We start from the raw sequence: 137,447 nt of genomic DNA on the forward strand, positions 1-137,447 counted from the left end.
ACTGGAAACTTGGGCTTTTCTCGCTTTATTAGACTAGTGTTTCTCAACCAGTGGTACGATTACCCTTCGGGGTACTCAAGAGAAGTGTTTGTGGGGGGGGGGGGGGGGAAATTTGGAGAAAACTGAATTGTTGTTTTAAGTTTTACGGCATTTTATTATTTTTGTACTTTTTACACCCAAAAATGTCATTGCCTGCCCGGCTACGATTAAGTTGTTTAAACAAATGTATTGCAATAGTAGAAAAAAAATGTGTGAATCTGAAAACTGTAGGTACTGGGGGTACTTATATATGTATATATATATACACAGGGCTCAACAATGTAATCTACTCACCCATGGCCTCAGATGGAGTAGATTACAGTAGGTCTGTGCATGTGCCACGCACGGTAGCACGCAGCTGGCGATCAGGGCTCTAGATATCTAGATATCTCACCTGGATCACCTAGATCGATCGATCTTCAGCTATCGTTAAGATTGCACCGATCACAACACGTTCACCATTCTTCTCGCACTCTTGCTTTTCTTCTCCACATTCGTCCAAAACGTTTAACAATGTCATCTTCCCATCTTCTTGGAGGTTGACCAGGTGGTCTTTTCTGTTCTCTGTTCTCAGCAATAATTACGGTCCACCTATTATCCGTGAGCCGTGCTGTGTGGTCTGCCCATCGCATTTTGTTATCTCTGCTTTCCACGATAATATCTTTCACACCGCTGCGTTCTCTGATCATTTCATTTGGAATACGATCCAGAAGGGAAATTCCCAACATAGCTCGCTCCATTGCCCTTTCAGCTACCAACAGTCGCTGCTCTTCTCTCTTCGCCAGTGCCCACGTTGCACTGCCGTGCAACATGGCTGGCAACACTGTTGAATTGAAGATATTTGTACGTGTGATCGTATCGATTTTTCCTTGGAGGACGTCTGTGATGAAATTGAATGCACACCATCCCGCCCGAATCCTTCGCGAGAGTTCTCCGTTCCGGTCTTGGCACATATTAACTTCTTGGCATAAATATACGTACTGTTCCACTTCTTCGATTTCTTCTCCTGTTATCGTAATTCGGGCTTTTCATAAGACATCTGATCACATATATATACATATATATTTTAAAGGGGGTACTTATAATGTTTTTTTAAAGGGGAACTTTATAAAAAAAGGTTGAGAAATACTGTATTAGACTAGCTGGTTTCCTTTTGCTCTGGGGTCCCACTGCAACCTCCTACCTTAATGACGCCTTCAGTGGCTTGGCCCATGTGTAACGTCCCGCCCGTTTCAATAGTGGATGCTGTTACCGTGGAGTACGGTCCTCTCCAGCGGTTCTCAAACTGTGGGTCAGGACTCCAAAATGCATCCTGGCCCCATTATAACGGGGTCACCAAGGCTGGCTGAACTGCAGGGCCATGCTTACCCCTACACAAAATGCGCAGTTGCACAGGGCACCCGAAAATTTGGGGCACCGCTGGCTCTTAATGTCCACCCACCTGCCTCTCTCTATCCCTGCTCCAAGGCTCTGCTTCCTCCACAGGGGATCTAGTTAACTTAGCAGCGAACAAGCCTGTCACAGCTATTGGCAGCCACTGACGCGGCGAAAGAGCCATTCCGACGGCAATGGAGCCATTTAACCGGCATTTACCTGCCCGGCTCCAGCCTGCCAGCTTCGGAATTTACCGTGTGAGTCGACAGGACCTGAGTTGAAAGTTTGTTTGAAAAATATTTCAGTCGTGCGCTGCTGAGGATGATAACATCACACCAGAGGGCACCGGTTTAACAGTACCACGTAGGGCCCCAGAAACTCTAAGGACGGCCCCGCTGCCATGTGCTAGGGCCCAGAGCAGAAGCCAAAACCCGAGGGCTTCAGGCCTGGGGGGTGGAGTTTGTGTTAGCGTGCTCCTGCCTGGAGATGAAGCCCGTTAGCTTTAGCCCCGCCCCTGACCTAAGTCATGGGGCTGGGCTTTGCCCCCTCCTAGGGCTTTGGGGCTTGGGCAGGCTCAGGCTTCGCTTCCCCCTCCCCTCCCTGGTCGTAATTTTTGTTGTCGGAGGGGCGTCGCACTGAAATGAAGCTTGAGAAGCCCTGGTCGACTCCCAAACTCGCCCTGGAGGTCGCTGAGGTGGAATTGGGAGGCGCCCGAGAGGGTAGTGCACACACGTACACAGAGGAGGCACCAGGGTTGCCAGGTGGTTTCACCAAAAACACCAGACCCTAAGGCTACGTCTACACTGGCATGATTTTCCGGAAATGCTTTTCATGGAAAAGTTTTCCGTTAAAAGCATTTTCGGAAAAGCACGTCTAGATTGGCACGGACGCTTTTCCGCAAAAAGCACTTTTTGTGGAAAAGCGTCCATGGCCAATCTAGACACGCTTGTCCGCAAAAAAGCCCCGATCGCCATTTTCGCGATCGGGGCTTTTTTGCGCAAAACAAATCTCTGCTGTCTACACTGGCCCTTTTGCGCAAAAGTTTTGCGCAAAAAGACTTTTGCCCGAACGGGAGAGGAATAGTATTTCCGTAAAAAGCACTGACAATCTTACACGAGATCGTCAGGGCTTTTGCAGAAATTCAAGCGGCCAGTGTAGACAGCTGGCAAGTTTTTCTGGAAAAGCAGCTGCTTTTCCGGAAAACGTGCCCAGTCTAGACACAGCCCAAATGTACGTTGGGCACCAAGCTGGGAAAAGGAGAACATACTGGACATTTCAGGAGTCCGGTATTTGTGCCTTCTATCTGGTAAAGAAATTGAGAAAATACTGGACTCCTAAAATACCGGACACCTAGCAACCCGAGGGGGAACTAGAAGCCATCTTGGGGCCCAGGCCTCTGCGTGGATGAGTTCACCCCTGAGCAAGAATGAGGAGAGACAGCAGGGAGGACTCTGGCTGGCACAGACAAGGTCTGTGTTGCGGAGCCCTGGATTCAAGTACGTAAACTTGACTCCAGGAAACAAAGCGTGCAGGGAAGGCCGCTGTGGTCACCAGACCTAGTGGGAAACACGACCGTTTCCTTGGGACTGGGGCCGGCGCTAATCTTCCCGTCAGGCCCAGCCACCTGGAAGGAAAACTGACATTAAAAATCGATATAAAGCCAAGCCAGTGCCTCCGCTGCCTATGGAAAAATGACATAATCATTTCACGTAATCTCAGCTTCTCCTTATGTCCATTAGCCTTGTCAGCGGGGCCATGTGACAGCAGATCAAAGGGAAGGGCCAGCAACAGAGCCCCTGTCTATATGGACCTGGGAAAAATTAAACAGACTCAGACGCCAGCAAACTGCTGGAAGCTAGCAATGTTTTCTGCTGTCGGGGAATTGATTCGCGCCAATTGTGGAGCTTAGCGGTTTCCATTCATGGGGGATGCTGCAAATATTCTCTTCTCTCCCACCCACATAGGTACATGCCCAGGGAGTTTCACATCACCAGTGTTCCTTCTAATTTTTGTCCCATCCGTGTGCAGAATAAATTTTATTCTGTGTACCAAGGCATGTGTGGATGTGCACCAGCAATAGAAACACACGCTGCCCTCTGTGGGAGCTGTGCCAATCAGCTGGGCAGCACTTGACTCTTTCCTGGGCGGCTGCCCAACCGCCCAGCCTACATGGAGCACTGGTTGTCACCCATATGAAAGCAGCATCTAGAGACCTCAGCAAAGACCAAGCTCCTGAAGGGCGACATATTGTACAAACACGTAGCAAGAGATGATCTTAACCTCAGAGAATTTACCAACTTATTAAGTCAGGCAGAATGATCATGATGAACCCCATTTTACCAGCTGGTGCACTGCAATACGGATTTAATAGGTTGTAGGTTTAAAATAAACAAGAGGATGTTTTCTTCATGCAGCACAGTCAACCTGTGGAACTCCTTGCCAGAGGATGTTGTGAAGACCAGGGCTTTAAAAGGGTTCAAAAAAGAACTAGATAAATTCATGGAGGTTAAGTCCATCAATGGCTATTAGCCAGGATGGGTAGGAATGGTGTCTCTAACCTCTGTTTGCCAGAAGCTGGGAATGGGTGACAGGGGGTGGATCACTTGATGATCAGCTGTTGTGTTTGTTCCCTCTGGGGCACCTGGCACTGGCCACTGTCGGCAGACAGGACACTGGGCTAGATGGACCTTTGGTCTGACCCTGTCTGGCTGCTCTTATATTCTTATGTTCTCACCTCCCCTGTCACCCATTTCCAGACAAACAGAGGCTAGGGACACCTTTCCTACCCATCCTACCCATTGATGGACCTAACCTTCATAAATCTATCTAACTCTTTTTTGAACCCTGTTAAAGTCCTAGTCTTCACCACGTCCTCTGGCAAGGAGTTCCACAGATGGACTGTGCACTGCATGAAGAAAAACTTCCTTTCCAAACCACGGAGTTTGCTGGATATGGGGAGGTCAAGGCTCCCCTCCCGGCTGTCGGCCCTGCTCCCAGGTGCCAGCCCTGACAGCTCGGCTCTACCTCCATCCCCGGCCCCACTGCCTCCAGCCTGACTAGATCTGTACTACCCACTGTGCCAACCCCACTGCCACTGGCCTGGTTGGGGCTGCTCTCTCGATCGCCAGCGTGGCTTGGGCTGCACTTCTGAACCAGACCAGCTGGGGCTCTCTGGTCCAGCAAGAGAACCTCAGATTTTAGAAGTTCAGCCTGTACTTCTCCATACAACACACAGTCAACCTGTGGAACTCATTGCCAGGGGATGTTGTGAAGGCCAAGACTATATCTGGATTAGACTATATCTGGTATTGGGCCATCAATGACCATTAGCCAAGATGGCTGGAGATGCAACCCTCGATGTCCCTAAACCTCTGACTTACAAAGGCTGGGACTGGACTACAGACGATTGCCCTCTTCTGTTGATTCCCTTTGAAGCATCAGGATCTTGTGCTAGATGGACCATTGATCTGGCCCAGCAATCCCGCTGTTACGTTCTTATGCTCATACGGCCACTGTGGGAATGAGCAGAGAGTTACTCCAGAGAATTCTTTCCCAGGTGTCTGGCTGGTGGGTCACACCCACATGCTCAGAATCTGGCTTGCTTGTTATATCGGGGTCCAGGAAAGGACTTCCCCCCAGGCCAGGTTGGCAGGGACCATGGGAAGTGTTTTGGCCTGGCTTTGCTGTGTGGGGAATGGCTCCCTCGCTGGTTTGCTCTAGAGGAAACGGTGGAGTCTCTGGATCATGAAGCCTTTTAATCCAGATGTGAGCACCCCAGTCACCCAGCCAGATGTTAGGGGCGGTGGGGGTGTCGGCTCTATGGCCTGCATTGTGCAGGTCAGATTAGCTGATCGTCCCTTCTGGCCTGAGAGTGGATGAGTCTCTGCCTTGGTTGCTCCCCTGGCGTTTTGACCCCTGCAATGCCTGTGACTGCTGGAATTCTCTATCACTAGGTGACTCAGCTGACAGCGGGAGAGAGACAACAGCATTTCACATCAGCCCAGGCTATCAGGAGCCTGCCTTATCGGAGCTGTGTTTTTCTATTAGTCTAACACTCCATTGTGCATCCCCTTATCAGCTGCACCACTGATGTCATGCCTGGCGGGGAAGTGGTTTCTGCATCCTAGCATTAGGACAGCTCGCTTTTATTTGGCGGGGGAGGGGAAGGAGCAAGAAGAGGGCTTATCAGGATTCTCAGGAGATAGGCGCCCTTCTTGGCACTGTGAAGGCTGGCGGGATAATAACAAAGCGGAGGGCTTTTTCTGCACCCAGCAATTTACTCCATGACTTTCGGTTTGTCTTTGAAGCATCCTCCCTCTTTTTAACCAGCTCGTTTGCAGTTGGACAGAACTCTGATTGGAGGATCTCGGGGACCGAACCTGGGAACTTTGGAGCCTAAAGCACGCGTCCTTACTACGGCTTGAGATGGGGGACTGACACGTGAGAGCAGGAACAGACGTCTACCTCGCGTTACGTGGCTCGGCCACTAGAGGGGGACAAAGACACGTCGCGCCAGTGTTGGCTGTGTTGTCATTAGCCACGGCACAGTTACCGTGATGACGTTTCCGCCTGCGTGAGGCCCACAGACGGTTCGTCACAAAGAGCGGGTTGAGTATTCTCAGCTGGGACGTGGCTCGTCCAAGTCACATGATATAGTTTTGCTACTCCTGAATGGTTGACCGCCCTGCCCGCCAAATGGTTGAATCGTGTGCGATTCCAATCCCACGCCTCCTGCATACGAGCATTACCTGCAGATATGAGTTCATGCCGGTGCTCATTGTGTACCAGTTGGGACTTTCACAGACCACAAGGAACATTTTCAGGAGTTAACTCACACGCGGACGGAGACTCGCTTCACATTCAGGTTCCCTCAAGCCCAATACGGTGAAGATGAATTTGCACCCACCACATGTCTTTATACTATCTGACCTATGGACTCCTGTGATGTTCAAATCCCTCACCAATGCTGTCTGTCCAATCTGCTCTTAAATATCTCCAGGGATGGAGATTCCACAACCTCCCCAGGCAACTTATTCCAGTGTTTCACCACCCCGACAGGCAGGAAGTTTTTCCTAATGTCCAACCTAAGCCTCCCTTTCTGCAATTTCTGCCCATTGCTTCTTGTCCTAGCCTCAGAGGCCAAAGAGAACCATTTTTTTCCCTCCTCCTTGTAACACCCTTGTAGATACTTGAAAACTGCTGTCATGTCCCCTCTCGGTCTCCTCTTTTCCAAACCAAACAAGCCCAGTTCCTTCAATCATCCTTCATAGCTCACATCTTCTAGACCTTTCATCTTTTTTGTTGCTCTTCTCTGGATCTTCTCCAATTTCTCTACATCTTTCTTGTACTGTGGTGCTCAGAACTGGATGCAATACTCCAACTGAGGCTTAATCAACGCAGAGTAGAGCGGAAGAACGACTTCTCGTGTGTGGTTCACAACACTCCTGTTCATGGCCGCCCAGAATCAGGTTTGCTTTTTTGGCAGCAGTGTCACACTCTTGACTCATATTTAGCTTGTGGCGCACTCTGACCCCTAGATCCCTTTCTGCAGGACTCCTTCCTAGACAGTCACTTCCCATTCTGTGTGTGTGACATGGATTAGTCCTTCCTCAGTGGAGCACTTTGCATTTGTCCTTATTGAACATCACCCCATTGACCTCAGCTCATTTCTCCAGTTTGTCCAGATCACTTTGAATTTTGATCCTCTCCACCAAAGCGCTTGTACACATATCTGGGCACACAACAAGGACTTCAACGCACTTCATGCTTCCTCGGAAATGTCTTGCTGGCTGTTGGCTGGACTGGCCCATCGGCCTGCATTGCAAGCGGCATGTCTTCCATTGTTATCTGCTCTATCTGATCCTCTCCCCAGCCAGACCAGGAAACGTGCCCCTGTCTCTGTCTTCGACAGAGGTTTTTCCATCCTCTTCCTCCTTCAGGAAGGCCAAAGCAAAGCAGAGCCATAACAAATCAGACGTTTCCCTTTCCCCCTTGTCGCTCATTTCCCTCTCTCATTTTTTAGTTGGACCAACTTTCTCTTTTTTTGCTTCTTGCTTAGTGACAATGTGTCCACAACAGCCGGAACTTTTCTCCTGGTTCCAGCATTCGGCAGGCCCCATCCTGCTCCGGGGGAATCCGCGGGGATGCTGTTACATTTTGCTAGATCGTCAGCTGATAGACACCGGCATTGCTCCATTTGGCTCAGTGTAGCATCTCCATTTTCCCCAGCTCCAGGGTCTGCCCCCCTCGCCCCCCAACATCAGTAGGCAGGATTTCATACTCCAAGGTCTTTGCGATGGTATGTCCAACCAGTGGCAGCCCATCAATACAGGCAAACTAGGCGGTCACCTAGAGCGCCAAGACAAACGGCCACTGAGGGCTTTGGAGGCAGGGGCGCCAATCGTGCATTTTGCCTAGGGAGCCAGTTGCTGGCAGCTCGTCTAGGGCCGTTCCTGTGTCCAGCAGCTCTGTGCGAAATCTTCCCTGGGAAACCCAGCCCTTAGGAGACCTCACCTGTTTTGTGGCTGCCTTACAGGAGGTGTCCAAAATGGAGTAATTCACCGTTGGAACAATTTACGGTGGCTCGTCAAGCACTGGCAATTTTAAAATCAAGATTGAATTTTTTTTCCTCTAGGAATTATTCAGAGGCAGTTCTCTGGCCTAGTCAAGGGTGGGGAATCTTTTTTGAGTTGGGGGCTGCTGTCCCACAGAAAAATCAGTCGGCGCTGCACACCAGTGGGAAGAAGAGAAAAAAAAAGGCTTTGTTGACGTGGCCCCTGACTGAGGAAAAGAAAGACCCTCCCCACAGAGCCTAGGGGAGCCCAGGCGAGTATATTTTGTGTGCGCCAGCCCTGTGGTGGGGTGGGGGAATGACATTGGAGCTCTAGGGCAGGCTCCCCAGCAGTAGAGGTGGTGGTCCTGAGTGTTGGGAGACAGATGCAGGCAAGTCAGGGGCCGCATCCGGCCTTAGGTTCCCCACCCCTAGCCTATGTTATACAAAAGACCAGAATAGATGATCCCAACATTCCTTTTCGGCAAAGCAATCTGTGAAGGATAGGGTTGCCACATGGTTTAACCAAAATACCAAACACCCTCCCCCCCCCAAAAAAAAACACCGGGGAAAAAATTCTGTTGAGAAAAAAAAGGGGGGAGACCAAAGTCGTTGACCAAAAAAAAAAAAGGACCCGGGGTGTGTCTAAACTTCCCCTGCGTCTAGATTGCTACCGTGTTCTTTCGAAAGTAAAAGAACGCGAAAGTTTTTTCGACCACGGAAAACCTCATTTTACAAGGAATAACACCTTTTTTCGAAAGTGCTCTTTTGCAAAAAGGTGCTATGTAATGCAAACTGTGCTATCTTGAAAGACTGCCTGAGGGTTATAAGAACATAACATAAGAACATAAGAACGGCCGTACTGGGTCAGACCAAAGGTCCATCTAGCCCAGTATCCTGTCTACCGACAGTGGCCAGCACCAGGTGCCCCAGAGAGGGTGGACCGAAGACAATGATCAAGCGATTTGTCTCCTGCCATCCCTCTCCAGCCTCTGACAAACAGAGGCCAAGGACACCATTTTATCCCCTGGCTAATAGCCTTTTATGGACCTAACCTCCATGAAATTATCTAGCTTCTCTTTAAACTCTATCATAGTCCTAGCCTTCACAGCCTCTTCAGGCAAGGAGTTCCACAGGTTGACTACACGCTGTGTGAAGAAGAACTTTCTTTTATTAGTTTTAAACCTGCTACCCATTAATTTCATTTGGTGTCCTCTAGTTCTTCTGTTATGGGAACTAATAAATAACTTTTCTTTATCCGCCCTCTCCACACCACTCATGATTTTATAGACCTCTATCATATCCCCCCTCAGTCTCCTCTTTTCCAAACTGAAAAGCCCCAGTCGCTTTAACCTCTCCTCATATGGGACCCGTTCCAAACCCCTAATCATTTAATTGCCCTTTTCTGAACCCTTTCCAAGGCCAAAATATCTTTTTTGAGGTGAGGAGACCACATCTGTACACAGGTTCTTTTTTGAAAAAGCGGCTTACTGGTTGTAGCCTAGATGCTCTTTTTTGAAAGAGGCTTGGAGTCTAGACATAGCCTCAGAGTTATTAAGCAAAAAAAAACAAACAAAAAAAACCCAGCATGGCCCCTTTAAGAACAGGCTGGTCTCTGCCTCTTCTAACAGGCTGCTGGCAGCTGCTGGCCATCCTGTGTTCCTGCTCCAGGCCAGACAGCTCCCCTGCAGAACCAGGTAAGCAGGGCTGGGGGGGGAGTGGGAGTTGGGCCTGGTCGCTGAGTGTGTGTAGGGTTGCCAGGTGTCCGGTATTGACCCGGACAGTCCGGTATTTTCTGATTTTTTTTACTGGATAGGAGGCGAAAATACCGGACTGTCCGGGTTAATACTGGACATCTGGCAACCCTAGGAAGGAAGGAAGTCTGGACCCAGTTTAGAAGGAACGTGAGGGATCTGCCTGGCTTTCAAGCAATGGGAGTCTGATTAATGTGCTAAGTAATTTGAGCAAAATGCCCCTGCGGTGCTGCTAAAGCCCGTCACAGCAGGGGAAAAGTTATCTGCTTATTAATTACATCGTTTGGGGAAGCTGGAGGACCGTTAGTCTGCCTCGGACAGAGGAAGATGGCGGATGCTTGCATTACGTGCTGACCCCAGGTGATGTCACGAGAGAAAGATGTTGCTGTGGATGAAGGTACCTGGTTGAATGGGCTATATGCTATTTCCTGGTAAAAGGAACATTTTAAAGTTCATCGCTGTATGCAAAATTCTACCTGAGAACGGCTCTAAGCAAAGCAAGGAAATGCAATTAATTTGCCATGTGTTTTACTAAAGTGCTGGATTCCACCCACGAACTACATAAAATCACAGACCCCCACAGCAGGCAGAGACCTCAGGAGTCATCGGGTCCAGCCCCCTGCCCAACACAGGACCAGCCCAACTCAATCAACCCAGCCAGGGCTTTGTCCAGCCATATTTATAAACCTCTAGGGATGGAGATTCCACCCCCTCGCTAGGGAACCCATCCCAGGGCTTCCCCACCCTCCTAGGGAAATGGTTTGTCCTAATCTCCAAACTAGACCTCCCCTACTGCAACTTGAACCATGGTTGTGATCTTGTGACTCCAGTTATCTGACTTGCTAAAGGACAAATGGTGTATCTTGATGGGATGAACAGACCAGAGAAAAACTGTTGCAGCAATAAGCAAAACAAGAACATTAACCCTTGGATGGGGATTGGTGGGTAGCAGCTAGAGATGAGCCCACAGGGTCCAGACCCGGCATGTGATACACATTTTCCAAAGACCAGGTCTGTTCGGACCCAGGATTTCTGAGCCTGTTAATGTCAATGGAAAAACTCCCCCGTGGGAGCTGGCTCAGAACAGAGCAGAAAGTTTTGAAATTCTGGGTCCACAGACACAGGGGCGGCCCGTCCATATAGGCGAACTAGGTGGTCTCCGAGGGCGCCAAGTTAAAAGGGGCGCCAAATGGTGGTGCAGTATCATTGAGGGGTTGGAGGTGGGGGCGCCGATTGCATGGTTCGCCTAGGGCGCCAGTTGCTAGCAGCTAGTCTAGGGCCGCCCCTGCCCAGACATGCATGACTTTTGTGCTGTCCCTGGATCAGATCAGCATTTTACATTTGAAAACATTCTTGCTAGAAAATGGCCGTTTATCTAAATGGATTTTTTTGGGTGGGAATTTTTAATTTCTTTTGAATTCTTCTGCCATAAAACAAAAACTGAGAAAGAAAGAAAGAAAGAAAGAAAGAAAGAAAGAAAGAAAGAAAGAAAGAAAGAAAGAAAGAAAGAAAGAAAGAAAGAAAGAAAGAAAGAAAGAAAGAAAGAAAGAAAGAAGCTATGTCTACACTGCACTGCTCTTACCGCTTCCTTTTTTGGAAGAGGCTTTTCCAACATTTGGCCCGTCTATACTGAAAACTCCTTTTTTGGAACATCCCTTCTTCCTCGTAAAATGAGGTTTACAGGGATGTTGAAAAAGCGTGTCTACTCTTCTGAAAAAAAAATTCAGAAGAGCAGATGCGTTCCCTGGACATGGCAGAGTTTTTCTGGGATACTATCCTGGAAAAACTCTGCAGTGTAGAAAGAAAGAAAGAAAGAAAGAAAGAAAGAAAGAAAGAAAGAAAGAAAGAAAGAAAGAAAGAAAGAAAGAAAGTAAGTTCCATTTTCAAAGACAACCAGAAATGGAAAAAAAACGAAGGAGGGACATTTTTCATTGGAAGAACATTTCCCCTACTTTTACTTTGTGAGGGAAAAAAAGTGTGTGTGTGTGTGGAGGGCATGAAAATGACAAAATTTCATTTCTTTAGGCATTTTTCGTGGAAAAACACTATTTTTCAGCAACTCTAACTTTGCAGAATAGGATCTTAGGCATTTTAGACTCTCTTGGTCCTCAGCCCATGCACAATGCAGGGGTCTTTCCCAGCCTTCCACGTAAGAATTGAGTCCTGGTGTGATTGATTTAGATCGGGGGGTTTCAAATGACGGGGCACGACCCAGGACTGGGTGGGGTGGTGGAATGTCAGGCCCTGGGTCTCGTGGCTGCAGGGGGATCAGCTGAGCAGTGGGGGGGGCTAAGACAGCTCCCTGCCTGTCCTGAGCCACAGACTGCGCTGCGCCCCAGAAGTGGCCGCAGCAGGCTGGCTCCTAGGTTGGGGGGGAGTGCACAGGGCTCTGTGCACTGCACCTGCCCTGAGTATGAGATCCTCACTCTCATTGGCTGGGAACCTGCTGCGAGCTGCTTCTGGGGCACAGCAGGGTCTGCAGGGCCAGGACAGGCAGGAAGCTGCCTTAGCCCCCGTGCTGCATTGATGACCGGGAGCCGCTCAAGGTCGGCCCCTCGTGCTCCAGCCCTGACCCCTTCAAATCTGGAGCCCCCTCCCCCACCCCAAAGCTCCCATCCTCTGCCCCACCCCGGATACCCCCATTCCAGTCGCATTCTGTCGGGTCGTGGCATTGACCATTTTCTTCCAAATCAAGTTTGAAACCCGCTCTTTGAGAACATGCTTCCTGCGCGCCAGGAGAAAGTGCAGCGTTCCCGGCCCTGGTCCCTAGGGAACTTCAGAGCACGTAGGGTCACGTGGTTAAATCAGGAAGCCGAGAGCCCAAATTCGGGAGTCCTTTTCCCAGCTCATCTGTGCACTCGCAGGGTACCGGCGAGGAAGTCACTCCGCGCTTCTTGTGTCTTTTGCGCTGTACAGTGGGACCCCACTAACGGCATTTCCTGATTATCCGCAACCTAGTTCCATACCTAGACTGTTACTCTGTCTGGGGGCTGGGGGCTTTGAAGACACAGAGCATGGTGAGTGCCAGGCAAGAGCTCCCAGATTACTTAGGGGGACACACCTCCATTCTTAGACACAACACTTCTGTAAGTGGACCTCTGGTTCCAGGCTGTGAACATAAGAACGTAAGAGCGGCCAGATTGGGTCAGATGAAAAATCCATCTGGCCCAGTGTCCTGTCTGTTGACAGTGGCCAGTGCCAGGTGTCCCAGAGAGAGGGAACACAACAAGTAATCCTCATGTGATCCCTCTCATGTCACCCATTTCCAGACAAACATAGGCAAGAGAGACCATTCCTCCCCATCCTGGCTAGTAGCCATTGATGGACCTAACCTCCATGAATCCATCTAGCTCTTTTTTAAAGTCCTAGTCTTCACCACATCCTCTGGCGAGGAGTTCCACAGGTTGACTATGCGCTTAGTGAAGAAAAACTTCCTTTTGTTTGTTTTAAACCTGCTGCCTATCCCTTTCATTTGGTGACCCCTAGCTCTTATGTTGTGGGAATAAGTAAATAACTTTTCCTTATTCACTTTTTGTGCACCAAAAGGGTGTGGAAACACTTTCCTTCCTCACAGAGGCATGCAGAAGCTTGGTTACTACAGGTTGCACCTCTGAAAACTGGTACTCTCTGACCCGGCTGCTGGACCATGGATGTTCCTGGACCAGAGAGCCCTGGAGCTGAATTGCAAGAGGGCCAGTGGCCCAGCTGGGGCTGGGGACAGAGAGGCTGGAGGAGCCCTACAACAGTGCTGGGGCCACGGCATGGAGCACCCCGGCTGTCCGCAGCAGCTTGGAACCGGGGGCTAGAAAACCCCAGACACTTGGAGCAGCACGGGGCTGGCAGCTGTAGAAACCCAGGTGCCCACGGCAATGCGGGGGCCAGGACCGGAAAACCCTGGCCACCTGTGGCAGCCCGTGGCAATGTGGACCCAGAGAATCCTGACAGCCAGTGGCAGTGCGGGGTCAGGGGCTGGAAAAACCGGGCTACGTGCAGCAGCGCGGTCCAGGGCCGGAGAACCCAGCTGCCAAAGGCAGCCCGGAGCCGGGGCCAGCGGCAGCAGAGTCGGGGGAAGGTTAGAGGGGGTCAGAGGCAGGGGGCCGGCTGGTTTGGGGCCTGGACGGTGCCAGCTCAGGGGGGTCCAACCTGAGGTGGAGCTCCTTGGATGAGAGGTGCACTTGTTATCAGCAGAAGGGAAGGCTGATGGCTAAGGTACTGCCATAGACTTCCTTTATGACCTGGGGCAAGCTGGACCTGGTGTCAGGACCGGAAAGCTGCTATAGACAGCCGTGGAATGCGTGGCTGCTAGGATCTCTCTGCTCCTCACCTCCCTCCCCTTGAAACGGGGAGGAGCCGCACTTCCTTTGCCGGGCGTGTCTGGCTAGCCGGTAGCTCTTTGCACCAGACGTGTCTCTTACTCCCTGTCTCCGAATCAGAGAAGATCAGGGTTGGAAGCCACATCAGGAAGTCACCTCGCCCAGCCCCCTGTCCATAGTGCAGCACGTCGAGCGAGGTCCCCATCTCTGCGGGGGACTCCAGCCACTACTGTGAATCACGAATAGTCTGAATAGCAGCAGCTTCAGGTGCTAAGTGATTTTCATAGAACCCCAGGGCGGGCAGAGACCTCAGGAGGCATCGAGTCCAGCCCCCTGCCCAAAGCAGGATCAGCCCCAACTCAATCATCCCAGCCAGGGCTTGGTCCAGCCGGGACTGAAACACCTCTAGGGATGGAGATTCCACCCCCTCCCTAGGGAACCCAGCCCAGGGCTTCCCCACCCGCCTAGGGGAATGGTTTGTCCTAATCTCCAACCTGGACCTCTCCCCCCACAACTTGAGCCCATCGCTCCTTGTTCTGCCACCTGCCACCACTGAGACCAGCCTCTCTCCAGCCTCCTTGGACCCCCCTGCAGGGAGTTAAAATCATAGAATTATAGAACACTGGAAATGAAAGGGACCTTGAGAGATTAACAAGTCCAGTCCCCTGCCCTCGCGGCAGGACCAAGCACCATCTAGATCATCCCTAACAGGTGTCTGTCCAACCTGCTCTGAAATATCCCCAGAGATGGAGATTCCACAACCTCCCCAGGCAACTTATTCCAGTGTTTCACCACCCGGACAGGCAGAAATGTCCAACCTAAACTTCCCTTTCCTAATGTCCAACCTAAACCTCCCTTGCTGCAGTTTAAGCCCATCGCTTCTTGCCTACCATCAGAGGCCAAGGAGAACAATTCCCCCCCTCTTCCTTGTGACACCCTTTTAGATGCCTGAAACTTGCGATCATATCCCCTCTTGGTCTTCTCTTTTCCAAATTAAACAAGCCCAGTTCTTTCAGCTTTCCCATGTAGCTCATGTTCTCTAGGCCTTTAATCATCCTTGTTGCTCTTCTCTGGACCTTCTCCAATTTATCCACATCTTTCTTGAAATGTGGGGCCCAGAACTGGACACAATACTCCAGTTGAGGCCTAATCAGTGCAGAGCAGAGCAGAGCAGAGCAGAGCAGAGCGGAAGAATGACTTCTCCTGTCTGGCTCACAACACTCCTGTTCATGCAGCCCAGAATCAGGTTTGCTTTTTTTTGCAACAGTGTCACTCGGTTGACTCATATTTAGCTTGTGACCCACTTTGACCCCTAGATCCTATTCTACAGTGCTCCTTCCTAGACAGTCACTTCCCATTCTGAAACGGATAGCAGTTAAAGGCTGCTATCAAATCCCCCCTCACTCTTCTCTTCAGCAGACTAAGTAAGCTCAAATCCTTCAGTCTCTCCTCGTAGGTCATGTTCTCCAGCCCCGAATCATTTTGGTTGCCTCCGCTGGACCCTCTCCAATGCGTCCACATCCTTTCTGTAAAGGGAGGCCCAGAACTGGATGCAATACTCCAGATGTGGCCTCATCACTGACGAATAAAGAGGAATAATCACTTCTCTAGATCTGCTGGCAATGCTCCCCTGAATGCCCCCTAATACGCCATGCATTTTATGCTGTAATATTTTAGAAAGAAAGGCCCATCGTTATATCCTCCTGAATGCATTTTCCAGCCCCTCCTGCCTTGACCCCAATTGCTTATCAGCTGGGACATGTTTATCCCTCATCTTTCCCTCCCCCTCCCCTTTTCTTTTTTCTTTCTTCTTTCCTGCTTTCTCTCCCACTGTTTCTTTCTCCGGGCCCGGCCCACATATGCTCCCTGCCTCCAAGGCCGGGGCCCAACATGCAGAGGAGTCACAGGAGTGGAATTTCAGACTAAACTTTCCTTTTGAACACTACATTTTCAAGGGCACAAGGCTTTCTCGGCTGTTGTTATGCTGCACAGTAGAACTGGAAGGTTCTGGTTTTGGCCACTGACATTTTATGCAGACCCAGTGCAAATACAGGACTTGTGATCCCCGAGGAATTTCATAAAGAATACGACAGCTTATTTTGGACGAGGTCTAGGTTGGATATTAGGGAAAACTATGTCCCTAGGAGGGTGTGGAAGCACTGGAATGGGTTCCCTGGGGAGGGGGTGGAATCTCCATCCTTAGAGGTATTTAAGTCCCGTCTGGACAAAGCCCTGGCTGGGATGACTGAGTTGGGGTTGGTCCTGCTTTGGGCAGACGACTGGACTTAATGACTCCTGAGGCCTCTTTCAGCCCTGGGATTCTGTGATTCTATGAGTATCTAAAAGGGTGTTATAAGGAGGAAAGAGAAAAATGGTTCTTCTTGGCATCTGAGGAGAGGACAAGAAGCAATGGGCTTAAATTGCAGCAAGGGAGGTTTAGGTTGGACATTAGGAAAAACTTCCTACCTGTCAGGGTGGTCAAACACTGGAATAAGTTGCCTGGGAAGGTTGTAGAATCTCCATCCCTGGAGATATTTAAGAGCAGGTTGGACAGACACCTGTCAGGGAGGATCTAGATGGTGCTTGGTCCTGCCTTGAGGGCAGGGGACTGGACCCGATGACCTCTCAAGGTCCCTTCCAGTTCTGTGAGTCTATGATTAGTGGACCACCCTATAGAATGCTACAACATGTAGGATGCTCTGTAGAATTCGATAGGCCTGACACAGGTCTGACATGGCTGTTACAGGGACCTCAAGGGATCTGGTTTATCCTGGGATGGGATGAGAATCAGGCATGACTGAGACATTTTTAGAGCAGATTATTGGTTTCTCTAGGGTTTTCCCTTACAGGTGTATTCACAGCTTTGCTTTAGGTGGCTATTCCCTGCATGGAAGAATCCCCTTTGTCCAATATCCCTGTTGTAGACCCTTCTTCTGCCCAGTCCTGAGTCCAAACTCCTCTCCCCAACCGGGCCGTAGCGGAGCTCCCGTTTGGAACTCACAGGAGAGGTAGCAATGGACAGATGGGAAACAAGACAGGAGAATACTTGGGTGATGCTAGCTGTGATATGCCAGGCTGCAGGAGGTGATGCGGCCCTCCGGGTCGTGTCTCAGTGGATGCGGGGAGTCATTCAGTCATATAACCGCATTGCCTTGATTTTTATATACATGAGGTCTCTTTGGACTCCGTAAGAGAGAGCTTCCATCCATCACAGCCCTTGAAGAGTTCAGAGAGGCACAGCCGTCCGAGAGGAGAAACATTCCTCCGAGAACTGTCTCTCGGGTGGGGAAGGGCGGGGGGAGGGGGGTGAGGAGGAAAAGATAAGGCGGCCCTAATTTGTCTTTTTTAATTGGCCCAGAATACTTGACCGAAAGCTGGTTTGTTATCCTTGGCTGTGCTCTGGCAGGCGGCCAAAGCCGGGGCCGCAAAGCAGGCTTGTGAAGAATAAACCTCTTGTGAGTATCCTGTGAAGATTCACTCCGGTTCTTGAGAAGAGGGCGTGAGTGGGAACAGAGGTGAGGTTTTTTTTAAAAAAAAAAAAAAGCGGGATGAAAAGGACACCCAGGGCTGAGTTTTCGTTTTCTCAGCAGCTGCCCCAGGCGGGCTGAGTTTCTCCAAGCCTGAAACGTGCACCGGTGTTTCACGGATGCCTCAGTTTCCTCTCCAGTCAGAAGGCCTTCTTCTGCCGGCCTTACTCCTGGTGAGTGATGCCCTACCCCACAAACAGGCCCGTTTGTTTTAAGGAGTCACCTCATGGCCTGACCGCCGCAGCCACAGAGGGGAAGTCCGACACACCCATCTACGCAACACCCCAGAATCTCTGCTGCTGGTCTAGAACTCCGCCTCCCCAAGTAGGTGGGCGGAGCCTGGCCTGGAAGACTGTATGCTCCTTCAGGCAGGGACCATCTCTTCACCCCCGTTTGGAAAGCACCCAGCACCCACCGTAGGGGTGACTAGTTCCTGTAGCCCGTCCTTAGAATCAAAGCACGTATCCTGGATGCAGAGGGCAATCCAGTGGTGAGGCCATAGCTTGGGTCTCCGGAGGGGTCTCTGCTTTGCTACAAAGTTCCTGTGGGGTCTTTGGCAAGTCACTTAGTCTATGTCGACACTGGCAGGCTCTTGCGCCAGAAATATGCAAATGGAATATAGCCGAGCCTCATTTGCATACCTAATGAGCCGCCATTTTTTGCAGCAGAGGCTCTTGCGCCAGAAGGAGTGTCTACACTGCCCCTTCTTGCACAAGAAAAACCCTCTTGCACAACGCCGTTATTCCTGAAAATAATCAGCGTAGCGGCATCGTGCAAGAGGGGTTTTCTTGTGCAAGAAGGGGCAGTGTAGACACTCCTTCTGGCGCAAGAGCCTCTGCTGCAAAAAATGGCAGCTCATTAGGTATGCAAATGAGGCTTGGCGATATTCCATGCTTAGCCTCATTTGCATATTTCTGGTGCAAGAGCCCGCCAGTGTAGACATAGCCTTAGGCTATGTCTAGACTGCAAGCCTCTTTCGAAAGAGAGCGTCTAGACTACACGTTGAACTTTTGAAAAAGCGGCTTGCTTTTTCGAAAGAAAGCATCCAGTGAGTCTGGATGCTCTCTTTCGAAGAAGCCCTATTTACATTCAAGAACGCCTTCTTTCGAAAGGGAGGAACTTTCGAAAGAAGGCGTTCTTCCTCGTAAATTGAGGTTTACCGCCATCGAAAGAAAAGCCGCGTTCTTTCGATTTAATTTCGAAAGAACGCGGCTTGAGTCTGGACGCAGGGGAAGTTTTTTCGAAAAAAGGCTACTTTTTTCGAAAAAACCCCTGAGTCTGGACACAGCCTTAGTGTCTTGGGCCTCTGTCCCCCTTCGGTAAACTGGAGATAGTACTATGAGACTGGTGAGACACTAGACACGAGGATAATAGCAGGGGCCAGATAAAATGCCCTGGATTCTAGCTATCGCTGTCTGATCTGCCCAGGTTTACACCCAGAGATTTCTGCCCTCTTTGCCTCTACCAGGGAAGCTGTTTGAGGTGACTGTCTGGGTGTCCCTTGGATCTACTGGCCAGCCAAGGCCAAATCTAAACCCGGAAGGGCAAAGGAGCATAAAAAGCCAGGGAGCAGACAGCCTCTGTGAACCCCTGGGCAAGAAGGGATTCTGCAAACCTGGAAGGGGCGTGGCCTCAGGCAGAAGGGGTGGGGCTAGAGCAGCCAGCCCAGAATGCTGTGTCCCCCCCGAAGTCCGCAGAGCTACCGCGAGCATGTGGCACGGTGCTCCAGCTGGGATTTAAAGGAGCCTCCCGCCACCAACCCAGCTTCTGCTCTGGGCTCCTTAAATCGCTGGGCCCCCTTTGCCTCTGCCCGTTGGCGGGCCGGTAAAAAACAATCAGGTAATTTTGTCCCACCGGCTGTATCAACCTGGGGGCAAAACCTGAAGGGGAAGAAAAAGCTTCCCATGAAATTAAACACTAAAGGAAATTGGGGCAGGTGATGGGGGCGCAGGTGAGGGGACAGGAGGGACTAGAGCCATTGCAAGGCCTGGGATGGTTGGAGACCAGACGCGAAGCTCAACAAAACTCATGGGAAGAGTCGAGGAGCCTGCTGGAGAACTGCCCTGCCTCAAAGCCCATCCTTTCCCCCGTCCAGCTGGCACCTTCGCCGGCAGAGTCGGCAGCGGTCCAGCGAGGCACCTGACCATCCTAGCAGGGCGGCGTGGGCATCTGGCGCTGCTGCTGTCCGTGCCGGTTTGGAGATCAGCTGGCGCCTCCCTCCTGCAGGGTTATCCTGCACCCCTGAGCAGTGCCGGACCGAGCCCTCCGCCCCGGGCAGTGGGCCCACAGCACCTCATTGGCATGGTAAGGGGCGCCGTGCCCTTGCGAGCGGGACGTGCGCGGCCATGCCCCCAGGTGCGCGAGGTATGCGCAACCCCGCCCCCGGGCACCAACCTATGGGGGGGCCCCTGATTGAAGTGGGCAGGGGTGCCGGGTGCCTGGGTGCACAGCGTATGTGCGGTCCCGCCCCCGGGTGCATGGCGCCCCTTACCACTTCAATCAGGCACCCCCCCCTTAGGTTGGCGCCCTGGGCAGCTGCCCGGCTAGCCCCCCGCTCAATCCGGCCCTGCTCCTGAGAGGCACTTGCTGTGCCCGAAAACTTAAAGCCAATTGGAATCTAGCCACACAGAGACCTCCTGTCCCTCCCCCAGCACCCTCCTCAGCGCGCTCATGCTAAGCTTCTGGCAGGGGATCTTGGACTGTTCCACTGGGGATGTACCGAGTTTTGCCAGTCTGAGCAAAACAACTGCTGGGTTGGGCCAGCCCCAAAGACAGGGCCCCCCTCGGACACTTTTGAGGAAGGGGAAAGAACCCCACAGTTGGCAGACGCAAGGTCCTCTGCCCCTACGGGTTAGGTTTCCTCCTGACCTCAGATGGGGAGTGCCCTGAAGCATGAGGCTGAAGAGGCCTTCCAGGATGTTGGTGACTGATTATGGGAACTCCGGACGTCCTTGTGAGCCGTGGAAATATCCCATCACTTATTCAACCTCCCTTTTCCACTGGCTCTTGCTGAGCGCAGCATCTCGCTGGTGTTTCTCTTGGTGCCGAGCCTCCGGGAAGCCAGGGGACCTTTGCTGAGGCCAGCAAAATGTGGGTGACATCTACAGAGCTAGGAAGGCAAAGGCCGTGAACGTGGGGATGTGACGGCTCAGCTCCCCTGCTATGGGTGCTGCCTAAAGTCCACAGGAAGCCTCGCACTGACTGGGCTTCCAATGGGCCCTAGGTCCCCCAGGTTTTCATCTTTTCTTTCCACGCACCAGTGAAGTCTTATGACAAAGCGCCAGCCTGGAAGCTGGAGGACCTGGGAGCCAGTTCCCAGCTGTGCCACAGAGGTCCCGAGAAACCTGGGGCAAGTCCCTTAAAAAAAGTGTCATCGTGCCTCAGTTTCCCCTGGTGTGAAATGGGGACGATGTGACATACCTGCCCTCTGGGGGTTTTGTAGGAGAGGGGTGAGAGCCTGAGATGGAAGCTGCTCAGTAGAAGCCCAGACCTGCCAGGATCCAGGCCACCCAGAGATGGTTTCAAAACACTCCAATTTACCAAGTTCCCTGTGGGAGTTGGAAGCTGAGTTCCCACTTGAAATTAATGGGCCTGGAGAGTCCAAATCTCCTAGGCAGCTCTGCAGGTTCCCCCTCACTGGCTCTTTTTTTCCAGATGTGGCTTTTCTGCTTCCCAATGGGAACTAGACTGTGGTCGGGCATCTGCAAATTCCCGCTCATGTGCTTCTCATGACTCATGTGGACACAGAGCTCATCCTATACCTCCACGCGGGGTAGTTGGGAAGGGTTGTTACTCCCATTGTACAGAGGGAGAACCGAGGCACAGAGAATCCTCAAAGGCACTTCAGCTCCTGAGCTGGCCTATCGGTGAGGCTCCAGGGCTAAGTGACTTGCCCAGAACCACACAGCAAGTCTGTGGCGGAGCAGGGAATGATACCTCCCCCGAGTCCTGAGCTCTAGCCAGAGTCCTAACCACTAGACACACTTCCCTCCTGGCTAAGGTGGCAGGATCAAGTCCTGAGTGCGCTGCCTTTTGTGACGTCCAAAAGGCCGCATGGACACTTCAGCTAAAAATATCTCCCTAACCAAGCCCCTGACAGTAACCATGCAGGCCAGGCTGTCAGTCAAAGTAAACTTGGCCAATGTCAGCCACAGTTTGCTGTAATCTCCCCGGGGGGGGTGGCGGTGCCAGAAGTGACAGCTACCTTTATCCACATCTCTGGGATGTAAACACCATTGAGAAACCCTGACAGGCGGAGCATTAGCATCTCAGGGTGCTACAGCCACTTTGCCCCAGCCTAAGTTACCGCAAAGCCCCATTGCTGAATACCCTGGGGTTTCTGCACTTACAACCCTTATCTGCTGTGGCAAAGGACCTCAGCGAAAGAGACCTCAGGGTGCGGCGTGTGGAATGTGTTTGTAATCCTCGCGTTTATAGGCAAAGACCAGGAGATCAAAGCCCCCCGGGGCTTAGAAAGCACGCCAGGCTGAAAGTTTGACATCCATTAAGATGATACACATGTCGTGCAGATTTATGAGCTCACTGATATCCTCCACCCTCCCCACCTCCCTAAATTAATGAGAGTCTTTCACATGAGTTACATTGGAAGGCGGGTAAGGGGCTGGAAGGGGTGGGAGGGAGAGACAGCAGGGAAGAGATCAGAGGGTCTGATCGTCCTTCAGCGTGAGTCCAATTTATACCACTGAGTTTGGAGGTCCCAGCGAAAGGCTCCCTGGATGGCTTGTTCCACTCCAACCATTCTCTAGGTCTGGCGAAGCTGGAATTTGGACTGGCCGATTTTTTCCAGTCAATACTGTTTTGGGGCAGAAAGTGGAGGGGTGGGGATTCAAGTCTGGAGAGAACTGCCTTTTGTGAAGCCCAAAGGGCCGTGTGCCATAACACAAGGCTGAGGGATCACCCCATGAAATGACTAGGGAGCAGGTTTAAAACAAACCAAAGGAAGCAGTTCTTCATGCAGCATAGTGTCAACCTGTGGAACTCCTTGCCAGAGGATGTTGTGAAGCCAGGACTTTAATAGGGCTCAACAAAGAGTTAGATAAATTCATGGAGGACAAGTTCATCAATGGCTATTAGCCAGGATGGGGAGAAATGGTGTCCTTAGCCTCTGTTTGTCAGAGGCTGGGAATGGGTGACAGGGGAGCGATCACATGAGGATTCCCTATTCTGTTCTCTCCCTCTGGGGCACCTGGCATTGGCCACTGTGGGCAGACAGGACACTGGACCAGTCCAAATTCCAGCTTCACTAGACCTTTGATCTGACCCAGTCTGGCCGTTCTTATCTGCTTTCTGTAGCACGTTCTCTTTTTCCTTGAAAACTGAAGGACTGCAGAATGTTCAGTTTTTGACTAAAACCCAAAAATTAAGGCTGAAAACGGCAGTGCTGGGATTCTGCAATAGCGTCTTCTGGGGATTCGGTTTAGTATCTATGGACTGAGCACCTCAGGTGGTCTGCAGCTCCCATGATGCCCCATGGCCTATGACACCTGTGATGTCCCATCTCTCTCGTTGATAAAGTGCATCATGGGATGTGTAGTCAGGCCTACGATGGAGAGAGGGGGCATACGGTGCCATAGTGGCATTTCCATAGCAAACTGCTTCGGTTCTTGTCGGAAATATTTTCCAGGTTTTTTTTGTTTTGTTTTTCTTGTTTCCAAAAAGTCAAAATATTGGAAATTTTGATGCAAATAGTTTACCAAAATTTCCCCCAGGGTAAAATATTTTCTAACCAATCCCAGTTGAAATGCTTAGGAGCGGCATGGAGACTTTTCATTTGCAGTCATGGACAATTGGTGTGTCTCAGGTTCTCTTCTCACTAGCATTGGACAAATAACGGATTTTCAGTTTGCTGGCAACTCTGAAATGTTTTCAGATGGACTGAAACTATTCAGTGAACTTGAAATGAATTTGCAAACTGTCGGCTGAAATTTCATTTTTGGCTAAAAGTTCGTGTGCTGAAAATGTTTTTCCCTGCTCTATTTCCCACGCCTTATCATCATAGATGGAGTTAGCATCCTTAAGGCTGCATCTACACCCTTTAGGTTGAAATAGAATATGCAGTTTGAGCTACACAAGTTGCGTATCTTATTTTGCTCTAATTTCAAAATAGCTAATTTTTAAATTTGGCGCTGTCTATACAGTGCCAAATTTCAAAATAAACTGCTATTCTGATACGTCCCTTAGCCCCCTTGGAATGAGGGTACAAGGACATCAGAATAGTGAGCCCATTATTTCAAAATCTATTTTGAAATAATGGGCTGGTTCAAAAGATTCAGAATAGCTCTTTTGGGATACCTCCAGTCTCCCAAAATAGCGACACAGTCTAGACATACCCTAAGTGGGAGGTTTTTGTTGAAGAAAATAATTACATAATACAGACACAAACTAAGAGGTTTCTGCACAGCTCGAGTTCCAACATTGTCTCTGCTGTTTACATGAACCACATGCTATCTAGAACTGTCAGTACAATACTCAGGGTACGTCTAGACCACAGGGTTTTGTCGACAGAAGTTTTGTCGACAGATACTGTCGACAAAGCTTCTGTCGACAAAGAGCGTCTAGACTACATCCAGTTCTGTCGACAAAGCAAGCTGCTTTGTCGAAAAAACCCTGTAGTCTAGACACAACCCTACAGGCAATAACACCTTCTGTCGACAGAACTCTGTCGACAGACGGCGTTATGCCTCGTAAAATGAGGTTTACCAGCGTCGACAAAACTGCTGAGTTCTGTCGACGTTATGTGTAGACGCAGGTATAGTTTTGTCGACAAAAGTCCACTTTTGTCGACAAAACTCTGTAGTCTAGACACACCCTCAGGGACATCTAATGGCTGAATAATATACTGCAACTAAAGATACCACTTATCTTTCTATAAGATAGAAAATATGGCAAAAGACTGCCTTGGATCAACCAGGAGATCTTGCATGATCTAAAAATAAAAAGGAGTCATATAAAAAATGGAAAGTAGGACAAATTACAAAGATGAATATAGGCAAACAATACAGGGATGCAGGGGCAAGATTAGAAAGGCAAAGGCACAAAGTGAGCTCAGACTAGCTACAGGCATAAAGGGAAACAAGAATACATTCTATAAATATATTAGAAGCAAGAGGAAGGCCAAGGACAGGGTAAGCCCATTGCTTAGTGAGGAGGGAGAAACAGTAACAGGAAACTTGGAAATGGCAGAGTTGCTTAATGACTTCTTTGTTTCAATCTTCACTTAGAAGTCTGATGAAGGAATGCCTCACACAGTGAATGCTAGTTGGAGTATTGTGTCCAGTTCTGGGCATCACATTTCAAGAAAGATGTGGAGAAATTGAAGAAGGTCCTATGAACATGACCTATGAAGGAAGACTGAAAGAACAGAATGCAGGACAATGTAGCACTTTAAAGACTAACAAGATGGTTTATTAGATGATGAGCTTTCGTAGGCCAGACCCACTTCCTCAGATCAAATAGTGGAAGAAAGTAGTCACAACCATATATACCAAAGGATACAATTAAAAAAAAATGAACAAATATGGAAAGGACAAATCACATTGCAGAACAGAAGGGGAATGCGGGGGGGTGGGAAGGGGGAGGAAGGAAGGTAAGTGTCTGTGAATTGCTGATATTAAAGGTGGGGAGAGTGGGATGTTTGTGAGTTAATGATATTACAGGTGATAATTGGGGAAACTGTCTTGGTAATGGGTGAGAAAGTTCAAAGTCTTGTTAAGTCCTTGTTGGCAAGTGTCGAATTTTAACATGAATGACAGTTCAGAGGATTCCCTTTCAAGTGCAGATGTAAAAGGTCTTTGTAGCAGAATGCAGGTGGCTAAGTCATTTAGAGAGTGTCCTTTCTGGTTAAAGTGGCAAGAAACTGTTTTCTCTTTGTGATCTTGTCTGATATCTGTTTTGTGGGCATTAATCCTTTGGCGAAGTGTCTGAGATGTTTGTCCAATGTACATAGCAGACGGACACTTTCGGCACATGATAGCATAGATTATATTTCTGGATGTTTAGTTTGGAAAAGAGAAGATTGCGAGGGGACATGAGAGCAGTTTTCAGGTATCTAAAAGGGTGTCATAAGGAGGAAAGAGAAAACTTGTTCTTCCTGGCCTCTGAGGACAGGACAAGGGGCAATGGGCTTAAACTGCAGCAAGGGAGGTTTAAGTTGGTCATTCGGAAAAACTTCCTACCTGTCAGGGTGGTTAAACACTGGAATAAATTGCCCAGGGAGGTTGTGGAATCTCCATCTCTGGAGATATTTAAGAGTAGCTTAGATAAAGATCTAGACAGTACTGGACTCAATGACCGATCGAGGTCCCTTCCAGTCCTAGTATTCTCTGATTCTCTGATAGTATTAGCAATTACATAATGACGTATTAAGATTTCATGCTCAGAATCACTGCTCAGGCTCAAAGAACAGAGCTGCTTTGACTGGATGCCAGAATTAGCCAACACCTAATGGGTAAAACAATTGAGGCCAGAAGGGATCGCCATGGATGAGACTGTATCATATGTTTATATGCATGAGGCATGTTGTGTGACATATGGCAGCTGCATCCAATGAAAGCAAAACGCCCACTGCTTCCCGAGAGGAAAAGGAGGTTCCCGCGCCAGTTCACAGTTTGCTTTATTTGCTCTCGTGTTGTTATGACATCGGGACAATGACTGGAGCTTACTTGGATGGGATTGTGAAAGGAAGAGGTCTGGCACCGCCGCGATAGCACAGTCTGTGAAGGGGAGTGGGGTTTCACCGAACAGTTCGGCAGGCGTGGGCACAGAAATTCAAATCCCTTCTCCCGAGAAAATCGACTCAGTGAAGTTTCTCCTACAAATGTGATTTAACCTCTGTGGGAACCCAGCTACAACAGGTCACTCACCACACACTTATTTGTGCACTACAAAAGAGCCACGAGGGACTCTACAGATGAACTTTTTGGAGAATTTCGCTGCCACTCTCAGGAGCTCTTTACTGAGCATGTGCAAATGGGGATATTCCAGAAGCTTCTAACTTGACTCCACTTGGGTGGATTTTGGGTGGAAAGTCCATCCCTGGAATCCAAGCGACCCCACAGCCAGGCCCTACTCCAGAACACGGTGGGATGAGACCTTCTCAGTGCAATAATGACAAGGAATTTAGCTGCAGAACAAGGTGTTTTTCCTCAACGTGCTGGCGGGAAAAGGCTGAACCGTTTTAACGGAAACGCCCAAGAATCGTTCAGCCTGAGGCAAACACCTGGCATGGGAAATTCGAGTCACGGACATTCAAGTTTGGCAACGCAATTGGAGCCCAGCTCCTACAATGGCCTTAGGGTTGCCAGGTGTCCAGTTTTGAACCGGACAGTCCAGTATTTGAGCTTTCTGTTCGGGAAACAAATTGAGAAAATAGAACTGGCCGGTATTTTCTAACTCAGATGGAATGTCGATTGTGATGTCATGTCAAGCGTGTCCGGTATTTTTGTTGAAACCGTCTGGCGACCCTAAATGGCCTGTGTGCGGCAAACTTAACTCGAGGCTAGCGATGCTCCTTTGGCCACCGATAACGTCCCGCGTAGGCTGCAGGTAGGCCAGGCCCCCAGAAAGTGCCATTAGATTGCAGGAAATGAGCTGTCGCCCCTTAGGTAGGCATTGGACCCTAATCTCTTCATGCGGGGAAGGATTTGCCAAAGGAACAGGTCACTTTTTCATGGCTTCCACCAACCCTGCCTGGTTTCCCTCTCAACCTGCCCATCTGACTGTTCCAGGCGGCCAGCTTTCCGGGTGGATTTATATGCCTAGCACAAGGGTTGGTAACGTGAGATTGTCCCCTCCCCTCTGCCCCAAGACTGGAGCCAGCACCGACTTCCTGTGGGGAGGAGGAAGCCCCGAGGCTCCGCGCCGGATCCGGCTTGCGGGGAAGCGTGCGCTGCTACTCCCCTGCCACAGCACACGTGCGCTGCCTTATCCACCCTACCTAGGGTTGCCAGATAGTTTCAACAAAAATACAAAACACCCCCCCCCCCCCCCCAAAAAAAAAAAAAACACCAGGGAAAAAATTCTGTGGAGGGGGAAAAAAGGGAGGAGGGACCAAAGTTGTTGAGAAAAAAAAAAAACAGCATTAAAACAGTATGGTCCCTTTAATTGCGTGCAGTCAAAATAGGGATAGGAAGAGGGAGTGGTTGAGCACTAAGACCCAGGGAAGGCATTGCTGCCCCATGCTCAGGTCTTGATGGTTTTTGCTGGCGGCTATCTTCGTTTTTTAGTCGAGCCAGAAGGGAGCTTCCCTGTGGTACCAGGTAAGCAAGGGGCCAGGCCCGGGGGGTGTCCGGGGCTGGGCCCAGTTGCCGAGTGTGTCGTAGGGTTGCCAGGTGTGCTCTGAATTTTTTTACTGGACAGGAGGCAAAAATACCGGACTGTCTGGGTCAATACCGGATACCTGGCAACCCTAAGTTCCTATCTTTCCCCGTGCTGTGGGGAGACGGGGCCTGGGGGCTGTACAGCCTCCCCCCGCAAGGGAGCCCAGGGCAGGAGACCAAGCGGGGCGTGGAGTGGAGAGAGAACCCGTTGCCCTCCTCCCAGGAGAGCGGCGTAGCCCAGGGCAGGAGGGAACGCTGGACACACCACTTGGGAAAAGTTGCCGGCCCTGGCCTAGTGGGTGTGATGGGTCGGGTCCCAGAGATCCCCTTGAGACTGTTGCAATACCACGGGGTCTGCCTACCTGCCCTCTGGGTTGCCCCACCACCCTGTCCTGCTAGGCCAGAGCCTCTGGTCTCCTCCAGCGGTGCCCCAGAGTTGGGGGTCCCAGCCCACAGCAGAGCAGCAGCGACACGGAGCAACTCCGCTCTGGGGTATGTCTACGCTACAAAGTTAATTCGAACTAACAGATGTTCGAGTTAACTTTGATAGGCGCTACACTAGTGCTCCGCTAGTTCAAACTTAATTCGAACTAGCGGAGCGCTTAATTCGAACTAGGTAAACCTCATTCCACGAGGATTAAGCCTAGTTCGAATTAAGTAGCTCGAATTAAGGGCTGTGTAGCCACTTAATTTGAACTAGTGGGAGGCTAGCCCTCCCCAGCTTGCCCTGGTGGCCACTCTGGGCACCACCAGGGAAACTCTTCTGCCCCCCTCCCGGCCCCGGAGCCCTTAAAGGGGCACGGGCTGGCTACGGTGCCCGTGCCAGGTGCAAGCCTGCCAGCACCCAGCCAGCAGACCCTGCACCTGGCACGGCTCGAGCCAGCCACCCGCTGCCACCCAGCCCTCCGCCTCTTCCTGGGACCAGGCTGGCGGCTCCCGGGAGCCTGCCTGGGTCCGCAAGAGGCGGGCACCCGCCTGGACTAGTGCGGAGATCGTGGACCTCATCCATGACCTCTGCACTAGGCACAGGAAAGTGGCCGTCTAGGGCAGGAGAGCTGCCAGCCTCGCCACCCAGGAGCAGGTTGGCATGAAAATCAAGGGGGTCCACTGAGACCCCCGAACCTGAGTCCTGAGCTTAGAATGGCCATCCTGGATCAGACCAAAGGTCCATCTAGCCCAGTAACCTGTCTGTCAACAGTGGCCAACACTAGGGACCCTGGAGGTCATGGACCGAAGACAATGACCAAGCCATTTGTCTCGTGCCATCCATCTCCAGCCTTCCACAAACAGAGGCCAGGGACACCATTTCTACCCCCTGGCTAATAGCACTCCATGGACCCAACCTCCATGAATTTATCTAACTTCTCTTTAAACTCTGCTAAAGTTCTAGCCTTCACAGCCTCCTGCAGCAAGGAGTTCCACAGGTTGACTCTTTGCTTTGTGAAGAACAACTTTCTGTTACTAGTTTGAAGCCTGCTACCCATTCCTTTCCTTTGGTGTCCTCTAGTCCTTCTATTATGGGAACTAATGAAGAACTTTTCTTTATGCACCCTCTCCACACCACTCATGTTTTTATAGACCTCTATCATATCCCCCCTCCGTCTCCTCTTTTCTAAGCTGAAAAGTCCCAGTCTCTTTAGCTTCTCTTCATATGGGACCTGTTGCAAACCCCTGATCATTTTAGTTGCCCTCCCCTCTCCCACCCTCTGTATTCCCCTCTCCCACCTCCTTTTCCCAGTCTCCCCCAGTTTTGTTCAATAAAGAGAGTTTCTATTTTTGAACACACATGTCCTTTATTTTGTACATCAGGAAGGGGAGCTAGGGATGGGTAAGTGGAAGGAGGTGAGGGAGGAATGGGGTATGAACCCCCGATGGGGAGGACTGGGCTGGCTCTGCGGGCTCCTCGGGGTGGAAGCTCTCCTGAAGCCCCTTGATTGACCCCCCCTCTGGATGGCAGCCTGCGGCAAGTGCAGTCGGGCTTGTCATGATTATGAGGGTTAGCCAGCAGCCTGGGGATTAAGGGGTTAACTACACCTAGCCAGGTGGAGTGACCAGTAGGAATGTAGGAGGGAGTTTCAACCTGGGACAAAGGAATTTGGGTTTTTTCCTTTCTCCTTTTGTCTCTCTGAGAGAGTTCTCTTCAGCTACAGAGAGGGACAAGCATGTCTCTCTCTCTCCAAGACACCATTCTTCATTTTCTGTAAGTAGGGTAAAGTTTAGGTAGTTTTGTTAGGTTTTATTGTGTTATGGATTGGGTATGGGATCTGAGATCTGGCACTGCTTAAAAGATGTTTTGGCTTTTCTTTGTAACTAAGTTCTAGGCCCATGGAGTTTCTCCATGAGTATATTTTGTTACCTTCCTCTCTAGTCATTATACTTGCAACCAGAATATTGTTGTAATAATAAAAGTTCTTTCTTTTCTTGTATTAACCTGGCAGTGGTTAATGGTGTGCCCTGATTTTTGTTTTAGGGGGAAGATTTCCCAAATGATCTTTCCCCTGGTTTCTTTAGCAACATTTGGGTGGTGGCAGCGGAAGTTTCATTCCCAAGATCTAGGGTTTTTAAGATCTTGGGGGAAGTTTTATACCAAAGCCTGGTAGATAAGGCTTTGGGGTACACTTGCTGGCCCCCACTTCTGCATTTATCATGCCAGAGTGGGGAAGGAGCCATGACAGGGCTGATGGCCGAGTGCTGTGATGTGCTGAGTGTGGGCACTCAGGGTACTCTAAGCCAGGACTGCTTTGCAAGCGGGGAGCCCTGAGAACTGTCTGTCTGGGGTGAGGGTCGGGTCCCTTTAAGCGTAGCCCTCGGCTAGCCTGAGACAGCAGCTCCACGCTCTAAGTCCTAACCTGATGCCCTGCTGGCACTGCTTCCGGCCATCCTTAACCTCGGTTCAGGGTCGACATGCTAATTCGAATTAGCAAAATGCTAATTCGAACTAGTTTTTAAGTCTAGATGCGCTAATTCGAATTAGCGCTGTAGTGTAGACATACCCTGGGAGAGCTCAGTCAAAGGAACTTGACACAGCCCCCGTGCGACCAGAACTCCAGATAAAACCGCCTTACTCCGTATAAAGCAAGGGTGGGGAACCTAAGGCCCTGGGCCACATCTGGCCCCTGGCTTGCCTGGATCTGGCCCCTGAGGCTCAGGGCTCTCCCCCCACAGCATTGGGGAGCCGGTGCTGGTACTCCAGGCCCCCTGCCACCTCTACCTCTCCTGCTGGAGCACACAAAATCTACTAGCCTGCCTCCCCTCCCCCCAAAAAACAAAAGTTTCCCTACCCTGGTATAAGGTTTTACACAGAGCAAGCTCAGGAAATGTTCACCTCCTTTATCGACAGAGAGAGAGAGAGAGAGAGAGAGAGAGAGAAAAGCACAGCTGCTTCTGCCCCAAGTAACAATGATTTACACTGGGGTTTGTGCAATACTCCAGGAAATTTGTTACATGCAATTTCTTCTCTTAACAGTAGTTCTCATAAACTTTTCTCACAAGCTGGGAACCCTCCCAATTTTGGGCTGATCCTTCCCCCTGTTCAATCTTAGATGATTGACCTTGGGTGGTAAACGGGGTGTCCTGGCAGCTAGGCTATGTCTACACTGGCCCCTTTTCCGAAAGGGGCATGCTAATTTTCAACTTCAGAATAGGGAAATCCGCGGGGGATTTAAATATCCCCCGCGGGATTTAAATAAAGATGTCCGCCGCTTTTTTCCGCCTTGGGGAAAAGCCGGAAAAAAGCATCTAGACTGTCCCGATCCTCCAGAATAAAGCCGTATTCTGAAGGATCTCTTATTCCTACTTCAAAGTAGGAATAAGAGATCCTCCGGAATAGGGCTTTATTCCGGAGGATCACGCCAGTCTAGACGCTTTTTTCCGGCTTTTCCCCAAGCCGGAAAAAAGCGGCGGACATCTTTATTTAAATCCCGCGGGGGATATTTAAATCCCCCGCGGATTTCCCTATTCTGAAGTTGAAAATTAGCATGCCCCTTTCGGAAAAGGGGCCAGTGTAGACGTAGCCCTGCTGTTTGGTTTCCCACTTTTATATCCATTTGCCAAACACGGGAGCTCTTTGTGTTCCATTTAAATTTATCATGCTTCCAGTGGAAAAGTACAGCATCCTACATGGGTTCCAGCATCAGGAGACCTGGCCTCATGTCTTGGCAGGACCAACCCTCATCTGGCTCACAGGAAAAACAAGACAATTCACAGACCATTGTCACAAGTACAGAGCCATTAAGTCCCCGGAGAAGTGCTAATAGCCCTCACTTAGCATGTCTAGATTAGTAAAAACAGGTTTGAACTTCATATTGCTAACGGCAAATACAGGAATGCTACATGCACACACGTCAAATATAAATATTCAGCAGGTTATCACTTTCTAATGGTACGTTACACGGAGCATTCAGCATAACGCATCCTCGAGTAATGTCAGGTTCGTTGTCATAAGCACATTTCCACAAAGATATGGGGGGCAACATGACCGTGGGAGTTTCAAAAGCACCTCAATCCCTGGAAAGTGGGTGCCTAATCATCTTAGCCATTTTCGAAAACCCTTCCCAGCTCCTCTCTGCATCTTGAGGCCGCTGCATCTAAGAAAAATCCAAAAATGGACAGACGTTTTAGGTCCATTAATGGCTATTAGTCAGGACCTAACCTCTATGAATTTATCTAGCTCTTTTTTAAACCCAGTTATAGTCTTAGCCTTCACAACCTCCTCAGGCAAGGAGTTCCACAGATTAACTGCATGCTGTCATAGTCAAAGGATCCTACCCACGGGCCACACGTTGAGTAGTCCTGCTTTAAGAGCTGGACTGGAGGATCAGAACCTTTGTGCGGAAACCTATGTGCCTGTCAGGCCTGGCAATTCAAAGGGGCCTACTGGTGGCAGCCGAAGTGCTTCCGAGAGTTGCAGAGGGAGCTGGCATGGCATGCTCTGAGCAGCAATGAGGACTGGGAGGGAAAGAGGGTAACATGGAGGGCTGGCTGCTCTGGCCCCACCCCTTCCACCCAAGGCCACACCCCTCCTGGGAGCACAGAGCTGTGCTCCTCCCTCCCCCCCACCTTGCCCAGGAGTCTGGGGAAGCTGTCGACTCTCTTGCTTGTAACTCCATTTCTGCTTGCACCTTCTCCACCATCTCCCGTATCTCAGGATTTTACATACCAAGGGCCACCGCAGCATGGGTGTGGCTACAGACTCTTGTGATTTTATCTCACCATTGGGGGGTGGTTTCGTGAAAGCCCCAACTCCTGGAGTGATGTGCCTGCTTGAAAATCTCAGATTTCATTTCACAACAAAAAGTATAACTCCCCAAGGTGGGGGAGAAAAAATGAATTCTTAACACTCACATCGCAGTGGGAAAATAAACAGTACTCCAAAAATTGCGCTCAAAAATAGCCTAATCTTGAAGATTTTTTGGGGGGGTGGAGAGGGGAGGTGAAAGTTTTCTGATGATTTTTGAAAGCTTGGGGTTGGCTGTGAGGCCGTAAAAGTGACCTTTTGGCCCAGATTTTCCTGGATAGTGTGTGTGTGTGTTTTTCTGTGATGTTCAGTACTTTCTCAGGACATCTAAAACATCCTGTTTTTTCATTGCATCAAAAAAAAAAATCTATCTGTTTGGGACTTATTGCTGCACCCAGCAGAAGTTGCATGCGTCTGACGGAACTACATTCAGAGCTAAAAATAAAAAGTCACATGAGTATATTATTTGTATCCTCATAGAACTAGAAGCCTCCTTCTTGGACCAGAACCCAGCTCTGCTTAGAACTGTACAAACACAGACCTTGTTTATACTTCCCTGGGCCGTTGACCTAAGTTACGCAATAAGGTGTATAACGTGAATAATGTGGCTGAAGTCGATGTACTTCGGTCTGCTTACTGGGGCATTTTCACTACAGCAAGTTGACAGCTGATGCTTTCTTGTCGACTCCACTTACTCTTCTCGATTTGGTGGAGTACTAGAGTCAGTGGGTGAGCACTCGGTGGTTGATTTATTATGTCTGTATTAGACATGATAAATCACCCTCTGCTGGATCAATCGCTGCCTGAAGTTCCAGTCTGTAGTGAAGACTTGCCCACAGCTTACAACAGACACTATCAAAGTTGTCAATGACATCTGATCTGTGTTACACAAGAAAACTCAGATGCTATGCTACTGGAAAATATCTGTTCTTTTGAGAAATGTACCTGTGTTGCTGTTAAATGAAGAGCCGACAGCACTGAGACTAGCAAGCCCCAAAACAAATGTACTTTTGCCTCCTATGAGCTTTCTCGTATCCCTAAAATATGTTGCCACAAAAGTCCCAGATTTTTATTTTGAAAATACAAGCGCCCTGACTTACATGGGGCGTAACTCGGGGGAAGAAAGTGATGTATTTTTAGGTTCTTTACAGCTGGTAAGAAAAGGATCAAGCCAGACTACCCAAGCTCCTATGGTACTCTCTGTATTACACATCTTTTCTTGTTACATCTGGCTCCGTTTGTTTTTCAAAGACGAAAGTTGAGGGTGGAGAACTACAGTTCACTAGATTAGGGGGTGGAGATGGATGGGGCGTCAGGAGTCGTATTTTTTCCTTTACTTTAAAGATTCAGTAGGCAAGAAGGATGGGCCAGTGCCTCAGGCACTAGCCCCGTAAGATGTGGAAAACCAGCTTTCAAGTCTCTGCTACTGACTTCCCAATGTGACAATGGGCAAGTCATTTAATCTTGCAATGGCTCTGGGAGGCAAAGCATGCCAGGAGGAAAGTGATTCAGAATGAATTCTTTGGGATCCATCCTGCCAACCAAAATATTCTCTTTCCATTTGGCTGTTAGAAAACAAATTAAAAAGAACGCCCCCCTCAAATCAAAATTTCCCTGTGGCTGAAACCATCTCCATTCCATTGCCTTGCTACATTTTCAATGATGAAATAGGAGTTTCCTCCTCTCCTTGCCTGCCCCTTGACTTCTTGCAATTTTCCTCTTTACCAAAACTTTTGTGGTCCCTCTGTGCCTGGTGTCTTTGCACAGAACACGTTACAGTATCATTTGCCACTCTGCTTTCTCCTCCACTCTGGTCTTGGCAGAAGAGATGTGCCTTTTCCTCCCCCTGAGCACTGCTGAGGAAGAAGTGGGATTGCTTGGACAGCCGCCGCTTAACTAACTCTTCCAATTAAGTCATTAACTAACTTCCAAAATGTCCCAGTAGCCCACGCAGTTAGCACCAACCTCCGTTGCAGGCTCCTCCAACTCTGATGCGGGTTGGGGACAGTTCTAGCCCTTCTCTCTTCAGAGCCTGGGGTTCATGTGTTTGGTTGAGCCAGGAGAAAAGATGTCACGGGAGACTGAGTCTTAGGGGTTTTTAAAAAAAGACTGGGCATTTATGGATCATAAAAATAGCCAGAGCTATGACAGATAAGGATGAAAAAGGCTAGGTCGCCAGTTTGGAATGTAGACAAACTCTCATGCTCCAAAACAATGCCCACAAAACAGATATTAGACAGGATCACAAAGAAAAAACAGTTTCTTGCCATTTCAACCAGAAAGGACATTGTCTCAATGACTTGATTACCTGCATCCTGCTTCAAAGGCCTTTTAAGACTGCACTTGAAAGAGAATCCTCTGAACTGTCATTCATGCTTAAATTTGACACTTTACACTCATGTTTGAATAAAGACGCTAATTATCTTACCCATTACAAAGATAGCTTCCCCAATTATCACCTCTAATATCATAAGCTCACAGACATTTACCTCCCCCCCCCCATTCCCCTTCTGTTCTGAAATTTGATTTGTCCTTTTCATATGTGTTCATTTTTTGAATTGTATCCCTTTGGTATATATGGTTGTGACAATTTTCTTCCACTATTTGATCTGAGGAAGTGGGTCTGGCCCATGAAAGCTCATCATCTAATAAACCATCTTGTTAGTCTTTAAAGTGCTACATAGTCCTGTTTTTTGTCTCATGCTCCAAGGCATTCACCAGCCTCTGACGAATGGTGGTCAGGAAGAAACAGTCGTAGGACATTTATTCCAAAGCTGCCCAATAGGGGGAGTTTGGATTCTTCGTCTGAAACAGCTGGTGCTAGTTGCTGCCGGAGACAGCACACCAGATCTGACCCATAATGGCAAATGTTATGCCCCTAAGAATTACAGCCGCGTGTAGCCCTCGTTAGCAAGCAGAGAATCAGAGCGTGCTGACGGTGTGGTGGTGGTGTTTGTGACTCACGCATTAATTTTAACGCACAGCTGCGGCCTGTCCTTCTCACTCCCCTGCAGAAGTCAAGGCCCCTGCGCGGGTGCTGTCTGACGCAGGTTGTATCCCTCCTAGCATTCCTGCCGGCCGGGTACGGAACATTCTCGTGGGGAGGGCGGAGACGGGAACCCAGCACAGCTGCTCTCTGCTGTTACCTTGAGCTCTCGGGAACTTTACAAAAAAATATTTTGGAAGGAGTCAGCTTGTTTTGTGTCAAAGGCACACGGGAGTGTTCCAAGCAGGGGGAGGGGAGAGGTGTGGTGGCGGGGGGGACAGGATCGGATGGGAGAATTCTTCGGTAATGCCATACACAGATGGCTCCATCCCATGACCTTCACCTTGTACATTTGCTAGGGAAGATCCCTCTGATTTCTTCTGCATTCCTTTTCCGGTCTCTTCCCAGGTGAAAGCGAAGCAACTTTGGAACCAGAGCACAAGGAGAGTAGAAAGCCCCCCTCTCCAAGGGCTTGATTCTGCATTTATGGGGGTGTACACTAGGAGCACCTCCAGAGATGCAGTGACACCAGTTCACAGTACAGTAAAGTCAGGTCAGGAGCCTTGTGTTATCAATATTACTGCAGCAGCACTTCAAAGTCTCAAGCCAGCTGAGCTCGATGGAGCTAGACCCAGGTCAGATATATCAGAGAATCCTAGAACTGGAAGGGACCCCGAGAGGTCATCAAGTCCAGTCCCCTGCCCTCACGGCAGGACCAAGCACCGTCTACACCATCCCTGACAGGTGTCTGTCCGACCTGCTCTTAACTATCTGCAGAGATAGAGATTCTACAACCTCCCTAAGCAATTTATTCCAGTGTTTAGCCACCCTGACAGGCAGGAAGTTTTTCCTAATGTCCAACCGAAACCTCCCTTGCTGCAGTTTAAGCCCCTTGCTTCTTGTCCCATCCTCAGAGGCCAAGGAAAACAATTTCCCCCCTCCTCCTTTTAACACTTTTAGATACTTGAAAACTGCTCTCATGTCCCCTCTCAGTCTTCTCTTTTCTAAACTAAAGAAGCCCAATTCCTGCAGCTTTCCTTCGTAGCTCATGTTCTCTAGACCTTTCATTATATTTTTGCTCTTCACCTTCTCCAATTTCTCCATGTCTTTTTTGAAATGTGGTGCCCAGAACTGGACACAATCCTCCAACTGAGGCCTAATCAGCACAGAGTAGAGCAGAAGAATGACTCCTCGTGTCTGGCTCACAACACGGCATTTAATGCAGCCCAGAATTAGGTTTGCTTTTTTGGCAACAGCGTCACACGGTTGACTCATATTTAGCTTGTGGTCCACTCTGACCCTAGATCCCTTTGTGCAGTCCTCCTTCCTAAGACGATCGCTTCCCCTTCTGTGTGTGTGAAACTGATTGTGCCTTCCTAAGTGGAGCACTTTGCATTTGTCCTTTTTAAGTTTCATCCTATTGACCTCAGTCCATTTCTCCAATTTGTCCAGGTCAGTTTGAATTATGACCCTCTCTTCCAAAGCACTTGCCACCCCTCACAGCTTCGTGTCATCTGCAAACTTAATAAGGGTCCTCGCTATGCTTCATTTAAACCATTGACGAAGATGGTCTATGTCTGCACCAGCAGGTTATTTTGAGATACGTTATTTCGAAATCATAACTCTGGAAATAACTACTTCGAAATAAGCGTTATTCCTCTTCTCAAGCAGGAGTCATTCTTTCGAAATAACGGGCTTGGTCATGTGGACACTTGCCTTGTTATTTCGAAGAAAGGGGCGTTATTTAAGGGGAGTTATTTCGAGTTAAATCCCCAGTGTAGACATGTTCTGGGACAATGTCTACATTACAAGGCTACGTCTACACTGGCACCCTTTTCCGGAAATGCTTAAAACGGAACAGTTTTCCGTTATAAGTATTTCCGGAAAAAGCGCGTCTACATTGGCAGGATGCTTTTCCAGAAAAGCACTTTTTACGGAAAAGCGTTCGTGGCCAATGTAAACGTTCTTTTCCAGAAAAAAGCCCTGATCGTCATTTTCGCGATCGGGGCTTTTTTCTGGAAAAGACTACTGTGCTGTCTACACTGGCCCTTTTCCGGAACAGTTTTTCCGGAAAAGGACTTTTGCCCAAACGGGAGCAGCATAATTTTTCCGGAAAAACACTGACAATTTTACAATAGATCGTCATTGCTTTTCCGGAAAAGCAAGCGGCCAGTGTAGACAGCTGGCAAGTTATTCCGGAAAAGCGGCTGCTTTTCCGGAATAAGTGGCCCAGTGTAGACACAGCCAAGAGTATTCTGAAATAAGTTATTCCAGCATAATAACTCCTGAAGTAACGGTTTCGAAATAGCACAACCACGCTCATTTCTGAATAATTACGTGTGTGTAAATGCGTGCTTCCCAGCTACAGAGCCATGCACACACATGTGCATACATGCACACACGCAGAGCATTTGGAATCCTTTCCCACTGTCCCCTGGTAACCCAGCCAGCCCGCTGAGTGACGGATCAGTGTTAGAGGTCAACGGGGGAGGCTAGAAATCTTTGCTCACGTCTCCACCGTGCGGGTCCGACTGAGGAGCTGATACGGTGGGGAAGCTAAAGGGGGTCGTGAACTACGCCCTGCTGACGCTATCAGCTGGAGTCCAGTGTTTACGAGTTGCTGCCAGGCTATTGAAGATCAGAGAGCCGCTACCCCTAAACATAGCTACTCCGGGAGAGGAACACATCTCAGAGGGTTGATACATGCCCTGCCACTGACCTTTAAACCCCCCAAATTATCAGGGGAAGCAGCCATGTGGTGGGGCTTAGGACCACCTAGAATGCCCCCGGCAAGCCACAATGATTGAAGGCATCTTGGTGAAGAAGAGGTGCATCGGGACGTATCTGCAGACCCCACGCTGGGGTCAAGCGGCCGAGCTCCAGTGGCTCTGTGGGGGTGTCCATCACTGTCCGTGGAGCTGTGCGGTGTCCCTGTGAAACCCCCCGGGCCCAATGCCGCGCCGGTGTCAAAGACCACAAATGCCATCAGGGGGACGTTGTGTCCATTGAAACCAGGGTAGAATTTGCTCTCGAGCAGTGCTTCTCAACCAGTGCTACGAAACCCCTCCGGGGCACTCGAGAGAAGTCGGGGGGGAGGGGAGGAACCTCAACACAAGTGAAATTTGGAGAAAACTGAATTTGTGTTGTAAGTTTCACAGCGCTTTATTATTTTTGTGCTTTTTACACCCAAAAATGCCATCGCCCGCCCGGCTACGATTAAGTTGTTTAAACAAATGTGTTGCAACGATAGAAAATGTTGTGTGTGTGTGTGTGTGAAAACTGTAGGTACAGGGGGTACTTATATATATTTTTCTTTTAAAAAAAGGGTACTTCATAAAAAAGGGTTGACACACACGGCTCTAGGGCAGTCGTTTGCAAACTTTTGTTTCTCGCAACCCAGTGGAAGAAAAGGGTGGATGCCGCAACCCAGCAGAATGTGACTGGAGTGGGGCTCTGGGGTGGGTCTGAGGAGAAGCTTTGGGGTGCAAGAGGGGAGTCCGGCTTGGGGGGGGACAGGGCCTGGGCAGGAGGGGCTGACCTTGAGTGGTTCCCAGTCAGTGGTGCAGTGGGGGGGGGGGGAAGGGGGCTAAGGCAGCTTCGTGCCTCTCCTGGCCCCGCACATCATGCTGCCAGCAGAAGCAGACAGCAGCAGGTTCCCAGCCAGTGGGAATGTGGAGCTAGTGCTCAGGGCAGGGGCAGTGCTCGGACGCCTGTGCGCTCCCCCCCACCCCCCTACACACACATAGGATCCGGGCCTGCTGCCGGCCACTTCTGGGGTTCAGCGCAGTCTGCGGTGCCAGGACAAGCAGGGAGCTGCCTTAGACCCCCCATTGCTCACCTGCTCCTCCAGAAGCACCGAGACCCAGCGCCCGACATCCCAGCCCCCAGCCCTGCGTGGCGCCCTGTCGTTTGAAACCTGCGGGTCTAAGGATCCCCCCAAGATCCATTTGCAAGGCCAGCTGCAATGTCAGGGCGCCTTTCAGATGCCCTGTCACGGTTCCTCAGGAGGTGTCACTGCCACCGAGATCCTCCAAGTCCAAGGTCACAAGGCTGGGGCGAGGCTGGCTGTAGGAGGGCAGGGAACGGGCTCTCTGCCTCAGAAAACTCGCACTGCCGGCTGGAAGTCATAGACTGGTGGATTTCTAGGCCAGCAGGGAGAGTCATGACCAGGGATGCTAGTTTTCTCCCCTACCAACTTCTCCGATAAAACCCATAAACATCCCGTTTCTCTGTGAGTACAATGAAATGCCGAGCCGCCTAGCCACAAGGGGTCACCCAATGAAATGAATAGGCAGCAGGTTTAAAACAAAGAAAAGGAAGTTTTTCTTCACTAAGCGCACAGTCAACTTGTGGAACTCCTTGCCAGAAGATGCAGTGAAGGGTAGAACTTTAACAGGGCTCAAAGAAGAGCTAGGAAGATTCATGGAAGTTAGGTTTGTCAATGGCTATTAGCCAGGATGAGTAGGAACAGTGTCCCTAGTCTCTGTTTGTCTGGAGGTGTGTGACAGGGGAGGGATTACCTGTTGTGTTCCCTCCCTCTGGGGCAGCTGGTGCTGGCTACTATCAGCAGACAGGATACTGGGCTAGATGGAGCTTTGATCTGACCCAGCCTGGCCGTTCTTATGTTCTTAATTATCTCCCACTGTCAGTTGACCACAATGGTTTTCGATATATTTTTCAGCTGCCAGCCAGAGCCGCACTGCCAGGGGCTGACAGACTGAGCCCTCCCTGTTCAGCCGATTTTTTGAGGATCCCTTCCAGCCCATCTCAGTCAGATCAGCATCGCCGGGTTCCACCCTACAGGTTTTTATTTGTCCACAAAATGAAAAAATTAAAGATTCTCTGTGAACATGCGACGCTTGCACTTGCCTGTGTGGAACGAGGTGTACCGGTAGTTCGGAATAGGAAGCCTAGTTCGAACTACCTAGTTCGAGCCCCGTGTAGCCGCGCGGCATGGGGTTCGAACCAGCGGGGTTTTAAAAATGGCGGCTCCCCGCTTATGCAAATGAAGCCCGGGAAATTCAAATCCCGGGCTTCATTTGCAAGTGCGGTATGCCTACATTACCCCGCTAGTTCGAACTAGGAGGGTAGTGTAGACATACCCTTAGAGGCTTCCCTGTAGTGTAGACGCGCTGTTTTGAAAGAGTTATCTGGGGATTTGTTACTTCAAAATAAGTTTTCCTAGTGTAATGTCCAACCTAAACCTCCCTTGCTGCAATTTCAGCCCATTGCTTCTAGTCCTAGCATGAGAAGTGAAATTTTTCCCCCTCCTCCTCGTATGAACCTTTTAGGTACTTGAAAGCTGTTGTCATGTCCCCGCTCAGTTTTCTCTTATCCGGACGACACAATCCCAGTTTTTTAAATCTTTGCTCATAGCTCATGTTCTCTAGACCTTTCATCATTCTTGTTGCTCTTCTCTGGACCTTCTCCAATTTCTCCACATCTTTCTTGAAATGTGGTAAAAGGCTATGGCTGTGTCTACACTGGCATGAATTTCCGGAAATGCTTAAAACAGAATAGTTTTCGCTATAAGTATTTCCGGAAAAAGAGCGTCTACATTGGCAGGCTGCTTTTCCAGAAAAGCCCTTTTTCCGGAAAAGCATCTGTGGCCAATGTAGATGCGCTTTTCTGGAAAAGAGCCCTGATCGTCATTTTCGCGATTGGGGCTTTTTTCCGGAAAAGACTACTGGGCTGTCTACACTGGCCCTTTTCCGGAACAGTGTTCCGGAATAAAGACTTATGCCCAAGCGGGAGCAGAATAGTTTTTCCGGAATAGTGGCTGATTTTGTACAGTAGAGCATCGTTGCTTTTCCATAAATTCAAGGGCCAGTGTAGACAGCTCGCAGCTTATTCCAGAAAAGCGGCTGATTTTCCGAAATAAGTGGCCCAGTGTAGACACAGCCTCTTAGCCAGGGGATAAAATGGTGTCCCTGGCCTCTGTTTGTCAGAGGCTGGAGAGGGATGGCAGGAGACAAATTGCTTGATCATTGTCTTCGGTCCACCCTCTCTGGGGCACCTGGTGCTGGCCACTGTCGGCAGACAGGATACTGGGCTAGATGGACCTTTGGTCTGACCCAGTACGGCCGTTCTTATGTTCTTATGTGGTGCCCAGAACTGGATGCAGCATTCCAATTGATCTGCACAGAGCAGAGCGGAAGAATGACTCCTCGTGTCTGGCTCATAACACTCCTGTGAATGCCACCCAGAATCAGGTTTGCTTTTTTTTGCAAGTGTCACCCTGTTGACTCCTCTAGCTTGTGGTCCGCTATGACTGAGGCACAGAGACATTAAGGCCCAGATCCCACTGAAATCAATAGGATTTAGTCATCTAACTACCTTTATGGATCTGGTTCTAAGCAACTTGCTCGACATCGCACAGGAAGCCTGTGGCAAAGCCAGGGCATGTGACCTCGGCTCGTGCCCTAACCACTGGACCATCCTTCCTCTCTGCTGCAGCACCCGATCTCTGGCCCTGAGCTCTGAGGATATAAAACAACATGGGATGACTCTGAATATTACATTTTGGCTTTTCTTTGAACCGCTTCCCTGCCTTAGTCAGGGCCTGTGAGAACTCCAGGGGTGGAACATAAGAAAGTAAAAGCAGCCATACTGGGTCAGACCAAAGGTCCATCTAGCCCCGTATCCTGGCTTCCAACAGCAGCCAATGCCAGGGGCCCCACAGGGAACAGAACAGGGAATCATAGACTGATACCACCTCTGTCCACCATCCAGCCTCTGACAAACAGACGAGAGACACCATTCCTACCCATCCTGGCTAATAATATTGATAGACCTATCATCCATAAATGTATTTAGCTCTTTTTTGAATCCTGTTAAAGTCCTGGCCTTCACAACATCCTCTGGCAAGGAGTTCCACAGGTTGCCCATGCGCTGTATGAAGGAAAACTTTCTTTTGTTTGTTTTATACTTTCTACCTACTCATTTCATTTGGTGACCCCCCTAGTTCCTATGTGATGGGAAGGAGTAAATAACATTCCTTGATTCACTTTTTCCACACCAGTCCTGATTTTATAGACCTCTGTCATAGTGACATAAGGGGAGGAGAAAACCCCTTATCAGGGCACAAATTAATGTTTTTTGTCTGTATTCAGTAGCTTCAGAAACACCAGATCACGCTCAGAGTTGAGGTGGGTTGGGTAAGTCATTGGTACTGATGCCAGGGAAGTAGCCCGGGAAAGGCACATTACTACCCCCTAAGGGACTAAAAACATAGCAGGGAAGGTACTTACAGCCTGGGATTGTTACCTCGGATGCTTGGGGGTTCTGAGCAGCTGTTCTCCTTGCGCAACGGTTATTTTGTATGAATTAAAACAGAATCGGCGCTAAGATCTCGCGTCGGCTGTTCGTCCTCACAGGGACGGCCCTTCTGAAGCACAACTTCGTGTCCTAGTGTTTTCCATGACTGAGAGTTTGTATTGATGGAACAGCGAGGAGCCCCCATTCTGGGACAGGGGCCCGTTGTGCTAGGCACTGTACTCTCAAATCAGCCCCTGCCCCAAAGAGCTTACAGTCTAAGGAAGTGGATCTGGCAATCAAAGTAATAATGAAGTGGATTTTCCTTACTGGGTAGACTGTTCCCAACTCCAGCACAAGGACAGTATCCAATTTAGGGTTGCCAGGTGTCCGGTATTGAACTGGACATTTCGGTATTTTCACCTCCTGTCCGGGAAAAAATCCAGCAAATACCAGACACCTAAAATGTCTGGTACTTTCTGATTTTTTCCTGGCCAGGAGGCGAATATCCCAGGCTGTTCCTAGTGCTTACCGGGTTCTGCAGGGGAGCTGTCCGGCCCCGCGCAGGGAGGCAAGATGGCAGGTGTCTGCCGGCAGCCTCTTAGGGCCACTATGTGTTTCTTAAAGGGGCCACGCTGGGTTTTTTTTTTTTTTTTTTTTTGCTTAACAACTCTCGGAGTCCTTTTTTTTTGTTCTTTTTGTTTGGTATTTTTTCTGAAACCATCTGGAAACCCTAGTATCCATCCCCAGCAGCCATGCGAACTTCCCTCAGACAACCGTAGAAGAAAATACCCCCTCTCAGCAGAAAGTGGGCAGTTGTGCTCTGTGACTTGTCCACCACTGAGACGCTAACAGGACACACAGCGTCTTGCCTCGCCAAAGCGCTCTGCTCCTACAGTGTTAACGGTTTATGCCCTGCAACCCCGCTGTGAAATGCACAGCTTTGCATTACACTCCAGGGGGAAACTGAGGCACGGAATGACAATGGCTTGCCCAAACCTGCCCCAGGAAGCACCCACCCAGCCTAGAAGTGATCACGGAGCTCCTGCCTCCCAGTGTTGGGTCCCACTCTGAATAGAACGGCTCCACCATTTTGTACTTCTATGTTTCTCCTTAAATGTCGCCCCCTTACGGCGGCTGTTTTCCCGCCCGGTGCGTGCGCTGCCTCTGTGCTTGAGAGTCACAGCTGACGGTGATGGGAATGTCCAAAATCAGGTTTAACTCTCTCTGTGCTGCTGGACTCTCAGCGTCGGGAGAGCAGCCTTGCGCAACCCCCACCGCACTGCCGGACTGTCACCACGGCTGCCGACGCGCACTGAAGGCAGAAAGGGAACCGCTGGGTTTGCAGATACCAGGGGACTCGCAGGGGGCTGGATTCGATGACTCCTGAGGTCTCTTCCAGCCCTAAGATTCTATGAGGAGTCAGCCACAGTGGGGGAATGCTCCTTTTGCAGTGTAAACGCAACGAACTTGAGCTGCACAGCCAATCGGCGAAAGGAAGCATGAAACTCCCTTGGCAGGGTACCACTGCACACCCCACATGGCCCCCAGGGCTGGCTTTGCTTCCGGACAGCAGGGTAAGAAGTAGCTGCTAGTCTGTTTCAGCAACACCCCCAAGGAGTCCGGTGATTATGGCGTCAGCGTTTGGAGGCTGTAGCTCACTTCATCAGATGCATGAAGGGAAAGGAAAAGAAACAGAGAGGAGGCCCCTGGAGAATTCCACTGGGATTTCAAGTTTCCATCCCACCATCAAACTTAGCTTGGACTAATCCGCCCAAGAGCTCCACTTCCTGGACACTACAGTGCAAGTAAGGGATGGTCGCGAGGGATGTGAACGGGTAACCGGTTAATCAGTTACCTGGTAAGCATCACTCTTACCAGGTGATACTCACCAGGTACCAGTTAACCAGTATCTGGGAGCAGACCGCCCCCCAAGTGGAGGGCTGCTCCAGCCCCATGGGAGCTGAGACCTGGCGTCCTGCATTCAGGGAGAGTGGGGGCAGGAGCAGAATCCAGACCCCATGCACGAGGCAGCTGGGAGCCATAGCCTTGCATGCGGGGAGGCTGGGAGTGGCAGCCCCACATGTGAAGGGGTCTGGAGCAGGAGGTGGTAGCCCCATAGGTGGGGAGCTGCTCCAGCCCAGCTGGGGTATGTCTACACTATGAGCTCATTTCGGAATAAGAGCTCCCAAAATAATGATTTCGAAATAGCACGTCCATGCTCCAGGGAAGTCGCAAAATGAGTCTGAGGCAGGCTCCCCTAATGTGGACAGGCTCCCTCGATTTAGAGCCCCAGGAAGCCCTGGGGAGTAATTACATTGAATGGCCCCAGGGATGAGCTATTTCGCAATAGCAGCAGTGGAGCGTCCATACTCCCGCTATTCCAAAATAGGAGCTATTCCCCGTGCAATGAGAGTTTATTATTCCGCACTAAGAAGCCTGGTATTTCACACTAATTCTGAAATAATGGGCTTGCTGTGTGGGTGCTTCCCTTGCTATTTCGAAATAACGCTGTCGTGTAGACATGCCCCTGGATTCCACGTAATAGGCAAACTGCTTAAACCTGAGATTTAACCAATCAGGATTTTACATCCCTCATGGTCACCTAAACATCACCCGATACCTGTAAGCTACTGACCTCTGTACTAACCTATATTCCTGCAGCCTTCATCTGGAATACATCACACAATCCATGGTCTACAGCCAAGCCCTAAGATACAAGTGCATTTGCTCCAATCCCTCAGACGGAGACAAACACCTACGGGATCTCTCTCAAGCATTGTTAAAACTTCAACACCGACCTGGGGAAGTGAAGAAACAGATGGACAGAGACAGGCGGATACAGAGAAGTCACCTACTACAGGACAGATCCAACAAGGAAACTGGCCATCACCTACAGCCCCCAGCTAACAGAAACACTCACCTAGCAACCAATCCTTGCAACAAACACCGTTGCCATCTCTGCTCACACATCTACCCTAGCAACACCATCATAGGACCTAACCACGGCCGCTGTACCATCAAAGGCTCATTTACCTGCACCTCTGTTCATGTCCGTTGGGCAATCTGGACTGTCTATGCAACAGAATAAATGGGCACAAATCAGACATCAAGCACAGCAACATACAAAACCCAGCAGGACATTTCCACCCCCCTGGACACACAGGAACAGACTCGGAAGTGGTTATCCTCAAGCAAAGCAACTTCAAAAACAGGCTGCAAGGAGAAACTACCGAGCTAGAATTCACACGCAAACTTGACGCCATCAGAACGGGTCTGAATAGGGAGTGTGAATGGCTCGCTCATTACAATAAATAAATAAATAAATAAATAAATAAAAAATAATAATTCATTTTCCCCTTTGGGCATTCTCACCTTCTTCTCCACTTCCAGCCTGAATGAGTTAGAATCACAGCACATTAGAACTGGAAGGGACCTTGAGAGGTCATCAAGTCTAGTCCCCTGCCCTCATGGCAGGACCAAACACCATCAAGACCATCCCTGACAGGTGTCTGTCCAACCTGTTCTCAAATATCTCCAGGGATGGAAATTCTACAACCTCCCTAAGCAATTTATTCCAGTGTTTCTCCACCCTGACAGGAAGTTTTTCCTAATATCCAACCTAAACCTCCCTTGCTGCAGTTTAAGTCCCTTGCTTCTTGTCCTATTCTCAGAGGCCAAGGAGAACAATTTTTCTCCCTCCTCCTTGTAACACCATTTTAGATTCCTGCAAACCGCTCTCATGTCCCCTGTCAATCTTCTCCTTTCCAGACTAAACAAGCTCTATTCTTTCAGCCTCCCCTTATAGCTCATGTTCTCTAGACCTTTCATCATTCTTGTTGCTCTTCTCTGGACCCTCTCCAATTTCTCCACATCTTTCCTGAAATGTGATGCCCAGAACTGGACACAATACTCCAACTGAGGCCTAATCAATGCAGAGCAGAGCGGAAGAATGACTTCTCATGCCTGGCTCACCACACTCCTGTGAATGCATCCCAGAATCAAGTCTGTTTTTTTTTTTACAACGGTGTCACATTGCTGACTCATATTTCATTTGTGGTCCACTCTGACTCCTACATCTTTCACAGGACTCCTTCCTAGGTTAGTGCTGATGTAACACTCCCACCACGGTATCCGTGCTACCTGATTCTTTTTCTTTCCCGTCATCCATCTGATGGAGTGAGTTGCAACTTACAAAAGCTTGTGAAATTGTTAGTCTCGAAAGTGCCACTGTCCTTGTTTTAGCTTCCGGAGGTGACTACTCAGCCTGGATTTTGTGAGCAAGGAGAGACACCTGGTGGGAGCGCTGAGAAATAGCCCCTTTGGCATTTCAACGTTGCCTGCTTTAGCATACCCCTTGAACAGCTTAATAACAACCATTTCCACCATCGTTCCAGTCCTTGTGCTTCTTCTATGCCACAGCTTTTTACAAACCCGTGTTTGCTCACAAGAATGGAGTCACTTGCTGACAAGTGCTACAATGCAGCCTGCTCTGGGGCAGAACACGACAGCCATGTAACAGCACACAACACCCTCACCCAACCATGCAGGGCCACAGTTGAGAAAAGCAACTTAAGCATTTGCTTGAAGTTCATCAGGTCCATTTATGCTTTGCTGGATAAAGATGCTAGCTTGAATGAAGTGGTAGGAGACAAAGCGAAGAAGATTGAAACTTCAGGGGACTATTTAAGAAGGCAGAATATAATGCTCTATCTGAAATGTGGCCCAGACAAACCCTTCATCTGGTGAAAAATACCTGCTGGGATGCTCAATTAAAATAAGTGGTCAGGACTTTGGTTTACCAAACATTTGACTTAGAGGGAAAAGCGCCCTCTGCTGGATTTCCAGGGCACGTGACTGCATCCCTGCTAGAGCGGGGAGAAAGTTTTTGGATGAAACTTTCTTCAAAACTCCAAATTCAGGTTGACGACGACTTCTGGAGACTGCGTGTCACACGCACAAACAACCAAAAACTTCCAGACAAGGTCAAAGGTTTTTGTTTTGACGTCTTCAAAACAAAACATTTGGGCAGTTTGATTGGCACCAACTTTTTGTTTTAGAATGTACTTTAGCTTTTTTATATAAAAAGGCAAAATCATTTCAATATTAAACAGCACGTTTCAAGTGCTGACTCTCCTGCCCCTCTCTCCAAAAACATTTCCCCTGAACTTTTCGGTCTCCAAAAATGCAACATTTTGGGAGTGACTCAAAACTAGTAACAATGAGAGTGATGCATTAGCTCCTAGTGAACAAATACATCAAGTTTTGACCCCTCTCTGCACTGCAAGTGCAACCCACACACCTTGAGCTATGTCTACACTGGCGGGTTCTTGTGCAAGAACTCTTGCACAAGAACACATCCACATTGCCATGTGCTTTTGCACAAGAGCATCCATGGCAGTGTGCATGCTCTCTTGCGCAAGGAAGCTCTAGTGGCCATTTTAGCCTTAGGACTTTCTTGTGCAAGAAACCCCTGCCGCACGTCCACACTGCCCTCTTGCACAAGAGGGCTTACACTTGTTAGAAAAGAGCGTAGCTCTTGAGCAAGAAGCCCTGTCTTCTGATGCCGTACCGTAAATCTTCTTGTGCAAGAGAGGGCGGGCAGCGTGGATGCTCTGCGGGTTCTTGTGCAAGAACCCACCAGTGCAGACGTAGCCCTCGTGTGGTTCACTGTCCCATGCAGTGGCACTTAGACCACAGCAACAGATAAGAACAAGAGACCTATACAGCAGGGGCTGGGTGCCAGCTGGCTTTTAGCTCAAGGAGTAGAAGTGCCTACGCTAAACTCCAGAGGTTCCAGGTTCAGACCTGCCTGGTGGTGGTGAGCAACCATCTGTATCCCCTGCACCACTGTCATCAGGGCCACAGAGGTGCCCGGAAGGCAGAAAGGGACCAGTTTGGCTTGCAGATGCCAGGGGGAGGCAAATCAGCAAAACCAGGAGATGTGCCCTCAGCCTTCCCAGCTCTGAGGTGGAGGTTTGCACCTGCATGTGGAGAGCTATTGGCGTTGCCTCAGGGTATCGAAGAGGAGCTGAGCGGAGGAAGGTCTCCCTAGCGGGGGTGAGGGGGGGCTGCTTTATTTATTCATTTGCTGGGCCTGTTCGCCCAGTCAACCTTGCTCTGGGAGAACCGGTGGTGAACGCGCTCACAGCTAAGTCAGCAGTTTCACCAGGGCCTGGTCTCTGTCAGGAGTCAGGATTTTGGGCTCGATGGACGCCTGGGCTGAGCCAATATGGCCGCTCTTACACTCTTGTGTTCCAAGCTTATCATGGTGCCGAAGGAGGGTTTATTAACGAAGGCAGAAGCGTGTTTGGCTAACGAGGTTCTTTATTTGTTGCCCGGCAATGGGCACTGATTGGACCGGCCGGCCTGGCTTCCGAAGGCCCCAGCCAAACCAGCGCAGCACTGACAGAGCCAAGACCGGCTTCCCCCTTGAGGATCCGCCAACTCTGACTGGAAGGCCCTGGCTCCGGGGGTGGGGAGTGTGCCAGGCTCCAGGGCCCTGCCAGTCCTTGGCATCCCTTGCCCCACAAGGGAGTCGGCTGGTCCCTATTGTGACGCCAGTGACTGTGAGGTGGACACGGGCCCTATGGACTGGGATTCCCCTGCCAGGGGTGACTCGATATCTGCTGACCCCTCTTTTTTCATCTCCCCGCAGACAGAGCCTGCGGAGTCCCGCCTCGCCCCCAGCTGCTTCCAAAATGCATCGCGTCCTCGCACAATCTGGAGCTGATCTGCATATGCAAACGAGGGGGAGGGACGGTGCTGGAGTAGAGGTCCAAGGGGCACCCAAGAACAGTGGCCGGAGTAGGCTCCGGTGGAGGTTCCCTGCCACCCAGCGCTGTCTGCCCAGGTTTGTTGTGGTCCCACGGGAGGCGACGAGGCTCCAGGCTACAGCCCCGGCTCTGGCTCGTACTGCTTCTCCGTCGCCGTGTAAAAGTCCTCGAGGACGGACTGCAGGTACTCGAAGGTGGGCCGCTCCTCCGGCGTGTCCCGCCAGCACTTCCGCATGACGGCGTAGAACTCGCCGGGGCAGCCGTCCGGGCAGGGCATGCGGTAGCCCCGCTCCAGGTTCTGAATCACCTCGGGGTTGGTCATGCCTGGAACGAAACGCACCCCCCGGGCCCGGCGTGTTAGCTCAGAGCCACCCATGCGCAGGGCTTAGGCTGGCGGGGGCACTGTGCAGAGGCAAAGGGGGCACAGGTTGGGGAGCCCTTGGGTGCCAGGGGAGATGGGTGGTGCCGTGCCCCCAGGGGCACCAACACAAGTTTGTCCAGGGCATCATTTTCCCTAAGGCCGGCCCTGCAACCTGGCCCGGGCGGACATCCCTCGGAGCTAGAGAGCAGTCTGTGTTCTGGGGCCAGCCCCAGCCCGTAGTGCCCGGTGGGACTTCTGGAGCAGCGCTGTCAGCGGGAATGATGGGAGGTTTATATCCCCGAGGGGTCCTACCTGGATAAGGGATCCTGCCGTAAGTGATAATTTCTGTTAGAAGAATCCCAAATGACCAGACGTCCGATTTGATTGTGAAAACCCCATAGTTAATGGCTTCCGGTGCTGTCCACTTAATAGGGAATTTGGCACCTGTCAGGAAGAAAAGCATTGTTTAAAAGGGTACAACTGTGGTGCGCCTTCCTGATTCATACTTTGCACTGGCTGCTTGTGTATATCGGTCTCCAGGAGGTCTAATCTGGATGCTGGAGGCTGCCAATTGCACGCTGAGGCTGACACAGTCTGTGTTTAAAGCACAACAGAAACAAGGTGATCGAGCGAACGGTAGCACATCATAGGATGGACCAGTTCCTGCCGTCTTCCTTCATTATCCGTGCTTGTCATGTGCCTTTGTTCCCCTGGGTTCTACTTTACAAACCAGCGAACGATCTATACGCCTGAAAAGCAGGTGCACATTCAGCTAAAAAGGGCAATCAACTCACTCCTGCACGACATGTAGCACACAAGCCATGAGTACAGGATATGAATGTTACAGAATTTGCGGAATGGCCAACAGAAGAAAACAGCTAGTAATTACGCTCATCAAGTGAAGTTAAAAAGATCAAAAAACACAGACTCCCGCCCCCACGTGTAACCCAGAGGCGTAAGCTCAGCTGAGAGCCCATGGGCTTTTATGTCATGCTGTAGAAGCATGTGGCTTTAGCCCCTAAGGTTACAGGTTCAGTACCACCTCATTCTGAATAAATGTTGGCTTTCAAACTACCTGCTGTTAAGTATCACTTCCTGTGCTAATAATTTGGGGTAAGTCTACCTAACTGTCAGGGTGGCCAAACACTGGAATAAATTGTCCAGGGAGGTTGTGGAATCCCCATCTCTGGAGATATTTAAGAGCAGGTTAGATAAATGTCTATCAGGGGTGGTCTAGACAGTATTTGGTCCTGCCATGAGGGCAGGGGACTGGACTCGAGGTCCCTTCCAGGCCTACTATTCTATGATTCTATACCCTGCACAGCCATTTTGAAATAAGCTGTTCCAGAATAGTTATTCCGAAATAGCTTATTTCAAAATAGCACGTCTACACTGCAGGGGAGCCTAAACATGAGTCCGAGGCGGGCTTTCCTAATGTGGACGTGCTGTCTTGATGTAGAGCCCCAGGAGGCACTGGGAAGGAATAACTTAGAATCGCCCTGGGGAGGGGCTATTTCGAAATAGCATCAGTGGAGCGTCTACACACGGTTTACTTCGAAATAGCTATTTCGGACTTGGCGTTATTCCTCGTGGAATGAGGTTTACAGATTTCGGAATAAGCTGTCCATTATTTCGAAGTTATCTCGAAATAATGAAATGGCTGTGTAGGCACTTGCAGTGTTATTTTGAAATAACGTTAGTTATCTCGAAATAACAGTGCAGTGTGGACGCACCCTTAGAGACAGAATCCAGAGTTTTCAGGACCAAAGCCCAGGCTGCAAACACCCGTGCTAAAGGTGTACGGTCATAAACTAACAGCATTTGCCGTTTTTTACTTGGCGTGTGGCCTGGCCATCAGTCAGTAGTCAATATCTTTTTAATAACCTCTCTATTGTGATGGGAATAGAATCCAATGCATTTCGAATGAAAACAAGCCTCTGACGCTTAAGGAGAAGGAGCGGTGAATCAGTAGGATTGTATCTTTTATGCAGATCAGCTACTAGAGAAGAGCATGGTATTTACAGTTTGCTACAGAGGGTGTGGGGAAATGCAACTATATGTACATTAAAAATATATTGGAAAATCTGTCCCACTTTTATTTACTCATGAAAACTGGAGTCTCCCTAGCATCAGTAAGGATACCATGGAGGGTTTGTTTTTCTTTAAATTAAGGACAAAGCAACCCTAATGTAAACTAAATATCGGAATGATTTTGATGAAAACAGCATTTTTTTTTATTTCAACAACTCTCTGAACTCCTGGAAAACCAAACACAATGAGCCCAATATCAAAACCCGAAATCCAGGCGAAACATTTCGGGGGAAGTGGAACGTTTTGGGCGTGTGTGTTGTGTGTGCGTCTTCCCAGAGAATTCTGAAGTGTTTGTGTTTCACGGCGAGTCAGAAAACAGCTGACTGTTGAACTCCCAAAATCCTTTTCTCAAACAGAAATATCACCCTCCCGGTAGCTCTCTGGGAGGCCTCATGTAACTTTTAAAATATCGATTCAGTTTCTCTTTTACTTTATAAAGTCTGCTAACAAGTTGAATGAGTCTCACAAACATTTTTGGTAGCCGAAGAATACACAGAATCCGAGAACACTAAAGATGGAAGGGACCTCGAGAGGTTATCAAGTCCAGCCCCCTGCCCTCATGGCAGGACCAAGCACCGTCTAGATCATCCCTGACCAGTGTCTGTCCAACCTGCTCTGAAATATCTCCAGGGATGGAGATTCCACAACCTCCCTGGGCAATTTATTCCAGTGTTTAGCCACCCTGACAGTTAGGAAGTTTTTCCTAATGTCCAAACTAAACCTCCCTTGCTGATACTTGCTGATACCCTTTAAGATACTTGAAATAATACTATAGCAGAATAAACGGGGGGGCAGACAAAATTGGTGGACCATTGGGCAAGGTGAGGGGGGGCCCAACTCCATGCTCCCAGAAGGGGCGTGGCTTTGGGAGAAAGAGGCAGGGCTTGCGAAAAGGGGCGGGGCTGGAGGCTCCCCCCACCCCCATCAGCCATTTAGTGCTCCCCGGAATATGCCACCTGGGGCTCCGGCAACAATTTAAAGGGCTTAGGGGTTCTGGCTTCTGTAGCTAGGAGCCTGAGCCCTTCTGAATTGCCAGGCCTTGGGGCAGTTGGCCCCTTTTCTCCTCCTATTGGCAGGCCTGAGAACATGAGAACATAAGAACGGCCGTACTGGGTCAGACCAAAGGTCCATCTAGCCCAGTATCCTGTCTGCTGACAGCGGCCAGCACCAGGTGCCCCAGAGAGGGTGGACTGAAGACAATGATCGAGCGATTTGTCTCCTGACATCTCTCTCCAGCCTCTGACAAACAGAGGCCAGGGACAACATTTTATCCCCTGGCTAATAGCCTTTTATGGACCTAACCTCCATGAAATTATCTAGCTTCTCTTTAAACTCTGTTATAGTCCTAGCCTTCACAGCCTCCTCTGGCAAGGAGTTCCACAGGTTGACTAGGCGCTGTGTGAAGAAGAACTTTCTTTTATTCGTTTTAAACCTGCTACCCATGAATTTCATTTGGAGTCTTCTAGTTCTTGTATTACGGGAACAAGTAAATAACTTTTCTTTAATAGAAGAAACTGTCTTTTGCCGTGTGTCAGTCAGTTGTGGGTAGACAAGTGAACGCACTGAACAATGGCGTTTCACACCCCTCTGGTGCCCACTTTCCATTAGTCCCACATCTTATCATAGCAGAGACCGAAAGTGGGAGTTTTGTAAGGGCACGGGCTCCGGCAGCTGACTCAAAATGCAGTTTCCTATGAGCGGCGCCGGCCAGAAGTTGCTCCTTGCGTATTTTTTCATAGGCCGCCGCATGAGACCCGCACACAGAAGCACCACGCTAGCTGGAAATGTCGCCAAACTTTGCGGGGCGGGAGCACGGGTGGTGGGTGAAGACAGGGCCCTGAACCCCATCCTGACCCCGCCTCTTCTGCCCATGCCCCGCCCCTTCTGCCCAGGCCCCACCCCCTGCATCACGAGGAGGTGGGGTGGTGTGCAGCTCCACCCTCCCCAGCCTACGAGCACAGGGAGAAAGGCGTGCGCACGGCCCCAACCTCTCCACAATAGCAGTTCTGGGGGGCAGAGTGTGGGCGGGGCCAGGCTTGTGGTTCAGGAAGGCAACGCCTCCCCCTGCCTAGCGTACGCGCCACTCTTCGGTGGAGGGGAGTTAAAAATCCAAATGTTGTCAATTGTCCTTGTCTTTTACACCTGGCCACACCAAAACCTGGGGTCAGAGAGGAGGCTGCGAGTTCGAAATCTGGAGCCGCCCCCAATTTTGCAGTTCCAGCTCATTTCTTACTGTTTCGCGGTGCACTGCGTCGGAGCTGTGGGCAGATATAGGCCACCTGCACATTTCCCTGCAAAGCCCTTAATTCGAGCAGGTCAGCATTGCCCCGGCCTCAGTGAGGCTGAGTTTATTCAGTAGCGGGGCCAGAGATCTTAGCATGAATCCGTAGGACGCCCCTCCAGCTATGGGACTCTACTCCAGCCTTAAAACTCGCTCTGTTGGGCCGTGGAATTACAGGAAGGAGAAACGCAAGCGGGGAAATAGAACTTGACTTTTCCAGCTAGGCTCCTCCCTACGGCACCAGGAGCAGAACCTACCTTCTTGAGCCAAGTACTCATTCTCGATTATCCTGGCCAGGCCGAAATCAGCAATTTTACAGCACAGCATCTCTGAGACGAGGATGTTGGCTGCTCTCAGGTCTCGGTGGATGGAGTTCATTCTCTCGATGTACGCCATCCCTTCCGCAACCTAGGAGAGCAGAAAGCGCCACAGAGGTTACTGCAGGAGCATTCAAATCGCCCTCCTGGTCCCTAGACACGAAAGATGGAAATGATTTTGAACCCTCCCTGACATAAGACGGTGCTGCTATTCCATATACTATGGGAGTGTAATCCATACATCTCCCGAGCGTGGGGCCCTGTCCATTCTATTGGCACTGAGACCGCTAGCAGAGAGACTAATGAATCTGCTCTGCAGTCTTAGCTAACAGCTTTTGGCTCATGCGGTAGCGGCTCATGCACGAAGGTCCCAGGTTCAATTCCGCCTTTCGGCATCACGTAGCCCCAATCTAGATTCGGGTCAGATGGTGCTTGGTGCTGTACATTGTAAGAGACACAATCCCTGCCTCAACGCGTCAAGACAAAATGTAGCAGAAAAGGAGGGCTGTTCTTGCCATTTTACTGACGGAGAAATGAGGCACATAAGAACATAAGAACGGCCGTACTGGCTGAGACCAAAGGTCCATCTAGCCCAGTATCCTGTCTGCCAACAGTGACCAGCACCAGGTGCCCCAGAGAGGGTGGACCGAAGACAATGATCAAGCGATTTGTCTCCTGCCATCTCTCTCCAGCCTCTGACAAACAGAGGCCAAGGACACCATTTTATCCCCTGGCTAATAGCCTTTTATGGACCTAACCTCCATGAAATTATCTAGCTTCTCTTTAAACTCTATTATAGTCCTAGCCTTCACAGCCTCCTCTGGCAAGGAGTTCCACTGGTTGACTATACGCTGTGTGAAGAAGAACTTTCTTTTATTAGTTTTAAACCTGCTCCCCATTAATTTCATTTGGTGTCCTCTAGTTCGTCTATTTAGGGAACTAATTAATAACTTTTCTTTATCCGCCCTCTCACACCACACATGATTTTATAGACCTCTATCATATCCCCACTCAGTCTCCTCTTTTCTAAACTGAAAAGTCCCAGTCGCTTTAACCTCTCCTCATATGGGACCCGTTCCAAACCCCTCATCATTTTAGTATGAGATCAAGAGACCTGGCCACAGGAGACGAGTGGTAGAAGCAGAGCCTAAATCTACCTGGGATTCCAAGGCTCAGCCACACCATAATCTGTGATCCCCTGCATCTTGGAGTTTAGCTGAACATATTGAAGCTTAAATAAAAAGAACTCGTCCAGTTTTTCTATCATAGTCAATATGTGTTAAATGTAAACGGATTGACAGGAAACGTTCTTCAGGATCTCCACTTGCCTCCTCTCTACAGCGCAGACTTGTTTTCGTTTGCGTGGGCCTGTCACAGAATGAGCCTTAGGGGGCAGTGGAGACCCTCCAGGGACTGCCATGCAAGTCAGGTAAGCCTCAAACTCATAACTCAGAGGGAAACCAAATGTTAGTTCTACCCTGAAGCGTTAATAGGATGGGAATGGGGTAGCAAATCCTCCACACAGCCCACACACAAAGCCCTTTTAGAAACACTCCAGGTCCCTCTACACAGCACTGTTATTTCAGAATACAGTAATTCCTCATTTCACACGTGCCTGCTTAATACGTTTTTGCAATAGCACTTTTTTTTTTAGGGAACGTTTTTTGAATTACACGACCGTCCCCGGAATAACACGATTTCCTCAGCCGGCCTGTTGCCGGCGGCTGTGCGGGGCTTCCCCCGCCTCCCTGCAAAGCAGTGGAGGGTTCGCCACTCGCCGCGCCGTTCCCTGGCGACCCCCGCTCGCCGGATGCAATGCGGGTCCCAGCAGCCCCATCACAGGGGCATACTCCCAACCTAATCCCCCTCCTGTTTCGTCCCCTTCCCTTCCCCTGAGCCAAACACCTCTGCTCCCTGCTGTAACCCAGTCCCCTTTCTCCCCAACCTTACATCCCGGTCCCAACAGACACCACCGCTTGAAATGCAACCCCCACCTTTTCCATTATTTTCAATGGGAAAATTGATCCCGCATTGCACGTTTTCACTTAACACGATCATTTTCTGAAACGTATCTACAGTGTTAAATGAGGAATTACTGTAACTGATGTTATTCCAAAATAACTTAGGGTACGTCTACACTAGCCCCCTAGTTCGAACTAGGGAGGCTAATGAGGGTGACCAAAATTGCAAATGAAGCGCGGGATTTAAATATCCCACACTTCATTAGCATGTTCCCGGGCAGTCGTCATTTTGGAAACCGACTAGCCCAGGATAACTGCTTGCGTCTACACACGGCAGTGAAACGGGAGTTCGAAGTAAAGCTCTTAACTCGAATTAGCTGTTAAACCTCATTCCACAAGGAGTAACAGCTAATTCGAGTTAGGGGTTTATTTCGAAGTCCTGTTTCACTGCCGCGTGTAGACGCGGGCAGTTCTTCCGGGCTAGTCACTTTCCAAAATGGCGACGGCCCGGGAACATGCTAATGAAGCGCGGGGTATTTAAATCCCACGCTTCATTTGCAATTTCGGTCGCCCTCATTAGCCTCCCTAGTTCGAACTAGGGGGCTAGTGTAGATGTACCCATAGCGCGCATCTACCCTGCAAGCCATTATTTCGAAATACTGTTGAGCTGAAGGACTTCCTACTCCGACTCCTGTGACCCTCATTTCCCGAGGAGCAGGGGAAGTTGGAGGAAGAGTGTTCTCCCTTCGATTTTCTGCTGTGTAGACAGCGCCAAAAGCCAAATTAAGCTATTTTGACATCAGTGACGCAACTGACGAAGTTGAAGTTCAGTCGCTTAATTCAGCTTTTGCCCTGCAATGTAGATGTACCCTCTGTGACCTGAACTAACTTGTCTATAATTTGCTTATTATAGTTTTCTTTTCCTTGTCTCTGAGAGCTGGTCTCTGCAGATTCTGAGATCCTCGGAGCAAAGGTTTGGAAAGCATCTAATGCATCAACGATAATGATGAAAGGCCTAGAAAACATGACCAAGGAGGGAAGACTGAAAGACTTGGGTTTGTTTCGTTTGTTAAAGAGAAGATTGAGAGGGGACATGATAGCAGCATTCAAGTATCTAAAAGGATGTTACAAGGAGAAAGGAGAAAAATTGTTATCCTTGGACTCTGAGGATAGGACAAGAAGTAATGGGCTGAAATTGCAGCCAGGGAGGTTTGGGTTGGACATTAGGAAAATCTTCCCAGCTGTCAGGGTGGTGAAACACTGGAATAAATTGCCTAGGAAGGTTGTGGAATCCCCATCACTGGAGATACTTAAGAGCAAGTTGGACAGACACCTGTCAGGGATGATCGAGACGGTGCTTGGTCCTGCCATGAGGGCAGGGGACTGGATTCAATGACCTCTCGAGGTCCCTTCCAGTTCTAGTGATTCTATGATTCTATGATCATGCACTCTCCTGTACATAAGAGCAATAGGACGTTTTAGCATTTGGGGGCTTTGGAGAAACAGGGGGCTTTGCAGGGGGATTTGAAAAGCAACAAGTTCAGAGTTAGCGCCGACACTGATCGGGACACTGGATACATGTGCCCTGTCAATAATGGCTAACACTAATTTGGCTGTTCACACGCCCTGCGGCGAGGGCATTACAATTTTCCACCCTCAAAGATTCTCATCAGCCTCTTGCTTACATGTGGTTTTAAACAGGATACTAACATATAGTTTCCAAATGTGTATTTCACTCTCTACCAACACCCTTCAAGCTCGAGCGCTGCTTGCCTCAGTGGAAAATGGAAGAATTGATGTCACTTCCTGTCCTGATGCTAATGAGATAGCACTAAACGGAGGGCTTCCTTTCAGCATGTGTGTGCATTGGCGTGGGGGGGGGGGGGGAAGAGACTGACCACAGGATGAAGTCGGTACAACCAGACTGTTCTAATTTTAACGACAGCTGATGCGATTGGCTGTGACATGGGTCTGAATGGTCAAGTTACATGATGCAGGCAAAGCACCACGAGTAAACATGTGGTGACAGAACATGACATCAGCGTCAGCCAGAAAGAACTGGTGATTAGCCCCACACATAGAGGTCAGAGGGGGCATGCAGAGGGGAAAGGAAAGCAAAAAAAAACCACAGCACTGCTGTGGCTAGCTGTTGCCTCCTTTTGGTGCATCTACTAGAGTTGTCATTTTCACATCCAGCATTTGATACCCCTTGGCCTATGCGAAATCATGGTCCCTTCCGGCTTTAAATCTACCTGCCTGAAACACATGCAAGGGGAGTGGGTGAGCGGGGGGAGGAGCCTCTGGAAAGGGGTATGGCCTCGGGAGTCGGAGTAGCGTGTCTGGGTTTGTGTGATTAGGAATTTGGCATTCCGATCTAGCAGCAAGATACCACACTGCTAAAACAAATAGCAGGCTAGGCGGGTGGGGGGCATGATTGGCCACCTGGGGAGCCGTGTCCAGTGAACACTTTAAAATTCTGGTGAGTCTCTCCTCACATACGCTGGTCCACACTAGGGAGTGATTTCAAAATGACCCCCCTTATTTCGAAATAATTAGCAGAGCGTCCACACAGCCAAGCCTGTTATTTCTAAATAATGGGCTGGTTATTTCAAAATACTTACAGCTGCTTTCCTCAGAGAATAACGCTAATTCCCAAATAGTTATTTCGAAACAGTAGTAGTGCCAACGCTCCGGTGCTGCTATTTCGAAATAACAACTCCCCAGAGTCGGCTTCCCTTCTTCCTCATGAGGAATAGGACTACTGACGCTGATGGGGGAGCTCTCTGAGTTTGATTTAGCAGGTCTCCACAAGACTCACTAAATCAAACCCCGAAAGATCAATCTTCTGAGTAGTGTAGACATGGCCTCAATGTGCTCCATCAGAGTGCTGCTGAGGTCAAGTATGGATAGAGCAAGGCATGCTGGGACCTACGGACATTGCAGCCCAGCCCAGTGAAGCTAACAGAGTCTGATGGCTTCATTATGGAATTCTGTAGCCCACATTTGACCTAGCACTTGACTTTGGTCTCTCCAGATTAGAGCTGGCTGAAATGTTGGGGATGAATAGTTTATTAGCAGAAAAATGCAGTTTGGGGGTCGACCAAAACTATTTGTGTATTTGGGTCCAATTTGGTGGATGGTTTTGGCTGTTGGTTTGTTTTTTTTTTCTGAAAAAGGTTGGAACGTTTAAACATTTTCTAAAGGAAACCTTTCCACATTTCAGTTGGAAACAACCTTACCTTTAGAAATGTAGCTAAGTTCTTATTAAACAAAACAAAAGAAACAAAAGGGTGAAAAATATCTTCCAAAAGAAACAAATGAAAAAATAAAGTCCGGCCAAACAAAACATCTTGTTCAACCTGACACAATGTTTTTCGTTTGCTTGTTTCGATAAGAAAAAAAATCTCTCAGTAACACTTCCTCCCTCCCCAATATTTTGGTTTGGTGCCTACCTGAAAAAAAAAATCAGTGATTTACTCAGCTTTGCTTCTGATATGGCATTTCTCTCTCTCTTCCGTACAGGCTCATTGGTCCATATTTGCTTATATAGCCCCATGCTGAAATGAGGAGAGCGACCTGAGGGAGGGGGTGGAATCTCCATCCCTAGTCATTTTTAAGTCTCAGCTTGACAAAGCCCCGGCTGGGTTGATTTAGTTGGGACTGGTCCTGCCTAGAGCAGGGTGCCGGATTTGATGACCTTCTGAGATCGCCTCCAGCTCTATGATTCTGTGATGAATTAACTCTGTGGCGTTTCTCTTCAGGAATTCAAAACTAACCACTGATTATTTCCTTCAAGTTACACAAAACAGAAATAACTTCTAACCGCGGAGGCTGCAGCTGCTCCTGGGTAAATTTCTCAGCGATATCACAGGTAAAGCTGCAGACCAGATTTTATCACTGGTGAAGAGGAAAAGAACTGTCACGCCATTCACCGGCGGGACAAAAATAGCTAATGGGGCTGCTTCATAGAGCTAGTTCCCTATTTCTGCCTCTGGGGAAAAAACAAGAGAAGGACGGCAAGTCAGACGGCACCTCCACCCAAATACCCATTTCCAGGTATTTCATTCCTTTAAGAAAGAAATATAAATTGGAGTGGTCTTCCATAACACCGTGGGGATTTCCCTCATTAAATACAGCATAACTGAATATTACTGTGACGTTACCCTGCCCCCAGCAAAAGGCAGGATGGCTACGAGCTGACACTGCTGCATGAGGTACCAGGAATATGTCAGTCCAGGGCCTGGAGGGATGCTACAGGAGGCTTTTTAAAACCCTCAACAGCTGGTGTAATCAACAGTATGGCTGCTATTGACAACCTCCCACCGAGGGGCAGCGTTCAACCAGCGCTGAGCGCTTTGGCGAATTCCAGCCTTCGGGGGTGAACGTGGGCAGGTCTTTTTACCTCAGTTTCCACACCTGGAAAAGGTGGATGATCTGCTCGTGGCCCTCCAAAGAGGTTGGGAAGATACATCAGTTAACGTTTGCCAAAAAAAAGTTAAGATCGTTGGGTGGGCCATACGGTAAGAATACGTTAGGCGTCTCGGTGCATATTAACCCCTCTAATTACGCTGCTTCCTCATCAGAGGGGCTGAACATCCATGATGCTGAATCAAGTGAGAACGGAAGGCGCGCCGCACCTCAGAAAATCAGATTCTCTTCTACACTGTCTCCCTGCACATGGCAAATTGCTGTAGTGCGAGGCCTCCTCTTCCAAAGGCCACCTGGAGAAAGCAGCCACCATTCAATAGCTCCGCTGGCAGGGTGGAGACTTTTATGTGGAGAGCCCAGCACGTTATCTTTAGGTGGCTGGCAAGAGTCGGGCTTGAAGGAGAGCTTCTTTTTTCCTCCCCTCATGAAAGCCTTGTCTACACTGGCACGTTTTTTGTCACTCAAAACTGTCTTTCATAGAATCATAGAACACTAGAACTGGAAGGGACCTCGAGAGGTCATCGAGTCCAGTCCCCTGCCCTCACGGCAGGACCAAGCACCGTCTAGACCATCCCTGACAGGTGTCTGTCCAACCTGCTCTGAAATATCTCCAGGGATGGAGATACCACAACCTCCCTGGGTAACTTATTCCAGTGTTTCATCACCTTGACAGGTAGGGAGTTTTTCCTAATGTCCAGGGCTCACCAAGCGGAGGCAAGCCTTGCTTGCCAGCCACGCGGTTCAGCACGCTGCACATGCGCAGACCGTGCTGCGCGGCTGTGCCGGCGTGTAATCTACTCGCCACGGGCGAGTAGATTACACTAATTGTTGAGCCCTGCTAATGTCCAACCTCTGCTGCAATTTTAGCCCATTGCTTCTTGTCCTGTCCTCAAAAGGCAAGGAGAACAATTTGTCTCCCTCCTCCTTGAGACACCCTTTTAGATACCTGAAAGCTGCTAGCATGTCCCCTCTTAGGGTACGTCTACACTAGCCCCCTAGATCGATCTAGGGAGGCTAATGAGGGCGACTGGAATAGCAAATCAAGCCCAGGATTTAAATATCCCGCACTTGATTTGCATGTTCCCGGCCAGTTGCCATTTTAGAAATTGACTAGCCTGAAGTAACTGCCCGCGTCTACACGCAGCAGTGAAACAGGATTCCGATTTAAAGCCCCTAAATCGAATTAGGTAGTAAACCTCATTACAGGTGGAATACCACCTAATTCGATTTAGGGGTTTAAATTGGATTCCCGTTTCATTGCCTCGTGTAGACGCGGGCAGTTACTTTGGGCTAGACAATTTCTAAAATGGCAACCGGCCGGGAACACGCAAATCAAGTGTGGGATATTTAAATCCCGGGCTTGATTTGCAATTCCGGTCGCCCTCATTAGCCTCTCTAGATCGATCTAGGGGGCTAGTGGATCCCACGAGGCATAACGGGGCGGTCGACAAAAGGGTTTTCTGGCGACAGGGGAACGTCCAGACTGCCCCGATCTGCCGACAAACAGCTGATCGGCAGAGCGGGGCAGCCATTTAAATTTAAATGAAGCCGCGATTATTTTAATCACGGCTTCATTTCCCTCTGCCGATCTGGCTAATCTACATGCCTCCGTCGACGGAGGCATGTAGTCTGGACGTACCCTTAGTCTCTTCCTTTCCAAACTAAACAAGCCCAATTCTTTAAGCCTTCCCTCCTAACTCATGTTCTCTAGACCTTCCATCATGTTTGTTGCTCTTCTCTGGATCTTCTCCAATTTCTCCACATCTTTCTTGAAATATGGTGCCCAGAACTGGGCATAACACTCCAAACTGAGGCCTAATCAGTATAGAGCAGAGCATAGCGGAAGAATGATTTCTCACGACTTGCTCACAACACTCCTGTTAATGCATCCCAGAATCAGGTTTGCTTTTTTTGCAACAGTGTCACACTGTTGGCTCATATTGTAGCTTGTGGTGACAAAACAGTGAGAGTGTGTACGCACTACACCTCTTCCACCTCCGTGAGAGACTTTTGTCTTTGCCCCTCCCTTTATTGCCAAAAAAGAGCACGTGTGGACTCTGCAGTTGGTTTGCTGAGAGAACTGGCTTTTGACAGTATCCCACACTGCCTGCCCTGGTGGCTGTGCTCAGTGTTTTGTGATCTCTGCTGCCCTGCAGGCATGCACCCCTCCCTTTTCAAAGCACAGAGTCAAATAGATCCCAAAGCAGGCGCCATCTGGTCTGATGCCCCGCACAGCACTGGCCAGAGGACTTAATACCCGCTTCAAGGCCAGTCGCTGTTACAAGGCTTTTAGAAAATAGTCAATTTTGATTGAAAAATGACCAGCCATGGAGAATCCATCCTTCCCCCTCCTCCAGCCCTAAGGACATTCCTCCAGTAGCTAGTTACTTTCAATGGCAAACCAATGCCTGTTTTTGCTAGTCGGAATTTGTCTAGCTTTCACTTCCACGCTGTTGTTAAACCCTTAGTTGATAGATTGAAGAGCTCTTAGGGTACGTCTACACTAGCTCGTTAGTTCGAGCTAGGTAGGCAAATGAGGGCAACCGGAGTTGCAAATAAAGCCCGGGATTTAAATATCCCGGGCTTCATTTGCATGTTCCCGGGCACCGCCATTTTTAAATCCCCCTTAGTCCGAACTCCGTGCCCGTGGCTACACACGGCGCGGAGTAGGTAGTTCGAATTAGAGATCCTAATTCGAACTACCGTTACTCCTTGTGGAACGTGGAACGAGGAGTAACGGTAGTTCGAATTAGAGATTCTAATTCGAACTACCTACTCCGTGCCGTGTGTAGCTGTGGGCATGGATTTCGGACTAAGGGGGATTTAAAAATGGCGGCAGCCGGGAACATGCAAATGAAGCCCGGGATATTTAAATCCCGGGCTTCATTTGCAACTCCGGTTGCCCTCATTTGCCTACCTAGCTCAAACTAACGAGCTAGTGTAGATGTACCCTTACTGTCCAATTTCCGTGCCCCAGATAAATATGAACAGTGATCCACCTTCTCTTGGACCAGCTAGTGAACTCCTTGAGTTCATCATGACAAGGAATATTTTCCAATCTTTTCACCACTTTCTTGCTCTTCTCTAAACCCGCTCCCTACCCTCTCCCTATCATGGGCGGGGGGTGAGCCCCGCCCTTTCTGCATAAGGCCCTGCCCCCCATGGGAGCCAAGCTCCTCCCCACTGCAGAGGCAAGCCTTCAGTCCCCCATGGGAACCTCCCTAGCCCCAGAGCACCATGGGGAGGGCGCACAGTACACAGCCCCAGTCTCCCCAACCCTTGAGCACCATGGGAAGGGGGATGGCATGTGGTCCCAGCCGCCCTATCCTGGAGCACAGGGATGTCGCACAGCCTCAGCCTCAGCATGGCTGAAACTTGGGGGCAGCAACACACCATCCCCAAAATGCCTCCTGCTTCAGCCCGGCTCCTGGCAGGCTGCGCGTGGAGGAGTGTGAGCGGGTCTATGCCTGGCAGCTTGGGAAGGAAATGCCTTCCCTTGCCTCTTATGCCCCTCACCCCCTACTGGGTCTGCAAACATCCCGGAATAACACTGCACCGTCTTTCCAACACTCATCCTGGCGTCTCTGTCCACAGACCTGGGCTGACATGTCAATGAGCTTCGGGAGAGACAGCTGGCTTCCATCCTCCGTCTTCAAGAACTCCAGCAAGCACCCTGGGCGAGAGAGGAAGCGTAAGTGCTCGCTGGATGCGGCGACCGCGGCAAAAACGATGCATTCGGCTCATGTCCTGCCCGTGCGGCTTTGTCTCTACCCAGTCGTGAGTATCAAACCTGCCTCTGGCGTTTGGTGCCCTGGAGCCAGTGTGGGGGCCCCCACAAGGAACCCGCTCCCCGCCATGTTCGCACAGACCTCCATGCAAAGCACGTGGCTTTCTTTACGCAAAGCGTCATGGACAGTCGAGAGAGAAGAGACCTTCTAGGTCATCTCCTCTTCTCCCTGCTGACTCCATGGAGAAGCAGCCACGGAAAAAAATAGCAAGCACCCACCAGCCACCCAGCGATCAGACGGGGCAGTTTGGGGGTGGGTGGGGAGCACTGGGGGTGGAGCCAGGGTGGGATGAGCTTTGTGGAGGGAGGAAGTGGGACAGAAAGAGGCGGGGCAAGGGGCGGGGCCTCAAGGCTAGGGATGGGAAAGGTTAACGGGTTAACCGTTAACTGGCGGGGGCTGGGACAGCTCCCCGCCCGATGCATGCAGGGGGGCTGCTCCAGCCTCACGGGGGCGCCCACGGCAGATAGGGGCTGTGCTGGTCGTCTGCAGTGGCCTCTGTCTGCAGCGGGCCCGGGCGCCCTACTGACAGAGGCTGCTCCAGCCAGGCTGGGGGGGCGGAGAGGACACTTGGCAGGTGGTAGGGGGCCGTTCCAACCCAGCAGGGCTGGAGCGGCCTCCTCCCCACCCCCTTTTCCTGGGTTCAGCGGTTAAACGTACCATGTAACCGGTTAGCCAATGAAACGGGACTTTACATCCCTACTCGGGGCAGAGCGGAGGTGGAACAAAATGCCCGTTTCGGGGAGGTTGCAGCCTCCATGGGATTTTCCCAAGCCCCAAACCCGGGCCTGACCTCAGCCCCCAATGCCTCAAGAAGGAAGCCCGGGCAGGGTCTTTACCGTTGGCCATGTACTCAGTGACAATGTAGATGGGCTGCTTGGTGACGACGGCGTGCAGCCGGACCAGCTTGTCATGCTGGAGCATCTTCATCAAGTTTGCCTCGGCCAGGAAGGCGTCGGGCGCCATGGCGCCCTCCTTGAGGGTCTTCACGGCCACCTTCACATTGTTCTTATAATAGCCTGCCACGAAAGGGAAAGGAGGGTCCCGCGGTCACAGTGGTGGCTTGGAACAACAGGGGCAACTCCTTGTTCTGCTGCAGCTTTGCTGGGCGAGGAACAAGTCCCTGGGAGCCAGGCAATGCGTGCCTCAGTTTCCCCCGGGGAATGATGGGAGAATCGTGAAGAGATTCTTCCAAAGACCACCCTTATCTAAACCCCTCACTTTCATGGGAACGTACAAACACTCGCTTTCTGAGAGCTCCTGTCGGCTCTCTCCATCCCTACGCTCCAAGCTGGAGAGAGACCTTAAGGGTGAACATGCCTTATTCCCAGGTAGCTGGACAAATGAATTGGGATCAGCATGGGAAGAGATGGTGGGAGAGCTGAGGTGGGCCCCGCCATGTGCTGAGCATGGGGGACGTGATAGTGGGTTGACTTATGAGGAGGGATTTGGGCTTGTGTAGTCTGCAGAAGAGAAGAGCGAGGGGGGATTTGGTAGCAGCCTGCAACTCCCTGCAGGGGGGTCCAAAGAGGCTGGAGAGAGGCCGTTCTTAGTGGGGGCAGGTGGTAGAACAAGGAGCGATGGGCTCAAGTTGTGGTGGGAGAGGTCTAGGTTGGAGATTAGGACAAACGATCTCCCTAGGAGGGTGGGGAAGCCCTGGGACGGGTTCCCTAGGGAGTTGTAGAACCTCCGTCACTGGAGATATTTAAGAGCATGTCAGGTAGACATCTATCAGGGATAGTCTATACGGTGCTTGGTGCAGTCATGAGGGCCGGGGACTGGACTCGACGACTCTCAGGGTCCCTCCCAGCTCTAGTGTTCTATGTTTCTATGCTGGTAACAGCACCCTTAGGCTCCGTCTAGACTGGCACAATTTTCCGGAAATGCTTTTAATGGAAAAGTTTTCCGTTAAAAGCATTTTCGGAACAGAGCGTCTAGATGGGCACGGACGCTTTTCTGCAAAAGCACTTTCTGCAGAAAAGCGTCCGTGGCCAACCTAGACGCGCTTTTCCGCAAAAAAGCCCCGATCGCCATTTTCGCCATCGGGGCTTTTTTGCGGAAAACAAATCTGAGCTGTCTACACTGGCCCTTTTGCACAAAAGCTTTGTGAAAAAGGGACTTTTGCCTGAACGGGAGCAGCATAGTATTTCCACAAGAAGCACTGATTTCTTACAGTAGGAAGTCAGTGCTTTTGTGGAAATTCAAGCGGCCAGTGTAGACAGCTGGCAAGCTTTTCCAGAAAAGCGGCTGATTTTCCAGAAAAACTGGCCAGTCTAGACACAGCCTTAGTCTTCCAGCACTTGCTCTTGAGCTTCTAGCCTCCCCTATGAGCAGTCGGCCAGGTCCTAGCAAGGCCCCTGCACTCGGGACAATTCTCAGAAAACAAGGGTTCCCTTTTCCTGTGGCTCCCGCGCGGTGCCCGGGGCTGACTCGGTGGGGCGAGGGGGCGTTGCACTTACCCATCCAGACTTCTCCAAACTGCCCCGCGCCAAGTTTCTTCACAAGTTTGAGAGACTCCCGTGGGATTTCCCATTCGTCCTTTGCCCAGGGCCTCTGGGGAACCAGGGATATGCACGGCGCGATCAGCCTCTGGCACAAACCATCCCCTTTGTCTGCATCGAGAGAACAGCCGTCAGCTCGCCAGTAAGGGCCAGAAATTCCGGCCGGACTCTCCGGCCTGAGGTAACTTGCCTCCTCCTCAGCTTGTGGGACAGCCACTCCACCTAGGCTGTTTGAGCCCCAGGAGAAAGGCCTGGCAGGCCCATGCAATGACAGATCCCCTAGCCCCACTCTTTCCCCCACCAGCTCATGCAAAAGAGTTTCTGCCATCAGAGTGCTTGCACTGTCTCACACCCCACATGCCTCTATCCAGACTCCAGTCCCTTCCAGCCATGGTGGCTCTCCCGCCCTGGCTCCTGCTGTGCCTGGCGGAGCTGCTGTGCCCTGGGAAGGGACGGTTTTGCTCCTGTGCATGTCTGATTTGGGACATTCATTTTGCTCATGGCTGTGGGTGGAGAGACACCAGGCCCGGCGGCCTCCTTCTGCCAGCAGGCAGCGTGTCTCTGCTGCTGTGGCCGACGGCCCTGTGCACGGCCCCGGGCCACTTACTGCAGTAATGCTGGACGAGCTGGCGCAGCGAGGAGAAGGAGGTCTTGGGGGAGATGTAATACCCCCCGCCGTCCAAGGAGCGGATCCGGTAGTGTTTGATTATGTCGCCCTCAGTAGAGCTGCTGTCTCTCACGGACAGTGAGAAGGCACCTAGAGAATAAGTAAAAGGAACCACGTTTACCAGCAGTGAGACCGACCTGAGGGCCTTCCCCTTCCTCCAGCACCTCGTGTCTGCCACGGGACCCAGCCCATCCCACAGACGGGCCCGTCTCTGCTCCGGATATTCAGGGGCAGGACACGCAACGCTCTCGCCTCCCGTCCGTTTTCCACCTTGGTGAAATCCGGGCATGCGGCCCACATTCCACAGGGGGCTCAGGAGTCACCAGAGTGGATCGAGCACAAGATCCTGCAATCTCACAGGCCGCATGCCAGGCTGAGACTCTCTGGTCCGGCACCCTCAGGACCTGGCCGGTGCCGAACCAGAGAAGTTGCCAGACCACAGGAAGTCAATATTGTCTAGCAGCATGACCAGCCCTTCCACGGCTGACTGGGAGGTGCGTCTACGCAGCACCGTAACTCGAAATAAGATACGCCATTTGAGCTATGCAAACCGCGTACCTTATTTCGACACTATTTCAAAATAGCTTATTTTGTCACTTAGCGCAGTCCATATAGTGCCAAATTTCGAAATAAAGCGCTATTCCGAAACGTCTCTTACTCCTCGTGGAAGGAGGTTTACAGGGACGTCAGAATAGCAAACCCGAAATAATGGGCTTGCTGTGAAGACGCAGGGTAGATATTTCAGGGTACTCCGGTATCCTGAAATAGTGTTGCAGCGTAGGTATTTAGTGGTAAATTAGAGCCAAATAACAGCACCGAACTCTGAGCGCCGCAGGCCTGGTGGCTATAAACAAGCCTTATGGGACCGCGGGACACTTGGCCACGCCCATGCGAAGTGGATATCCAGCTCACTCAAATCATGCCGGACCATGGATGTTGCCAGACCACAGAGTGCCGGACCAGAGAGTGCCGGACTAGAGAGTGCCGGACCAGAGAGTGCCGGACCAGAGAGTGCCGGACTAGAGAGTGCCGGACCAGAGAGTGCCGGACCAGAGAGTGCTGGACTAGAGAGTGCCGGACCAGAGAGTGCCGGACCAGAGAGTGCCGGACTAGAGAGTGCCGGACCAGAGAGTGCCGGACCAGAGAGTGCTGGACTAGAGAGTGCCGGACCAGAGAGTGCCGGACCAGAGAGTGCCGGACTAGAGAGTGCCGGACCAGAGAGTGCTGGACCAGAGAGTGCCGGACTAGAGAGTTCAACTTGTAGATGCTTCTAAGTGTGTGTGGAGGGGCAATGAACACCACGGAACTCTATTCTGTCCCTGACGAGCGATCAGCATAGATAAAGGAGCATGGTATTTCATGACGGGATGATCTAGACAGTACTGGGTCCTGCCATGAGGGCAGGGGACTGGACTTGATGACCTCTCGAGGTCCCTTCCAGTTCTACTGTTCTATGATGCTATGTTAGTATGACCACAAGGAGCCTTAGCTTGCATTGCTCAGGCCCAGCTCTTTGAAATCCCACCAGCAAGATTAGTTTTGTCATGAAGTCACTGGAGCGATGCTCAGGAGAATGGGTCTCCGCTCCTGGCTCTATCACATGCTGCCCTTGTTATCTTTGACACGTCAACCTGTCTCCATGCCTCAGTTTCCCATTCATAAAGTGGATCTTCTCCCACCCACGGCCTATGTCGTCTGCACGTGTCTTCTGTCCACGCGGCCATCTGGAGGGGGGAGGGGAGTGCAGCATGGGCCGATACGCTCAACCCGGCTATGATCAGTCTGGCTCGAATACCCCAAGCAATGAAGCTGCACGGGACCCTGGACAAGCCCGCCGGGGACCATGGGTATGTTCATGAGCAGCGTGGCTAGCCCCTGGTGCCATCCCACCTCTGGCTGTGGTGAGGACGTACCCTTTGGAGCTGAGATGCTTCCAACGGGTGTAGTCGATACAGGAAAATGAGCATACGGTATGATCCCACGGGGAGATCACATGATTAAACATCACCAAGGCAAAGTGTCAGGAAGTGTTATTACCATGGTGACGACCATCCCAGTGTCTGGCAAAACACCCCTTCCCTGACATGCAGCAGCCTTTAGTATTCAAATCCTGAGGTTTCATACGGGTCTGAAAATACACCTCTACTCTGCTCTGCACAACTCACTCCAATATCGGGCTGCCAGTGTGTGTTTAGGATGCAAAGCAGGGGTTCTCAAACTTTGTGATACCGCGACCCCCCTCTAAGTTGCTCGTGACCCCCTGGGAGGTCAGGACCCACAGATGTAAAGGATCAACCAGTTAACTGGCAACCCAGTAAGCACCACCCTTACTGGGTGATGCTTACTAGGTAACTGGTTAGCCGGTGGTCCGGCCGGACTGGAGCAGTTCTCCGTCTGCAGGCCTGGCCTGGCTTGCCTGAAGCAGCCCCTGCCCGCAGGATCCCTGTGAACCATAACATTTAACAGGTTCACTTTTTAAACGGGATTTTGTATCCCTAGGACGTGTAAGGAGCAGCACTTTAAAACGTATTTCCGTAAAAACTGCCAGGCACCGTGGAGAGATTATTTCCTTTGTCTGGAGTTTGTTTCCGAACGTGGGGTAGGCCCGATGAATTTGGATGCATGTGCAATTTTTCGTGTTTGAAATGCTGCCTTCTGCAAAAGCAAATCTGCCATCAAGGACCATAAGCAGAAGTCTCCCATATCTTTGACATCAAAGTATTCCAGACACAGGAGTAGTATTCTACCGGACAGTCCGGTATTTGCGCTCTTTGTCCGGTAAAAAAAAAAAAGAGAATACCGGGCATGTGCAATGTTCGGTATTCTCTGATTTTTCCGACTGCGCACCAGCCGGAAGCCTAGTGTGGGTGGGGGGAGTGGCTGGAAGGGGGGGGCCACGAACAGCGCTAGGAGCCTGTGATTGCACAGAAGCCTGGCGTGGGCGGGGGGAGTGGGTGGGAGTCCGCCCCCACGTTTTTTGTTTGTTTGTTTGTTGTTTGGGGGTTTTTTTGCTCGACCAAAAAATACCGGGTATCCGGTATTTTTTGGGAGACCATCTGGCAACCCTACACAGGAGGACTATTACAAATGTGTAAAACCGACCTGTTGGCCTTTTTAGGGTTTCATAGTGTGTCAGTACAAAATGTGGAGGGTCATTGTGAAAAGGGTTTAGAAGGGTTAGCCATCTGTATCTGTGTTCCTAGTCCCCGGCCCCTCCCCCCAGCATTGCTAGTTGAATCTGGAACCCCCATCCCTCGGTGCCCGTCAGCCCCGGTCTGCAATGCTGCCAGTAATCATGTCTTGCCTTGCAATGCACCTCTAAGCCCCAACTTGCTGTTCCAGTCCAGACTGTTCAGCCAGCAAAACCGGCCTAGCCCGGGACTGGTAACCATACCCGATTGTGCTTGTCTTTAAGGCTATGTCTACATGACACTTCTTTTTCGGAAAAAGGTACGGAAATTGCGCTCCACAATTTGCGTGCCTTTTTCCGATTGTTTTTTCAGAAGAGGCTTTTCTGAAATTTGGTCCATCTACATTGGGCCAAATTTTGGAAGAACCTCCTCTTTCGGAAGAGCCCTTCTTCCTCAGGAAATGAGGTTTACAGGGCTTCCGAAAGAGCGTGTCTGCTCTTCTGCAAAAAATGTCGGAAGAGCAGACACAGTCACAAGACACGGTGAAGTTTTTCCGGGCTACCTCCAGTATCTGGCTCATTTCAAAGTCATTTACACCGTCAGGGTTTAGAGGTGGATGCTAGTGGAAAGGGAATGTGTCCAGGAGGAAAGTTTCGATTCTCTTTTCACAACTTCAACAGCAACAAAAGATTAAAATAAAATCCATGCTAGTAGCCTCAGAGACTCACAGTAACTTCCACAGCGATAAAGCCACACGCACAGCGTAGTCCTAATGAAGACCACGGTGATACTAAGTCTACCCAGCCGGCTCAAGCCACCTCACAATGATTCTGGGTGCACATCCCAACACACAGATACAACCTCGCAATAAGAATTTGGTAGCATACCAGGTCTGCTCTCACTAAGTGCATGAGATCTGTGCCCAAAAGGAAGGGGCGAATTTTACCCTTCCAAAGAGAAATTATTATTTCTATGTTGGGGCTGCTGATTGTTAGATTAATCTCCATCGTCTCACTATTATTTACCCTCCTTCTCCTCTCCCCCCTGCCATTTTGTTTGTTGTATCCACCTGATGCTCTTTGTCACAACAAAAATGAGAAGGGGTTTGACACAGGTACCATATGAAGAGAAATTTAAAAGAGTGGGACTTTTCAGCTTAGGAAAGAGGAGACTAAGAGTGGATGCGGATATGACAGAGGTCTATAAAATCATGACAGGTGTGGAAAAAGTGAATAAGGAAAAGTTATTGATTTGTTCCCATCACAAGAACAGGCAGCAAGTTTAAAACAAATAAAAGGAAGTTTTTCTTCATGCAATGCACCGGCAACCTGTGGAACTCTTTGCCAGAGGATGTTGTGAAGACCAGGACTTTAACAGGGTTCAAAAAGGAACTAGATAGATTCATGGAGGTTAGGTCCATTGATGGTTATTAGCCAGGATGGGTAGGAGTGGTGTCCCTAGCCTTTGTTTGGCTGGGGCTAGAAATGGGTGACAGGAGAGGGATTCCTTGATGATTCCCTGTTCTATTCATTCTCTCTGGGGCACCTGGTATTGGCCACTGTGAGCAGACAGGACACTGGGCTAGAGGGACCTTTGGTCTGACACAGTCTGGCGACTCTCGTGTTCTTATGTAACTCTTTGGGGCTGGGGCTGGGGTTTTTTTCCTCTTTGGGTGTATAGTAAGCAGTACAGTGAGGCCTTCATCCCTGACTCAAATCCCCCGACTGCTACTGGAACACGAACACAAACACTCACCGCAACACAAATACACAATAAGCAAGCAGCAATGAGCAAGTAAAAGTGAGCAAGAAAATGGGATGAAGGCTACCTTGACACGAGGGGGCCTGTCTGAGAGGACTGGCAACTCTGTCCAGATAAGCACAATTCAGATCTATTGTACGAAACGGTTCCAGGCACGCAGGCCCCAGTCCAGCCTACCCCTGGGGAAGCCAGTGTATTAACCATCTCTCTGGGTACTTTTGTGTAATGCCCACAGCTGCCCCTAGCGCGCCCTCTCATGGCCAGCATGTCTCTGCATCGCCTTGCTCTGCTCTCAGGGCCCTTTCAGAACTCACTCGCCTCAAAAGGCAGTTACGGTAAATCCCCTCTTTGGATCCCACTAATCGCCCCTTCCCCCAGAACACAGTGACCCTCCAGGCCTCAAGCTCTGTTGAGTGCCCCTCCCCTGATTAAACCAGACTAACACAGAACACACATTCACACAGCCTCCTCTGGCCTTTACTGGCCTCTCCCCTGCTTAGATCGCTCTCTGGCCGCCTCCTCCATTTGCCTATATCGTTCATGGCACGTGCGGCCCATTTCACAACTTCGGATGCACAATTGGCACACATAACTGATCCGACCGTATCGGAGAATACTTTTGCATGGGTAAATCTGTGTGTTTATTCAGGCCATCTCTCAAAAAAATGGAGTTCATAGGAACTTTTAAATGGTTGAGAATAATTGAAATGGGCTAATAATTGAAACGGGCTAACATCAGGAAATCGAACTGTGCACCAGCACTGGGTGGGCCAGTATTAAGTCAGGTTATGGCCTTAGAATGTGACCCCTAGACCTTTAGGTCAAAGGTCGCTTGGCCCCTGTGATATGATCTAAAGCTTGGTGCCCCCAACACCTGGCATTTCAGGCAGTCACCTGGCCCTAAATCTAACCCTGCACCCACACGCTCCTGCTTCTTCGGGTTTTTCCTCATTGACGTAGGGCCCTGTAGTGATGTTCCTTCTTTCTGCAGGATCTGCAGAAGTAGCTGTAATCTGTTCCCTGCACTTTCTTATCTTGGGATCACCTGGTTCAGCCTACTTTTGGCTCATCTTTCAACCAGGGCTATCTGATCCTCCGTCTGTCCAGCCCAGAACCAAGCCAACCTGGTACACCTCCATTCCTGTAGCATCTGAGTACCTCACGTGCTGTATTGCATTTATCCTCATACGCCCCTGGTGAGGCATCCTCCACCTTTTACAGATGGGGAACCTAGCAGAGGGATGTTAAATGACTTGCCAACGGACACATAGTGAGTCAGTGGCAGAAACTACAAACTTAACCCAGCTATCACAAGTCCTACACCCATGCCTTGCCTACAAGTCTAGCTTTCCTCCCTGTGGAGTTAATAGAGATCAGAATTTGGCCCATTGAGTCTGCAAAATTAGCCTGCAGATTTCTGATTCTCCTATGGGATTTTACTCCTTTGTGCTTGGAAAACACCCCTTATTTCAGGTGTGCCCATCAATAGCAAACCTTATTGGTGGTGCCTTAAGGAAAAAACAAAGCCCAAAAAGACTCCATCCACTTCGGTTTCTGCCTGGGTAATATTTTCTTAGTCCTTCCAACATTCATAGCTTCAGAGATATGGAGGAAAGAAAGCTCGATATTGTGGGTAAACTCTTCCTGCCTCCCACACCCCAGAGCTGTTCATTTTCTGTTAGTTTGAGGTTAGTGAGAGCACAGCTGTTCCCACAAGTTTCAGAATAATTAGCGTTTTTAGAAGGCTTGTTTATTTCCTCCTGCTTAAGAGAATTTGCTCTCCGGTATCTGTTTCATTAGTGACCTGCTTATCAAGTTATCTTGTTCAATTCCCCACCTCACTGTGCTGTCAAAAGCCTCCCTGGTATCCTCTATAACATGTAAATATTAAAGAGGAATTGTCAGTATGGAAGTACGTTAGAAAATTGATTAAGGGACAAAAATTAGATGACTGGCACTGTTAATACCTGCATCACTACAATGGTAAGGATGAAGTCTGAACATGTAATATGCTAGCAAAGTGTGCTCACTCCTCATCTAGTGGAGGCACCGATCGCAGATAACAGCCTACTACTGTTACCAGCTAATGGAGTTACTCACTTAGCTCAAAAGGTAAGGCCAGTGCTGCAGGTCAGGAGAATAAACTGCTGATGAGACACAGAGTAGATATAAATAGCCAATGTTAAGCACAACAACAACAACAACAACAACAGCAAAAAACCTTTAAGAGCAGCATGAATTCAGCCACACTGCACCAGTGTGCATTAGTTCATAGCTTTAACGATAATACTTTGTGCTTCTGTCTGTGGGCCCGGCTGCATATTTGTGAATTCACCCTCACAACACTCTTTTGGAGGGATAGCTTTTCTCTCTTTTACAGAGGTAGAAGCCAAGGGCGAGGGAGATTAAGTGATTGGACCAAGAAGATTCAGGAAGCCTGTGGCAGAGTCAGCAATCAAACCAAGAATTTAGTAAGATTAAAAGAAGGCTTGGTCGCTTATCTGGATAAAAACAGCCAGAGGTAGAACAGCAATGTAACAGAGCATGTCAGAATGAAGATGAAAAGCTTACGTTTCCCGCTGATCACCGACTATTACCGTTACGAGGACACCGTCATGAACCAGATTATGTACATCTACCCCCGTCAGGGCATCTCGCACTTTCTTATGCAGCCTCCTCTGACCCATCAGAAACACAGAACTGATCTCCGCTCTCGTTCAATCTTGCCATGTCTACTTTCATATTCACGTCGCCTGAATCCAAGCCATATATTTTATTCGCAAAATCCTACTCCCTCCCCCTTTGTAGCAGTCGAATCAGGGTCAGAAAATACTGTGTGGGGATAGATTCACCCATCCCCCGCATCACTGACAAAAACAGAGTTTATTCATGGTTATTACTGATTTGCCACAGGTCCCAATCAGGATCGGATCCTCACAGTTCCAGAGACAGCACAGATGTATGGAAAGAAAAGATCTCGGTCACCAAGTGAGGCTGCTCAGGAGAGACTCAGATGCCACCCAGCTGATGAGCAGAACGCCCACAGCAAGGTTTTCTTTGTTTCGACTGGTGGTGCACATTCACACATGCCACATATAAAATTATTCCGCGCGTGGGCAGAAACAATCTGCACACCGATGAAAAGAGATTAGAGGGAACATTGCTTTCCAGTCTTTCATGTAAAGGCACAAGGTGAACCCCGAGGCTGGCATGGAGTCCTGCTGAACATGCTTGCCACAGAGCCTTACTGAAGTAAGTTACCTGGCAACAAGCAAGGCACATGTTTGGAAAGTTGTTCTCTGAGAGTAATTCTCAGTGGTTCGCGGTCATGCTCCCAGGAGGATAATCTGTCTGGGTTAAGCGTGGGGGTGAGGACTGCACCAAGACTTCCATAAAACTGCTCCTTGTTGTCTTCCTCATCATTGAGTGCTGGGGGTAGGCCCTGACGATGGTGGCATATTGCTTGTTGCTGAGTCTGAGTTGCAAAGTCATGAGGTGCTCCGGAAGCTGACCCGCAATCTTACATTTGACAGCAAAGCCAATCCCACGAATGTGTCTCTCTTTCCTTAAGCTGTCACTACTTCCATCCTCTTTTAATTGGCCCCCATTGGCCTGGTGGGTCTAAGGCCAGGTCTACACTAAAAGAGAAGGCTGAACCAAAACACGCAACTCCAGCTACGTTAATTACGTAGCTGGAGTCGATGTACCTTGTTTCGAGGTTCCCCGCCGACCCCACGGCGGGAGGCCGACGGGAGCAAACGCTTCCCTTACGCCTTGCAGAAGCAGGAGTACCAGCCACCAGTGCGGGTGCCCTCTGAATTCAATTTAGCGAGTCTTAACTAGACTCACTAAATCAAACTCCGGAAGATCAATCGCGGAAGCGTCGCTCTTCCATTTAGTGAAGACAAGGTGTAAGAGATGCCATGTCAGTGTTGAGTCTTATCCATTCTCTGGCAATTATGGCCGTTCTCTCTGCGCTGAGAGTCCATAAGAGTGTGGACGTTCCCGGTGAGAGAATCCATCGACTTACATTGCGTGTTTCGGCTGGGGAGTTGTGTGATCCCACCCGGTTATGGCCAGTCAGAAGAGCATGAGGCAGCTGACGTTCGGGGCACCTTTTCTAGCCCCCTCTCCATTCGGGGTGATCAGCGAGGATCTGGAAAAGGCTGCTCCCACAGCCGCTGCAATGCGTCTCTGGTCTCAGGCCAGCCCAAAACGAGACTTGTGACCACAGACTCTCAGAGATCACTGCGCCCATCTTCCCCGTCACCCCTCCCTCGTCTCGGGACTGTGTGCGGGTGTGACCCCTTTGGCAGAGGCCTGCTGGTGAACTCTTTGGGCATGTTACGATAGTCAAGGAAGGGGACACATCTCTGGGCAGAGGCAACAGAGTTACTACCAACCTTTCCATTGCAAGAAAGAGACTTGCCACTTAGCCACCTCCTCCTCCTCGTCAAGGGACTCCTCTCTGAGTCACAGCGTGGCTTCTGGCTGTCCCGAGGCACGTCCGCCATGCTCTTCCCGGCCCGACAGATCCAGAAGACGTGCCGAGAGCCACGCCAGGACCTGTTCATGGCATTCATCGATCTGACCAAGGCCTTGGACTTCATCATCCATGAGGCCCTTGGACTCCATCAACCGTGAGGCCCTACGGAAGGTGCTGTGTAGATTTGGCTGCCCACCGAAATTCATTTCCACCCCCGGATGACTCCCGGATGGGTGGACAGCCACCACTGTGTGCGACTGCTCAGAGACCAAACGATTCCTCAGGCTCCATTTACCGTCCCACAAGCCCGAGTCTCCTTCGGGGTTGCCTTCCTGCCAGGGCCGGGATGGAGTATTGTCCAGACGGCCTCCATCTCCGACGTCTCCAAGCAAAGTCGAAGACCACAAGATACAGAGGCCTGGGTCATTCTTGTGCAACCCACACGCCCGCTGTGGGTGGTTCTCTGTCCCTCCAAGACCACTTACAGCCCGAGCGAGTTTGTCTACAGCTGTAGCTGGGAGCCAGGTGTGGTTCCGCCTCTTGGCGTTACACTTGCGCACACAGGGGCCGACCCGCAAAGCACCGTGGTTCTTTTTGCCAACGCCTGTCTCAGCCTGGTCTCTTTCTCATCACGGAACACGCAGGCACTCTGCCACCTGCACTAACTCATCTAGGCACTCCACAAATGGCCCCCAGCGGAGATCCCCTGGAAAACGGGGTCCCTATTCTATACCGTGGCAGCCACTGACCCAGAAGTCGAGTGGCGGCTCTGCGGTGCCGGTCCTTCCTTCGGAACGTCTCAAACAAGTCGTCGTGATCGGGATCTGCAAATGAGCCCCAAGTGTGGTTCTCCTCTCCTCCCTACTCTATGGGGATGAGATTCCAGACAGTCTGCCAGGAATAGCCAGCAACCCTGCCTAAGGAGGAGTCTCAGGATCAGCTGGGAAGACCAACCTACTAACATCAGCTTTCTCTCCGCAGCCAACATCGGCGGTATAGAAACGCGGGTCACGGAAACAACAACTCTCCTGGGCTGGCCGCTGTGTCCGCACGCCTGACACGCACGTCCTCTTCTCACAGTCACGCCAGGCTCACGGAGAGCAGCAGACGGACAGCTTGACAAGGGAGGTGCCCACCCAACAAACCAGGAGGAACCGGTGCGGAACTGGTACCACACCCAGCACCGGACGTGCTCATGAGATAGGCGCGTGACCACAGAGGACAGGCAGGGCACAGCAGTCCAGACAACAATGACGTTTCATCCAAGAGGACCCTCGTCGCTTGCAGGGGAACATCTGGGAGACCTGGGCTCCTCCACCACTTGAAAACTCCCCAAGGAGCCCTCTTGGCTGGGAGCATCCTCGCTTCCAGGGAGCGCTGAAGAAGACGACGGCCCAATGGGGTAGGGCAGATCAAGTGGGACCCACCGGGGTCAGTCCGGGGGGTTGGTTCTGTTTAATTGTTTAGATAACGGCATAGAAAGGCACTTGCAAAGTCTGTAGATGACGCCGCACGGGGACGGGTTGCAAGGGCTTTAGAGCAGGGGAGGGGGCAATAATTGTAATGGGGGGGGGCACTCCAAGTGGTCAAGGGCCGCACTTCTCTAGAGGAGGTGTGGGGTCCGGGATGGAGGTTGGGTGCAGAAGGGAGCTTGGGACAGAGGATTGGGGTACAGCAGGGGGTGGGGGCTGAGAGGGAGTGTGTGTGAGAGCAGGGGTTGTGATCTGGGGCAGGAGGTTGGGGTGCAGGGACAGAGAGAGGGTATGGGTACAGGAGAGCGTACTGGCCTAGGGAGGGGTGCACAAGGAGGTGTAGGGTCTGGGAGGGAGTTGTGACCTGGAGGAGGTAGGGAGAGGGGATGAGGGGTGACCTGGGGAAGGAAGTTGTGGGGGGAGAGACAAGGGGTGGGGTGCCAGAGGCAGGCTGTGACCTAGGCAGCTCCCAGCCAGCAGCCCTGCAGGAACCTGAGACAGGCCCTGCAGGAACCTGGACCACCAGTACCCCAGTGCTGAAGGCAGGAGCCATAAGCCTGAGGGATCAGATTTGGGCAAGTCAAGGGCCGTAGGTTCCCCACCCCTGGTTTAAAGCAGTGCAAGCTGCTCCATTGTAGCAGTCTCTGCGGTGGCTGCGGGCCAGATCTGATGGCTTGACGAATCCGGCCAGCTAGCTGCATCTTGCCTACCCCGGCTTTGGAGGATAGAATTAAAATTCCAACTGATCCGGGCAAGCTGGAGCGATGGTCTGAGGCCGCTAGGATGAAATTCACAAAGGACCGAGGCAAAGTGGGAAATGACGGCTGAGGAAGCAGCACTGCGGAAAGGCGGCTGGAGGGCAAAGCGGATCTCACGGTGGCAAAAAAAGCAAACAGCATTCTGGGATGTCTTCGCAGGAGCGCTGGACGCAAGGCACGCCCCGTAATTCTTCTGCGCCACTCGGCACTGATTAGGCCTCAGCTGGAGCACTGTGTCCAGTTCTGGGCGCTCCGTTACAGCAGAGAGGTGGACAAATTGGAGAAAGTCCAGAGGAGACCAGCAAAAATGATTAACGGACTGACGAGGGAAGACTGAAAAAACTGGGGGTGAGAAGACAGAGGAGACACGACCAGAGTGTGAGCTGAACGCTTGGGTGGCCACCCAGGATAGATTCAAATGCCACCTGGCTGATCAGCAGGGTGCTCACAGAGCCCGCAGCCGGCAACATGTGTTTCTGCTGGTGGTGCACATCTGCACATGTCTCGGTGCACAGAACAAAACTTATTCCGCACGTGGGTGGAACAAATGATGGGGAACATCGGACATGATGACTGGTGTCAAGTGTATAAAAGGTTGTTCCAAGAAGGCATGAGAAAAAATGAATTATCCTTAACCTCTGAGGACAGGACTAGAAGCAATGGGCTTAAATTGCAGCAAGGGAGGTTTAGGTTGGACATTAGGAAAAACTTCCCAACTGTCTGGGCGGTGAAACACTGGAATAAATTGCCTGGAGAGGTTGTGGAATCCCCATCTCTGGAGATAGTTAAGAGCACGCTGGACAAATAACCGCCAGGAATGCTCTAGATAATTCTTGAGGCCCACTGCAGTCCCATGATTCTGCGATTCTATAAAAATGGGTTCAAAAACCAAGAGGAAAGAGTGGGCAAGAGAGGACGGAAGTATCTGAGATCGAGGCCTGTGGCTACATAGCTAATCTATTCTTGGCTTGCTTCAAGAGACCACATCCTGCTAGCCGCAGAATCAATATTAATGCTACTGAGTGGCTCTTTGAGGTGAAACTCTTAAGTCCTTTTTTTTTTCCAGATTTTCCTATCCCAGAACTTGCCCTACATAAGCCTGAAGTGATGAATGCCACCGATCTCTGTACAAAGAAACCCTCTAGCTAGAGCCAGCTCAGGAAGTCCCCACTGGGTGAGGATGAGAAAGGGTGTGGCTTTCTGTTCAGGAAAATTTTTTTTGTCATGCAGCTTCGAACATAGGGGCTTTGACCTACTTGCTGGAGACAGATGTAAAGAATCGCAGAAATGCAGAGAGTTCTCCGAGGGTTGCGTCTACCCTGCACCCTGAGCTCGAAATAAAGTGTGCAAATTGCGTCTCTTATTTCGATTCTTGTTCGAAATCGGATATTTCGAAATCTGGCGTGTCGACACAGCGCCCAATTTTGAAGTAAAACACTAACTCGAGACATCCCGTATCCACGGACCTAGGACACCTGTGATGGGCGTTTGTTCAGACTGGTCTTAAAAGCTTCCATGGATTCCACAACCCCTTGGAAGTTTGTGCCTCACTACTCGGGGGGCTAGGAAGTTTTTCCTCATATCAAACCTAAATCTGCCGTAAGCCTATTTCTTGTCCTATCTTCAGTGGACGCAGGGAACAAAGGATCCCATTTCTCTTTATGGCAGCCCTTAACATATCTGAAAACAGCTATGCCCCCCCTCCCCTCCTCCGTCTTCTTTTCTCAAGTAACTTGCTTGAGAACATCCTCTGCCGATGTGAGCTGGGAAGAGAGCGTGTCACCAAAACTCTAGGGCAAGCGTGGGGACCCTCCTCTAGGTCAGGGGCCGCTGAGCCATAGAAAAATGAGTCGGGGGGCTGCACAAAAGTGAGAAGAGATTCCCACATTCCCCTGCTATGTACATTGGACAAACGTCTCAGACACTTCGCCAAAGGATCAATGCCCACAAAACAGATATCAGACAGGATCACAAAGAAAAAACAGTTTCTTGCCATTTCAACCAGAAAGGACACTGTCTCAACGACTTAATTACCTGCATCCTGCTTCAAAGGCCTTTTAAAACTGCACTCGAAAGAGAATTCTCTGAACTGTTATTCATGCTAAAATTCGACACTTTACGCCGGAGTCTTAACAAAGACTCTAATTATCTTACCCATTACAAAGATAGCTTCCCCAATTATCACCTCTAATATCATTAGCTCACAGACATTTACCTCCCCCCCCCCCGCATACCCCTTCTGTTCTGAAATTTGATTTGTCCTTTTCATATGTGTTCATTTTTTTTAAGTGTATTCTTTGGTATATATGGTTGTGACAATTTTCTTCCACTATTTGATCTGAGGAAGTGGGTCTGGCCCACGAAAGCTCATCACCTAATAAACCATCTTGTTAGTCTTTAAAGTGCTACATAGTCCTGTATTTTGTTTCAGCTACCCTAGACTAACATGGCTACGTTTCTATCACTATTCCACATTCCCCTCACACTCCAAAGTCTAAGAGCCCTGGCTAGTAGATTTTGTGGGGGCCCCCTAGGTTTGGTGGAGGGGCCAAAATGAGTTCAGTATGTGGGAGGGAGCTGCCGAGAAGCGAGCTTGGGATGTGCGGTCTGGGTGGGAGGGAGGGTGCAGGAGTGTGTTGGGCACTGGGGGGTCTGGGAGGATAGGAGGGTGCAGGAGCAGGCTGAGGGTGGGAGGGTGCAGGAGTGGGCTGAGGATGGGAGGCTGGTGGGAGGTGCAGGAGTGGAGTGAGGGTGTAGGGTCTGGGCAGGAAGGAGGGTGCAGGAGTGTGTTGGGCACTGGGGGGTCTGGGAGGATGGGAGGGTGCAGGAGCAGGCTGAGGGTGGGAGGCTGGTGGGAGGGTGCAGGAGTGCAGTGAGGGTGTAGGGTCTGGGTGGGAGGGGGACTGCAAGGTTGGACTGCAGTGGGGGGGGGAGGATCCCTGAGCCTCAGGAGCCAAATCCGGGGGGCGAATCCAGCGCCAGGGTCGTATGTCCCCCACCCCTGCTCTAGGGGCCAAGAACCAGAGAGAGGGACAGTCCCAGTTCTGAATAGCTTCCGCGCCCGACGGAAAAGGGAAACATGGAAGCTGGAGATAGAGCCGTCCCGCCCATAGGATGGGTTGGGGCAGCCATGCCAGGCTCTCCCGGGAATCCCCCGGGCCCAAGTCATGCCGCTTGGGGGAGGGGGCTTCATGGGAGGGCTGCAATGGGGGAAGAGGGCCGAGCGGGGTCAGAAGAAGCAGAGCGGAGGTGGAGCATGGGCGGGGTTTGGGGGTGGGGGCGGAGCCTGGCGAGGAGGGGGGTTGCCTCAGGCCCCACCCCCCAGAGACGGTCCTGGCTAGAGAAAGCGGCTATCGAACACAAGCCTGTCAAGGTAGCTGGGAAATGGTCGCTCCAAAAATGAAACTATTTTCATCAAAATGTGCTTTCGCGTGGGCTGAGTTTCGGTGGAAAACCCAAATACTCGGCTCGGAAAAATGTTGCCAGAGGAGTGCCCATGTTGTCGGAAAAAGCCCTGCCCCTCAGGCTACGTCTACACGACGAGTTTTCTTCGCAAAAAATATACTAATGAGGAACTCATTTGCATGAGTCACGATCTCATTTGCATATTTTCCGCTGATCCATTTTTGCCTAGGGGTTTTTGAAAAGAAAACATTCGCACTGCTTGTTTTTGCACAAAAACCCCTAGGAAAAATGGATCGGCAGAAAATATGCAAATGGCATCATGACTCATGCAAATGAGTCCCTCATTAGCATATTTTTTGCCAAGCATACTCGTAGTGTAGCCATTGCAAAAGCAACAGTTCAATGGGCAATCGCGCATGGCCTTTTCCATGGTGTTCACTCAAAATTTGACAGGGCAGGGAGACCGTTCTGGGAGTAGCCGGGGGGAGGGGGGGCATGTTCTGGGGGTAGCCATGCCTCCCTGGCCCAGGCCCAGAACTGGGAACACACTAGGAAGGAGCATGGCGGAAAGGGATCTAGGGGTCATAGTGGACCACAAGTTAAATATGAGTCAACAGGGTGATGCTGTTGCAAAAAAAGCAAATCTGATTCTAGGTTGTATCAACAGGTGTGTTGTAAGCAAAACTCGTGAAGTCATTCTGCCGCTCTACTCTGCACTAGTTAGGCCTCAGCTGGAGTACTGTGTCCAGTTCTGGGCGCCACATTTCAAGAAAGATGTGGAGAAATTGGAAAGGGTGCAGAGAAGAGCGACAAGAATGATTAAAGGTCTAGAGAACATGACCTATGAAGCCAGGCTTCATGAACTGGGCTTGTTTAGTTTGGAAAAAAGAAGATTAAGGGGGGACATGATAGCGGTTTTCAAATATCTAAAAGGGTGTCACAAGGAGGAAGGAGAAAATTTGTTCCTCTTGGTTTCTGAGGACAGGACAAGGAGTAATGGGCTTAAAGTGCAGCAGGGGAGGTTTAGATTGGACATTAGGAAAAAATTCCTAACTGTCAGGGTGGTCAAATATTGGAATAAATTGCCAAGGGAGGTGGTGGAATCTCCCTCTCTGGAGATATTTAAGAACAGGTTAGATAGACATCTGTCAGGGATGGTGTAGACGGAGCTTGGTCCTGCCTTGAGGGCGGGGGGCTGGACTCGATGACCTCTCGAGGTCCCTTCCAGTCCTATGATTCTATGATTCTATGAAATCTTGTGAGGGAATCGGAGCTCAGCAAAAGGAGGGCCTCATTCTGCAGACGGGCGCTATCTGCCCCGGTTGGTACCGGCCCCTCGGCTCAGAGCGCGCAGGGCCGTAGGAGAAACAGCCAAATTGGCAGGGGGTTCTTAGTAGGAATCTCTGGCAGCTTGGCCGGCCAATGACAGGAAGCAACGCGAACCCGCCCCCCCAGCCGTACCTTTCGTGGTTTCGCTCTCCCTGACGAGGAAAGACCCGATTTTGTTGCCAGGCGCCATCAGCAGCCGCTCGGCTTCTTTTCTGCTGAGCGCGTTAAAATACCACCTGCGGGAGAAGAGGCCCAGAGCTGTTATGAGGCACTCTGCAAAGACCCAGCCTGCCTAGTGGTTATCTCCCATTGAAATGATGCGCGCCGTGTTTAACCTAGCAAAACGGAGGCTGGGAGGGGGCATCGTTGCTCTGTAAAAATACATCATGGGAGGGGGAAGAGCTATTTAAGTGACAGGACAGAATTGCCGGGCCCCTGGGCAAGGTGGTGGGTGGGGCTCCGTTCCGCGCTCCCCAAAGGGGCGGAGCCTCAGACAGAGGGGGCGGGGCTGCAGGGTAGCCTTCTCCCGTTAGCCCTTCAGCCCAAAGTCCAGTGGTGGTAACCAGGAGCCCCCCCTTTTGAGGAGCCCAGAAGCCCCCGGGACAGTTGCCCTTTTGCCCTGCCCCCCATCAGTGGGTCTGTTAAAAGACAATGGGGCTAAACTGGTCATGAATAAATTCAGGCTGGAATTTAGAAGACGCTTTCCAGCCCTCTCTGTAGAAGTAGTGGCCCTAGACTAGCTGCCAGCAACTGGCGCCCTAGGTCAACCATGCAATCGGCGCCCCCACCTCCAATCCCCTCAATGATATTCCACCACCATTTGGTGCCCCATTTAAATTAGCACCCTAGGAGACCGCCTAGTTTGCCTATATGGATGGGCCACCCTGAGTCATGGGGACACGCCACCTCACAAGCTGTAAGATGGAGCTGGTAGGCTGATGAACAGGATTGTGTGAGGTGATTGTAACAGCCAGGGACTGTGGACTCAACCCAAGCAATCCTTTTCAGTCCTAAGTTGGAGGACCCTGTGTCTAGCACCGACTACATTTCCGAACGGTTTTAGGTGGGGTAGAGTCCTTTACTGTAACATTTTCAACAGATGAGGGTCAGAGTTCTGTTCACTTTGGGCATGTCTACACTAGGAAATTATTTCAAAATAACGTTTAATAACTCCTGAAATAACAAAATCGAATTAGCGAAAGGAAGCCTTGAAATTAGACCGAGGCTACAGGGAAGCCTCGAAATGAGTCCAAGGCAGGCTCCCTTAACGTGGCCTTCAACGTAAAGCCCCAAGAAGCATGGGGGAGTAATTACTTTGAATGACTCTGGGGAGTCGTTATTTCGAAACAGCAGCTGCGGCGCATCCACTCTCCCGCTATTTCGAAGTAACTCTTTAGAAAGAAGCGTTCTTTCTCGTTATTTCGAAATAACCAGCCCCTGGTTTCGACATAACGGGCTTGGTCGTGCGGACGCGCCGCTTGTTATTTCGAAATAAGGGGAGTTATTTTGAAGTAACTCCCTCACGTAGACCGGGGCGTAGAGTCCAAATATCAGTGCGAACGCACGCCCCAAGGGAAAAGCCTGTGGCGATTCTTTGACAAGTTCAGGGTACGGCTTCGCTTCTCTGGCTTCCAAGCGATCGTTGTGTGGGGCGGCCCAAGAGACGTCACGTTCTAAAGACGAGGCGCTGATATTAGGACACCTACTTTTCCATTTCCAAGGTATCCACTCGTGCGACGAAGTTACTGGGGATGTAGCCTTTCCTCCCAGTGGTGAGAGACTCTGCCAGCCACCAGTCTCCATCTCTGCAAATCAAACAAGACACGGCGCATGAACGCCCAACGGAGCTTCTGCCTCAGCCCTGCCTGAGGCGGCTCAGGGCTGCGGAAGCTTCCGGAAGCTTGCAAAGGCGGCGCGGCGCTCCACATGCCGCCGCCCAGAGGACGTCCGCACCGCAGCTGCGCGGCGATCGAGCCCACGTGCTAGAAATAGCCGGGTGCCGGCAGCAGCCCTGTCTGAGGTTGTAGGTCCGTGCCGCTGTGGCCACGCAGCTGTTTTTAGCATGAACTGGCACCCAGCAGTCTCCCCACGCTGGGAATTGCGCCTCCCGGTGGCTGTGCGGACAGACCCCCGTTTCTATCAGCCCCCCCAGCTTGGAGGCTGGTTAGAAAGGCAACCCATAAAGACACTGGTCTCTTCAACCCTGAGCAAGTGGGTGTTTTTCACTTCCCACCTCCGTCCCAGACAGAGACTCGGGCACTGTCTTCAATTCCTCATCTGTTCCTCGCTGCTGCTTCCTTTATTGCATTAGGCAGCTCTCCGTGTTGGCTGCTCGGAGCGCCTTCCGAAACCCTGGGGGCACCCCAGAAAATACTGAAACCCACTCTCATTAGCTGGATGTTCACCACCTGTCACAACGGAGTGGTGTAAGGCAAGTGTCTGAACCAAAAACATCCACCAAAGTCATGAACCCCCTTTGGGACAACCTCACAAGACAACAATCCCTCCAAAGTTTTTCAAACAAAGTCAACAAAATCCACCCTAAACTGGCTAGGTCCTGGCCTTTCTTCAAAGGGAAACCAAACCCACATCCTTTTGAAGGCAAAGATCAGCCCACGCTGTGCCCACGTACACAGCTGACAAGTTGTTATTTATGCTACCTTAGCCTTTCTGAGTATCAGCTGACAGCAGGGCCATGCTGTTCGGCGCTGCCCATGAGCATGGGAAAAACAGTCCCTGAGCGAGAGTGCTTTTAAACTCAATTGGCTCAAGAGGTGTTATCATCCCCGTTCTACAGATAGGGAGCCAAGTGACTTCCCAAGATCGCAGCGCTCGTGTGGAAAGAACATAAGCACTAGGGGTCACCAAATGAAATTCATAGGAAGCAGGTTTAAAACAAACAAAAGGAAGTATTTGTTCGCCTAGCACACAGCCAACCTGTGGAACTCCTTGCCAGAGGATGTTGTGAAGGCCAGGACTATAACAGGGTTCAAAAAAGAACTAGATACATTCATGGAGGTGAGGTCCATCAATGACTATTAGCCAGGAGGGGTGGGAATGGTGTCCCTAGCCTCTGTTTGTCAGGAAATGGGTGACAGGGGAGGGATCACTTGATGATTTCCTGTTCTGTTCCCTCCCTCTGGGGCCTCTGGCATTGGTCACTGTCGGCAGACAGGACCCTGGGCTAGATGGACCTTTGGTCTGACCCACTGTGGACGAAGCACCGAACCCCAGCCTCGGAAGTTTTGGAAAGGCTTCTCCAGCAAGTGCTGCGGATGAGGGTCACTTACCTATTCAGGATTTGAAGTTTCTCTCCCTTGACCAGCTCCAAGTCGCGGTCACTGGTGGAGGTGAACTCATACAGTGCAATCACAATGTTCTCATCTGCTGTAAGGGAAAAGGACACGCCTGGGGTTAGGTGGCCCCCCACGGAGGGGATGAACTCGGCACGCGGTGCGTGGATATGAGAAAAGCCCAATCCCTCTCTTCTCCCACTTTCCTTGGTCGCTGTGGGACCCTCCCAGCCTCTCCAAAGACACCCTCGGCCTTCTCTTTCATTCAAGACTCTCGCTAGCCCCGCACACCGAGCCCACATTTAAATCTCGTCTCGACGTTGTGCACATCTCAGAGCCGGGTCTGCGCTGGCAGCAGCGTGTCGGGAATGAGAAGTTGCTATGAAAAGCAGGCTGTGCCCACACAGCAGTGTGATGCCACAGTGAAAGCCTCTGGCAGAGAGGAGGTGGCAAAGGAAAAGTTCCCACAGCTTCCCCCCGCTGGATCCTTTTCCTACGGCTTCCCCTGGGGAGACCCTTTCCCTACGGATGAGCCTTTCCCTGTGTTAGGAAAAGGCTCCTGCGCAGGCTGGAAAAGAGACACCATCCATGTTCCGCTATTTTTTCCATGTACCTGCAGAATAATTTTTGTTATATGCACTAAAGCATGTGCACCACCCATAGAAACATGCTGCTGGCTGTGGGCTCTCTGCTAATCAGCTGGGCAGTATCTGAATTTCTCCTGGGGGGCTGCCCATGTAACCGCCACTGGACAAATTTGAACCTAGGATCTCCAGAGCTTAGTGCAGGATCCTCTGCAGCCTGAACTATAAAGCCAGCTGGCACCCAGTTTAGCCTGGAGCACTCCCTTGTTCTAAGCATTCTCTGTCCGTGGTCTAAGTGCCATTGCATGGGACAGTGAACCACACTAGGGCTATGTCTACACTGCACCTGTCCTGCACCAAAGCCTATGCAAATGAAGTGCGGATCAGCATATTGCTGTGCTTCATTTGCATCATTAATTAGGGGCCGTTTTGGTGCAAGAGGCTTATGTGCAAAAAGGAGCAGTGTAGATGGCTCCTTTTTGTGCAAAATCCCCCTCTTGTTAGTCTTTAAAGTGCTACATAGTCCTGTCTTTTGTTTCAGCTAGACCAGACTAACACGGCTACATCTCTATTACTCTTGTACGAGAGCCGTTCTTCCTCATTTTTTCAGGAAGAACGGCTCTTGCACAAGAGGGGAGTTTTCGTGCAAAAATGAGCCGTTTACACAGCTCCTTTTTGTGCAAAAGCCGCTTTTGCGGAAAAACACCCCCCAATTAATTATGCAAATGAAGCACGGCAATATAGTAATCCACGCTTCATTTGCATAGGTTTTGCGCAAGAAGGAAGCAGTATAGACATAGCCTAGGTGTGTGCGTTACACCCACACACACAGCTTACCAGAAACCACTGACACTAACCTTAAAAATTACAGTGGGCGAGGGAGGGAGATGTTGTCTGGGCACACAGAGTGTGAATATCCGAAGGTTCTGCCATGTCTTTACTCCACAACCAGAAGGTTAGGAATAATTAAAAAAGGGACAGAGAATAAGACAGAAAATATCTTATTGCCTCTGTGTAAATCCAGGGTACGCCCACCTCTTGGATACTGTGTGCAGATATGGTTGCCTCATCTCAAAATAGATCTCTCGGCATGGGAAAAAAGTTCAGAAAACGGCTACAACAATGATGAGGGGTTTGGAACAGCTGCCATTTGAGGAGAGATTAATAAAATTGGGGCTTTTCATCTTCGAAAAGAGGAGACTCGTGGGGGGAGGGGCGATAGAGGTCTATAAAATCATGAGTGGTGTGGAGAAAGTGAATAAGGAAAAGATATCGACTTGTTCCCATAACTCAAGAATCATAGAATCATAGAACTGGAAGAGACCTCAGAAGGTCATCAAGTCCAGCCCCCTGCTCTAGGCAGGACCAATTCCAACTAAATCAACCCGGCCAGGGCTTTGTCAAGCTGAGACTTAAACACCTCTAGGGATGGAGACTCCACCACTTCCCTAGGGAACCCATCCCAGTGCTTCACCACCCTCCTAGTGAAATAGTTTTTCCTAATATCCAACCTGGACCTCTCCCACCGCAACTTGAGACCATTGCTCCTTGTTCTGCTTTTCCAGAAAAACTTGCCAGCTGTCTACAGTGGCCTCTTGAATTTCCGGAAAAGCACTGACGATCTCATGTAAAATCATCAGTGCTTTTCCGGAAAAACTATGCTGCTCCCATTTGGGAAAAAGTCTATTTCCGAAAGACTTTTGCCGGAAAGGGCCAGTGTAGACAGCACAGTACTGTTTTCCGCAAAAAAGCCCCAATCGCGAAAATGGCTTTTTTGCGGAAAACCGCGTCTAGATTGGCCACGGATGCTTTTCCGCAAAAAGTGCTTTTCCGGAAAAGCGTCCTGCCAATCTAGATGCGCTTTTCCGAAAATGCTTTTAACGGAAAACGTTTCCGTTAAAAGCATTTCCGGAAATTCATGCCAGTCTAGACGTAGCCCTAATGTAATACTCTGCTCCCGCGTGGATCCTTGGTCACTGGACAAGGCGGTTTCATTGCTCCGTGGCCCGGCCCCGGGCCTACCGCACGGCTGCATCTCTCTGAGCCAGCGTGTAAGGAGTCTGTGTGGTTACAGCTCCCAAGGCAGAAACGCCCTCTGCTCTCCTCACATTCGGGGGTGTGAGCAGCCTCTCCTAAGAGCTGAAGTAAAAACCCATGGGATGTGGAGAGGTTTTGTCTGGGCGCAGCCTAACGAATGCGGCAAGAGTGATAAATAGTCTACAGACAGAGGCTACGTCTACACTGGCCCCTCTTCCGGAAGGGGCATGTAAATTTCACGAGTCGTCGTAGGGAAATCCGCGGGGGATTTAAATATCCCCCGCGGCATTTAAATAAAAATGTCCGCCGCTTTTTTCCGGCTTTTAAAAAAGCCGGAAAAGAGCGTCTAGACTGGCCCCGATCCTCCGGAAAAAGTGCCCTTTTCCGGAGGCTCTTATTCTATCCTTCAAAGTAGGAATAAGAGCCTCCGGAAAAGGGCACTTTTTCCGGAGGATCGGGGCCAGTCTAGACGCTCTTTTCCGGCTTTTTTAAAAGCTGGAAAAAAGCGGCGGACATTTTTATTTAAATGCCGCGGGGGATATTTAAATCCCCCGCGGATTTCCCTACGACGACTGGTGAAATTTACATGCCCCTTCCGGAAGAGGGGTCAGTGTAGACGTAGCCAGAGTGTCTTGAGACAGAGTCGAGTCCCATTTTCTCTTTTACCTTTTCTAACAATGCCACCTGCCCGCTGGCAGCCCAGACTGCCCCTTCTCCCGGGCAGATAAAACATCTCCAGAGCAACCCGAGGTTTGTGCGAGCCAAGCCATTGGGTTGGGATTTATTGGAGACAGCACATGACCATGAGAGGAAATAGTGAGGCTCTGGAAACCAAGGCCTCTTGAAAGTGGCAGGGAAGAACTTGAAGGTCAGCCGGCAGCTTCTAGTGTGGGGAAGTTTGACGCTTCCCCCAATAGGAGGGAGGAGCAGCACCAGCGAGAGGGAAAGTTTGGAAGCAGAATGTTACTTTGCATTACGGCAGCTCTGTGTGCATCACGCGGGCTGCTGTGTCAAACCCCACCTCATCCCTCTGAGGCAGTTACTAGTTACCCCTGGCTTACAGTTAATGAGAATGGGAGACGTGAGGTCAAACCCCTCTAGAGTCAATGACCAGGTGGGCAGATTTAAATTGGCAAGTCAAATCACCAAGTAAAAAGCCTGTTTTTAATCACCTTTTCCATTGTACGTCCTAGGGACACCCATGAAAGTGGAACCAGACTGAAACAAATCATTTTGTCATTTTGGAATGGACATTTTTAACAACTTTCCAGCCTGGGAAAAGTCTTGACATTTTGACTTTTCATCCTGATTTCAGACCAAAAAAAGGTATCGCAAAAAGATCCGAATTTCCCACGGGGATGGGAATGCGGGTTTGCACCCAGCTCAGCTTAAGAGATGTTGTTCAATTTTAACTTGAGCATTTAAATGTCTGTCTCCTTGTCTGGGCAGAGCCTAATTTTCTTATGTTGAGGTTCTTTCGATAGCCATAAGTAGATTCGGAAGAATTTAGTGCTTATTTTGCCTGTGTTTCTAGGGCTATTCCTTCATGTGTACATTGTTTTGATTGGCTTGCATTTGTGCACAAATGGGAAATAAAAATAAATGGATCCCCCGTTTCTGAACAATCGTTTCCTCAGTATGTGCTGGAGGTATGACCGGAACGCTGATCAATAGCAACATAATCTTTCATATTAATTGTAACATTTTCCCTTCAACTGACAAAAACCATCCTCGGACTATAAATGATTAGCCGTGATGAGACCCTAAATTGAGGCCCCGATGGGCTAGGCCCTGTATGGAGACTGTGAGCTCTACAGACCAGGAACTTTTGCTTATTATGTTTGTAGAGCGCCTAACACAACTGGGCCCCAATTTGGATCGGGGCCACTAGGCACCGCCACAGTCTGAACACAGTCCTCTGCATGAAGTTTCCATCTAATGAGGCAGGAGAGGCAAAGGATGGGATGAAGGAAGAATTATGAGCCCTGTTTTTCAGAGGAGGAACTGGAGCACAGAGACATGGAAAGGCTTGCTTGGGGTCCCCGAGGCCTGATGATGGGGGCGACAAAGGGGGCAGTTACCCTGGAGCCTGGTGATTCAAAAAGACCCAGGACTCCTTGCCGCCGTGACTGCTACTGTGGCAACAGCAGCGCCTGGAGCCCCACCCCAGCCCCGCCCCTTCCATCCAAGACCCCGCCCCTTGCATCCAAGGCTCCACCCCTTCTACTCCAAAGCCCCGCCCCTTCTAGGAGCACCCCCACACACATCTTGCCCAGGGGCCCACAGAAGCTGTCATTTCTCCCTGGGATCACCCAGAAAGTCTACAATAGAGCCAGACAATGAACTCAGTTCTTCTGAGTCTCAGGCTCTGTTCACACACAAAACGTGCGCTCATGTAATTCTGTCAGTGCAGCACCTTAGTGTGGGTGCTTCGAAATTGGCTGAAGCGCGCCCAGCAGTGGCTGAGTTTATTCTTTGTGAAACAGAAGTACTCCGTACAGAGCTCTCTTCAGCCAATTTCAGAAAGCCCAGCATCTACTTATCTCAACCACGGTAGTGTAACGCATACCGTTTTGGGGTATGCCTAACTCACGCCTGAATGTGTGTTACATCTCCTATGCCGAGAGACCAGAGACTTCGCCAGGTCTGGGGCGGGGTCTCAGGTGTGAGGGGAGGGGCCTTACATGGAAGGGGTGGGGCTGGGGGCTGGCCTTTCCCAACCAGTCCCTCAGGGCTGCCTGGGCTGCAGGGCACATGCCGCCAGGGGTCCAGTGGAAATAGAAACGCCGGGGCGGGGTTCAGCCACTGCCGCTGCCAAGATACAGCGGCAGCCAAAAGCCCTGGGCCTTTTCAAACTGCCAGGTCCCTGGGGAGCTGCCCCTTTGCCCCCTGTCGCTGGCTCTGCTCATATGCACTATCCATGGGTCTGTTACAGCAACTGTTAGCACAGGCTGGGTTTTTTTTGCTCAAACTGGACCAGCTCTTAATCTTAGTTGTGGACGTCCTTGGTTCAAATCCCCTTGTGCAGACTTTGCTCCACTTGGCCAAGTAACAGAGAACATTTCTCCCCCGAGGGTGTGTCTACACAGCAGCGTTATTTCGGAATAACCATGCCAGTGTTTACACAGCTTATTCCGACTTCTGTAAACCTCATTCCATGAGGAATAATGCCTCTTCCGAAATAGCAGGAGCGTGGGAGCACATCCACATGAGGGGAGCCTGCCTCGGACTCATTTCGAGGTTTCCCTGTAGCGTAGATGTGCTGTTTCAAAATAAGCCATTTCGGAGTATTTCTTCCAGAGTTGCTTATTCCGAAGTAAGTGTGTAGTGTAGACATACCCATAGGGTTATGCCTGGAGAGAGAAATTGACGATTTCCAATATTTCCCGATTTGCATCCCATCCTTCTAACGACTTGTCTGCTTTCCCACCCCTGAGCCACGCAGCTAAGCCAGCCTAAGATGTCGACCAGGCTAATTAGCACCTAACGGTGCATCTGCATACAAACCGTAAAAAACAAACCACAAATGAATCGATACCAGCACTAATTCACTCACCCCCCCACTCACGGCACAGTGCCGGACGAGCATCCCAGAGAAGGTGATGAAATGTAAGAATCTTACCTTGAGCGGATGGCTGGTTTGGAGGCGAGGTATTAACATGTTGTCTGAACTTGGGGAGAAACAAAGAAAGTCCATTGGTTACTTTGCTGGACGAGTGGAAGGATCTGCTTTCTGGTACAAAAGCCACTCAAGGCCTGATCCTAAACTCACTGAATTCAATGAGAGACTTTCTATTGCTTTAAATGTGCTTTGGATCAGGCCGTCTAGGTGGCTTCCAGGTGTGAGTACACTTTATTATAATGCATTCAGAGCTTGCTTGCTCATGTCCTTAAATACCCCCACGTCTCCTCAATTGATTTGGATGATCATAGCGGAGCTACCTGCTTATCTAGATTCCAAACATTGCCTTACTTGTAATTCAGTCAATTGTTACAAGGTCTGTTAACCCACGCAGGAGGCATCAATGAATCAGCTGATAAAAATGAGAAAGGAACACCACTCCACGCAAAAAAGCAAGAAACCCTGGCATAACTGTCATGAGGTGTTCCTTGCTCATGAATATCAGGGTTAATTATTTACACCTGCATACAAAGGTTCAGAAAAGGGCAACAAAAATGATGAGGGGTTTGGAACGGGTCCTACATGAAGAGAGATTAAAAGACTGAGACTTATCAGATTAGAAAAGCGGAGACTCGGGGAAATAGGATAGAGGTCTATAAAAACATGATTGGTGTGCAAAAAGTGAATAAGGAAAAGTTATTTGCTTATTCCCACAATATGAGAACTAGGGGCACCAAATGAAATGAACAGGTAGCAGGTTTAAAACAAACAAAAGAAAGTTTTTCTTCACTCAGTGCACAGTTAACCTGTGGAACTCCTTGCCAGAGGATGTGCTGAAGATTTGGACTTTAACAGGATTCAAAAAAGAGCTAGCTAGATTCCTGGAGGTTAGGTCCATCAAACGCTATTAACCAGGATAGGTAATATCCCTAGCCTCTGTTTGTCTGAAAGTGGGAGACAGCAGAGGGACGCAGCTGGAGTCGACGTAGCTGAGGTCGGCTTGTGGCCGTGTCTACATGGCGCTGGATCGATGGGAGAAACCTCATTTCTCGTTCTGGTGGAGCTAAGGCATTGATGGGGGAGCCATCTGCGGTGGACTAGACCTGCTAAATCAACCCCCGGTGGATCGATCACCCCAGCATGGATCTCCCGGTAGTGGGGGCAAGCAGCTACGCTACCATGGGGCACAGAAAGGAAATGGAAAGCGGGTTACTTACCGGGGGCGGGGGCGGGGGCTGTTTCTTCCTGGACAATATCGGAGGCTTTGTCCTATTCGCAGCATCGGCCTGCGTGTGTGGCGGGGAGCGGTGCTTGCTCCCGTATAACCCCATCCTGCGAAAGAGAACACAAACGGAGAGGTGAGGGGCGTCGCACGGCAGACAGGTGTGCGTCAGGCTGGTGTGAGCAGGCCCCAAGCGAAGCTAAGGAAAACCAGAGGAGCTGGGACCACAGGCAGGAGGGAAAGGACAATGTTTTCCATGACCGGTACTTATAAGGGCCTCCTGACTGTCATACCGAGTGCCTCAACACAGGCCTGCAGGATGGAGCAGCACCGTTCTCTGCCTCTCCCTGAGGGAGAACTGAGCGACGCCTCTAAGTTCCCACAGGTTGCCAGTGGCAGAACCGGGCCCTCAGCAGGCATCCCCAAGGCGAACGCCCTCCTGGCTTTCCAGGGCCCCGAGCTTATGCAGGCACTGTGGGCAGGGGCGGCTGGCAGGTGGCAGAGGGGTTGAATAGCGACAGCTAAAAGGTTTCGTGCCACAGCATCTTTGCCAAAAAAAACAGCGTTCTGACTATAACCTACTTATTTGCTTTGGGCAAATTTTTCTGCTTCTTCGATGCAGACAGCTGGGGTGGAGGGAAAGAGGAAGAAATCAAATTTAGGAACCAAACATTTCTACTGAGAAGTGAATTGTTTCAAATTTTCAGAGACCCCAGCGATGTTTCTGGGTCAGGTTTTTGAACACCAGATTATATAGACAGTGTGTTACAAGGAGGAGGAAGAAAAATTGTTCTCCTTGGCCTCTGAAGACAGGACAAAAGCAATGGGTTGAAATTGCAGCACAGGAAGTTTAGGTTGGACAGTATGAAAAAATTCCTACCTGTCAGGGTGGTGAAACACTGGAATAAGTTGCTTAGGGAGGTTGTGGAATCTCCATCTCTGGAGATAGTTAAGAGCAAGTTGGACGGACACCTGTCAGGGATGATCTAGACAGTGCTTGGTCCTGTCATGAGGGCAGGGGATTGGACCTGATGACCTCTCGAGGTCCCTTCCCGTTCTATGATTCGATAGATAGATAGATAGATAGATAGATAGATAGACAGACAGACAGACAGATAGATCAGGAAATTAAATTGAAAAAGTGTCATTTTTTGATCACCTCTAATTATTTAAGTTGATGTAAAATCATCGCTCGCCCTACACGCTTGTGCAAAAGAATAAGGGAGCCTTAATGTCTTTACAAGCCTGCCTATGTTATGTCCTCTCAGGGTGTCTCTGCACTACAGAGAAGAAGTTGATCTTCTAATGTTTGATTTAGCGGGTCTAGCGCAGGCCCGCTCAATTGAATGCTGAAGTCATCCCCCGCTGGCGTCCAGTGCTTCTCCTTCTGCCAGGAGTAAGGGAAGCAAGTGGCACCGTGCGCGCCCATCGGCCTCCCGCTGTGTGGACGGGGATTTAAGGCACGGCGACTCCAGCTATGCAACTCACAGAGCCGGCGTTGCGTAGCTTAGGTCGACCTTCCCCTCCAGTGTAGACCAGGCCTCGGAGGGGTGGCAGAGTTGCTTCCAGGGGGCTGCTGTTCCACTTTCCATGTGCGTGGCCGGGCCGAGCTGAGGAATGTAACATTACACCCGCATCCGGTGCTGTGGTGAGGCCCCACCTCTTGGCCAACGCCTCAAGGATTGAGAGCAGACGATGCACCTAGTGATAAAGCTCTCTCACTGGACGCACCAGGGACCCACACGGCTTCGGTAGATAGACACAGAAGGGGGCCAGTAACACAGGCTACCCAGTGGGTTACACTATGCCAAGTAAGAGGTCTGCAAGCTACAAGATGAGTTTGATTTCCCTGCTGGCCGCGGCTAATCAGTTCTTCAGTGGAAACAACAGGAAGCGGGCAAGACAGGCAAGTCATCTGATTAACAAGAGGAGGAAAACTTCTTGGGCCAGCTAGCTTAGCTGGCTAGAGTGTGATGCTAATAATGCCAGGGTGGGGGAGAGGGGGTCATGCCCCATGCTGGCCACTAAACACTCTTGGCAAGGTGGCTCATCTGCCCTCTGTGGTGGAACAGGGATGGTACTGGCCTTTTAAACTAGAGCATGTGGGTTCAAGTCCTAGCTGAGGTCACAATTGAGCTGTGTTCTGAGTTGCCACATGAGCATACAAAAGGTTCTCAGCAAACTATGGAAACTTGGGGTGCACAGAAAGTTTGTGTAGTGCGGGCAGAACTGAGCCTGGGACCTCTGGCAATTTGTACGTGAGCTAAAGGATTCATTATTTTTTCTGTAAGCGGTCTAAGTGCCACTCCATGGGACAGGGAACCACCCCCAGTAAGGGTGTGGGTGACAGGGGCAGCATTCCTACTTGCCCAATGGTCACGAGGCTGACACACGTCAGCTAAATTACATTCCCCTGGGCTAAGGATTTCAGAAGCTGACCAGTGTGGTGCTTTCAACCCAAAGGGCTCCAGCAATTTTAGGCCAGATTCTCATACGCGGATGCCAGCATACTAGCCCAGGTTTACGACTCACCCAATATTGCCAGCCCCCCCAATGTTCAAATGTCCTGTGCCTGACCCTGAAACATCACCAAGACTGGTTCCCAAATCGTGTGATATTGATCTGTCTTTTGACTTTTGAACATCAGAATGGCCAGATTGGGTCAGAACGAAGGCCCATCTAGCTCAATGGCCTGTCTGCCCACGGGGGCCAATGCCAGGTGCCCCAGAGGGAGGGAACAGAACAGGGAATCATCCAGTGATCCCTCTCCTGTCACCCATTCCCAGCCCCTGACAAACAGAGGCTAGGGACACCATCCCTGCCCAGCCTGGCGAATAGCCATCAATGGACCTAACCTCTATGAATCTATCTAGTTCTTTTTTGAACCCAGTTAAAGTCCTGGTCTTCACAGCCTCCTCCGGCAAGGAGTTCCACAGGTTGGCCGTGCGCTGCATGAAGAAAAACTTCCTTTTGTTAGTTTCAAACCTGCCGCCTATTCATTTCATCTGGTGACCCCTAGTTCTCCCTTCTCACCCCCGAGGCTCTATGGGACATTGCCATGTTTCCCATTCTCCCAAAATGCTGAGAGGAGGGTGATCTGGGCCCTGCTGTGGACAGAGGACCCCGTGGAGAAGAAATTACACCGATTCGCCTCCCACGCTGCCTGATCACGTGGAACTCCCATTCCTGCCCCCCCAACTCATGCTGTGCCGGTCCAACCTCCCTTCTGCCCCCCCAGAAGGAATGACGCACCCACAGCCCCACATCAATACTACCCACAGCTGCCCTTTGCCCCTCAGCACACCCCTGCTCTAGGCGTTCTTCCCTCCAGCCTCCCCAGCCTGGGGGAGCTACTGCCCCAAATCCCCTTTTCCCCATCCTCAGGTCTGGCATTGAAGGGGGTGGGGGGAGGAGCTGAGAGCAGACTGACCCATTACAGGAGCAAAGCGGGGGGGAGCAGAGCCATGGGGAACGCGGAGAGATCTGCCCTCCTTCTGCTGCAGTCCTGATTGGCTGCTTTCCCCCAGGAGGTGGGGAAGCGGAAGGCAGCCAATTGGGGGGAGGGATCCCTTGGGCAGCGCTGTGAAGCTCAAGAGGGTGGGACCATCTCTCCCGGGGGGTGGTGCAAGCGGTGCTACTGGCCATGCGGTGGCACCGATTCCCGTTGACTTCCCAGGGGGAGGAAGGGCTCACCAGCTGACACGGAATCGAGCCCCGTTTTCACAGAAACCATTTCGCCACTGAAATGCAGCCACCTCTGGGGTGGAGTCCGATGGTAAATGAGAGCAGGATGGGGAAGGCTGAGCACACAGAAGGGGAGTTTCTGGGACATCAGATGTAAAAGATAAAATTTGCCTGAGGGGGAGGAGCTACCAGATTTCCCTCTTTGGGGAGATGCTCGGCTCTTGCAAAACGTGACTGGGAATCTGCATTCACGTGCAGGGTGTGACTCTTTGGATAGTCCACGGGACAACGCAAAGCCCCCTCACACCACAGAAGATATGAGTTCTTCAGTCCAGTCTCCCCGGCCTGGGGGAGCCACTGCCCCAAATCCCCTTTTGCAGAAATGCAGGTTCTTCCCCAAACATTTCATAAAATCACGGGGCTGGAAGAGACCTCAGGAGTCACCGAGTCCAGCCCAGAGCAGAACCAGCCCCAACTCAATCGTCCCAGCCAGGGCTTTGTCCAGCTGGGACTTAAACACCCCTAGGGATGGAGATTCCACCCCTCCCTAGGGAACCCAGCCCAGGGCTTCCCCACCCGCCTAGGGAAATGGTTTGTCCTAATCTCCAACCTAGACCTCCCCCACTGCAACTTGAGCCCTTTGCTCCTTGTTCTGCCACCTGCCCCTCTGAGAACAGCCTCTCTCCAGCATCTGTGGAACCCCCCTTCAGGGAGTTGCAGGCTGCTCTCAAATCCCCCCTCACTCTTCTCTTCTACAGATTAAACAAACCCAAATCCCTCAGTCTCTCCTCGCAGGTCATGTGCTCCAGCCTCCGAATCATTTTGGTTGCCCCCCGCTGGACCCTCTCCAGTGCGTCCACATCCTTTCTGTACTGATGGGCCCAGACTGGACACAATACTCCAGATGTGGCCTCACCAGTGCCGAATAAAGGGGAACAATCACTTCCCTAGATGTGCTGACAGTGCTCCTCCTAATGCACCCCAATATGCCATTAGCCTTCAGAAGTCCGTGCCAGCGGAAATGGCTGTATAACACAGGCGTTAAGAAGACAGAGGGCATGCAAAAAGCACCCCAGAATAAAGAGAGACGGCGGCATCTGATGTGTGCGTCAAGCGATGTCTGATGGTGCAGGAAGGTTTTAGATTCAGAAAATGGCTCTGGCAAAACTACACAGAAAAGCGAACAAAGGGGCCCAGCAATTGAAATTCGGGAAATATTTGAGAATGATTTCCCTCCCTTGACATTTCACCCTACTTTTTTAAGAGATGGAGACCACCAGGGCTGCAGGCATTTATAGTACAGAGAAACCCATTTCACATATCCCGGAAACATTCTGTACGCTTGACGTGTAGATATGCCAGTCTTCCATTCAGAAGGCGGCTGTGCAAAACCCTCAGACACACAGGCCGCCTAAGCGCTGTTGAGCCTGCTGGTCTCCAGAAATAGTCGAAATGTCTTTTTTTTTTTCAAAAATGTATTTTGGTCAACAAAGAGAGCTGCTTTTTTCACACACACGAAAACATTTTTGACAACACTGAATGTTTGGTCTTTGAAAAAAACCCAACCTGTGTGGTGAGAAGTTTTGTTTCACAACACCCTCTCAATTTTTATATCTCCTTCCCCATGATTTCCCCGCTGAAAAAAGAGGAGGAGGAGGTAAAAAGCAGAAAGAAAGCATGCCTGGAGGAAAGCTTATTTATTTACCAGGGTTGTAGGAAAAACATCCACAAACATATTTAGTAAATTGAAATTGGTTTTCCATTGTTGTTTAACAGTGTGATTAAAACGGCAATTAATTTTTTAAATCAGGTGACTTTGTTTTAATTAATGGTGTGAATTAACTGAAGTTAATTGACAGCCCTGTTATTTACTTCGTTCCCCTTGGAAAAGTTGGATATAAGTTTTTAAAAAATGAGAGAAATGCAAGGGGAGATCCACTTTCTCAGACTTTTAATTTTTGCTTTCACTAGCAAAGTAAGAAAAAGAAATATATAGAGCAGTCAAATGATTTACAATGAATTAATCATAAGATTATTTTAAATAGTTATAATTAATCTGCTTTAATTGCATTGTTAAACAATAATAGAACCCCAATTTAAGTAATTAATAATTTTGGATGTTTTTCTACATTTTGAAATATACAGATTTCATTACAAAACAGAATATAAAGTGCACAGAACTCACTATATAATATTATTTTTCATTACAAATAATTGCACAGTCAAAACCAAAAATAGTATTTTTCAGTTATTTCATACAAGTACTGTAGTGCAATTGCTTGAGCATGAAAGCGCAACTTACAAACATAGATTTTGTTTTACTCAAAACCAAAACTCTACAGCCTACAAGTCCACTCAGTCCTACTTCTTGTTCAGCCAAGCACTGAGACCAACACATTTGTTTACGTTTAGGGCATAAAATGTTTACACTATCACCTGAGAGTGAAGCAAGGCCTTCAGGTGGCACTGCTGTAATATAAAGTGAGCACCATATACTTTATATTCTGTGGTGTGAGTGAAATCGCTAAATTGGAAAATGTGGATAAACATCCAAAAATATGTGTAATAATTGTACATGGGTATTCTATTATTTTTAACAGTTCCATTAAAACTGTAATTAATTGTGCCTATATTTAATCACTTGAATTAACCGCAATTAATTAATTGGTATCCCTAGTTTTTTATCTGTCTGTCTGTCTGTCTACAGCATAGAATATTATCCTGCCACCACTATAAAATGAAGTAAATGTGTTTTTCTACTTTCGATCCCTTTTCTGCTTATTTTCCCTTGCCTCTGCCCCATTCCAGATGAGAAAGAAAAGAAATGAAAAAACAGTAAGACACAATGTTTTGAAAATCAAACTGCGTTTGGTGTTTAGGAAATGCCAGTGAAGCACGAGCGGCAATCAGTAATGAAAAGTTTCATTTGGTTTGGGAGCTTTTTGCAAAAGAATCAACATTTGTGATCAGTTTTGAGCCAAAATGTTTCGTTTGAAACTGCTCACAGGGAAAATAACGGGGTTTTTTTTTTTTTTACCCGTTCTATCCACTCAGGTCAATGGGCGTTGAGGACAAGCATTGCATGGGATTGTTATGTTAGATAGAAATGCTCTTGCTGGAAGGTTGCTATGTGACACGGATTTTTTTTTTTAAAGAATTCAGAATAAACAGAACCCCCCCCCCCAAAATAAAGAGAGAGAGAAAACAGGCTGCTCCCTAGAACAGAGAGGTGCAACTCACCCGGCCTCACCCTAGGCTGGCTTTCTGCTGACTCACTACTGCTACTAGGTGGGGATCAGATTTTATACTTCCCTTTAGACCCCGCCCCCTCTGCCAAAAAGCCCTGAAATTTAAAGTGACAGTCGACATTTGAACAGTTTTCGGTGCACCCCAAGGATCATTCCTATTGTATGTCAGAAAATAACACAAAGGCTATAGACACGCCAATTATTCCTGCAGCAACCCCCAAAATATGTCAGCGCTTCAGGGACAAAGGGGATATCTACACGGGGATAAAAGACCCACAGCAGCTATCTGGAATCAAGCCATTCAGATTTGCAGGGCTCAGACCCCCACGTGGGAGGAAGGTCTCACAACCAAGATTCCAGCCTTTCAGCTAACATAGAATCATAGACACACATGTTCCATGCAGAATTGAGGAGGACAAGAATGGAAACAAAGCGCTTTTCTGACGAGTTAATGCTCACACGTCATTTGGAGGAAGCAGATTCTTAAAGGTGAGTTTCCAAAGTGCAAATGACTTATGTTCTTATGTTCTTAGGTAATCAACTCTCACTAGCTGTCAATGGGAACTACATGGGCTAAATTCTTTCGAAAACCCCTCTCTTGCCCTTACTCCGCTTTTAATCCGGCAAAGCTTCTATTGATTCAACACAAACAGAATTTTGGGGTTCATCCCATTGGATTTCTGGATGTCCATCAATGGGAGATGGAGCAGGCCTCGGCCTTCAAACCCAGGCATTGGTGTCACGCTAAAGAAATCTACGAGCCATGAAGTCCAGCACGCTAGCCATGTGGCTATTTGACCAGTTGAGGGTGGCTAATTTGCTATAGTAGTGGCCCCTCTAGTGGCTACTGCTTCAAAACTGGTTGGACACCACGGCCTAAGCATCTTCTCCATTTCTCACATGGAGCGCTAAGCAAATGATGCATTTTTCAGCTCGCCAGGAATTTACAAGAAAAATCAGTTTGGGTTGGAGCTGAAAAACAACATTTTTGGTAAATCGAAATGTCACATAAAAGTTTCGGGGTTCAGCAAAAGAGTTCCTGCTTTGTATCCGCTTTGAGTACCTTCTAACAGTTTTGCTCGTTTTTAAAACGAAAACGAAAGGGGAGTTTGGAAGCGAAACATTCCGAACTGAAAAATGAACACGGTTTGTCTTTTTTTTCCCCCTCCCCGAACATGTGTTCCGAGCTTTTTTTTTAACAAAACGATTTGGCAAAACCAACACGGATGTGCGCTATATTTTGGTATCAAGAAAGCTTCGTTTTTCTCCTTAAAAACCTTTTGTACCCCCTTCCCTAAAAGGCCAATTTACAGTGGGTCTGCCTCAGACTGTTTCATCACTCTGCCAGGGTCATGATGATCTGCCCACCTGCTGGAACATGTTCCTGGGACCCGAGTGTCCGTTGTGCACGGGACTGTCACCACTGACTTGTGCACCTTCCTGTTTTCCAGCACGTGATTGTCGGTAAGGCTGGTGTTTCGCACAAGAACATCAAGTGGGAAGTTGAAAGGAAGCGGCTAAATCACCTGACTCCTTCAAAATGAGATGGAGAACAGACTGGAGAGCGGCGGTTTTCCACCTGTGGTCCATGGACCCCTGGGGGTTGACAGACTATGTCTAAGGGGTCAGTGGAAGGCTGCCCTTACCAGAGAACGGTGGTTTTCAACCTGCATTCTGAGGACCTCTGGACTCCACAGCCTATGTCTAAGACTTCCAAAGGGATCTGTGCCTCCATTCAAAATATTTTAGGGGCTGCAAACGAAGAAAAGTCGAAAATCACGGCTGGAGAAGAAAAAAGACCCATGTAAGGGTGCTGAAGGTTTTGCGGTTGACTTCAATGGGAGCAAGATCAACCTTCAGGAGAACCACCAGGCTGGACAGGAATGAAACCCTAGTAGGTCTTGTCCAGCTCTGATTTTTGGGCTCTAAATTCATGAGTCCACTCCAGCTCTTTTGAGCTTCCAGAGCACCCTAACACAAAGAGGACTGCCTCCCTCTGGAGCAAGCCAGCGGTGGGGCAGAGGGGGGCTGAAATGCAGGGCTGGCCTTATCATGAGGAGAACTGAGGTGGCCGCCTCAGGTGCCAGACTGTGTGTGTGGGGGGTGCCATGAGGACTCAGAGAATTGAGACCTTTCAAAGGTTTGGACCAACCGAGGGGACACGGGGGCGTCATTTGAGCTCCCCGCCCCAGGTGCCAAAATGTTGTGGGCTGGCCCTGCTAAAATGGGGCGAAAAGCATAAACGGTTTGAACTAACAGGCTCTGTGTCTGGTGATCACCAACTTATCTCCTCATGGACTGGCACAGTAGGAAAACACACGCCCCCGTGCATTGCACAACTGTGGTGAATCAGACTCCATGAGTCAATTATATTATTTCGGTCAGCTCTGTGCTTCAGAACCTCAGCAAAGACTCGCGCTCCCTTGCACTAGCCCCGGTGCAGACTGGCAAGCAAGGAGACCATCCTTCTCGCCCCTCAGAGTTGCAGTCCGGCTGCCCGTGCAAAAGAGCCGAAGGGAGGGGGCCCAGGAGGACAAAGTAACAGAGTTTCCCAAAAAGCAGACCTTTCCCCCGCCTACGGCACCTCCCATGCAGAGGCAAATCAGATCCCACCGCGTTAAGCCCCTCAGAGTCCTGTCTGGCGTTTGCAGAAGGGTTGCATATGAAGAGACCAAGCAGCTGAAAAACCAGTCAGTGAAACCGGGGTCGAGCGGCACAAAGGGCGCTGCAGCAGACTGGGGAATCCGGCCTTATAGTTTTTATCTTCTGCCTCTGAAAAAAACACCCCCCTCCCCATCATGTAACTGGCTTTCATGCCCTGCTGGGTCGTTTTTTGTTGCGTCTCTAAACGATTCGTTACCTCAGTTAAGGCAAGAAAGAGATGCCAGATAACACAACCGTGCTGCGTGATAAGCAGCCCCCCTCAGAGACCAGCGCTGGCTCAGGCAAAGATGGTGGAGGGTGGGACCAGCTTCCTGTCGCAGGGTGCGCTGACTGAGGGAAAGCGAGGGCCTAATGAAAACGTGCCCCCCTCATAGGCACTGGCCCCTGCTTTGCTGTCATAGTGCTGCCCTATTGCCCAGCGCTGCTCTGGGGCCATTGCCTGCCCAGTGGATGGATACATTTTCTGGCCAGACCGTGAAAAATCCATCTCCTCTTCCGGGAGCCTAGTCGCCCGTTCTCCCCCACCTTGCCCCAGGCTGTCAGCGCCCCGTGTCCAGCAGGCGGGCAAGGAGGAGCAGTGCTGTGGCCACACCCTCTCTTGTCAGGCCACACCCCTTTTGGAAGACTGCCAGGGGGCATGGTGGGCTCGGGGATGCAGTGAGTCTGAATTCGGGCTGCCGCCGATGGGGAAGGGCGCCCGCCCATCCTCGCACACCCACGCCGGGGCAGACACAGCTTACCGCACAGTGGGCAACACCACCTCCTCAGGCCCCAGGGGGTCACCGGCACGGCTCACCAAGACACGGCAGGACCCCGCGGCGCCCAGGCACCCCCTGGAGACATGGAAGGTGCTCCCCGGGCACGAGGAGAGAAGGGGCAACGGATGCCCTTCATCACCGCCCCCGGGGGGCCCGAAAAGTACAGGCTGAAAGCACCCAGGTGTTCAAAGCTGGCAAAAAGCCATGTCCGGCTCGGGAAGGGACAGTCTTTCAGTGGGTGTAAAGCACCCTCCATGGAGCTATCTCAGTGACGGATCTGGTCCTTTGGAGTGGGCAGAAATCCCCCATCCGGGGCACTAGGCCCAGGCAACACATCCGCCCACACAACAGCGCCAGCCGTTGCCTGACGGGGGCTTTGTGTGCTCCATCTTCCTCACACAAACCGCCTTGTGTCCTGTGCTGTAAGCAAATAGCTGGGCCAAACCGCCCCCTCTCTTCTGTGCACACTGAGCAGAAGGGGGGAAGACGATGGGCTGAGAGGGAGTCCTGTAAACCATTCCCCCAGCCAGTGTTTGCAGTCTCCCGGGATAACCCCCCCCCCCCCGCCCCGTTCTCCAGGGACCAAAGACCTCGGCACAACCGTGCACCACACCCAAGTGGCCAGGCTAGGGGGCGGGGGACTCTGCAGGCTGGGGGTGAATGGCCGGCGGCACAGACCGCTGGTGCTCCACCTTTTCCCCCCCGTCCCTCAGCAGCCGCCCTGGAGAGCAGACAGCCTGGGTTCCTAACCTGCCGTTGAGCCCACTGATCCAAACCTGGGCGGCCTTGGCTCCAAGTTTCAGTCAGGTCAGCGGAGACCCCAGGTTGGACGTTGCACCTTTTTTGGGTGCCTCTAACACTGACCGTGCCTATTTTAGACCCTCTTCCTCTTTGTCATGGAAACCTGAGTCACTGTGTTTCCACTGCTGTCGCTTGCCTAGCCACCTGGCCTGCTGCGAGCAGCTCTGACAGGCGTCGGTAGCACGCCTGCTCCCTTTGACTCCACGTCTGGTTCACGCACGTGGGTTGATCCATTGGATGGTGTCTTCCAGGGTCCTACCTAGTGTCCCCTCTAATTTTTTCCATCCATGTGCGGAATAAAATTTGTTCTGTGCACCCAGGCATGGACAGATGTGCACCACCAGTAGAAACGCATGGGGCCTGCTGTGGGCACTCTGCGAATCAGCTGGGAGGCACCTGAATCACTCCTGGGTGGCCGCCCACGCGCTCCGCTTAGAGGGAACACTGGTCTTCGCTCCAGCCATAGCCAATAACTGATGCTTCAGAGGGAGGCTATGAACGCTACGGACGCAAGTAGCCAAGTGCACAAGGCTGTGAGTGGAGGGGTGGCTTCTTCCCTGATCCCTGCCGAGCGTCACATTAACAACATCAAGCCCCAAACTGCCAGACACCAAACCCTGGCGGAACAACAAGATGCAAAACCTACCGCAACACCTCCACCGCTCTGATGACCCAGCCTCTCCCCAGCCCACCTTGCATGGTCCACCCATGTGTGGTACACCTCATCCTAGGCACATCCCTGAGCACGAGTGGGTGAAACCAGTCAGTCACTATGCTCTCGAATGAACTCACACCGGAACACGATAAAAGACCAAAACACCCCCTCCCTTGTGGGGGTGGGCACTTTTCACACTGTGTCTGACCTCTCAGTCCTCCTTCTCAAGGGAAACCTGCACAACACTTTCACCAGCTGGGCCTGGGAGTGGCCACGCAGAGCTCTTGTGTCACGCCGAGAGGCAGGCTCAAACCTGCCACCTTTGGAGGGGCGCCCATAGGCCTCTACCACATGAGCGAAAGAGCCAGCTGCTTCTCAGCTGAGGTTGTAGAGCACGCTCACCGCTCGCTCCGGAAGTGGTCGAGGTGCCACGAGATGGGACGGCAGGTGTGTGGGTTACATCGGCTACTCGCTACGACACGTGGACTGAATTGACACCGGATTTAGCTCTTACTACAGCGTGTAACCCACTATCCCTCCCTTCTCACAGCTCCCCTCCCCTTCTTCCAGGCCCACGGAATTGCCAGGCCTCTGGGCAAGGTGGCGGGGCCCCAATTCTGCACTCCCCGAGGGGGCGGGGCCTCAGGCAAAATGGGCGGGGCTGGGAACAGCTAGCCCTTTGTGCCGCCTGGACAGCACCATGCCCCGCCCACCATCAGCCATTAGTGCTCCAGCGGCAATTTAAAGGGCCCACAGCAAGTTGCCCCATTGCCCCCCAGGAAGCCTGCTCTTCCCCTTTCCCCCTGCGACTGAAGAGGTATTAACTCTGCTCTGATCAGTCTACACCTCAAACAAGCAGAAGCCCTGTAAGTTCCAGGCAGCTGGCAAGAGCTTGACGGTTATTTAATTGCAGGGTAGACCTACCCTACCCTAAAAATGCGTTTTCAAGAGCTGAAGAACTCTGCGTAAGCTCATCTCTCTCACCATGCCCCCAATCCCCCTCACACAAACTTGGCCACTAAAAATACCAGCAGTGTTTTTATTTAATTGGTTTTGAAACCAGACTGATTTCTCATTTAGCTGACAATTTCTGGGGCATTGTTATCAAAACGTCATCTCGAAATTAACGTTTTTGTTTCTGGACGAAAAAAGTTTCTAGTTCACATTGAGAATTTTCCATTTTGAGAAAAGAAAAGAAAAGAAAAGAAAAGAAAAGAAAAGAAAAGAAAAGAAAAGAAAAGAAAAGAAAAGAAAAGTCTCCTTATGCGACCAATGTGGCCTATAAAATTAGCAGCACAGAAAACCTCCCAGCCCAAAATACAGACAAAATAGGCCTGCAAACCAGAAATAACTAGATGAAAAGCCGTTATGAAGTGTAACAAGCCAGCACATATTTTTTTATATAACGTTTTCATAGAAAAATGTTGAAAAGCAAAACTTTGGGGGGGGGGGGGGGAGATAGAGAAGAAAATTAACCTGATTATATTAACTTGGTTTTGCAAAAATTCTTCCTCTTTGATAAAAAAGCTGTTGTCAATGAAAATTTGTTCCAGAATTCCAAGCAGCTCAAATCCTCCACAAACTAATGCAGCTGTACGATTTGGAGAGACAGCAAGTCTTAGGGGATAATGCACTTTGAAGATCTATGTTCTATTCATGGCTTTGCCATTGGCCAGCTGCATGACCTTGGCAAGTCACTTCCTCCCTCTGTGCCTCAATTTACCCTTCTGCGAAATGGGGCAAAGAACATTCCCCGTGTGGGGGATACTGATGACAAGCTCTCTTTACGTAGTAGTAGTATTTAATGACATCATTGGAAGCGTTGCTTATAAGCTGCGTAAGAAGCTGTTTCTTTTTAACAATACAGCCCTGATTCCCATATTGGGGGATGGTACAAAAGGCGGGAGGTGTCAGATTTCATCAGCCCCTACTTGAAAATTCAGTGCAAATCACGAGGATCATTGTGCAATGAATTCCACATGGGCGGGCACTTTCCCCTGGGGAAACCCACTGAAGTCAGTGGGGCTTTGCGTGGGCACAAACTAAGGTGCGTTCTCTGGATGCGGTTGCAGGAGGGGGCCTCAGAGGGTTAATCCACCCACTCATATGCTATTTTTACTAACACTCAGAAGGTATGGCCCAGTTTCTTCCCCTGACCTCCTGTGGGCAGATTCCTGGGGGCTGCATGAGGCGTCATTAACCCCCATGTAGAAATTTCCCCAGTAACGGATACTAGCAGGCTCCACGCCGTGTTTCATAGACCCCGTGGCCAGAAGGGAGGATTGTGATCTTCTAAACCGACCTCTTGGGCATCACGTCCCACAACAGAGGAGACTCCAGCTTGACCACTGGTAAATTGTCCCAGATGGGAATTACCCTCTCCAGTAAAAACTGGCACCGTTCTGTTTGCATGCCCAGGAGACAGCTAACTGAGGAATCCCAGCGGCTCATGTTTGTTGAACATCCCCCCCATGGGCTTTCATTTCCCTGTTTCCACCGAGCAGAAGCAGAGATGCCGTCTGAGGATAAACCAAACCCAGGTGCTTTGCTGGAACACAGACAAGATTCACCGGGGGAGGCAGGGGACGGGGGGGGTCCTCCTCCACAGCCGAAGAAAACGCTTGAGCTCGCTGCGCTCACCACAAGCTTCACTTCCTACCCCTGCGAAAAGGGAAGTTGCCTATTCAGAGCGTCGTCCCCACTGCTTCGGCAGGACGGAATCACTGTGAGGAAGGACAGCCGAGAGGTAGAAATAGCCTAGTATCAGCCACGTCATCTCAGGCGGGGTGGGGGATGAGCAGAAAGCCCCCTCGAGAACGTCCTTCCGGTTTGGGACACGCTCGCTCTATTCAAAATGGGGAAACTCGGTGGAGCAAGCAAAGCTTCTCAAGTGAGCAGATATAGTGAACATAAGACTGGCCAGACCAGGTCAGACCAAAGGTCCATCCGGCCCAGCCTCCTGTCTTCCAACAGTGCCCAATGCCAGATGCCCCAGAGGGAGTGAACAGAACAGGGAATCATCAAGTGATCCCTCCCCTGTCCCCCATTCCCAGCATCTGACAAACAGAGTTGAGGGACACCATTCCTGGCTAGTAGCCATGGATGGACCTAACCTCCAGGAATTTATCTAGCCCTTTTTGGAGCCCTGTTACACTCCTGGCCTTCACCACATCCTGTGGCGAGGAGTTGCACAAGTTAACAATGCGCCGTGTGACGAAAAACTTCCTTTCGTTTGTTTTAAACCTGCTGCCTGGTCATTTCATTTGGTGACCCCCAGCTCTGATATTGTGGGAATAAGTCAATAATTTTTCCTTATTCACTTTTTCCACACCAATCATGATTTTATAGACCTCTGTCCTATCTCCGCTGAGTCTCCTCTTTTCAAAGCTGAATTGTCCAAGTCTTTTTAACTTCTCTTCAGATGAGACCTGTTCCAACCCCCCATGAATTGATCTAGGCCTTTTTGGACCCTTGTTAAAGTCCTCGTCTTCACGACAGCCTCTGGGAAGCGTCCTAGCAAGAGAACCCATTTACCAAGCAGTCTCTCTCATTCTGTCTCAGTGTCAGCCTCCAAATGGAGGCCTGGACGTAGCCTGAAGCAATCCTCTTTGGTGGGAACCCATGCATGCAGGGCCACCAACAGGAGTTGGGGACAAGGGGGGCAGCTGCCCAGGGAGCGTGGGATTTAAAAAGGCTCTCCGGAAGTGGTTCTCCAGAAGTTGTGGGCTTGGGAGGCCACACAGAAGAGGTCCAAATGCCACCCAGCTGATCAGTAGAGTGGGCAGCGCATGTTTCTCTTAGTGGTGCTCAGCCACACTGGCCTCGATGCGCAGAACAAAATTTATTCTGCACACCCATGGAAAAGATTAGAGGGAACATTGGATTCCAGGCTGTCTGTGTTGGATAGAAATGGTCACAACCTCCCAGCCTGTTCTGAGGGGCAGACAGTTCAGCTGTCAACTCCGTGCACCACAGAGGGCGGGGGCTGGGAACAGGACAATGACTGGTAGAATTTAAGGTCAGACGGGCCAATGAGATCATCCGGTCTGCTCTCCCACCTATCACAGACCATTGCATTTCACCTCGTTACCCTGCCCCACAACTAATTAAAGAACCATTGGAGCAGGGACTTGGGATTCTCATGTCTCAAGTATTTTATAAAAATGGGCAACAGCTCCCAGAGGAGAAATTGAAAGAAGCCCCACCCCCAACAAGCTACCCTCGTCAGGGCGAGATTTTTAGCCATCGATGCCAGAAAACGTCGACCTCCTCCTGACCCCGCCAACGGAGGGCCAGAGATTTCCATCGATAAGCGAACATGCGCAGAGAGGCCACGTAAGGGAACTGCGGCTGGCGGCCGTTTGAGAGCGTCTGACTGGAGGCTGTGGCGACGTTGGAGACGTTGACGTGCGGCGGTTTGTGCTTTCATGGTGATAAAGCGGCGACCTTCTGCAGCTCAGAATGTATCATCAGTGAGCCGGCACTTCACCCTTGCCGGAGCACCCATCATTTCCTGTCACCGTGAAATTTCATTAGCTCAAAGTGGGGGGGAAAAGGCTTCAAAATAACCATCGGCCTCATAAGAACGTAAGAACCGACATACTAGGTGAGACCAAAGGTCGATCCGGCCCAGTGTCCTGTCTGCCGACAGTGGCAAATGCCAGGTGCCCCAGAGAGGGAGGAACACAACACGTAATTATCACATGAGCCCTCCACTGTCATCCATTTCCAGACACACAGAGGCTAGGGACACCAATCCTCCCCATCCTGGCTAATAGCCATTGAGGGACCTAACCTCCATGAATCTATCTAGCTCTTTTTTGAACCCTGTTAAAATCCTACTTTTCACAACATCCTCTGGCAAGGAGTTCCACAGGTTGGCTGTGTGAAGAAAAACTCCCTTTTGTTTGCTTTAAACCTGCTGCCTCTTCATTTCATTTGGTGGCCCCTCATTATATTATGGGAACAAATAAATAATTTTTCCTTGTTCACTTTTCCCACACCAGTCATGGTTTTATAGCCCTATATCCTATCCCCCCTTAGTCTCCTCTGTTCTAAGCTGAAAAGTCCCAGCCTTTTTAAACTCTCTTCATAGGAGACCCGTTCCAATCCCCTCATCATTTTTGTTGCCCTTTTCTGAACCTTTTCCAATGCCAATATATATTTTTTTAGATGAGGTGACCACATCTATTTGCAGTTTTCAAGATGTGGGCGACTGTGGTTTTATATTGAGGTAATAAGATATTTTCTGACTTATTCTCCATCCCTTTTTTAATGATTCCTAACACTGTGTTTGATTTTTTGACTGCCGCTGCACATTGAGTGGCTGTTTTCAGAGAACTATATCCACTGACTCCAAGATCTCGCTCTGGAGTGGTTGTAGCTAGAGGTTGACCTCCATCACACTTAGAAAAGAAAAATGCAATTCTGCCAACACCAGTCCTGTTGTCTGGGCACCCCACCTGCCAGATCAGCGCTGTAACCCCCCGGGAACCTGGATGTAAAAAGGGGTAGTCATGACATCACCACCCCCACCAGCTATCTGACGTTTCTATGCCCGCCATTTTCTTTCCCTTTGACTGCAATAAAAAAAGTTGCACAGAAATTCAACGCAATGTTTCACCTCAGGGCACTGCCAGGCGTGGATGTCCGCCAAAGGAAATGTCTGCTGACTTTTCAGCTTGGCTGGAAATTCCCAAACAGTTCAGTGTTGTTCCAGGTCAGATCAGAATTGTCTTTTTCCACCAGCACCAATTAGAAAAAAAATCAGTGATTCACACAGTTCTCCTTGCTCCTCCCCATTTTAAACACCCATTAGCTCTCTGCTATTTGGGGGAGATTTGGCACAATGCACGAGGCACCGAGGATTGGGGGCCCCAGCTCTGCCCCTTCCACTGAAGCCCTCCCTTTTTGGGGGGCCCAGAGCCAAGACCCCCCCTTTCTTAGGGAGTTCATGACCCCAATTCCTTTTTGGCATCACTTCTCCAGAGGATGCTGTTCCCCATTTATTGGCTTGACCGACGTCCTTTGCTCCTACACACATAATTGCATGTTTGGCCGTATTAAAACAGGCCCGGCCTACCCTATTACAATGCTATCCTGTCCTCGTCACTATTTACCCATCGGCCAATCGTTGCCTTGTCACCGGCAGGGCGGGTATAAGGTTGGCCCATCTGAGCGTGCCCGCTTCTAGGGGGCCAGACTGAAAATCTTTGTTCTTACTTGACTTATGACGATGCTTTCTCATGTCTTGTAGGCATCACAGCAGGCGGGCGCTCTAAGGAGGGGGCTGCATGAAGAGAGGAGGCTGGCTTGGCCAATGGGAAGTGGAAGAGAGTTTTGGATATATGGGAGGAATATAATTTGGGAAACCATATATGGAAGTGGTTGGATATTAGGATAGAGAGAGGCTGTTCTCAGTGGGGCAGATGGCAGAACAAGGAGCAATGGGCTCAAGTTGCAGTGGGGGAGGTCTAGGGTGGAGATTAGGAAAAACTATTTCACTAGGAGGATGGGGAAGCACTGGGCTGGGTTCCCTAGGGAGGGGGTGGAATCTCCATCCCTAGAAATGCTGAAGTCCCGGCTGGACCAAGTTCTGGCTGGGATGATTGAGTTGGGTTTGGTCCTGCTTTGGGCAGGGGGTGGCCTCGATGACTCCTGAGGTCTCTGCCAACCCTGGGATTCTCTGATTCTCTGAAATTTGGCTGAAATCAGAGGTGAGGGAGGGGCGTATCGAGGGAGGAGCCCGACATGCAAAACTCTGAACTGAACCCACACTTCCCCAAGGTTTGGGTGTGGTCAGTGACGAGCTTTGGGGCTGGACTCCGTAGCAGCCAGTGAGGTTCCGAGGCTCAGCGGATGCCCATTGGCTCAGCACTACTGAAGTTAATGGAGCGATACCGCTGTCAGTCCACCAAGACAGGCCCGGGGACACAGGACAAGACCGATCAGGCATTCGTGTTTCCTCAGTCTCCGTGTCACAGCTATTCCCACACGAGCGTGGGCCGTTTACATGGACGCTGGTCCCACGTCTAAACATTAATTCGGCTCCTGAACAGTTTATGTGGAGTCAAGAAGAAATATTCCACAGTCTCCAGTATATTAACATTTCCCTCCCTGCTCCGATCGGGGATTTGGAAGGAGCAGAGGAAGGGAATTTCTGAAGTCCTTAGAATGCTTCTGTCTGAATTCACTACTTTTTTCTAGTTCTCCCCTGAATATATGTTTCTCCCTTGTCTAATGGTCTTCATTTCCCCTTCCCACTGCTATTATTCCTTATCAAATGTCACTTTCAAAAAAAAAATCACTTCTGTCAGGATGCAGTGTACAGGAAAGACACTGACCCATTTTAGAGGCAGACCTTACAATCTTGATACCAGCAACACCCAACTGTAGTCAATGTGGTGTTTGGGTGTAGAAGGGACGGGAGACCAGGGCAAAAGGTTGTACTCAGTTATAGTAAACAGAAATTCACTTATTTACAGCATTGAGACACACCATGCGCCTCATGCATCATCACTGGGTAGTCTGCTTTTATGGTAGTTCAACTGTGTCTCATTTAACATGGCAACATCTCTTAGGCCTTTATCCTACTCCCTTTGAGGTCAATGTCAAAACGCTCATTAAGTTCAATGGTGCGGTATCAATGGATTTACACTGGCGTAGATCTGGAGTAATGTACAGTCCAGATCAGGCTCAGAATTTCTAGCATCTGGCTCCGCTTCACTTAACCAGCCTTGTAAAAATGCAGGACACGGTGGCTACTCCTAGTCTTTTCGATGATTTAGAGTGTGCTCCACCCCCCACCCCCCCAAAAATCAAAACTTTTTTTTTTTTACAAAGGTACCATTTTTGTGCGAAATGTCCATTTCCAATGCTCTGATTTTTCAATCAAAACACAAACGTGTTTTTAGTGTTCACTCAAAACTGGATTTTCCCCCCGCCCCCGAGATAGCTCCAAAGATTTAAAATGAAAACATCTACTCTCGCAGGAAAACAGCATTCTCAAAAAGAGTGGGAATTTTTAAAATGTTTCACAGGAAGAAAATAAAAGCAATTTCCCCGTCAGTTGCTTTTGTATTCGGACGTTCCGCTTAAAGATGGATGGCTGCCTCCTGCATTTCTCTTTCAATACTTCTCAGTCACTGACAGTGAAATATAGGATGGAAAAAACCAGAGGTGATGTGATGGAAACCCAGATCTAGCTTTCCCTCACGTTTCTCTGTTGGCCTAGCATGGCTTTATTCTCAGTCCTCCCGTCATACACTTCTCATACGTCTTTCATAGAATCAGAGAATCATAGAGCTGGCAGAGACATTGAGTCCAGACCCTTGTCCAAAACAGGACCAATCAAAACTAAATCAACCCAGCCAGGGCTTGTCCAGACGGGACTGAAACACCTCTAGGGATGGAGATTCCACCCTTCCCTAGGGAACCCAGCCCAGGGCTTCCCCACCCTCCTAGGGAAATCGTTTGTCCTAATCTCCAACGTAGACCTCCCCCACTGCAACTTGAGCCCATTGCTCCTCATTCTGCCACCTGCCACCACCCTCTCTCCATCCTCTTTGGATTCCCCCTTCAGGCAGCTGCCTGGGGTGCCAACCTCTGGGGGGAGGGCGCTTGATGGCAGCTGTAAGGGGCGCTGCGCACCGGGGGGTGGGGCCACACATGTGCTGTGCACCCAGGGGCGGAGCCGTGCATGTGTCGTGCATCTGCTGCCCAGGGCTCAGGAATGGCTCAAGCCAGCCCTGCTTCAGGTAGTTAAAGGTTGCTCTCAAATCCCCCCTCACTCTTCTCTTCTGCAGATTAAACAAGCCCAAATCCCTCGGCCTCTCCTCGTAGGTCACGTGCTCCAGCCCCCCAAATCATTTTGGTCATTCTCTGCTGAACCCTCTCCAATGCGTCCACATCCTTTCTGTAGTGCGGGGCCCAGAATTGGACACAATACTCCAGATGTGGCCTCACCAGCACCAAATAAAGGGGAATCATCACGTCTCTAGATCTGCTGGCCATGCTCCTGCTAATGCACCCTAATATGCCGTTAGCCTTCTTGGCTACAAGAACACCCTGTTGACTTATATCCAGCTTCTCATCCACTGTAATCCCCAGGTCCTTTTCTGCCAAACGGCTGCTTAGCCCGTTGCTCCCCACCCTGTAACAATGCTTTTGTCTTTGATTTTTCCCATCAATCTCTTACTATTACCCATGCATCTGACGAAGCGGGTCTTTGCCCACGAAAGCTTATGCTCCTACACTTCAGTGAGTCTATCAGGTGCCACAGGACTCCTCGCCGCTTTTACTATTACCCATGGCTCTCTTAAATTTATTCCATTTGTATCTCTTTTGAGGGAGATCATCCCTCCCGTCCCAAGGTTGCCTTCAAATTTCCACATCAATCAGAAGTCCTTTACTTGTACGGGTGAAAACATTTTGCATCAGACGACCCAGATCGTTGCCCTGAGATTGGAGAGAGTGAGATGCACTGGTGGAAAGAATCCTGCTACATCTGAATTTTCCTCCACAAACAATTTTCTTGTCCCCTGTTACACCCACTACCCCATGTGTAGGTCCCGGCAGTTGAAGAGGTATTTTATCCCGGTTTGCAGGCCTGCCCCTTGTGAACCGAGTAACCATGTGCTCATAGTGTGAGTGCCGTAATAACATGTTAGAGAGAACCGGCAGGGATCTTAACCAGACTAGTGCAGCAGGGTGAAAAATATGAACAGATTGGTCCAGGAATCTTCCGAATCATTTAGCAAATAGATAATTCATTCATCAAACTTTTAATTCTTCAACCAGCCCTGTAGATGGCCCAGTCATGCTGTACAAATCAATTATTCACTGTTCTCCCCTTTTCCCCCATGATTTGGAAAATAAATCATTTGCAAAGCAATGCTTTTTGTTCTTTGGTCAGCTCTCTTGAGTCTCTTACATTCAGCTGGGAGGCCCAGGGCTGTTTCTAGCATGGCAGTTCTGCGTGCAGAACGAACAGTCTCTGTGCATTGTGTTATTGCTCATTTACTACTACTACTACTAATGGTGTGACCCACTCATATCTCACCGGGCCTCATTTGGGGATGTTCATTATTCTGTGGCTCAGAGTTGCATGTCAAGGGGGAAACGTTGTCTCCTCCAGACCTAAGGGTACGTCTACACGGCACGGCTCTTTCGGGATACTGGAAGTATTCCGAAATAGTTCCCCCCTCATCTACACAAGCTATTCTAAACTATTTTTCGAACTAGCGGGCATGCAATTTCGCCTTCCCAGTAACCCTCGTTGCACGAGGAATAACGGGACGGCTGCAAATAGCGCGTTACATCGAAATGTGGCACTGGGGAGACACACCAAGTTTCAAGAAAAGCCATTTCGAAATAGATTCGGGCGCAACTTGCGTCTCTTATTTCAGGTGGAGGGTGCTGTGTCGATGCCCCCTAAGAGTGAGACCGTCGCTTCGTGTCCGGTTCCTCTCCCTTTCACAAGCCTGAATTTTTGCTGCTCTGACAGCACGAGGCAGATCAAGGGACACTGATGAGAAATTCGGGGAGTCTTAAATCAAGAATTGACCTCCCCTCTCCCGCCACTGATGTCAACGAATGAAGGTTTAGACCTCAACATCAAGTGGAGCAGGATTAAGCTCCAGGAGCCTGCACATTGATACCAGCGAGCAAGCACTGATGGCTTCCCAGAGCCTTTTGGGTATCCGTATGGAAAGGGATCCATTTTAAAGTGAATTGCAGGCTCACCCCCGAACTGATTCTTGGGTAACAAAGTGCTTTACTTGTCTGCCCCGTGAGATGTGAATAAGGAAAGGGAACGTGTCCTTCTGGAGGGGCTTTGCATGTTGTGGGAGAAACGGAGTAAGAGAAAGACGGGGGACTTAAATTCACGGGGGAAGGGAAAACCCTGCAGAAGGAAAAAAAAAAAGAGAGCCAAGATGCTTGGGTGAGATGGATCACCTGGCCCCAAGTTTTCAAAAAGTTGGACCTTCTTGAGTGGTCCAATTGGGCTTAATTTTCAGAGATGACGAGAACCCCCCCCCCCCCCCGCCCCCCTTCCCAACTGCAGTGGGAACTGCAGAGAAAAATAAAAAGACTAAGGCTGTCCGGAGGGGGGAATTTCGGTCCACATAGTTTAGATTTTTTCCTCTCTAGATTCTCTAGGTTATTCAGGCATCAGATTTTGAGCTTCTTTGCCACCATTCCAAACTGTGATTACCGTGTTGGAATGCCACTAGAAATATTTGATCGTGACACCCCCTTATTCTCCTGCCGGGGTCTGTGGCATTCAAAGATCCATGCCAAACCTTCTGGCAAAGCCATTTTATACTTTGGCATCACAACTTCAACTGGTATCCCAGCATTTTGCAACTGTAGGTCCAATATTAACCAGGGGGCCTTTATTTCTGTGCAGCTGTTTGTTTTTCTTGCTGATGGGGGATGATATGCTGGGGACCCATTTAGCTGTAACTACTTGAGAGATCTTGGAGTAACTGTGGCTAGTTCTCTGAAAACAGTCACTCTGTGTGCAGCGGCAGTCAAAAAAACCAACAGAGTGTTCGGAATCATTAAAAAGGAGATAGTGAATAAGACAGAGAATATCTTATTGCCTCTCTATAAATCCATGGTGCTCTCACATCTTTAACACTTCATGCAGCTGTGGTCATCTCATCTCAAAAAGATCTCTTGGCATTGCAAAAAGTTCAGAATAGGGCAACAAAAATGATGAGGGTTTTGGAATAGGTCCCATATGAAGACAGATTAAAACGGTTTGGATTTTTCAGCTTAGAAAGGAGGAGACTAAGGGGGGACAGGATAGAGGTCTATAAAATCATGACTAGTATGGAAAGAGTGAATAAGGAAAAGTTATTGACTTGCTCCCATAACTTAGAAATTGGGGGTCACCAAATGAAATTAATAGGTCGCAGGTTTAAAACAAACAAAAAGAAGTTTTTCTTCATGCAGCACACAGTCAACCTGTGGAACTCCTTGCCACAGGAGGTTGTGCAGACAAGGAGTTGAATAGGGTTCCAAAAAGAGCTAGATAAATTAATGGAGGTTTCCCTAGCCTCTATTTGTCAGGGGCTGGAAATGGGTGACAGGGGAGGAATCACTTGATGGTTCCCTATTCTATTCACTCCCTCTGGGGTATCTGGCATTGGCCACTATCGGCAGACAGGACACTGGGCGAGATGAACCTTTGGTCTGACCCATTCTGGCCGTTCTTATGATTTTTTGCAACACGCTCCTGTCCAATATAACGAGGAGCTAGGAGAGTTGATTGAGTGTTGAGTCTGCACTAGGAATCCATGCAGCGAAGGAGAATACTTTTCCTGTTACACCACATCTCTGATCTGTGGAACCCTAAGCCTTTTACGATTTTTTAATTGATTAAGTCTCCTAGCAACCCTGGGAGGTCAGTTCAAATAGCCCCATTTCCTCGAATGGACAACGCGGGCACAAAGAGATTAAGCAGCATGCTCAAGGTCGTGCAAAGCGTCAGTGGCACAGATCCTGACTCCCAGTGCAGATAGGATAGGAAAAAAACGGCCCTTTGTTTCTAAGTATTCGGGTACACAGCTCAGCGCTTCAACGATATGGTGGTGCCTAACTCTCAGAGCTGCTCCATACTTGGGGCAAGAGTATTTTGATGTCAGTGGGGGTTAGAAAGCAAAATCTCAAATGCCAAAGCATGACAGGGGTGAGATGCAAACACCACGCCTGGAGGTGGAAGGCTTGGGTTTAAACCCACTTGCCCTTAATCAGCTGCGAAAAGCAACAAGCATCATTGATCTACCAAGACCCCGGTCCTGCAACTCCCATTAACTTTGAGATCGGGCCTTGATTTCACAAAAACATTGGGGGAAGAAGCGAATCGTACATTGATTTGATTCTTTCAAGCACAAGTAGGCAACCAATGCCCGAGAGAGTCATTGCAGGAGCAGATGGGGACACTGAATTGCAATAGCCCCATGATAAATACATGAGCATGCCTTTTGCTACCTGGCAAATTTCCAACTCGACATTAATTAATGAGCAGCCTTGCTCAAATGAATGGAAAGGAAGTGTCTAATGCCCTTGGGTGCTTTAAAAAGTAGTGCCTATTACATCCGCATGTACCTAAATACCTTTACATGCCCAACAATGAATATTAAGGGGCCAGATCTACAAACAGTTGGAATTAGCATAGTTCCACAGAAATCAACTGCACTCGGCTGCTTTGCCTCTGCTGAAGACCTAGTCTCCGGAGCACAGAACCAGAGAGCCATCGGATTGGAAGGGTCCTCAAGAGGTCATTTGAGTCCTTATGACATTTCTTTAATAAGCTGCTATGGAACCAATGACCTTGTGATCCTTGCGATGAAGAGACACAGTAGTTAATTACATTAATCGAACTTGAGAATTCAATAAGAATCACAGAATCATAGAACGCTAGAACTAGAAGGGACCTCGAGAGGTCATCGAGTCCAGTCCCCTGCCCTCATGGCAGGACCAAGCACTGTCTAGATCATCCCTGACAGGTGTCTGTCCAACCTGCTCTTAAATATCTCCAGAGATGGAGATTCTACAACCTCCCCAGGCAACTTATTCCAGTGTTTCACCACCCTGACAGGCAGGAAGTTTTTCCTAACGTCCAAACTAAACCTCCCTTGCTGCAGTTTAAGCCCATTGCTTCTTGTTCTATCCTCAGAGGCCAAGGAGAACAATTTGTCTCCCTCCTCCTTCTGACACCCTTTTAGATACCTGAAAAATGTATCTAAAAGCAGGGCTAATGGAAAAGTGCAAGCACTTACCTTGGTGTTTCTCGTGACTGGACTACAGCATTGCTCTAACGTCTAGCTATCCTTCAGCGTAGAAAAGTCCTTGATGAGGGGGGGGGGGGTTTAGGCGCATACACCCCTTCTTGATACGTTTTAATCCTTACAACACACCCCGAGAGAGACCCTAATTCTTCTTGGCTCTGTCAGTTGACTGTTGTTAGTGGTTTCCTGCCGACAGCGGCTGAATGACAAATCTAGCTGGTTTGTCACACTTATAGTAATTAGGCACTGGTCGCACGGCATACCGCACCGTCAGAGCTAATGTTAGAACCGTGACCAGCTCTTCCTCCCGCCCTCCCACCCCAGCACAAAGTCTCCCAGGGTGCACTTAAGGCCGGCTCCCCCTCGAACCCACACCGATGCAATTCAAATGTAACTCCGCTCCAAAACAGTGTTCCAACCAGAGACGATTCACCCCCTGATGTTGTGTAGCTAAGTTCCTTCAGGATTCGACCTAACGGAAATGCTTTGCAGCCAGTGGGGCGAGGAGGGCATGAGCTAGGGCAGTCGAGAGAGGGTTTACCTCTGGCCAGATTCCAGCCTGAATGATTTGACATCCTGCCTTACTAAAATTCCCCTTTTGTGTAGTCATCTAGCTTCTCGCACTGCATTCTTGTGCGCTTTCGGTTTGGGATTGTGCAGGGCAGCCTAGCTAAAGGGTGAGTTTATATCACGGTCGTGCTCCATGCCAGAGCTGGCTGCATTTCAGAGAGACGATAAGGATTAGACCGACACCCAGGAGAGCAATTGGGCATGGAAGGGGCAGAAGGGAGTAAGTCATGCTTCCCAGTCTCTCCCCGGCGCTGCGAGGATTAGCACTCATTGTGTGAGCATTCCAACCGTTAATACAATTAGGTCTGATATTGCAATCAGCTTTGCATGGGCAGAGCACATCAGCCGTGTTCTGTGCTGGGACAAGATTGTGTCTATACACAGCGCGGAGCAGCACTGGGACCCTTAGTTTGTTATACAAGTGGAACCTCCCTAGTCCGGCGCTCTCTGGTCCGGCAACCTCCGTGGTCCGGCATGATTGTAGTAAGCCGGATGTCCACCTTTCATGGGTGTGGCCAAGATTCCTGCAGCCCCATCAAGCTTGTTTACAGCCCCCAGCCCTGGCTCAGTGTTCTGTGTGGTTATCTCGTTCTAATTTACCCCCAAATGTCTTCTCAGAGCCCAGCAAGCAGTGGAAGCGTGGGTAATGTTGCTAGACAATATTGACCACCCGTGATCTGGAAAACTCTCTCATTCAGAACTGGTCAGGTCTTGAAGGTGCCGGACTAAAAAGGTGCAACCTGTACTTTTGTGTAGAGCCCTGCAAATCTGCAGACATCTGCTTTATATCTGCAGGTATCCACCTCCGCAGCTCATTTTTGCAGATACAGATGTGGACATCCAGGGGTTTTTCTATGAAAGGGCTGTGTGTTTTCCCAGACCGTTGTTTTTCTAGGGCTGGGTAGATGTGTGTTTTTCTGGACATTTCAACCTAGCCATCTTCCCTGAAGCTTCAACCCCAAGAGTCCATCTCTATTATTAAGCGTTGGGCAAATTTTTCAGTTCACCGGCAATGCAGAAAAAAGGAGTGGGCGGGAGGCGGGGAAGGAGGGACAGAAATAATTCATTTCCAGTCAAAGAAAATGTCTGATTTTGAGTCTGAATTTTCTCAACTATTTTTAAAGAAAATCAGTATTGAAATCAAGAGTCATTTTGAATGGAAACATTGAAACAATTTAATTGACCAAACACATCGGATTACCTCTCTTGACACATTTAATTCGGCCTCGGTTTTAATAGACCGAAACAACGTGCCAGAACTGAGATGAATTTGCGAACGTTATCACAAGGCTGAATTTCTAGCAGGAAAAATGTTCTATTGAAAAATGTTGCTCAGCTCTTCCGCGGACCCCTGTTCTCAGAGAGGCCACTGATGCTTTTTGGGCCTGGACCTACATCCAGCAACACCAGGGAATCTTCCCATGACTTGAATGGATTTTACATCATGCTCCCCCTGAGATGGGGCGTGGATGATGGTTGACAGGCCTCGGCCATAATAAACACTGTTGGTTCAGCTGGGGAGTCCCCAGCTGACCCCGGGTTCTGTGCCAACCTTGAAATGTACAAGAGTCTCCAGCGGGGGATCTTGTACATTTCAAGGAGGAAGCACCCACATGGAGCCCTGAGTCTGTGGGACTTCCCATGGGCCCCGGGCTCCATGCGTTGTACCAACTTGGAAACACACAAAAGCGGAAGGCGGAAGTGCTTATCGACCAGTCGAGTAGTTGATGGGAGTTTCCACTACTCAACTAGTAAATTAATCGCTAGCTAATCCATACTAGACCAGGTAGGTTGGCTTACAGTGCACAACTTAGGGGGGAGGGATAGGTCAGTGGTTTGAGCATTGGGCTGCTAAACCCAGAGTGGTGAGTTCAATCCTTGCAGAGGCCATGTGGGGCAAAAATTTGTCAGAGATGGTACTTGGTCCTTCGGTGAAGGTCTGGACTCAATGACCTTTCAAGGTCTCTTCCAGTTCTAGGAGATAGGTACTCTCCATTAATTTAATTTAAAATTTTTAATTTAACTCCAGCTAAACAAATGGTGCACGCTCCCATCGGCTTCCCTTACACCTCACAGGAGGAGCACCGGCCGCCACCGGGCCTACCCTCAGCATTCGATTTCGGGGCCTCCACTAGACCCATTAAATCGAACGCTAGAAGATCGACCTTTGGAGCGACCATCTTCTCATCAGAGTAGACACGCCCAAAGGGGTTGGCAATCTCGGGACATGCCCTGGTCCTCTTTCTGCTCCTGCAATCCCAGGTAGTGGCTAGGATCCCTTGGTATCTCTATAAACACAGATGGGAGAGTCTATTTCTCCCAGAACAGGCCCCCTCTAGAATACTGACATCTGCCATGCAACGGGGTGTAACCCCAATCAAGGGCACCATTTATGGGGAGCTAGGGTGGCAGTTGACCCTCCCTCCCGAGTTTGAACCCCTTGGATTTCATACTTGAGGTCTGCTTAAAGCTGCATCCCTGAGGAAGTTCTTAAATGCAACAGACTTGGAGCTGCTCCCTGTTTTTCCTTTGGGGCAGGGAGCTGGTTATAAAAAGAGGAAGACAGGGTGATTAAGAATAACAAGGCTGGGCATTCCAGTCGTTGAAGGATCTTCAGATCATCATGAAAACATTGCCGGGTACTCCACTTAAAAGATAGAGGGGGAAAGAATAGGAATGAGTGTTGTGCTGCAGGGATTTGCCTTTGGGTTACTGTGTTAAACTGACAAATGCTGCTCAAAAGAGGGTGGACAGGGCCTCGTCCAAAGCTGACTCCAAAGAGTTACAACGGGATTTCACAAAGTCGTGTGATTGGGCAACACAAAGGCTGATGGACTTCAGTGTGAAGTGCAAAGGAACGGACACGGGAAAATAGAATCCTAACGATGGATACAAAATAGCTGTTTCCACTCCAGAAAGAGATCTTGGGATCCTTGTGGACAGGAGCGGCCCTAGACGAGCTGCCGGCAACTGGCGCCCTAGGTGAATCGCACGCTGGGCGCACGATCAGCGCCCCCGCCTCCAAAGCCCTCAGCAGCTGTTTATCTTGGCGCCTTAGGCGACCGCCTAGTTCGCCTGTATTGACGGGCAGCCACTGATTGTGGATAGTTCTCTGAAAACATCTTCTCAATGTGCAGTGGCCATCTAAAAATGAAAAAGCGAACAGAATGTCAGGAAGCATTAGGAAAGGAATAGATCAGTAGTTCTCAAACTGCGCTCCACGGACCTCCACTGGTCCATGGCCACCTCCCAGGTGCTCCACTCCCACCCTTTCCCCCCGCAGCAGGGAAGCCACGCTGGCGCTCCAGTCCCGCCCCCCATGAGGTTGGAGTGCCAGCACCAGCTTGCCACTCGGAGGAGGGGAGAGGGAGAGAAAGCCCTGAGCTTCCCTGCGTGATCCGACTCACGGGGATGAAGCGCTCCCCTTCCCCCTCCCCCAGCTGGAGGTACAGCAGCATGCAGGCGCACTGCTTGGAGGCTTTCCCTGCTGCTCCCATTGGCCAACATCTGGCCAATGGGAGCAGCGGGAGGTGGTGCCTGGGACCGACGCGGAGCGTGAAAGTGGGTAAGTGCCCCCCATCATGTCTAGACCTCCACATCCCCAGCCCCCTAACACACCCTTCCACTGAGACCCCTCACTCCCAGCCTGCTCCTTCCCCTCCCCCCTGGCCAGACACCTACATCCAGCCCATTCCTGCACCCTCCCCCTGGCCAGATACCCTACCCCAACCAGCTCCTACACCCACCCTTGCTCCTGTACCCTCCCTCCCAGCCACACACTGCACCTTCCCTTGGTCTTGCCCTCTCTCGGGCCAGACACCCTACTCCCAGCCTGCTCCTGCACTCCAGCTACCCCCCAGACCTTACACCCTCACCACTTCCTGCACCCCACTTCCTGCCCAGATTCTGCACCCCTAATCCTTTCACTGACAGCCCTGTCCCACACACTGAACCCCTTGTTTTTGTCTCAACCCCAGAGCTTAGAGGAGTCCACAAAATCCACTAACCTCAGCCATAAATGAAGAAAAGAAACTTTTGTGTTGGCCATAAATGAATATTTTACGTTGTTTAAAATAAAGTTTGATAAACTAATACGAGAAAGTTAAAGCGCTTCCTTGGTTCAATCATTTCAATTAACATTTCCTTTCTTACCGGTTAAATTAAACCGTTCTCCCTAGCTGCAGCACTCGCAAAATGGCTCGGGCGTAATTATGTAATTAATGGCCAGTGATGGAGATTCCGCAGCCTCCCGAGGAAATTTGTTCTAGCACTTAACGACCCTGACGGCAAGTTTTTTGTAACGTTCAATCTAAATTTCCCTTGCGGCAATTGAAGCTCATCACATCTTGTCCTGTTCTCAGTGACTAAGGAGAATAATTTATCACTCTCCTTTTTATAACAATCTTTTACTTACTTGAGGGTCATCAGCATGTCCCCTCGCCGCCTGCGCTTCTCCAGACTCAACAAGCCCGTTTGTTTTCAGTCTTTCCTCGCGGGTCCTGTTTTCTAAACCTTGAACCATTTTCGTCACTCTTCTCCGGACTTTCTCAGAGTTTAAAGAGAAGCTAGATAATTTCATGGAGGTTAGGTCCATAAAAGGCTATTAGCCAGGGGATAGAAATGGTGTCCCTGGCCTCGTTTGCCAGAGGCCAGAGAGGGATGGAAGGAGACAAATCGCTTGATCATTGTCTTCGGTCCACCCTCTCTGAGGCACCTGGTGCTGGCCACTGTCGGCAGACAGGATACTGGGCTAGATGGACCTTTGGTCTGACCCAGTACGGCCGCTCTTATGTTCTTCAGTTTGTCCCTCTCTTCCCCAAAATGCAGTGCCCAGAACCGGATCCAATGCTCCAGTCGATGCTTTCTCATAGTGGGTTTTGTGTCTTGTTTCCAACACTTCCGCTAACACATCTTAGAATTATGTTTGGCGGTGGGGTTTTTTTTTGTCAACACATTGTTGATGTGTGATTCACTGTAACCTCGAGTTCCTTTTCTGCTGGGACTGTGAAAAACGTGGCCACAAAAGGACGGTTCTAAATATAAGGCATGCCAAGAGAGACTATCGCAAACACTGACAGAAAGCGTCTCTCTCTGCTCAGCAGACTGGGGGGGGGGGGGGACCTCCACGCTGGGGGTGTGGGGGAAATTGGAGGCACAAGTGTCAGTCTCAGTTTTATTTAGGCCTGTGGTGTTACCCAGAAGTAACAGGAGACAAGCTATTGAGTATGTGTCAGGCTCTGAGTTGTGTGACAAGGACTCTGGACGCACTAAAAAGGCGAAGCCCGTGGTTTTCAAACTAGAGGGTACGACCCAGGCCTGGGTGGTGGAATGTCTCTGGGTCTCATTGCTTCAGGGGGATCAGGGGACCAGCAGGGTGGGGGGGTCCCCGCCTGTTCTGGCACCGCAGACTGCGCTGCGCCCCAGAAATGGCCGACAACAGGCCCGGCTCCTAGTTAGGTCTGTGGGGGGTGGGGGGAGGCACATAGGGCTCTGTGCACTGCCCCACCCTGAGTTCTGCACTCCCATTGGCTGGAAACATGCTGCTGGCTGCTTCCGGGTACAGCATGGTCTACGGGGCCAGGAGAGACAGGAAGCTGCCTTAGCCCCCCAGCTACACCGCTGACCGGGAACTGCTCGAGGTCAGCCCCTCCTGCCTCAGCCCTGCCCCCGCAAAGCTAGAGCCCCCTCCCCCACCTCAAAGTTCTCCTCCTCAGCCCCACCCCGGAGCCCCACTGTTGTCACATCACGGCGGGTCGCGGCATCGACAATTTTCTTCCACTGGGTCGAGAGAAAAAAAAAAGTTGAAACCCGCTTGGCTCGGGAACAGTGGACCCAAAACTGAGCCACCTCACTGGCCTCCAGTGGCGACAGTGATGAAAGGAAGGGCTGAGAAAACTGAGTTTGCAGCTTGCGCCTCTAAACTGTGAGCAAGGCATCTGGGTGGCTGAAACAGTGAGTGAACGAATAACTGGCTCGGATTTCATTAGGGCCATGCGGGGTGCGTCTGCACAGCACCCTTCCCCCGAAACGGCGCCGCTTCTTTCCATCTTATTTCGAAATAGCTCCTTTCGAAATCTGGCGCCATTCCGAAACGGCCCTTGTCCCAATGAGGTTTGCAGGGACGTCGGGATAGCAAGTTTCGATATAACGGGCTTGCTCTTAAGACGCAGAATAGCTATTTCGAGAGACTGGAGGTATCCCGAAATAGCACCGCAGTGTAGATGTAGCCTAGGTATGTGATCAGTGCCAGGAAAAATGTCTGACCAATTCAGCCTCCGGAAATTACCTTTAAAGACATGGTCCAAGGAAGATGAATGGTCTGTAGGCAATTGGTTCACAGAGGAAAGTGTCCTGCCTTTAGGGACAGAAATCAGTATAACAGCTACATGCTGCAGTAATGGTTGAAACCTAGTCCAAGGGCCTGCCTTCACTATGGCCAGGATCAACAGGCAGCAGTCAATCCAGTGGAGGTCCATTTATCACAATAGATGTGACAAATCGACTACCGAGCGCTTTCCTTTCATCTCTGGTACTCCACCAAAACAGGAATAGGTTGCAGGTTAAAAACAAACAAAAGGAAGTTTTTCTTCATGCAGTCAACCTGTGGAACTCCTTGCCAGAGGACGTTATGAAGACCAGAACAGGATTCAAAAGAGGAACTAGATAAATTTATAGAAGTAAGGTCCATCAATGGCTATTAGCTAGGATTGTGTCCCTAACTTGTTTGTCAGAAATTGGGAAGGGGTGATAGATCACTTGATGGTCCCTGTTCTGTTCACACCCTCCAGGGCATAGGGCATCTGGCCTTGGCCACTGTCAGAAGACAGGGCACTGGGGTAAATGGACCTTTGGGCCAACCCACTCTGGCTAGTCACATATTTTTCCTCTCTTGTAGAGCTGGAAGGGAGCTTGAGAGGTTATTGAGCCCAGTTCACTGCCAGGCCAAGTACCATCCCTGACAGATTTGCCCCAGACCCCTAAAAGGCTTCCTCAAGGATCAAACTCACAGCCCTGGGATTAGCAGGCCAATGCTCAAACCACTGAGCTATCCCTCCTCAGCTGTTTCCCTGAGTCAGAGGCTACACTGCCCTGGACCAGCCATTGACTGATGCTGGGAGAAGCCAACCCATGCACCCAAGCAAAGAGGGACGAGGCATTCTCGGCCGCTGCAGAAACGGATCGGGAAGGCCTACCTCAGCCTTCAGCCAGCCGCTGAGTCCCACCCTGAGCCCTGGCTAAGAAAGGAGACAGCAGGTTCTATGGGACCTGTAGAAAATTACATGACGGCACCTAAAAGACGATTGATCCTTGCTGTGGATGGAGGCTCCCCAAATGCCGCAGTAGGTTTAATTGGGGTTTCTGCGCTGGATCGTAAAAGTGGGCATTGGCAAGTGGAAGTAGGGGTGGGGTGGAACTCCTGCCTCTGCCCCGCCCCTTCTGTCTGAGGCCACGCCCCTTGTGTCTGAGGCTCCGCCCCTTTCATAAGCCTAGAGAAGGATGCACCTTGCCTTACCCAGAAGCCTGGCGTGGCTGTCAACCCCGCTGCCCGTTCGTTTTCATGGCTCACTGAACAGCTGGCAGTGACAGCACAAAATAACCCCCCCGCACGCTTCGTATTTGGGCAGCCCTTGGCTAAGGACCCCAGCAAACCCCTGGTACAGAGATCTCGAAGCAGGACAGAGGGACTTGGACGGCATGGAAACCCCACCATGCACCATGGAAACCCTTCACAGTTTTGCTAGGGAAAATCGGAGGCTAGTCGGTGATACAATGAAATGTCTCTACGCCGCACGGCCGCGTGGGGGAACTTTTAGAAGAGGGGAGCTGTCTGATCCCACAGCTCTAGGAGAAAGGACGGAAGGAGTTCGGACCTGGGTATCCATTGGGACGGACGTTACTCCGGAGTGACTCGGCTAAACTCCGAGTTATCCATAAGGACCTTCTAAGACAGTGCCATACAGACAGGATTTCAGCCTGGCTGCTCCCCAGATCTGAGGGGGTCACTGTGGACGCTGAGGCTTCAAACGTTGTGGCAGCGATGAGCTCTTCCCGCCACCCCCATTTGAGTAGAATAGCAGATCCGGATTAAGGGGGGGGCTAGCTGGGCAGCTACCTGGGGTGCCAACCTATGGGGGGCACCTGATGGCAGCTATAAGGGGTGTTGTGCACCCAGCCACGTGGCACCCCTTAGAGCTGCAATCAGGCGCCATGCACCCGGGGCCGGGCGCTGGGCGGCGCCCCTTAGAGCTGATGGCAGCTCAAAGGGGCACCACACACCGGGAGGCGAGGCCGCACATGCGCCGTGCGCCCAGGGCGGAGTTGCACATGCGCCGTGGGCCCGCTGCCTGGGGGGCAGGAATGGCTCAAGCCGGCCCTGTAGAATTGCCAGTGTTAGTCTCACACCGCACATTTCACGGACACACGAGGCGTTCCTCCAGGCCTGTTTGAAAGGGGCCCTACCTTGACAGATAAAAGGAAAAGGCAGAGACGGGCCTCAAAGAATAAAATTCTTTGGGGTTGGGAATTTTTTTTTAAGCCAATACACTGACATTTATTTGAAACTTGGGAGAAATTACAAAACTCAGCCATGAGTGCGCCATCTACTGGCCTGTTTTACAACTAACAATAGGATCATGCTACTAAAAACTTTCCTGTTAAATGGTAGACCGGGGTGGGGAACCTCTTTTGAGTCGGGGGCTGCCGACCAGTGTTCCCGCTAGGATTTTCCAACCATGAGCGGAGGGAGTTTTGGCTTGTGCTCCAGTATGGAGGTCGTGTGCGCTGGTTTGGATATGCCCCCAAGGCACCCAATTTATTAACACGTTCCCAGCCGCAGATGCAGGCACCTTCCTTCCCCCCCCCCCCACCCCCGATGCAGCACGTCCCGTTCCCAGCTGCAGGGGAAGACCCTACTCCCCCCCCGATGCAGCTCGTCCTGTTCCCAGCTGCAGGAGAAGACCCTACTCCCCCGCCATGCAGCATGTCCTCTTGCCAGCCCCAGCTGTCAGAACAGGCCCCGGCCCTCCCTGTCGCATGGCAGCCCTGGACACTGGAGCAGGCATCTCCTCACCACCATGTGGCCGTGGCAGGCCCAACGCTGGTGCCTCCCTCACCACGCCGAAGCAGCTGCCTGCCAGCTCTCCAGAGGAAGAAGACAGGGAAAGAATTCTTTGTGTGTGGCTGCGCAGGCACGCACTTTAACCGGGACTATGCTACTGACCCACATAAAAATCAGTCGGGACAAATGAGAAGCAAAAAAAAAAAAAAGGCTATTGGCTTTCATACAGCACAGACACACAGTATCTTTCAAAAAGTGAACAGCTCCCAGTATCAATCCCAATCTGAACCCAGGATCTCGCGGGAATTAGGAAGGCTAGAAGGTTAGGATTGCTGATTGAGAAGCGAAATTAACGAAACGTTCTCAAGAAAATCCAGCTCTCTCCCGCGTGGAGTGGGATCATGAAGACAATATGTTTTTAAATGAACAACAATGTGATCTGTACTTTTTGCAGTCAACCTGCGGAACTCCTTGCCAAAGGATGCGGTGAAGGCTAGACCTTTAACAGCATTCAAAAAAAGAGCTAGAGAGATTCATGGAGGTTAGGTGAATGACGATTAGCCAGGATAAGTAGAAATGGTATACCTAGCCTCTGTTTCTTTGGAGGTGTGTGACAGGGGAGGGAGCACATGAGGATTACCTGTAGTGATCCCTCTCTCTGGGGCACCTGGTATTGGCCACTGATGGCAGACAGGATGCTGAGCTGGATGGACCTTTGGTCTGACCCAGTATGGCCATTCTTATGTTTTATGTTCTTATGTTCTTCTTCTAGGTTCTAGTTTTCCTGTTTCTATTTTCTCCCAGATTTGTAACCATTTTGGGGGTGTATATAATATTATATCAGCCTAGGATATGGGGTCCTTTGCAGCATTACAGTCCGACTCAGCATCTCTGGCTATGTCTAGACTATGGAGTTTTTCCGGGATACCAGAGGTATCCCAGAAAACCTCCGCCACGTCCAGGGAACGCGTCTGCTCGTCTGACATGTTTTGCGGAAGAGCAGAGGTGCTCTTTTGGAAGCCCTGTCTTCCTCGTGCCACAAGGAAGAAGGGCTCTTCCAAAAGAGGAGGTTTTTCTGAAATTTGGCCCAGTGTAGACCTCTTCCGACAAAACCTCTTCCAACAAAATTATCAGAAAAAGGTGCGCAAATTACAGAGCGCAATTTACGTAGCTTTTGCCGAAAAAAGTGTCAGTCTAGACATAGACTCTGTGAAAAATATTGTCAAGGTCAGTGTCTGTGTGTTCATAAAGCCTCATTTTCCAGGCAAGTCTATTTGAAGGCTAAATCTATAGTTTAAATCTGTACTCTTTGCCTTGCAAAGTCTTACAGCAGCGATGGGCCACCTAGACTAGTGAATGAGCCGGGTGAGTGGCCCTCCTTCATCTCCATGGGCCGCAGGATTGTCATAACCACGCCGACGGTCTAGGGCAGTTTTGCTCCCTGTGCTTGCATCCCTCGAGTCGGCAGGGTGCACCGTGGCAGTGCTTTGATTGGATGCAGCGGGAGCGCGCAGCTCTCACAGTCAACGTTGTGTCTCACCTCACGTGCCCTCGCTTTCCGTGCGTGTCACTTGAGTCATAGCGGTAAGGGGGAAAACTAGGCAGACGAAAACCAGCAGAACCTGGAAACGCTCTGTCCGGCCAACTCTAAACAGTCTTGTGGGCCGCACATAGAAATTTGACGTTGCTCATCACTGCCCGCTACTCACACCGTGCACACGTGCGCACACGCACATCTATCCATCCCTCAGCTGGCTGGGTGACAGCTACTGTCTGCCTTAGCTATAGATTTGCCTCCCTCTACTGGTGGTTCGGCCATATTTTCTGGGCACCACCAAGCAAGCTTCGCACTTTACGTTCCGGGATCTCAAAGCATTTCACGAGCGTGGAGCTGGCAGCTGGTGGGGTGCCCAGTGGCGCGCACGAGCCTGTTGCACTCCAATGACTGGGACGATGGAAGTGACCCGGGCTTCTCTGCTTCCTCCTTGTTCTGAGCGATGGTGCATGAGGGACGGGAATGTTAGCTCCACCTACTTCCCGCCCACTTGCTCTGGGGGAGGAGTCAAGGGCATGAATCACCCACATGCCTTGAGCCAGATGCAAGTGTCAAGGAACTTACTGAGAGGCATAAGGTGAGCCAAGAGATGACAGGGGGAGCGGAAGGGGACTAAATTGGCTCCCCTCTAGCCTGGCACCCAGGGGCAACTGCCCCCCCCTCACTACGCCCCTACTCAGGAGCCATGCCGTGTAAATGCCTAGTGTGGACCTAACGGTCAGGGGGCTTCCGCGCGGGAACAAATTGCCTATGGACATTGAGGACCCTCCATCCCTGGAGATATTTCGGAACAGGTGAGACAGACCCCTCTCAGGGAGCGTTTAGGTATTACATTGTCCTGCTCTGGCGCAGGGGAGTGGCTGAGATGACCCCTCGAGGTCCCTACCCATCCTGCGACTCTACGATTCGACAGCCAGGCAAGGTTTCTCCCTCTAGCCGCCCAGCACTTCCTGGCTTCCCTCCACTGGCGAGGATGCCCCATTCTATTTACAGTGGAAATTCTATTTACAGTGGAGTTTGGAGATCTGATTTGCCCATGAGGTGAGTGAGCAGGCGAGGGAGACAGGGTGCTTCCCCCCCGGGGAGCTATTACAAGCCCCTGGATAGCAGCCTGCACTAGCAAACAGGGGCACAATTCGGCCTGGGCGCTGAGACCGGCCGTCAGCTGACAAGAGGTGCGCCAGGCCTGTGTAGGATTGAGCCCTTACTGGCTAATGCCTGGAAGATGACTCTTACCCGGGAAGGGTACATCTCAGCTCTTCCTGGCTACTCTGGGAGCCAAGCGCCGCGTAGGACGGAAGCCTCCAGCATTCGTGAGACTGGGCCTGACACGCAGACGTTTATCCCCTTGCACATCCTCTACTACAGTGGCAGGGAACCCTTTTTGGGCCGGGGGCCGCTGACCCACAGAAAAATCAGTGGGGGGCCGCACCCAAGTGAGAAGCAAACAAATAAAAACACCTCCCCCCCCCCAAATCCTCACTGAGGTGGCCCTTGCCTAAGAAGGAGAAAGACCCTCCCCACATTCCCCTCACACACCAGAGCTGAGGAGGGCCCAGCTGAGTAGAATTTGTGGGCTCCAGTCCTGGGGGGTGCAGCAAGGGGGCTGGAGCACTAGCATGGGCTCCCCAAGGCTGAGGGGAGCCCCAAACCTCAGGGCCAGAACCAGGCAAGCCGGGAGCTGCATCCACCCTCCCTCCCAGGCCTTAGGTCCCCCCCCCCCCCCCCCCCCCCCGCGCTCCAATACAACAGCCAGGGCCCCTCTGGCTGAAAATGAACCGCCACACACACATGCGGCTATGTCGACACTGGCAGCTTCTTGCGCAAGAACTGTTTTGCGGAAGAGTTCTTGTGCAAAAAGTCTTCCACAAGAGAGCGTCTACACTGGCACGTGCCTTTGTGCAAGAGATGTGCTTTTGCACAAGAGCATCCATGGCAGTGTGGACTCTCTTCCGTAAGAAAGCTCCGATGGCCATTTTAACCATAGGGGCTTCTTGCGCAAGAAATTCATGTTGCCTGTCTACACTGCCCTCTTCAGGAAGAGCTCTTGCACAAGAGGGCTTATTCCTCATGGGGGCTGTCTCTAAACTGGCCAGTTTTTCTGGAAAATCAGCCGCTTTTCTGGAAAAACTTGCCAGCTGTCTACACTGGCCGCTTGAATTTCCGCAAAAGCACTGACTTCCTACTGTAAGAAATCAGTGCTTCTTGCGGAAATACTTTTCTGCTCCCATTCAGGCAAAAGACCCTTTTGCGCAAAGTGTTTTTGCGGAAAAGCGTCCTGCCAATCTGGACGCTCCGTTCCGAAAATGTTTTTAACGGAAAACTTTTCCGTTAAAAGCATTTCCAGAAAATCATGCCAATCTAGATGCAGCCGGGGAGAGGAATAATTCTTCCGGAAGAAGCCCTGTTTTACAACGCTGTACTGTAAATTTACTTCTGGAAGAACGCTCGTGCAGTGCAGACAGCTGGCAAGTTTACGGCTGTTCTTCCGCACTTGTTGTGGAAGTATAGCCATCTCCATGGGACAGACAGGGAAACCGAGGCCTGGAGAGGTTTAGTGTCTTGCCCATGGCCTCACAAGTCCGAAGAAGGAAACTGAGGGTGAAGCAAGTTTGATCTTCAGGTTACACAATTGTCATCTTTCAAAAATAACCCAGTGACAATAACCCTTTCAATATTCCCTGATGGGTCATGGTTTCTAGGTCTTTAATCATCACTGTTGTCCTTCTCTGATCCTTCTCCAAGGTGTCTGCATCTGTCCTGAAATGTGGCACCCAGAAGTGGACACAGTCCTCCGGTTGAGGACTAATCAGAGCAGAGCAGAACAAACTCAGCACAGAGGTAGCCCCGTCCACGCAGGGGGTAGGTCAGCTTCCTTCCATGTGTGTGTTTTTCACCCGCAGGAGCGACACAGCTGGGCCAACCTAACTGTGTCGCACACCATGGCTTATGGGGGGGGGCATGCCAGGAAGGGAGCCCCAATGTCTCACGAGCCCTTTCCTGACTTCCCACTGAACTAGACATCGTTTGGCTCATGGCACGTTGTGCTGAGACGCACTTGGCAGGGCAAAAGCACCACAAAAGCAATGAGTGACAGAGAAATAAGCGTGTAAATTGGGCCAACACTCGCTCGTGTGTGTACTAACACAATTTACTTACTGACGTGGGGCCAGATCCCAACCCTATTGAATTCACTGGCAGGCTGCGAATGGGCTTTGACACAGGCTCTCGGGTGTGCTGTGTGTTGCTGGCAGCTGCGAATGCGCCGAGATGAAACCAGCTACACAAATATGACTAGAATAGGTACAGGGGGTCAGCGCAGGCCCCGTTCTTGTGCTAATGCACTTCCCCGGCCTTTGTTACGGCGAGTGGCCATTCGCTGTGCAAGCCAATACGGAGCCACTTCTCTGCTGGTCAGAACAGAATTCCTTGGGGCCGTTTAAACTCCACTTCTATGTCATTCACATATGCAGGGCCCTGGAGGCTTTTTGTCTGTAACAACCAGCAAGGCTAGTCAGATGCTTTCACCAAAAATCCCAAACATGGCAGGCAAAAAACTTGTTGAGCAAACAAAAAACAGGAGACGAAAGTTGTTGAGCAAAAAAAAAAAAAAAGAGTCCCCACGTTTCTCACTTCCCCCCGCCCACACCAGATGTGGCAGCCAGCCTTCCATCCAAGAAAAACAGAAAATATTTTTATGCATCCCCAGTGAATGTTTTCAAAGCTACATCCACATAATGTGATTTTTTTTTCTTGGCATTAGTTCATAGAATTATAAAATCCTAGGGTTGGAAGAGACCCTAGAAGTTCATTGAGTCCAACTCCTTGCTAAAAGCAGGATCCATCCCAACTAAATCATCCCAGCCAGGGCTTTCTCAAGCCGTGACTTAAAAACCAAAAGACAAAGCAAAGCGATCACAACTGCGAAGGGACTCCACTGCTCAATTGCCTGATCCAAAGACAGATGCCTTATCCTTAGGCCATGCAGTCTGGGTAATAAATACATTTATAATCCTCTAAACTCCTCCTGCTTCGCAAGGGGCTGTAATTCCTTTCAGGGGCTTGGGTGACCTCGTAAATCTGTCATTAGAACCTTACATATCATTAGAACCTCGATATCAAATAAGACACGCCTCTTAGGGGAGGAGCCATTTTTAACTCTGTAATGGATTGGCTGGTGCATTTACAACACTGCCCTCTACTGGATGGAATTAGAGTTTCCTAAGAGGTAAAGCAGGACAAACATGGCAAATTAACTTGACACATTTTGCCGTTCCCCCCGCCCCCATCTCTCCTTTCCCGCCTCCCCCCCAAATTATCCACAAACGAACGTTGATTTTTTTTTTTAAGAACATTTTGGCTAAGTGGCCTAACAATCACTTTATGTGAAAATATTTCTGCCCATGAGCTGTTTGCGATCTGTTAACTTCCTCTCTGCCTTGCATATGGCATATGATAAGGCAGGCCGTTATTACGAGTAATATTGGTATTTATGATTATTATAGACGTGCCTAAGAGCCCGAGTCATGACTCAGAATCCCGTCATGCCCAGCGCTGTACAAACACAGAACAAGCAGCCATTCCGGTTTTGACACTATTGTGCTCGGCAATATCATGCAGGCTGCGATTTTTTAGAGGCCTCACACGCCCCTTGGTCCCTTTAAAAATTCCAGTCATAATCCATTGACTGTAGAGAACCGGCAAGTGCATTAGATGCCACAGGTTTTTCTCTTGCTTGGAAGCACCACTGCTCAGATGTGTGTCCTAGGCCCTGTTCTGCAAACAGCTATAGGAGAGTCTCCACAAGGGCTTGTGCTAGGAAGAGCGGAGGTCTTGCTGCTGCTGTGTATGTGACATGGGAATGGCCCGGGATGTGCAGCTGAGAGGGGAAGGCAAAGAGACCGCCCCCCCCAGGACATACACAAAGGGGGAGGTCATGCGTTTCTCTCACAAAAGCTTAAGAGCAGTGTGTGAAAGTGGGGAAAGAGAATGAAACAGTTTAACCCTTCAGAGACTC

At 50.2% G+C, this 137,447-nt stretch overlaps 1 protein-coding gene across 4 annotated transcripts; it reads right to left on the reverse strand.

Annotated features, from left to right (window-relative positions):
• Positions 1-49,679: 49,679 nt before the first annotated feature.
• BLK (BLK proto-oncogene, Src family tyrosine kinase) lies at positions 49,680-121,524 on the reverse strand. Of its 4 annotated transcripts, none has more exons than XM_075923239.1 (13): positions 121,239-121,524; positions 95,634-95,748; positions 94,417-94,465; positions 88,171-88,267; positions 86,587-86,685; positions 85,013-85,116; positions 68,479-68,628; positions 67,830-67,982; positions 66,210-66,389; positions 65,182-65,258; positions 55,137-55,287; positions 50,820-50,951; positions 49,680-50,470 (listed from the first exon to the last, which is right to left on the reverse strand). In XM_075923239.1, exons 2-13 carry the CDS (start codon positions 95,745-95,747, stop codon positions 50,262-50,264), a joined length of 1,515 nt encoding a protein of 504 aa, XP_075779354.1. In that variant the 5' UTR covers position 95,748; positions 121,239-121,524; the 3' UTR covers positions 49,680-50,261. The 4 variants fall into 4 exon arrangements, with proteins under 4 accessions (XP_075779354.1, XP_075779353.1, XP_025036884.1 ...); XM_075923238.1 differs by lacking the exon at positions 121,239-121,524 and adding an exon at positions 97,127-99,066 and having other exon boundaries at positions 88,171-88,264; XM_025181099.2 differs by lacking the exon at positions 121,239-121,524 and adding an exon at positions 97,127-99,065.
• Positions 121,525-137,447: the final 15,923 nt, after the last annotated feature.

This window comes from Pelodiscus sinensis, chromosome 3 (genome assembly GCF_049634645.1).
Source record: "Pelodiscus sinensis isolate JC-2024 chromosome 3, ASM4963464v1, whole genome shotgun sequence".
NCBI lineage: Eukaryota > Metazoa > Chordata > Testudines > Trionychidae > Pelodiscus > Pelodiscus sinensis.

Excerpts from the sequence above, each read along its gene's own strand:
- BLK (XM_025181099.2), bottom strand. The coding sequence starts at position 97,230 with ATGGAAAGTGGAACAGCAGCCCCCTGGAAGCAACTCTGCCACCCCTCC. Across the intron at positions 88,268-94,416 it reads AAACCAGCCATCCGCTCAAG|CAGATGAGAACATTGTGATT; the intron begins GTAAGATTCTTA and ends TTTCCCTTACAG. Across the intron at positions 67,983-68,478 it reads GCTCGTCCAGCATTACTGCA|ACAAAGGGGATGGTTTGTGC; the intron begins GTAAGTGGCCCG and ends CTCTCGATGCAG.